Source organism: Pyrus communis, chromosome 15, assembly GCF_041283825.1.
Source record: "Pyrus communis isolate YQ-2024b chromosome 15, ASM4128382v1, whole genome shotgun sequence".
NCBI classification, from domain to species: domain Eukaryota; kingdom Viridiplantae; phylum Streptophyta; class Magnoliopsida; order Rosales; family Rosaceae; genus Pyrus; species Pyrus communis.
Genome location: NC_142579.1, coordinates 1,052,487 through 1,194,238, shown reverse-complemented (window position 1 = coordinate 1,194,238; position 141,752 = coordinate 1,052,487). Strand labels below are relative to the sequence as shown.

The following is a 141,752-nucleotide window of genomic DNA, read 5'->3' as shown; positions in this document are numbered from 1 at the left end:
AATGCAAGTAAATCCTTAAAAAACACTTAAAGTGTTTTATGCAAGAAGCACATAACTGATGATTGTTGTAAGAAGCATTTTAAGTGTTTTTTGAAACTCAAATATTTTCGCTAAAAGTGCTTTCAGTCATTTTAAAAGTACTTCCAAACAAACCCTTTAGCAGCGCATTTGAAGCCTTAGGATTTTTAATTGACACAGGAAACAAAACTCAACTTTCACCCAATTCACAAGAAAATGTAAAAAAAAAAAAAAAAAACGTATTCTGAGCATATTCACATGATTAAAATTTAGGCGCAATTAGCATCGTTAGGAGCTCCTCTGATGGCGCAATTTACGCGGGAAAAGGTTAAGAAACTGGGATTAAATATCTTAACCCAATGCTGTAAGGATTAAGCATAATAAAGTGATTAAGTTATGGATACTAGTTTGACTTGTATGCTCACAAAAAGTTAGGAAAAATGATTAACTTAATCCCAACATGCTAAGCTTAAAACTTATCCAAATGACTGTTTTCTTGAAGTGGATGGACGGTCAGGATGGGGTCTGGTTGGTCTGCTCGATCATCATCAATGGTCACGGAGCCACCAGTCTGGTGGTACTGGTTTATCTGTTTGTCGAGGGAATAAGATCGTCTTTCAATTATGCTTCCACGCGCTTTCACGTGCTCCAATCATGTGTGTCGTAAGTGCGGTTTTGGTAAGATTGGAATACGGCGCGTGGCCGAAGAATGAGCATATTACCCGATTATGCAAAATTGATGAAGGAATTTTTCAATGTGCTCAGAACACGAGCACATACGTTATATGTCATCATAAAAGTAGAGGGATATTTGAAAAGAAAAAACTTCCCACCACTTTTATAATAACATATGGGGGTTAATTATACAAAAACTCCTTGAGGTTTTTTGTGTTTTCACAAAACCCCCTCAGGTTCTCAACATATCACAAACATCCCCTGACGTTTTAAAATCATTTCACAAAACCCCTTTAGTTAGAGCTGTTAGTTCTATGCTGACATCAACAAAAAAAAATTTAAATGATAAAACTAACCTTGTTTATATTCCAATTAGAAGTATGATATTCCCGTTAGGAATATGATGCACTTTCAACCAAACACCTTAAACATAATATTTATCATATTATTCCAATTAGACTAGCCAAGTGGCTTTGTCTTTCACGATACAAAAAATTACCCTCTGTGTTTCTTGATCATCTTTTTCTTGTTCAAAATACTATTCCCCTATACTAACAACCAATTCATTGAGTGCAGCCTACCCTATTACTACACGCTTCAAGCATTAAATCAATATACAATCAAAATAAGACTTAACACGATAGATTTAAGAACAATTCAACATTCAACAATCTAATATTTTTAAAAGGTTCCAACAATTCAAAATAAAACTTACCAGTTGTAGCAACTTCTTCAAAATGGTTACATGGAATCCCACTAATTTTCCATTCCATACAACTGCAGTGGCTTGTAGGCAATCGCACAATGTGCTTTTGGAAATGTCATGCACTTCAAACTCGTCTCCACCTGGTCCAATGAAAAAAAAAGTCATACTAAGTGTTTCAGAAAGAAAAAAGGAAAAAAAAAGAAAAAAAAAGAAGAAAGATATACGTACTATGGAATAAATAAAAACAATTTGATAATCATGAGCTACTGTAATGTTCCAACATTCTTGCAAATTCGTATTTAACTTCTTTCTTGCGCCTTTAGTTAGCCTAGTTGGCCATTCCATCCCTCTTGCACATCTCTCTTTGGATATTGTCTCATTATTTTTTCCTTAATTGTATCAATGAGCATTAATATTGGTTTTCCTCTCCACTTGTTCATCGTCGAATTAAATGATTATGATATATTGTTAGTAATATGATCATTCTTTACACGACGATCAAAGGCACGCTTGCTCCATTATGAAGGGTGAATTTTATTTAGCCTATTCCGTACGTCTTCATCAAGTTTCTTTATTTCTTCCATTGCCTCAGTAAAACTCGCAACACTACATGCTCTAGCCGCTTTCCAAAAGTTACTTTGAAGAAGTAACCCAAGGTTCCTTTTTTCTCATATTGCTATAGATGTGTCTACAATAATGTCTATGTGGATAGTGTGGAAATATGTTTGCTACGGCGTCAATAACACCCTTGAAATACACAACATTGTTAGCAAAATTCATTTAGTCAAAGTACGTTAAAAACACAAAATAAGAATAATGCTACCTTTTGTCTATCTAACATGAAGGTCCATGGAATGTTGCCTAAGTTGTGACTACCAATCATTGTTTCCTAGTGAGTCATGAAGAATGTCCAGCTTTCTGTGCACTCTAATTCATCTATTGCCATAGCTATTGGAAACACCCCAGAACTACTGTCTAGACTAACTGCTGTTAATAGTTGGCCTCCAAAAGGCCCTTTCAAGAAGCACCCATCAACTCCAATAAAAGGCATGAATCCATTTACACAACCATCTCTCATTGATGCAAAGCAAATGAAGAAACGCTTGAAGATAGTATGCCCCAAGTTTATATCAACCTGAATCTTCACAATGCTCCCTGGATTTGATTTGAGAACCTCATTTCCATATCTTCTTAACTTACCATAACATGCAGCATGCTTCCCTTCCACGGCCTCTTTAGCCTTATGTCTTGCTCTCCATAACTATATGTAGCGAGCTTTAACCCCATAATTGTCTTTTAGCTCACTCTTCATAGCATCCGATTTCATGTTTGGGTGTGAGAAATTTTCTAGCTATCCAAGTCGAAGTTGCATTAGAGTTCTTCTTAACCCTAGTACAAATATGCTCATTGTTGTATGACTTAATCATATAAGTTATTGAGGACATTGTGGGTGTAGGAGAGGCATGAATACGCCATGGACAACCAACAGCCTGAGTTAAAAATAAAAATTAAAAATTAAAAAAAATACATGAGCAAAGCAATAATATTAAACATGTATACTATAAATAGTATGAAAATGAATCATACCTTACAAACAGCAGTAACTCGAGTTCTTTCATTCTTCTTTTGATGAATTTCGAATCCTTCTTGTATAACCTAGTCTTGAAGAGTATTCCGGAAATGCTTAATATCATCAAACACTTGACCATCCTTCAACTCCACCCTTCCTGACGAGCAATCCCTGTATAGCCTCTTACTCAAACCCCTCATATAGTCAACCTCGTCCTCATCCTCAGAACTAACTACCTTGTCGTGATCGGAGTCCGAATTATAATTAGAAAGCCCATCATCATTGTCCAAATCTTGTCCATAATCATCAATACTATAATCATTAGTAGCCTTGGATGTGTAATCCTCATATTCGTTACCATTAACCACATCTTCACCTTTTATATTAGGTTCCAAATCGTCATCCTCGTCATCTGTGAATGGGAACAACTTGTTTTCTCCTTCACCAACATCTCCAGGTACTCGACCCTCGTCACCACTACTATCACTATCTTCACCCTCGTTCTCATCCTCATTAACTATGTCAAAATACAAATCAACCACAAACTTTATGTGCAATTCAAATAACTGAAACATGCTTTTAATATCATTGTTTGATTTTATAGCTTGTAGCACACCAGTACTTGGGTGCCTAAACTCAACCAAAAATTCCATATACAGCCCATCATCCTCTTTATTAATGCACAATGAGAAAACATGATCATACAAATCAATAAGGGAATACTTATCGCTGTCAACGTTAACGCTTTTTCGAGTAGGGTTGCTTTGAAAGTGAAGCTCAATATCAAACATTACCATATTGTTAAACTAATCTCACTTTAAAAAGTAGAATAAATACAACATCAGACACAAAATTACACCATCACAAAAGCATGAACTGCAAGACAATAAAAATTACACCACACAAAACTCTGATACAATGACATGAAAATTCTAAAAGGACATTTCTGATTTCATTGGGTGAGGGAAGAATAGAATAATGAAACCACACTATAACAAGACTATGGAAAAATAACGAATAAAAGCATGTCCTAATGAAACCAACCTTCAATTGCATGCCAAATGTAACTCCTTGCTTTATTTCAGCAACCTTGATTAATGAAGCTTAATTAGGTTTAGGCCAAGCAATCAGAACAACAAGGGTTGGAGAAACCAACCAACGAGAGATATTTGTGTTCACGCTGCTGTGAAAAAAGGTTTTTATAAGGTAGAACTATTAGGGTTATTTATTTATTTATTTATTTTAAATAATGATAGGTCTAACTAAAACTTGTAGCCAAACACTAGTTTAACTTTGTAAGGGTATTTTTGTATTTTCATAACTTATGTCACGACTGCTAGGGATTTTTTTGTCATGGAGGGAGGTTGATGAAATGATTTTAAAACGTTAAGGGGTGTTTGTGATATGTTGAGAACCTGAGGGGGTTTTGTGAAAACACAAAAAATGTCAGGGGGTGTTTGTGTAATTAACCCTAACATGTGGCGTACAGCCCCGTGTTCTAAACATATTGAAAAATCTCTCGCATAATTGTATGCATGATATTTTCAATTGTTTTATTTTAATTATCATATTTTTAAATAAAGAGTTAACGGTTAAAAAATTCAGAGAATTCTTTACTCCAGATCATCTTATTTACGATAAAAAATCCTGGCATATATATGGAAGGAAAAGTAATGTTTCAAATTAATGATGCATGTCGGTAAATAGGGTGTTCTTTTTCAACCCAGTTTATCTCGAGTTTAAATCCTCCTCACTTCCCTTAACACGATCAGAGTTATAATATTGTTTTGTAATAAAAAAAAATGAATATTTCAAAATTAATACTATAAAAATAACATTGGTAATCGAGTTTGCCCTCATTTGTGCACTCAAGTTCGACTCATCTCCACAATTTAAGCTATATTAACCAAAGCAAGAGGCTTGTAGTTTTAATAGGCTATAAGATCATTTAACCTTGCACCTGAAGCTCCGAGTTTAGTTCTTCCCTCCCCACCATAGCTGGTATGACACTATAATACTCATATGAAAGCAATAATGATAAAATTATCAAATTTGTTCATTGGGAACTTGAGTGGAGGAACCTATATTTAGGATAATACTATTCACACTTATTTTTAACTCCTACAAACCCTTGTTTTACCATGAATTCATTCAATCCGGCGGCGAGAAATTGACAGGAGTGTGTGAATAGAACTACCCTAAATATAGGATCAAAACTCAAATCCTACCATTGGGCACTGCATATGAAAGTTCCATAACAACGGGTGAAATCACGATAAACAAATTGTGAAAGCGACATGTTGTAACAAAAGAAGTTGTAGCAGTACTTCTGAGACATGTTTGCATAATATGTTGATCAAATTTGACCACTGAAATTGGTCTTTGATGAAATACCATTTCTGTACATTTGATAAACTTCGGTCGACATCTACTTTCTATGTACAATATACAGAACGAAACGGTCAAACACTTCCAATGAGGCTCGATCTTGATGCAATAGCATTGCATTTAAATCATGTACAAATTTGCGTGGAGATGGATCATCCGATGGCACCAAACACCACATATGACTTAAGAAATTATTATCATATCAATAAGATAAAAACTGCAACGCAACGCATCGATGACTTCGTTGATTGAATGGAAAATTCAAGAACTAGGACCATCTCATACATATGAGAGCACAATAGAAACTTTATGGCCATATAGAAACTTTAAGCCAAACTTCTTAGCGGTCTTTCTTTTTTTGAAGCAATTCCTGAGATTCCAGGGGAAACAGAGACAAAACCCGCATCCTGTACAGGATCAATCGAGCGTCAAAATGGATAGAAATGTCGCTTTCCATGACCCTATAAGAACTCAAATAATGCTACTTCCTCAAATTCAGGACCAACCATATAATATTGAACATATTGTCAATAATTTCATCACAATAGCAGTTTTTAAGTTTGAGGACCTACACCCCCCCCCATTTCGTGGTTTAAGCATAACTGAGTCTGTCCTACAAATGTCAAACACTGCCTCATGACACATTAAAGGTGACAAACTGTTTGTATTTTTTGGAGTTCAATGCATATGCTCAACAGAAAATGTTCCAATATCCATCCAATATATGATAACGAAATTAGGATTTTTATTTTTTTAATCAAGTTTGAATTAACACATTTTAAGCACAGAGATCATAGTTTCATATTCAATGAGGGGCTTACGATAATTTATCTGCAGCATTAAATATTGGAAGCTTTCGCAAACCAGCACCTCCCCATTTTGTCCTTTGAGAAGAAATAACTTGCTCAGCCTCTGAACCTGTTGCTGTCAAAACAAACTGGAAACATCTACGGTTACGACATATGTGAATAACAAGAACACAGTCAACTTTTATGTAAAGAGTCAATTGCTAACAAAATAAAAAGAAAAGTATACCAACGGAAAGAGTATTGCCATAAATCCATAGCTCACAAGAGGTGAGAAAAAGAGTACAGGCAGAACGCAAGGGCTCCCTGCACAACCATTGAGGACGTTAATAACTCCAAACATGTAAACAAATGTGTTTATGCACCTAAAAACATCTAGAACATATTCCCATGTGATATGCTCTTGAAGTCAGAATATTGCACTTCAAGAGGGAATTTGAGGCACCATTAGATAACTGTCTTTGTGCTCGGTTTTTATTTATTTATTTTGCTTTTAGTCTTGCTTGCAACCTAATTTACCAAAAATTAATACACAATTAGTACTTTAACCATTATCCCTTTTTTTCTTTCAAACCCAACAAAATCAAGCATAGAATACAGTTGATCACATGTTGATTTGCAAATACGTGAAAACAGAACTGACCGCATACAAAAAAGTGAAGGCACATGATAAAGGTGTCAGCTTTGGTAATTATGATTACACAAGCATGGGTCATGAGGTAGCTGCAAAAGTAAAATTCTAAGTGAAGATCTATATCGGTGTATAGTTTTCCATGTGGAAATAATCAGCGTATAATGTGGCCCAGGAAACTGTACATGATAAACAATCGTTCACTTGAAGGGGAAAAAATGCATATGAAGTATGAACTGAAAAATGACCCCAGAATGGAAGTATATTTACCAAAACCAGCAAAAAATGCCCAATTAGATTCAAAGAAATCCAGCCTTTTTTCAAGACGAACTTCAGAAAAATTCCATTTGTACCTAAAAGAGTTCAAAAGGAGCATTAGCACACACTTATCTAGGCAATTAGATTAAGCCAAAAAGGTATATGCACCACGTACTCGAAACAGTAATAGGCATACATCCAGGACAGAAGCAGAAAATTTACTGCCTTCCCCACATATGGTATATATCCAGTCACATATACCTGCAGAAGCCATCAATTCTGTCATCCAAAAAGTGGCACATAAGCCATGGAGCATATTGCAATTTGAATATAAACTCCTCTCTCTCTATTGTTCTCTAAGTCTAATAAGTATGAAAACTAAATCCTGTTCCTCCCTTTATGAATCCATACACCCAAATAAATAAAGAATAAAAGATATCTATACCTCTAGGAAGAAACAGGTCAAAAGAAGTACTGAATACACCTGCTCTCCTATACCAATCATGACCCTGCAGATTAAACAGATGCATACACAACTCATGAGATACATAAATATCTATTCAACAAGAAATGTCTGAAATAATAAATATATAAAACAATAACAATAATAAAAAACTTAAGCTCTATTTAAGAATAAGTTAATTACCCTTCTACGCCAGCAGGTCTTTCCAAACCAACATCATTTTGTCTGACAGGATCCAATGTGGTTGGCGTGGATCTCCCCATTGCAGAAAATCCATACTTAGCAATGTCATTGTACCTTTAGTTAAAATAAAATTGTAGATTTGGATAATCACATAGTAGAAATTGGAAAAAGAAAGACATCGGGAAGTGGAAATGTCAAGACATGCAGAACTTTAAACAACATATCATACATTAAAAACTATTGTCACTCCAATCCTGATAACCACTAAAGGATCATAGTGACCTCCAGAACTTTAAACATTCTGCATTGCAAGAAATAGATGTATACCTTACCTGTGCTCAGTTCATACCTATGGTAATTGAAACAGAATCAAGTAAATAACGTAGGGGTAAAACAATTAACCAAAAGGGGATAATTTGGTAGTACCAGAGGTTGCTCAGGATAATGCTGAATACGTACAGTGGGTAGAACCAAGTTACCTGCAAAGCAAAAATAAATAAATGAAAATTATGTATTCCGTGAATTGAGAAAGGAATTGAATCCCTTCAGTAATTCAGGCATCTATAGTGATAAAGAAATATTTTGTAAGATAACAAACAAACCAAGATTACATACCAGTACAATAATCAAAAACAAGAGAATTAAACATCCAATATTACATGACGCATACACTTTCTTTAGCCATATCACGAAGATTACAAAACTTAATGAGGCAAAACATTACACAAAAAATGCATATTCATCCATTTTGCCACTAAGAAATATTCAATAGAATGCCATCCATGCACAAAGTGAGGATCTTAAATTGGCTGCATACTTACATAAAAGAGTTGTACGAGTCCATGCCGCAAGACGGAATAAAATTTCAATGTACCAACAAATGAGCAGAGTTCTTGAGAACTATATTCTGGGCATCTATCAGGTAATATCCAGTGTAGAGTTGGGATGATGACTGAGTTAAGGATAATTATACTGCAAAGAGACAGAATAAGGAATTTGAATGTCAATACTAACGCATGCAGATTTAGAATGCACTTTGTCCAGCAAAACACTGAAAGCACTTTTATATGTAGCTTCTACGTTATGTGATGTCTATGTAGAGGTAATACTGGGAAATGGAAACTAAGATAACCAGATATAAGCATCTAAAAGCTTGACAGCATCGAGAGTAAAAGAAATAAGAGTCCAACTTCAGCAGGAAAAGAAATAACTAGGCCTACATAGATAGAAAAGTTGAGCCAAACTATAAAATCATTAATTTAACTGATTCATTTAAACCTCAATAATATTAGGCAAAAGAAATTGGCTATATCAACATGTTAATCAAGTTCATTCAGTCTAGTTCACTTTGATGTCAAAAGCACTCTCTTCACCAATGTGGTCTTGGAAAACATAGGAAAGCTAAAATATTGATTTCTTGAATGCAGCAACACAAAGAAACTAACTCAGAGGGTCAAATAAGCCCTAAAGGGGATTACTAGAAGAATTAAAAGTTGTGAAACAAGAGAGAGTAAAGTGGACAAGTAATCAACCAGGATCATAAAAGAAAATAACATTACCTAAAAGCATTATAAAATTTCTTAAGAACCAAAATTAATCATTTACCATCCAAATTGAGTATGTTTTATTGTTTAGTGTTTGTTAAATTTTCTTGTTTAGAGTAGTTCTTCTAGAATCAGAAAATATACCAAACGTCATTTCCACAACAGTTGGGACAGGAAGGTAGTTGATTATTGTAATGATTTTTGTCCAATGTTCAATTAAAAAAACAATCAGGCATTTTTAAAATTTTGTGGGTCCAACGGGTGAAAAAAACATAAACTGCTTGAAAACACCATTCCCTTGATTATACCAAACTTGATTATCCACAGTCCATTATCAAAGAAGGGACGATTAACAATGGGTGTATAATGCATTGAACACCAAACTTCTCTGAAGCTGTTCTTAGTATGAAAGACTAAAGTGTCAGAGTAACAAACAATTAGATAAAGCGCACCTTTTCTTCTATCATTCTAATCCCTCTACTTTGAAGTTTGATCAACATTATTCATAGCTTCCACATACAATTATTTTCCCTAGACCTAAGTCCATCTTAGTACAAGGAACCTCAATTTTCTTCCCTTTGTCCATCCTAAATTCACATCTTTCCATCCTCACCAGATGAAATCGAAAGAATGCAAGATCCAAATTTGAATACTAGTTGCTCATCTTTGTAGAATACTTAGAGGGATTGCTACAAACTTTCTCAACCTTAATATAATCATTTAAAGGTGGTTATTTTAAGTAGTTCTTCACATTTTTCACACCTCACAGAAAGATGAACAAAACCCGATTTGCATCTTATATTGAGCACCCAAAAACTTCGCCAAAACAATCAACGTGAACTTCTACGGTCTAAAAACCACTCGGAAGGGGGCACAAAAAAACAAGAAAAATTGGAAGATGTATATGAAAATATACTATACGACTACTCTAGAACATCATAATCAACAGAAAAAATTGAACTGTCGAAAAATACGAGCAAAGCACAACGAAATCTCGCAGATTTATAGCCAATCCTTGTGTCATTGCAATGTCTTCATGACTCATCAGAGGGAAAGAGAGAGAGAGTGACCTTCCTAAGAAAATGAAGCCGTTTAATAGAAAACACTGTCCTGTTCGTATCATAAGCTTTCTCGACCTGCCATAAAAAAAATTAAAGATAATAAATCATATGTTAATTATGCAAAACAAAGCGAAGTTTCTTCTCTTGCTTGTTCCGTTTTCTCGGCAACCAAACAAAAAGTAAAGGCAATTGAACCGAAATTAATCAAAATAATTAAAGCGTGCGATTGAAGTAATTATTGGAGATAGAGGAGAGAGGGGAGAGAGAGGGAGAGAGACCGGTGGCAGAGGATGAGGACGCGATGAAGGCAGCAGGCCTCTCGGAAGCCCTCGAGCCAAAGCAGCGTGGCTTGCTTTGATTTTGCTCTGAAAGCGTTTATCCATGGCTTCGTAGCTTCCATTCTTCTCAGAATTAAGTAGACCGATGAATTAGTTTTCTACTGTGACTGCGACTGTGACTGTGACGGAGGACGGAGGACGGAGGACGGAGGGCCTTCTGTTCTTAGGAGAACCGAGAGGAGAAGGTATATTCTTATATACGGTGCGCGTCAGGAACCATTATTTGGTGCCACCAACAATTGGAAAACGTTAATTACATCTTGCACCCTCTTTACTCTTTAGTTTTACGTTTTGATCATTGTCTTTCAAAAATTAATCAAAATAACCCCCAAAGTTTGATTTACCACAGAAAAGAAAAAAAACAAGAAGCATGTGTTGTCTGTGTAGTAGATAAAAATAAGGACACAAATTAGCAGGCAATACACTTTTGTTTACAACATTTGTGGTACACATATCAATTCACGCACATATTTTCCATGAGTTTCATACATGGAATAACTTGGAAGTTTCAGTGGAGAACCAGCACAATTCAAAATAATAAAAAAATCTTATGATAAAGATATTGTGTCGTGATTGGCATGAGTTTCTATTAATGAAGATGGTATCATCGATACAAATCAAAATAAAAAGGTCTTATGGGTTAAAATCATTGAGAAGTTCATTTCCAACTCCAACACCAATCGAAAGGGAGGTGGTAGTGTTTACGAATGGTTGTTCCATCACTTTCATGTTTCATGCGGTTCAGTTATTTTTCATAATATATTGGAATCTAAATATTTTTAGATTAAAATGTTTATAAAAATAAATTAGAATAATCTATATGACATTTAATTTTTTTAGAAGTTACCGGAAAAAAAATTTAGGCCAAATTCATTTTTTTAATAATTTCGAACTAAAATTTTAAGCTAAAATCACTGGAAAATAAATCTATTTTTGGGTTAGAATATAAATTTTCTGAACTAGAAAGTTAGGTTTTAACCCCCAACCATTAGAGTTTCCCTAAAAGAAATTTTTTTTGTTTTTTTTAACCAAACGATATTTTCTACACTAAGAGATAATGAAGTGGACTAGCCTAACAATGAACTAGTAGTAATGTGGTTCAAAACTTCAAATTCATCTTTGACGAAAATCAAACCTAAGACTTGATGAATAGTAATAGGATAATGCTAGAGAAACAAAATTTTACAAACTGAATGGTGTATTACCAATAGGAATGAACACATTTATCAATGCTTAAATAATTATTCAGTCATCAACTTCCAATCATTTAGTTTCTAAAGTTTTATTTACAAATTCAGGATTCCTAAAATCACATTTAATAATATGTCAATTGCGAAGTCGCCCACAATCTAATCGACAGCAAGTTCTGTGCGCCCACTGGGATGGCTTTTGGCTTTTCATTCACTAGTTGAACCCCTATACCCCACGTCTCCGCTCTGTCTCCACCCCCATCGTATATCCCTAAATTTATACCCTGTGTGCGACCGTATATCCAACGGCCGTGGCACACAGTGATTTTTCTTCCAAACCACAGGAAGGCCACGACTTCTTCTTGTATATAAACCCTAGAGGCATACACCCAGCTCTCCTCATTAGCTTTAATAAACCAGAAAACCAATACAGCAAAGTAGGCAGCATATTTCAAGCATTCAAGTAATTCAAAAGTATGGCTGCAGTGGTAGAGGCATGGATGAGCGAGCTGAGTAAACTGAAAGAGAAGGTAGGTGCTAAGAACCGATTGGTGTTGTCATCGAAAGCCGAACAAGCCGAACTCGCCGAACAACAGCAGCAAGAACAACGAGAGTTGAAGGAAGCACGAAAGGAGAACAGCTGCAGGATGGTTCAGACCCAGAGGGACTTGGACTCTTCTTCGCGTTCAGAGGACACTGTGTGTTTGCTTATGGATCGCTTTGTGCCTTGGTGACACCTGATGATATGCGCGCGCGGGGGCGCGCGCGCGCATATATATATATATATATATATATATATGTATTTCTAAACATATTTTTGTGTGCCCTTGCATATAATAGTTCATTAGTTACTTGTGATAAAAACTAAATTGCGCTAAGCCATATAATTGAGTCTCCTTATCATTTCAATTGCCACGAAGCTCTTGACCTCTTTATCATTTAGAATGACTTCATAAGGACTAGAGATTTAAATGACTTCACAAGCTCTTGACTTCTTCATGCATATGGTGGTTATGCTTAATTGTTGAGAAAGGTAAAATGACTAATCACCACTAAAATGGAAAGTCTGGTTATGTGGAAGAGTGGTCAAAGTTGTAAATTTGAATTCGGGATTTTTCCTAAAACATGCCAATGCCTTGTGTGTATGTATCGCCCGCCTAATTATTACTGTTGGGCCTCCATTTTCAACTATCTATTTTGTCTTGGGTTTAAACTTTTTCCTTCCCGGTCCTTCCAGGTCCTAGTGTAAGTTAAAAGTAGTAATTCACTTGTATATATATATACATATATTTTTTTTTTAAGAAAGTATGATATTCATTGAGCAAATCAAAAAACATACAAACTGAAGATAGTATGCATTATGGACCTCGATAAAACCTTGTCAAAGTTTTCAACTCGGTCAAAGAAAAAAAAGTGTCCTGCACAACAAGAAAACCTATCCTCAAATGACAATACATAGGCAAAATATCCCTAAGCAAATCAGAGGTTCTTCAAACCACATACATTGTTGATTACTGCCAATTCTCACTCGAGCAAGGCGATGCGCTGCCGAGCTACTTTCCTGTTGAACGTGGTTTAACAACAACTGAGGCAAGGTTTTGAGTAAATAGCAAAGGTCGTTGATAATAGGACCAAAAGGTGAACAATCTTCATCCTGACCCTTCATGGCAGCCAATACCATAATTGAGTCTCCTTCGAATACTACACTCTTACCAACTGGGCAATAAGCCTGGGCCAACAAAACAGCTTGACGGGCAGCAAAGAGCTCAGCGTGGAAAGCAGAGTGTGTCCTTCCAATGGTACCAGCAGCAGCAGCGATGAACTCCCCCAAGTGATCCCGAAGAACAACACCAAAGCGGCCCCGTAAACCTTGTTGAATCCATGCCCCATCAAAGTTACATTTAACCCAATCTACATCAAGTTTTCTCCACTTCTGGGGGTACGGTTTGACTTCCTCGCAACAGATTATGCCATTTTTGATACTTCTGCAGCCAACGCTCTGCTAGAAACACCATCTCCTGTGGCGAAAAAAAAAAGATCCATGTCAAATAGCATCATTTCTATTCTTCCACAGCATCCGTAAGGTCATCAAACAAAAATCAAAGACCGAGGTGGAAAGTGCATATCAATTTGTAGTAACCATTGCATAAGTTGTTGAGTGTTGCCATCCTCAAGCCTGAGTTCCAAACCACCAAACTAAACCACCTTCGCCATGCTGCAATACCTTAGTAAATGTTCTGTCGATTCACCATGTGAACCACAAAAACCACATAAATTATCCACAGCCACTCACCTCTTTGTAAGGTTCGATCTTATGGGAAGAGAGTCCAAACATGCACGCCAAACACAAATCTTGACCTTCCCGGAAACACATGCATTCCATAATTTCTTCCATAGCTTTTCCCTTCCATCATCAGACGAATAAGAAGAAGCACATGCGCCATCCCCAACTGAAGGAATGACTCCACGTGCCACATGGTAGGCACTTCGGACTTAGAACTTCCCACTGCGGTCATAATGCCAAATTCGACAATCCACAACCGAACGCATACTGAGGGGAAGGTTGACAATTAGTTCCATTTCCTCCTCAGAAAATATATCATGCAGCAGCTCAAAATCTCATTGTCACAAGTCAGCAAGGAAGAGATTATCCACTGTGGCCTCAGAATCCTAGTACTCCAACGGTGGACTCACATTCGAAAGTAGGAGTTTCTTGGCAACCAATTATGTTGCCAAATTCTGATATTCTTCATATCACCCAGCTGCCACCGATGCCCTTTATGTATCACCGGCCGCTCAGCAACAATACTCTTCCAAACGTACGATCCAATGGCATTGACCTGAGCACCCAGAAAGTCGGTTATAGGAAAGTAGCGGGTTTGAAAACATAATAGGCAAAAAAGTCAGGTTGTTGAGAGAAACGCCATCCTTGTTTCGACAATAAGGCAAGGTTAAAAGCATAGAAATCCCTTAAACCAAGACCTCTTTCGTGTTTAGGCTTGCATAAGTGACGCCAATTAAGCCAATGGATTTTCTGCTTGCCCGGATCACCACTCTACCAAAATTTTGCAATCATCATGTTTAATTCTTCACATAAGAATTTGGGAAGAAGAAAACATTGCATAGAATACATAGGCAAGGCTTGTGCCACTATTTTCACGAACAATTCTCGTCCCACGCAACTCAATAAGCCACCACACCAACTCTGTAGTTTTTTTCCAAAGCCGATCTTCACATACGAAAAAGTTTCCTTCTTCGACTTCCTGACTAGCACTGGTAATCCCAAATACTTATCATGAAGGTCCGTTCTCCTCACACCAAGACAGTCAACAAGTAGTTGCTTTCATAATTTGTGAGATTGGGACTAAAAGAGACACAACTCTTTTCAAAGGTCACTGCTTGTCCGGATGCTAATTCATACGCACGCAATACCTTCCTAATATTCTGGCACTCATTGAGCGTACCCCGAGCGAAAAGAAAGCTGTCATTTGCAAAGAACAAATGATGAATACTCGGAGCTAGGCAAAACACCTTGATACCTTGCAGATCCCCATTGGATTTTGCCTACGTAAGGAAAGCCGAGAGGCCCTCGGCACAAATAAATAAGGGCATAAAGGATCCCCTTGTCGAATTCCCCTTATGGGATGCACATACCCTACCAGATCGCCATTCAACTTTAGCGAGACTAAATTTTTAGACTAAATGTTAAAAACTAAATGAATTGAAAGTTGATGATTGAATTATTACTTAAACGTTGATAAACGTGCTTATTTCCTATTGGTGACACATCATTTAGTTTGCAAATTTGAGTAATGCTAGGGAGACTAAATTTGTAGATAAAGTTTTAGAAACTAAAGGACATGGAAGTTGTTAATTGGTTTATTACATAAATGTTGATAAACGTGCTCATTCATGTTGATGAATTACCTAATGTCCACCTTCAATGCCATAAGCCCATTCAACCCCGAGGCCCGTTTATCCATATAATGAGCAACTTCCGCGGCAACTAAATAATATTCGGAAATCAACCGCCCCGAAATAAAAGCATTCTGGGTGGGAGATATGATATGGGGAAGAATTAGCTTCAGTCTATTTGTTAATACCTTCGTCATAATTTTATAAAGAACATTACACAGGCTTATAAGGTTATGTCAACTTCCTTAGGATTTGCCCTGATAAAACCATAGCACGGATTCCATTACACACATCAAGACCTACAATCCCCCAGTGTTTTTGATAAAACCCGGGAGACATACCATCGGGTTCAGGTGCTTTGGTGGAATGCATGTGGAAGACTGCACACTTCTCATCCGTGATAGGCCTCCCGAGGTCGTTGTTCATCTCCTCTATTACCGAAGGTGTGATATTACATAAAATATCTTCGAAATTAACAGCACCATTGGAAGTAAATAAGGTGGAAAAATAGGATACCACCACATCTTCCATTTCCTTACGGTCTTCATGCCATACCAAACCATCATCCATAAGACTATGCAGCCAATTCCTCTTTTGTCTTCTATTTGAATTTTGGTGGAAATATTTGGTGTTACAATTGCCAAGTTTGACCCAATTTTCTTTTGTTCTGTCTCCAAAATAGCTCCTCTTGCTCAAGAAAATTATTTAGTCTTCCAATTAGCTCCTTCTTTTGCTCAATCGATCTTCGAAAAACGGTTGATCCAAAATACTTGTAAGTTTATCCTTGACTTCCCTAATTGCCCACGGCCCAGTCCTGGCAAGTAATTCGCTTGTATTAAAACAACTATAAATAATAGTTCAGTAAAGACTATGATAAAAACCAAATTAGGCTAAGCCACACAATTGAATGCATAATAATGTGGATCAAACTCGCTATTTATGAATCGAATATCTCTTTAAATCCTTACAACCTCTCTCTACCTTCAATTTTGCAGAACCTATCAATGTAGCACTGCCTCATGCCCAATATCTGCATTTACAGGCAAGGCAACCCCAAATTATTTCAGAAATCAAACCCACAACAAAACTTCAAAAGGTCCTCCTTGAAAATTTTGAATTCCTACAACTTAATGTCATTTTGAGAGCTGGAAGATCTACGGTTCTATGGGTTTAAAATTTCTTCGAATTTTTAGCTCTTTAAAAATAGAGATTTCTGCTATTTTTAATTTTCCTTTTTTTTTTTTTTTTTTTTTTTTCTATCAATTGCTTCAATGAATTTTTATTTGATCTTTTTCCTAAAGTTTCGCATATTGTGAAAGACGTCAAGGAAGCGCATATTGTGAAAGCCGGCCACATTATTATAATTTCCTTGACTTCAGGTCAGCGTGGAAGGCAAGGAAGCTGCTTTGCATATTGTGAAGTCGAGAAAAGAGGCCTTATCGTAAGTTCATAGCACACGAGGTGGATCAGTCTTTGACATTTAATCTCTCAGCATCTCATCCTTTTTAGTAATCGAACGATCATGGATTCAACGACCAGTGAAGGAGCCTCTTCCTCTTCCTCTTCGTCTACTTCTTACACCCATTCATGGACATATGATGTCTTCCTCAGTTTTAGAGGAGAGGATACCCGCTACAATTTTGTAGGTCATCTGTTCAACAATTTGGTTCAGAAGGGAATCAAAACCTTCATGGACGATGAGGCGCTTAAAAGAGGAGAGGAAATATCGTTGGGGCTTCTCAAAGCAATTGAGGATTCGAGGATTTCTGTTGTTGTCTTCTCCGAAAACTACGCTTCCTCGCAGTGGTGCTTAGATGAACTCGTTCACATCTTTCACTGTAAAGAACAACTGCAGCAGATGGTTTTTCCAGTTTTTTACAAGTTGGATCCATCGGATGTGAGGAACCAAAGAGAGAGTTTCGGTAAGGCACTTGCTGACCATGAAAGCAAACTCAAAGATAACATGGACAAGGTGTTGAGATGGAGAGAAACTCTTACAAAAGCAGCAAATTTGTCTGGCTGGTCATTCCTGGCCGACGGGTATTTTTCTGATCTCTATGTACTTGCAAACCTATCATTCAAATGTAAAATAAGCTTATTATGTGCTTCAATTCATAAGCATAATATCAAGGTTTTTTAGTCAAAATGGTTTTTCTGAGATGAGCATAATTCTTTATTTTGTTCTTAAGATTTAAAATCGATAGAAGTGGTTCTTGAAATTGTCCATCATCAATCATTTTGGTTATTACGTAAAAAAAATCTTTGTTAAATTGAGTGTATTTTTGTCAAATCAATCACTCCACTTGAATTGGGGGTTTCTTCAGTTTAACTGAGATTTTTCACAGAATGATCAAAATGATTGATGATGGACACTCTCATGAACCACTTCTATCAATTTTAAATTTTGGTGATCAAAATGAAGAGTTATAACAATTTTAGCAACTATTTTAGTTAAAAAGACTAACATAAATATATAACATTTGAGAAATGCTAAGGAGACCCTCTCAAAGTGGAACTTTCCATGAGCTCTCTCACACCTCATAGTTTAGTGTTAGTTCATTTGCCAACATTATAAAACATTATAGCAAAAATCAGGTGGCAAAAAGTTCATGGAGAATCTCACTTTTGAAATATTAACCTTAGCATTTTTCATAATATTTTGATATTATTCCATCACAATATTATAGGAAAACTTGTTTAAGTTATTCATTATTAGTATATGAAGCAAACACATATTGAAGAATATGATCCCACATCAGTAATATGACAAAATAATATACAACAAATATATGAGAGTTTGCACTGTTAATATTAGCGAGAATTTTTGTGGTAAAATCTAATACCGACTAGTAGGAGATTAAATTGAGACAATATCGGTAATGCTAATAGTGAATCATGTTCAGCCTATAAAATTCATCAACACATAGCTAAATGCCATTCATCTATACTTAATATATAATGCCAACAACCAATTTGAGGTCATGGGCTTCACCAAAAAGAATGGGACACAAATGACCCCCCAAATAAAAAAGTTCAAAACCAGCTGAAATGAATGCATAAAATAGTTCAGGAGTAATTTTGTCATAAAAAAATAATTTTTTTTTTTATGACGTAGAATATTCAAATGTTTCTTCTAGCATGGTCTAATATTATTAATTTAATCCAAATGTTTGACTTTCTTTTTCTTAAGTAGAGTTGTCACTTGAAATATTGATTACATGTAACATCCACGAATTTCTTCAGTTTAATTATAATAATATTCTTTTTTATGCTTTTAAACTTGTAGGCATGAATATAAATTTATTCAAAAAATTGTTGAAGAGATTTCGGTCCATGTTTTAGAGGGTACCCATTTGAATGTGGCAAAGTACCCAGTTGGAATAGAGTCACGTGTCAAACAATCCAGTTCGGTTTTTTTGGATCCTCCAGTCCTCGATCGCAAGCAATTAGCCCTCCAACGCCGTCAAGGACAAACCGAAGATCAAAAGCGCCACCAGCACCATTTCCTCTCCAGTCTCTCCCCCTCAAACCGTTCCTCTGACGCCGCACCGCCCGCAACCACCGCCAATTCTGATCAAGACCGAGATCGAGATCGAGATCGCAGTCCTTCAATGGTGCTGCTTCCGCCCTTGCTTTCTTAGCTGGAAGATTTGTAGGATTCGCTTTCTTATGTATGCTGTGTTACTGATTGGTTTGGCGATGCAGGCACAAGATTGCAGGCAGCTGGAAACTCAGATGAGGAGGAAGGTGTGGTTGCAGAACGGGAAGAAGAAGAATCTTATAGTTTTGGGATTCACCGCTTTGTTTCTCATCATCGTTCTATTTATAGTAGTGGTGAGAAGTAGATACGCGCCCGCCTAGGCTATGGAGGTGGTCAAAAAAGAATAATACTTAACTACTTAAAATATGAGTAGGAATTCTTATTTAAATTTTTTTAAAATTATTCATTGTCAATTTATAGAATTTTGTGTTTATAATTAGAATCATTTAAATTATAAATCACCTTATAAGCTTTCTACTCATCTTTAAGTAGTCAAGTATTGTTTGAAAAAAAAATAATAATAATTTTTATTTTGCATTTCATTTTTTTAATGAAATGGAAGGGACTTTTGAATACTTCAATGAACATTTATTATATGATTGTTCACTATGTTTTTAGTATGTTTAATACTTTATAATTTATATCATTTTAATTTGCAATGTATGTATCTCAATACAATTATGTATTTTAAAACAGGCCCGTTATGTACTATTGGCTTGGTAATTTAAATCAAATCCACACCATCTAAAAAAAATTCCAATCCATGTCAATACATTTGGGTCAAAAGTTGGAGTTGCAAAGCACAGCAAAGACTATATTTTGGCCATGTGGGTCTCAAATATTTTTAGCCTAGCCTTCTATTGGAAATGAATTTTGTGTCAAAAACGAGTTATGTTTTGATTTATAACCTTTTGATCAGCTTGGTGGGAGATGGCCTTAGCTTTGGTTATTTTAGGCTCACATCATCGTATTATTTATACTGTGTTTGGTACTGAACCGGATAAGAAAATGGAAGGAAAAAAATTTGACAAATCTTTGTTTGTTTGATGAACTTTTCTCATATTTATACGTATTGAAAACCACAAAAATTTTCAAATAACAAAGAAAAATAATAAATTTCATACATCAAATTCAAAATATTTTCCAATAACAGAAAAGAAGGTTCACAAAACACAACTACAGTCATTACATTTCAAATTAATAGCTGTTTCAAACTGAGCCATTGTTCCGGGTTTGAAACAACCATTATCATATCATAAATTCTTAGCAACTGCCTCCTTAAGTATGGACAACAATGCATCTTCTTCATATTGTTTCCAAACCCTTCTACTTACTTTTGGTTGACTACTTTGTTCACTTTCCATTCCAATAATTACATACACAATACAATAGTATATAATCAACTGTGCATATAATTAATAGAAAGTGATAAAAACAATAAGCAAATCATCATACAGGGAACATCCCTGAGGTAGACCTGACATTCCTGTTGTGTTTTCTATGTTCATGTCGTTTTCGTGTCATACCTGATATCTTAACGGGCCGTGTTGTGTAACACCCATTAAAATAAACGAGTAAATCGACCCAATAATATTAACAGTTAATATGACCCGACCCTTTACCCGTTAAGGAAAATATATTTTAAACCAATAAATAATCAAATAAAAAACATAATACTAAATAAATATATACATATCATATTGTCACATCCTACTATTATTCTTTTCCCTTCTCATTTACACCTTTCCTGGAATTATACAACTAATTTTTTTCCCTAATAATCCTTATTTGTAACTTGGGCATATCAATTAGAGTAGTTAAAATTATAACAAACAAAGATAAAGAGCTCATTTTACAGAGTGTACCAAAATCAACAAAAATACTATAAAACAATAGTGGAGCATAATTGAGATTTCGCTTGCCAAAACAAAAGAAAAATAAAACAAACTTACAATAATTCAGTCTTCAATCCTGAGGTAAGAACCAAATCTCAATGTGAGGTTTCTGCAATTTCCTAAAAAATACAAATAAAAGTAAATCCCCTAGTCAGAAAAGTAACCAACCTGCGAGCTTTCTAAGAAACTCCGATGACAAAATCAACATCATATTATTAGATAATACATTACACTGATTATAAAGCTTCATTATCACATTTAATATCAATAACATGATTAAAATATGATATTGAAACCTGCAAAGGACCCTGTAGAACAATGCTAATAACATGATTAAAATATGATATTGAAACCTGCAAAAGATTGCTTAACAACTAATGGCAGAGAAGAAGGGAAGGGGTTAAGAGTATGTGGGCTTCTGAGAGAACATGGAATTGGAAATAGGGGCGGAGAGGCTAATCAAACCTAAACAAAACTTTGGAGACCCCACAGGGTTGGTCTCAGTCTCCTCCGCTTGTAGATCCGACACCATCAATTTTTTCCCCAGTCTTCGCCATTGTATATCCCAGATATCCAGCAAAAACCCACACGTACCTGGTATTACGACAGAGCCCCGCCGTTAGTCACCGTTGGATAAGCTCGGGCAGTCACGCAGCAGCAGTCAAGAATCTCTCCTACACTCACCAGTGTTCATCATTGCTTAGTTAGAGAAGCTCACTGCCGCTTCACCGTTGGTCGTCGTTGGGACTGAAACTTATTCTGGCCTTGTCGCGCAGCCCCTCCTTGGTCACCACTGGAGAAGCTCAGGTCACCGGTGGTCGCCGTTTCTCAGTGAGTGCAGCTCGCCGTTGCTCGTCGTCGGTCGTCGTTAGGACTTGAGACCTCCACATGCCTTGTTGCGCACGCGGCGCCTTTCGCACGCACGCTGAACCCTCTTTTCTCGAAAGGAATTAGCGCTTTAGTTTTGATCAAATAGTTAAATTGGATAATAATGGAATAGAGAAGGGGTTTTTTCATCCAGAAAAGTTTTAATAATATAAGTGATACAACGATATAGATTTATTTTTATTTATTTTACGGCTGTTATTTAAGTAGAGTCTTTAATTGTTTTTTAATTAATGTAGAAGTATAAAAAATATAGAAAAAAATATATATACACTCGTAATGACAAGCTTTACAACGTTCATGAAAGCTTAACTTCGAAATTCGTCACTATAATCATATAAATCATAGATCAAAATTTAACCGTTGATTGTTATTTACATTTACGCTTCATTTTTCTCATCAAATTTTGTTTTTTCGGATTTTCATTTTTGAAAACATGATCTATTAGAGGATGCATGAAGATGAATGGTTTGGATCGTTGATATTGTGTTAAGATTTTTATGGTTAGTGAAAATATTGCTTGATGTTTATAAAGTTTCTACAAAATATATGACATCGACTCATTTTTCAGTTAACCGTAAATATCGAAACGTGATATCAAAGATTTGAACCGTTCATCTTCTTACATCCGCCAGATGATCATGTTTTCAAAAAAGAAAATTTTAAAAATGAAATTCAATAAGAAAAATAAAACGTAAATTACAATAGACGGTTAAATATAAATTTGAGGTTTATGGATTATAGTGTTGGATTTCGAAGCTGACCTCTTCATAAAAGTTGTAAAGCTTGTCACTATAAATGATTGTATAACTTTTTTTTTCATTTTTTACACTTCTATACAAATACTATACTAGTTTATTTTAATTTTGGACAACAACATGTTAAGTAAAATTTATCCTAGTAATAATAATAAGGAACTCTCATAATAAAAATAAATAACGACTAAAACTTTTTTTTTCAACTTATATAGAATAATAATACAAAACTATATATTTAATATAGAATATATTGTATATATTAATATGGCTATTGTATTTTATAATAAATCTTTTAGTAATTAAACTTTAAAATTATTATAATAATTTTTTTCTTAACGGGTCGAAACCGGTTACCCGCATGTATACCCGTCACCCGATAATGACCCGATTAGTTATCGTGTTGACCCAAAACACGTTATTTTCGTATCGTGTCATAAACTACTGGGTCTAGCCTGAGGACCTTCAGATGCTTCTTCATTAGCACCAACATTAACAGTAGTGGGTTGAGTTGTTTTTGTTTTTGTCCATCTTCTGCATTCGATGGACCAGATTTAAGATTGACATTTTAAACTCTGTGGCTCTGGCAAGAACGCAAGGTCTAGAACATATAAGCATCATTTAATGGCAATCAATTGAGGCTAACGGGACCTCAACCAAGGTTAATATAGTTGGACATAGGATCATAATCCAACAGTTAATAGATCTACACAGTTAATTTAAGGATTGTTTGGAAAATAAATAAGATTAGGATTTAGTTAATAGTAATAGCTTATACCCCAAATAAAGTTAATATGTTTTGAATTTCCTTAGGGAATAAGGGCTCATAATTCTATCCTATTTGGAATGAGATTTGGTGTATCGATTATTCTTGGACTGCAAGGATTCCTAATGATATTATTACGGGAAGATTCATCAGGGTTAAGTGCATACAAATACAAGGCTAAGGTCTCTACTCACAACACAGAGAAACATATATGAATTCCCCATTAGTTCGAGTACGAAGGAGTGTTGAGTGTGCAGAAAACTTTGGTCAACTAACATATTATTGCGCAGGATTCCAATACGATTTCCACGATAAGGAGAAGTACATGGTTGAGCCTATTTCGCATAAAGATGGTTCATCTTTCCTACATGCCATATTCGAGTACTTTATTAATTGAGCATAATTTATGGATTCTTTCAAGTTAGTGTTTTAAGTTTCTCCCTAGAATTTTAAAGTCGAGTTTGTGAAAAAAAGATGAATGATTGAAATATTCTAGATTTTATTAGGATTGTCCAGTTTTCAATCCTATAATTGTTCCACGGTTGTTTTCGAATTTGTATGCATGACAGTATTCTCATGTTTTAACACTCGTACCATACATGGTTAATACTATTTGGTTAAGTTCTTGTAAAGACAATAGCCTTTTCGGTTGTTTGGTACATACTATTTGGAAGTAATGATTGAAAGAATTGACATGCAGTTATACTTGCTAAACGAATTTGGCTTAACATATTCATTGTCATATAGTATGATTAAGTGTAAGGCGCAATAACTTGTTTTTTTTATGATTATATGCATCTAGTTATGGTATTTGTTTCTCGCATTCAATATAAGATATAATTGATTAATGGGAGGAACAACTTAAATGTGTGGCTTATGTCATAAGGGATGTTTAGCTAATTATGTTGATATGTGCCTCACTTGTTTGATTTATGAATGTGGGTTTAAATTTCAGTTCTTATATATATAGTTGAATTTGTGGCCGGTTATGACTAGTCAAATAAGGATCCAAGTTGGCATAACACATTCATGTAAGGTTGTCGTGATTTACTTGATAACCAAACCAAAGGAATTGAAATGAAGTACTAAGATTACAGAGAAGTAAGCAGAGACAGATGAATGTTCGAGAGAAAGAAAGAGAGAGAGAGACAAAGAGTGAGAGAGGGAAGAATCTAATCTTTGTATTATCTTCAGAACACACAAAATGAATTACAATATGTTCTTTTATATCCCAAGTCAGTCAGCTACAAGGCTAACTAATTTTTTAACAACCTTCTAACAATTCTAACAAACACTGCTGACATGGCTGTGCTGATGTGGCTGGCTGATGTGTCATCCCAACATCCCCTCTCAATCTCAGCTAGGATTCCCAAGCTTGAGATTGTAACAGTGTCGAATGAACGTAGGGCTGTGAAGTCCTTTTGTTAAAATGTCAGCAGTTTGCTCATCAGTAGGAATGTATACCACTTCCAAATCACCTTTTTGAACTCGTTCTCGAACAAAGTGATAGTCCATGTCCAAGTGTTTAATTCTTGAATGGAAGACCGGATTGGCACTCAAAGCTATGGCCCACATGTTATCACAGTGAATAACTGGAGGTGTAAGCAAACCAACACCTAAATCTTTCAAAATATTTCGCACCCAAGCAACATTCGCTATAGTGTGAGCTAATGCTTTATACTCAACTTCTGTAGAGCTTCTGGAAACTGAATTCTGTCATTTTGACTGCCAAGATATCAGATTGTTTCCCAAGAGTACAACATAACCAGTAACTGATCGTCTAGTATTGAGATCAGCTGCCCAATCCGAGTCTAAAAATGCATTAAGATCAAGCACCATGTCTGAGGAATATAGAACGCCATGGTGAATTGTACCCTGAAGATATCGCAGTATTCGTTTGACAAATGCAAAATGTACTTCTGTTGGTGAAGAGATAAACTGACAGACTAAGTTAACTGCATATGCAATATCCAACCTTGTGAAGGTCAAATACTGCAATGAACCAACCAGGCTTCTATACAGTGTGGGATCGGTCAAAACAGTACATTCTGCATCAAGTAACTGCTGATGTGGCTTACATGGAGTTGTTGCAGGTTTACAAGAATCCATTCCTGCCTTGTGAATCAAATCTTTAATGTATTTGGACTGATTCACAAATATGTCCCCGCTGGTTTTGTAGTGAACTTGCAATCCCAAGAAATAGGTTAGTTTGTCTATATCTTTAAGCTCAAACACAGCAGATGATGAAGTTTATCTGTGAGAATGATGTCATCCACATAAAGTAATAGAATTGTCATATCTAGGCCATCTGTTTTAACAAATAAACTTGTATTAGATGATGAAGCAACAAACTGTAGAGCTGTCAAATAACTAGTGAACTTAGAATTCCATGCCCATGGGGCTTGCTTTAATCCATACAAGGATTTAATTAACTTGCACACATATGTAGGATGAGATGCATCTACAAATCCCTTAGGTTGTTTCATAAACACCTCCTTTTGTAAATCACCATGTAGAAATGCATTTTTGATATCAAGTTGTCTAAGATCCCAATGCTTTATTCCTGCCAAAGCTAGAATCATTTGAACAGTTGTATGCCTTACCACGGGGCTAAAAGTGTCTAAATAATCAATATCATGCTCATGTGAGAACCTTTGAGCCCGTAATCGTGCCTTACATCTTGCAATACTCCCACCTGGATTCTTTTTAACCTTGTATACCCATTTACCCCCAACTATTGCCCTATCTTTTGGAGGTGGTACCAAAGTCCAAGTTCCTTGTTCTCTAAGTGAATCATATTCCTCTTGCATTGCTGCCTGCCATTGAGGCAATGTTGCAGCTTTTCTAAACGATGAGGGCTCTGAAGCATTAACAATCTCAGACAGAAAGGAAAAGCCCCTAACAAATGGTTCATCCTCAGTTAATTGAAGAGAATTTAGTTTAGGACAAGATGCAAGTAATGTTGCATAATTCTTTCTAGGCATAGTACCACTCTTTAATCTGGTTGTCATAGAGTGTGTAGATAACCCATTGTCTGTAGATGAATCAGATTGCATAGAGATATGAAGAATTACCTCGAGTTGTGTGGGTGAATGGACATGCAACATTAATGATGTACCAGAGTGATGATGCTGTTGTAATTTTGCATTAACATTTGAATTATACTGCTGTGAATCTGAAATCCCATCAGTACCATTGGAACACACAGTTGTATTGCTTGAATCAGTAGTGGCCACTGTATAAACCTCCTGCGAACTTTGGTTAGTGCTTGCTGAGTTTCCAAGTGTATCAGGTAAGCGAATTACAACATGAGACTGATGTGCTGATTTATGATTTGATATACTCCTGGAAACAGACTGATATATCATCTGACTAATCACCGCTAAAATGGAAAGTCTGCTTATGTGGAAGAATGGTCAAAGTTTTAAATTTCTGTTCAGGATTTTTCCTAGAACATACCAATGCCTTGCGTGTGTCGCCTAAGAACGGTCAAAGTTTTAAATTTCAACTCAGGTTTTTCCCAGAACATGCCAATGCATATTATAATTTCCTTGACTAATGGTCAGCGTGGAAGATGGCAAGGAAACTGCTTCGCATATTGTGAAGTCGAGAAAAGAGGCCTTATCATAAGTTCATAACACAAGAGATAGATCAGAATTTGACATTTAATCTCTCAGCATCTCATCCTTTTTAGTAATCGAACGATCATGGATTCAACGACCAATGAAGGAGCCTCTTCCTCTTCGTCTTCTTGCACCGATTCATGGACATATGATGTCTTCCTCAGTTTTAGAGGAGAGGATACCCGCTCCAATTTTGTAGGTCATCTGTACAACAATTTGGTTCAGAAGGGAATCAAAACCTTCATAGACGACGAGGCGCTTAAAAGAGGAGAGGAAATATCGTTGGGGCTTCTCAAAGCAATCGAGCAGTCGAGGATTTCTGTTGTTGTCTTCTCCGAAAACTACGCTTCCTCGCAGTGGTGCTTAGATGAACTCGTTCACATCTTTCACTGTAAAGAACAACTGCAGCAGATGGTTTTTCCAGTTTTTTACAAAGTGGATCCATCGGATGTGAGGAACCAAAGAAAGAGTTTCGGTAAGGCACTTGCCCACCATGAAGGCAAACTCAAGGATAACATGGACAAGGTGTTGAGATGGAGAGAAACTCTTACAAAAGCAGCAAATTTGTCTGGCTGGTCATTCCTGGCCAACGGGTATTTTTCTGACCTCTATGTACTAATAAGCTTCAATTCATAAGCATAATATGAAGGTTTTTTTAGCCAAGATAAGCATAACTCTTTACTTTGTTCTTTAAGATTTAAAATCGATAGAATTGATTTTCGAGATTGTCCATCATCAATCATTTTGATTATTTCATGAAAAAAATCTATGTTAAATTGAATGTATTTTTGTCAAATTAATCATTCCACTTGAACTGGTGGTTTCTCTAGTTTAGCTGAGATTTCTCACAGAATGACCAAAGTGATTAACAATGGATTTTCTCAAGAACCACTTTTATCGATTTTAAATTTTAGTGACCAAAATGAAGAATTATAACAATTTTAGCAACTATTTTAGTTAAAAAGACTAACATAAATATATAATATTTGAGAAATGCTAAGGAAACCCTCTCAAAGTGGAACTCTCTTCATGAGCTCTATCACACCTCATAGTTTAATGTTAGTTTCATTGTCAACATTATAAAATATTTTGATAAAAAATAAGGTGGCAAAAAGTTCATAGAGAGTATCACTTTTGAAAAATTATCCTTAGCATTTTTCATAATATTTTGATATTATTCCCTCACAATATTATAGGAAAACTTGTTTAAGTTATTCATTATTAGTATGTGAAGCAAACACATATTGGAGAGTATAATCCCACATCGGTCATATGATAAAATAATATACAACAAATATATGAGAGTTTGCACTCCTAATAGAGAATTTTTGTAGTAAAATCTAATACCGAGTAGTAGGAAATTTTGTACCAAAAAGAATGGAACACAAATGCGCCCCCCACCCCTTCTCTCCAAACAAAAAAGTTCAAAACCAGCCGAAACGAATGCCTAAAATAGTGCAGAGGCAATTTTGTCATAAAAAGATTTTTTTTTATTGTTTTTTTATGATTAGTATCTTACTATTACGTGAAATATCTAGGGGTTTCTTCTAACATGATCTAATAGTATTCATTTAGTCCAAATGTTTGACTTTCTTTTTCTTAAGTAGAGTTGTCTGTCTGCACTTGAAATATTGATTACATGGAACATCCATGGATTTCTTCTGGTTTAATTATAATAATGTTCTTTTTTTGTGCTTTTAAACTTGTAGGCCTGAATATAAATTTATTCAAAAAATTGTTGAAGATATTTCGGTCCAAGTAGATAGTACCCATTTGAATGTGGTAAGTCCTTCAAAGGTGCTGCTTCCGCCCTCGCTTTCTTAGCTGGAAGATTTGTAGGATTCGCTTTCTTATGTATGCTGTGTTACTGATTGGTTTGGCGATGCAGGCACAAGATTTCAGGCAGCCGGAAACTCCGATAAGCAGGAAGTGTTTGCAGAAGAAGTTTGAAATAGTTTGCAAATTCTTAGGCGTTTTGTATTGCATCATCTTCGTAGTATTTTGGGTCCGTCTCGCCGCACGCCTGGGTTTTTTTAGCGTTTTTTTTGGAAACTCGCTTGATTAGCGTTTGAAATTAAGAAATGACATCCAGGTGCTTGCCTAAATCGACTAGGCATCTGTTTAGCTCATCCAGACATGCCTAGGTCAGGTTCACCTAGACAGAAAATAGATAATTTTCATTTTGCATTTTATTTTATTTTTTCAATGAATTGTAACAGACTTGCTGCATACTTAAAATTAACACACATTATATCCTTGTTTCTTATGTTTTCATCCCATTACATTTGGGTCAAAAGTTGGAGTTGCAAAGCACAGCAAAGACATATTTCGGCCTAGTGGGTCTCAAATTTTTTTGGCCCAACCCTTTATCAAAAATGAATTTTGTGTCAAAACGGATTATGTTTTGACATATAGTTATTTGGCCGGCTCAGTTGGAAATAACCTTAGCTTTGTTATTTTAGACTCACATCATAGTGGTTGTTAAGTGAAAATGATTCGAAAATGGTTCAATTTTCGCAATGACCCTCTACCCTTTACAAAAGTTCACAAAATTTACATTGGTAAGAAAAACACACCAAAACCAACACCCGCTAAAATTAGCATAAACTCCCTCCATGACAACTCTAACTGACACAATTTCAACAAAAGTAAAAAATTTACCAACCCAAATGATATAATAAAGTAATTCGGGATATAAATGATAGAAAAAGTAAAATGAGACACAATATAGAAGGTAAAATTAGAAATTTTGTGGAAGTAGAGGATCATAAATAAAATCTCCAAAATCGAATCGGTTTGAGTCCGACGGAGTCCGAGTGTTCCCAAAGAAAACGAATAATCGAGAGATTTTTCAATGAAATCAAAACATAAACTATACATTACATGTTATTATATAAACAATAAAATATATGTTAAAAAATTAATAATTTAAAAAATAAAATTTTTCTCTACTTACATCAAAATACGTGATGATCCCGTATTCCTATCCTAATAAAAAAATTTCTAGTCCATGACAGAAGCGGCACACCTGGGAAGGTCGGTCCGTCGCCGAGACTTCAATAAATATTAGAAACCGCAGGAGCTGCCATTTCCGACGATCGAATGCTTCAGAGAAAGAGAGATGGCGCGGCAAGAAAGCAAAGAGCCCTGCAAGAAAGAAGCCTGCAACATTCAAGCATGCCTCTCCAAGAACCACTTCCTCCCTCAAAAGTACGCCCCTCCGTCCTCTTTTTCCTCCTCTTCTCTTTATTATTATCTGTATCACTTGTTTGGTTTCCGAGAAAACATTGTTTGGTTGCCGAAAAAATAGAGGAACATTTCTACCATCTCCATTTTCTTTCCCAATAGTGAAGCTTTAAAATTCATGGGTCGAATCGAATATCTTTTCATTCAAGAACAAGTTTTGTTTATTTCTCCATCGTATTGCAATTAATATAAAATGCATTGTGATTTGATTTCTAGCTGCTCAGGGGTTTTACCATTGTGATTGGGTGCTTGCTTTACAACTTCTGTTTGTTTTACTGTTTCCTGAGCTTTTAAAAAAAAAATATAATCTGGCTCTTTTCAATTTATACGATTAGACGGTAAGGGTGTGTTTGTTAGGGATGATTGGGTTGGATGGGATAATTGCTAGATTCAAGGCATATCCAAGTTGAAGGTAGAAGACATGTTACTCATGAAGGAAAGTTGTCCATCCGAATACCCGCAAAAAGGTAGGATTAGATGGGGAAACTTTCCTCTCTGATCATCGTCCTCAACATTCACCTTGGACAAATTTGGGAGTTGTGTTCCATTTTTCCCTTAAATATGCCTTGAATCTAGTGAGTTATGCTACCCAAGCTAATCCTCCCTATCAAACGCACCCAAACAGTTTCCACAAGCGGTTTTCTTGACAAAACTTTCTTTTAGCACCATGGAGGTAAATCTATGATCTCCAACGAGGAGGAATTGTACCGATACCTGTGGATACAGTCCAGCTGTAGTGACTTGAAGTTCTATCTTAACTTCACATCTTGTTTGTTCCCTTGGCTTATGCATATGAGATTTTTTGCATTAGGTTCTTGAAATAAGGAAATATAACCGAAAACAGAAGTTTCAATCTTTTTCTGTCAACATAACTAGTTAAAGGAAATTGATTTTGTTAGGTGGTCTTAGAAACAGTGGCTTAAGAGGTATAAGATTTGTCTCTGTATTTCTTTATTTTTAAGATCAACTAGGTGTCGAATTATATCTTTTGAGGTGAAACTGTGGATTCCAATTAAGGTAGCTTATGCATATGAGATTCATTAAACAAGGAAACATGACCGAAAACAGAAATTGCCATCTTTTTCTTTAAACACAGGTAATGAAAGGAAAATTTTCAGCTATCTTAGGTGGTCTTTACATACAGTTGCTTAGGAGGTATATGATTCGTCTCTATCTTTCTTTCCTTACAAAACCGTTCTTTGTATTAAAATCGATTACCATGATTTCATCTTGTGTCTCTACTTGGCACAAATTACATCTACTTGTTTTGAACAGTTTCAAAGACTTGCCAGTTATATCTACTTCTTTTGAATTGAAACTGTGGATGATGATAAAGGAGGTTGAATGTTAGTTTTCAGTTTGTGGATTTTTCAATGAATTGCTCCTGGTGCTTATTTACCAGTTCCCGATCAAGCTTTCAATTGTACTTTTGTTATCAGAGGCTTGCCATGTTACCATAAATTTGAATTTGGGCTATGATGATGTGCATCGTAATAGCTAGGTGATGAATCTGACGGGTATATTGAATCCATTTTTTAATTGCTGTCATGGGAACCGGGTGTGGTAATCTGAGGTCACATTCACTAGTTATGACCTTACTCAGAGCATTATCTTCCAGCTATCCTTTTTTATTCTTCATACATATTTCCTCCTATATGCCTTATCCATAAAAGCGGACACCTCTGGTTGTTTATAGCCAAAAGTTCTGTAATTGATGCAACACCTTTCACTACATCATTGTCAAACCAACACAGAAGAGTACATGGAGTTTAAGGCCTCCTAGTCAAGTTGAATTTTCCACATTTGGAGCATGTAAGCTGTCCTTTCGTAGCATTTGCATTCTGAAAGCTGGGATATGTTAATGTAACGTCTAATGTTATGCGTTTATGATGCTTCTAATGCACTATGTGCTTTTAATGTTTATCTGTTTTTATGTTAATGTTTACTTTGTAACTAGTGCTTATACTTGGCAGGTGCTGGAAAGTCATTGAACAGCTGCAGGTGTGCTGCGAGAAATGCACTTACAACTCAACACACTGTGCTTCAGTCTCTGGTCTTTTGAAGCAAAAGCCCAGGTGACAACCACCGTCGAATTCACACCCAAAGTGATCAAGTGTAGCTCTCCCTGCATCATCCTCATCTTCCAGGAAGATACCACTGAGGCCAAATGCTTGATGTGGTTATGACTTACAAGATGCTAAAGCTTACGGTACATTAAATGCAATAAAAGGTGGGAGAGGGAAAGTAAAATGATTTACACAATAATGTCACCCGATAAACGATGCTAGAAATGTTCTATGTTGATGTCATGATTCAGAAATGCTAATGTGCATATAGTTTTATACGCATGTGTATGAATTGGATTGAAAAGTCTCGATACAGGATTTTTCCTAGAACTTGCCAATACCATGTGTATTATGACTGTTGGAAGAATGGTCAAAGTTTTAAATTTCAATTCAGGTTTTTCCTAGAACATGCCAATGCATATTATAATTTCCTTGACCAGGTCAGCGTGGAAGATGGCAAGGAAACTGCTTCGCATATTGTGAAGTTGAGAAAACAGGCCTTATCATAAGTTCATAACACAAGAGATGGATCAGTCGTTGACATTTATTCTCTCAGCATCTCATCCTTTTTAGCAATCGAACGATCATGGATTCAACGACCAAGGAAGGAGCGTCTTCCTCTTCGTCTTCTTCTTGCACCCGTTCATGGACATATGATGTCTTCCTCAGTTTTAGAGGAGAGGATACCCGCTACAATTTTGTAGGTCATCTGTACAACAATTTGGTTCAGAAGGGAATCAAAACCTTCATAGACGACGAGGCGCTTCAAAGAGGAGAGGAAATATCGTTGGCGCTTCTCAAAGCAATCGAGCAGTCAAGGATTTCTCTTGTTGTCTTCTCCGAAAACTACGCTTCCTCACACTGGTGCTTAGATGAACTCGTTCACATCTTTCACTGTAAAGAACAACTGCAGCAGATGGTTTTTCCAGTTTTTTACAAGGTGGATCCATCCGATGTGAGGAACCAAAGAAAGAGTTTCGGTAAGGCACTTGCTGACCATGAAAGCAAACTCAAAGATAACATGGACAAGGTGTTGAGATGGAGAGAAACTCTTACAAAAGCAGCAAATTTGTCTGGCTGGTCATTCCTGGCCGACGGGTATTTTTCTGACCTCTATGTACTAGTAAGCTTCAATTCATAAGCATAATATGAAGGCTTTTTAGCCAAAATGGTTTTTCTGAAATGACCATAACTCTTTACTTTGTTCTTTAAGATTTAAAATCGATAGAAGTGGTTCTTGAGATTGTCCATCGTCAATTATTTTGATTATTTTGTGAAAAAAAAATCTCTGTTAAATTGAGTGTATTTTTGTCAAATCAATCACTTTACTTGAACTGGTGGTTTCTCCAGTTTAGCTGAGATTTCTCACAAAATGACCAAAGTGATTAACGGTGGACACTCTCAAGAACCGCTTTTATCGATTTTAAATTTCGGTAACCAAAATGAAGAGTTATAACAATTTTAGCAACTATTTTAGTTAAAAAGACTAACAAAAATATATAATATTTGAGAAATGCTAAGGAAACCCTCTCAAAGTGGAACTCTCTTCATGAGCTCTCTCACACCTCATAGTTTAATGTTAGTTCCCTTGCCAACATTATAAAATATTGTGGTAAAAAATGAGGTGGCAAAAAGTTCATAGAGAGTATCACTTTTGAGAAATTATGCTTAGCATTTTTCATAATATTTTGATATTATTCCCTCACAATATTATAGGAAAACTTGTCTATGTTATTCATTATTAGTATGTGAAGCAAACACATATTGGAGAATATAATCCCACATCGGTCATATGATAAAATAATATACAACAAATATATGAGAGTTTGCACTCCTAATAGAGAATTTTTGTAGTAAAATCTAATACCGAGTAGTAGGAGATTAAACTGAGACACTATTGGTAATCTTGATGGTAAATCATGTTTGGCCTATAAAATTTATCAACGCATAGCTAAACACCATTCATCTATACTTAATATATAATGTCAACAACCCATTTGGGGTCACGGACTTCACCAAAAAGAATGGAACACAAATGCCGCCACCCCCCCCCCCCCACCTTTTCCAAACAAAAAAGTTCAAAACCAGCCGAATCGAATGCCTAAAATAGTGCAGAGGCAATTTTGTCATAAAAAGAATTTTTATTATTGTTTTTTTATGATTAGTATCTTACTATTACGTGGAATATCAGGGGTTTCTTCTAGCATAATCTAATATTATTGATTTAGTCCAAATGTTTTGACTTTCTTTTTCTTAGGTAGAGTTGTCTGTCTGCACTTGAAATATTGTTTACATGGAACATCCACGGATTTCTTCTAGTTTAATTATAATAATGTTCTATTTTATGCTTTTAAACTTGAGGCCTGAATATAAATTTATTCAAAAAATTGTTGAAGATATTTCGGTCCAAGTTTTGGATAGTACCCATTTGAATGTGGCAAATTATCCAGTTGGAATAAAGTCTCGTGTCAAACAATCCAGTTCGGTTTTTTTGGAACTTGGATCTGCTCCTGTCCTCGATCGCGAGCAATTCGAGAGAGACCGAGACCGAGATCGGGATCGCAGTCCTTCAAAGGTGCTGCTTCCGCCCTCGCTTTCTTAGCTGGAAGATTTGTAGGATTCGTTTTCTTATGTATGCTGTGTTACTGATTGGTTTGGCGATGCAGGCACAAGATTTCAGGCAGCCGGAAACTCAGATAAGCAGGATGACGTGTTTGCAGCAGAAGTTTGAAATAGTTTGCAAATTCTTATTCTTTTTGTGTTGGATCAGCTTCGTAGTATTTTGGGTCGGTATCGCCGTACGCCACGGTTTTTTTGATATATTTTTTGAATAAATTATAAGAGACTTATTGCAAACTTAAATTAACACATGCTATATCCTTGTTTCTTAAGTGTGGAATTATATCTCTTGAGGTGAAAATGTGGATGCCAATTAAGGTAGCTTATGCATATGAGATTCGTTAAACAAGGAAACATGACCGAAAGCAGAAATTGCCGTCTTTTTCTTTAAACACAGGTAATGAAAGGAAATCTTGACACTTTCAGCTATCTTAGGTGGTCTTTACAAACACTTGCTTAGGAGGTATATGATTCATCTCTGTCTTTCTTTCTTTCCTTACAAAACCGTTCTTTGTATTAAAATCGATTACCATGATTCCATCTTGTGTCCCTACTTGGCACAAATTACATCTACTTGTTTTGAACAGTTTCAAAGACTTGCCAGTTATATCTACTTCTTTTGAATTGAAACTGTGGATGATGATAAAGGAGGTTGAATATTAGTTTTCAGTTTGTGGATTTTTCAATGAATTGCTCCTGGTGCTTATTTACCACTTCCCGATCAAGCTTTCAATTGTACTTTTGTTATCAGAGGCTTGCCATGTTACCATAAATTTTTTTGGGCTGGGTTACCTACCATCTATGATAATTTTTTTGGCCCGCGGAGGCGCGTGTGCTCCACGAGCACCCATTCACAGCTGCGCACCGACCGTGGAACTGGGTTTGTGGATTGGACCGGTTCTCAATTTGGGTTTTGGGCTTTGGTTTAGGCCTAATGTATTAGGCCTGGGCTAATAGGTGGATGGGCCGGTTTTAGAATTAGGTTTGGGCCTGGATCTGTTTTGGGCTTGGCTATATAGGCCCAAAGTTTTGGGCTGGGTTTAGAGTTGGGCCGAAGGGTCACGGGTCGGGTCGACCCGGTTCCAGGCCGTGGGTTCGGCCACAATCTGGGCAGCCCTTCCCGAGCTCCGATCGAGCTCAATTTCAGACCATTTTCAATGATTCAACAACCAAAATAAAGATATGAAGATAAGGAACATGAATATACCAAGATGAGATCGAGTTCAGGTCTGGGTCGGCCGGAAAATAGCCAGGACCTTCGCCGGATCTACTTTTTGCACAGTGAATGTACTGTGTAACGAGGGTGAGAGAGTCAGAGGGAGGTGAGGGAAGGAAGAAGAAGGTCCAGATGATGGTGTGATCGTGGTTGTAGTCTGTATGTGAGTGTGTGTGTTCGTCAGATGGGAGAGGAAAGGGTAGAGAGAGTGAGTGAGAGTTATAGAGAGGGATAGGGGGAGAGGTCACGGGAGAGAAGAAGAAGAAGAAATATGGGGAGTGCCACGTCTCAGCCATGTAGAGGCTCAAAGTGGGGAGAAAATCTCCGCATGCGAAATTACCAATTTGCCCTTGTAGTTTAAAAATTGTGGAAGCTTCGTTTTAACTCCAAATTTAATTCCGATCGTGCCTATGCGTTCGTATTAATAAGAATTGTGGAAATAAAATAAACGAGAAATTATAACGTATCCAAGGACGAAAGTCAACCTTCTCGTCAATAGGGGTATTTTCGAAATGGGTAGTTACATGCAAGGTTCTAAAAGACGTTAGATGCTACTTAGGCAATGTATTGGAGCCTAGCGCCTAGATAGGGGCCTAAGCGGATTTAAGTAAACTTATTATATGTTTTTTATGTAAGTGTTTTTTTTAACAAATGAGATTATCTACAGTAATTAAGGGAGTGGCTAAGCCTTACAATGGGCTAACAATAATGTGGTTCAAATTCGTCTTTGGTAAGAATCGAACCTAAGACTCTTCACCAAAGGAGAATTTGAACCACATTATTGCTAGCTCATTGTAAGGCTAAGCTCACCTCCCTCCCCTTAGTGTAATAATATCGTTTGTTTAAAAAAAATAAATCAATAAATAAAAAATACATATTGTATAGGAATACATAAATTGAAAAATAGAATGACATATAGAGTCAAAAATATTACAACATATTGACAACACAAAGAAGTAGAGTATAATGAGTGTTCATCCAAGTATTCAACAAGTGTCTTATAAAATAAAATGGAAAACAAAAGTTATCTATTTTCTATCTAAATAAGAGTCGCGATTATGCGGGAGTCGCGATTATGCGGGTTTAGTCGGACTAAGTGGACGCCTAAGCATGTCTAAGCACCATTTCGTAATTTACAAACGCCTAGGGATTAATAGGTGTGGTGACCAACCGTCTAGCGCCTAGACGGGTCCTAGGCGGCGCTAGGCTAGAATTTTCAAAATAATAATTTTCTAAAATAAAAATTTAGGTTTTAACCCCTTGGAGTTGGTTTAAAGAAATCTAATTGATGAATACATTGAATACCAATTGGCCAAGTCTCCCACAATCTAAACAAACAAGTGCTGTGCGCCCACGGGGACGCTTTTCATTCACTTGCTGAACCCCAATAACCCACGTCTCCGCTCTCTCTCTCTCTGTCCCTCCTCCCATCGAATATCCCTAAATTTATATCCTGTGTGCGACCGTATATCCAACGGCCATGGCACACACTGATTTTTCTTCCAAACCGGAGGAAGACCACAACTTCTTCTTCTTCTATATAAACCCTAGAGGCATATAGCCAGCTCTCCTCGTTAGCTTTGATAAACCAGAAAACCAGTACAGAAAAGTAGGCCGCATATTTCAAGCATTCAAGTAGTTCCAAATTATGGCTGCAGTGGCAGAGTCGTGGATGAGCGAGCTGAATAAGCTGAAAGAGAAGTTAGGGGCTAAGAAGCGATTGGTGTTGTCATCGAAAGCTGAACAACAACAGCAAGAACAACGAGAGTTTAAGGAAGCAAGAAAGGAGAGCAGCTACAGGATGGTTCAGATCCAGAGGGACTTGGACTCTTCTTCGCTTTCAGAAGACACTGTGTGTTTGTTTATGGATCGCTTTGTGCCTTGGTGATACCTGATGATATGCGCGCGCGCGCGCACACATATATGTATTCCTAAACATAGTTTTGTGTACTCTTGCATATAATAGTTCTTAATGACATGATAAAAACCAAATTGCGATAAGCCACACAATTGAATGCATAATGATGTGGAATCAAACTCGCCATCTACGGAACTGAACTTGAGACTTCTCACTTACAAATAAAAAAGAATACTACTAGATCCTAATACTGTTGGTATTTGACAGTTTACTAACTCAATACCAAAATATGTGGGTGATAAGTTTACAAACTCTATCACACCTCTTGCACTTTGCACTCTCAAATAAAATTGGACAAAGAAAGAAATAGAGAAAGGAGGGAAGCAACAAGCTTTGGCAAAACACTTGGACTTTGATATATGTAAAAGGTTTACAAACTGTTGGAATAAGAAAGCTTACAAGCTTCTTCACAATTGGAAGTGGGATTCGGATGGGATGATATACAATGCTTGAGAACTTGGGTATTTATAGCAAACCAAATGATTAAACTAAGATTATTTATTACCACACAAAACACATTAATTGCACCTAATAATTTTTATTCAACCATACCTAACATTGCCTAACTTTCCATGCCTAACTTTGACATTGATTTTCAACAATGGCTAGCACCAACTTGTTTTGAGTTGAATTTCCAACACACCTCCTCAAATCAAAACGCCTTCATTCCTAGCATTTCACACAGTAGCCGGAATGTTTCAATTGGCAATGGCTTTGTGAAGATGTCTGCCACTTGTTCCTTGGTGTGACAGTAGACAAGTTCAATTGTCTTTTGCTTCACATGGTCCCTTAGAAAATGGAACCTGGTATCAATGTGCTTGCTCCTTCCATGTTGAACAGGATTCTTTGCAAGTTTGATTGCAGACACGTTATCTACGTGAATCACAGTCGATTCCACTTGTGGATGACACACTGACTTCAACAGATTTCTTAACCAAATTGCCTCACACACGGTTGAGGCTACAGCAACATACTCGGCTTCACATGATGACAAAGCAACAATTGATTGCTTCTTTGAAGTCCATGAGAAAGCTGTTGATCCTAGAAAAAACACATAGCCAGTTGTGCTTTTCCTTTCATCTTGGTCACCTCCCCAATCACTATCTGAATAACCAAATAATTTTGCATCTTCACCAAAATTATAAAATAGACCATAGTTTAGAGTACCTCTTATGTACCTCAAAATTCTCTTGGCGGCCAGCCAATGAGACTCCCTTGGTGTTTCCATGTATCGACTCACGAGTCCAACACCATAAACTATATCAGGTCTTGTGATTGTAAGGTACCTTAGGCTTCCAACGAGGCTTTTGTACACTGTTGAGTTTACAAACTCACCCTCTCCTCCTTTGGACAGCTTCAATCCAGTTGCGACTGGGGTATTGACAGTGTTGCACTTGTCCATATTGAACTTCTTCAATATGTCTCTCATGTACCTTTGTTGAGAGATGTAGATACCATCACTTTCTTGCTTCACTTCTATGCCAAGAAAGTATGACATTAATCCATTGTCAGTCATCTCGAATTCACTGAACATGGATTGCTTGAACTCATGGAACATTGCCTCATTGTTTCCTGTAAACAATAAATCATCTACATAGAGACAAATAATTAAGAATTCCCCTTTTTCACCATTCTTCATGTAAACTGAATGCTCGTATGGACATTTCTGAAATCCATTTTGGTGAAGGTAGTTGTCGATCCTTGAGTTCCAAGCTCGTGGTGCTTGCTTGAGGCCGTACAAAGCCTTCTTCAAACGATACACCTTATCTTCTTCTCCTTGTACTTGGAAGCCTTCCGATTGTTCCACGTACACTTCTTCCTCAAGTACTCCATTAAGGAAGGCTGACTTGACATCTAGTTGATAAATTTTCCATTTATGATGTGCGGCAAGAGAGATTAGCAATCTTACCGTGTCAAGTCTCGCAACTGGAGCATAGACTTCATCATAGTCCACTCCATACTTCTGTTTGTAGCCCTTTGCTACAAGCCTTGATTTGTATCGATCCACACTCCCATCTGTAGTGCGTTTGATCTTGTAAACCCACTTGACACCAATAGCCTTCTGATTTGGTGGGAGCTTTGTCAGCTCCCAAGTGTCATTCTTCTCGATGGCATGGATCTCTTCTTCCATGGCTTTCTTCCAACAATCTTCTTCCACAGCTTCATTGAATGAGAAAGGCTCGTGGTCTGCATACAAGCAGAAAAGGTTGGTTTCTTCTTCTTCTTCTTGTCCATAAATCTTTGTGAGACTCCTTAACCTCACTGGAGTTGAGGAGCTGCTTTCCTCACTAGATGTAGGACCACTCCTTGCAATTCTGTGCACTGGAGTTGTTGTGATTGTTTGAGCAGGCTGTTGCTCAATCGGTGGTACAACTTCTGGTTCTTCAAAATCAGTGGAGACGATCTTCTCTTTATTGACTTCTTTGTTGTTCCACGTCCATGTCTCTTCCTCACTGAAGATGACATCTCTACTAACCACTAGTTTGCCAGTTAGTGGGTTGTAGAGCTTGTATGCCTTGGACTCTTCACTATAGCCCACAAACACACACTTCTCACCTCTATCATCAAGTTTCCTCCTCTTGGCTTCTGGAACTTGAGCATATGCAACACACCCAAAAATTCTTAGGTGTGTAACATTCGGCTTGTATCCACTCCAAGCCTCTTGTGGTGTCATCCTCTTGACACTCTTTGTTGGACATCGATTCAACAAATAAATCGAACAAGCTACAGCTTCTGCCCATAACTCTTTTGGCAAATTCTTCTCCTTAAGCATGGACCTTGTCATGTCAAGGATGGTTCGATTCTTTCTTTCGGCTATCCCATTTTGCTGTGGGGTATAGGCAGCAGTAAGTTGATGCCTAATTCCTTGCTCCTTGCAGTATGCTTGGAAAGCATTGGAGGTGTACTCTCCACCTCTATCTGATCTCACAGCCACAAGCTTGTGGTTACTTTCTGCCTCTGTGAGTGCCTTGAACTCCTTGAAAATTTTTAGGGCAGCTGACTTCTCCTTGAGAAAATAGACCCAAGTCTTTCTACTGAAATCATCAATGAAGGTAATAAAATACCTATTACCTCCATAAGACATGGGATCCAATGGACCACATATATCTGTGTGCACCAACTGCAGTGGTGCCTTTGCTCTCCATGTATCACCAACAGGGAACGATAGTCGTGCTTGCTTGCCAAGCACACAACCTTCACATACTTGGCGTGTGGCTTCAATCTGGGGTAGACCACGAACCATTCCTCCACTTGACAGCAACTTTAGGCCATTGAAATTAAGATGGCCAAATCGAAGATGCCATTTCCATGACTCATCTTCCATTACACCGATGTTGCAGCTTCCAATCTTTGTGTTCAAATTCAACGGAAACATCCGGTTCTTTGACATTCGAACACGTGCAATAAGCTTTCTCCTTGCATTCCTGAGAGTGAGAAGCATGTTCTCCATATGTATAATGTACCATTTCTGGAGCAGTTGACCAATGCTCAGAATGTTGCTCTTCATACCTGGTATGTAGTAGGTATCGGAGATGTATTCTTCTCTTCCATCCTTCTGGATGATCTTGATCTTCCCTTTGCCTTCAACTGGCAACTTTGAGGAGTCACCAAGACTTACAGATCCATAGGCCCCTTTTTTGAGTTCGGCAAAAAACTCCTTCTTTCCACACATGTGATTGCTTGCACCAGAGTCCAAATACCAAACATCTTGTTGGCTACTGGAATCATGGTGTGCTAGTAAGACTGTAAGTTCTTCATCAGTATTTCCACTTGATTCTGCCATGTTGACATGCTCACCATTTTTATGTGAACATTCATTGGCATAATGTCCATATTGCTTACAGTTGTGACACTGGATATGCGCCTTTCCTCGAGTAGATCTCCACTCCTGAGACTGACCTTGATTTTGTGCATAGCCTCGACCTCTTCCTCGGGCTCGTCCTCGGCTACGGTTGGATGAGCTCCCACGACGTGAGTTCCACTGCCCACGACCTTTATTTGGTTTGTCAATATTCAACTTTGACTCCAAAGCTTGCTCTAGCGTTGTGGGGCTTGCATTCTTCTGAATGCGTTGCTCGTGAACTAGGAGGGATCCTAGTAGCTCTTCTGCGCTCATCACCTCCAAATCCTTGGATTCCTCAATGGCAGTCACCACATGCTCAAACTTAGATGTGAGTGACCGGAGTATCTTCTCCACAACTCGTACTTCATCGAGTCTCTCGCCATTTCTCCTCATCTGATTTACTATCACAATGAGCCTTGAGTGATAGTCGGAGATGCTCTCCCCTTCATTCATATGAGCAGTTTCAAAATCTGCTCGAAGTGATTGTAACCTCACTTTCTTGACTCGATCTACTCCTTTGTAGATTGTACTGAGTGTATCCCATACTTGCTTGCTCGTTGTTGCTTCTGCAACCTTCTCGAACGTTGAATCTTCCAAACCCTGGTATAGAAGATACAGCGCCTTTTGGTCCTTCTTTCGTAAGTCCTTAAGAGTGTTCCTTTGATCCGCAGTATATACGGCTTCTTGCTCGGCAGTGGGTACAACATACCCACTACTGACAACTTCCCATAGCTCCTGTGATCCAAACAATGCTTTGAATTGGATGCACCATCTTTCATAATTTTCTTTCTTCAATGTGGGAACTTGGAGTTGCACTAAGTTGGACGCCATAACTGCTGCACCTGCCAGAATGGTATTCTGGCTCTGATACCAATTGTTGGTATTTGACAGTTTACTAACTCAATACCAAAATATGTGGGTGATAAGTTTACAAACTCTATCACACCTCTTGCACTTTGCACTCTCAAATAAAATTGGACAAAGAAAGAAATAGAGAAAGGAGGGAAGCAACAAGCTTTGGCAAAACACTTGGACTTTGATATATGTAAAAGGTTTACAAACTGTTGGAATAAGAAAGCTTACAAGCTTCTTCACAATTGGAAGTGGGATTCGGATGGGATGATATACAATGCTTGAGAACTTGGGTATTTATAGCAAACCAAATGATTAAACTAAGATTATTTATTACCACACAAAACACATTAATTGCACCTAATAATTTTTATTCAACCATACCTAACATTGCCTAACTTTCCATGCCTAACTTTGACATTGATTTTCAACAATGGCTAGCACCAACTTGTTTTGAGTTGAATTTCCAACAAATACTACATAATAGGACTACGTCAAAGTTTGTCTTTTTGAAAAACTAGCCAAATCAAAAATGAACTAGCCACCTATTTATAATTTCCTTGACTTTAGATCAACATGGAAGATGGCAAGGAAACTGCTTCCCCTATGTCAAGTCAAGAAAAGAGGCCTTAATATAACACAAGAGATAGATGATCAGTCTTTGACATGGATTCAACGACCAATGGAGAAGCCTCTTCCTAGCTCTTCGTCGTCTTCTGACACCCATTCATGGACATATGATGTCTTCCTCAGTTTTAGAGGCGAGGATACTCGCAACAACTTTGTAGGTCATCTGTACAACAATTTGGTTCAGAAGGGAATCAAAACCTTCATAGACAACGAGGCGCTTAAAAGAGGAGAGGAAATATCATCAGCGCTTCTCAAAGCAATTGAGGAATCGAGGATTTCTGTTGTTGTCTTCTCCGAAAACTACGCTTCCTCAAAGTGGTGCTTAGATGAACTCGTTCACATCTTTCACTGTAAAGAACAACTGCAGCAGATGGTTTTTCCAGTTTTTTACAAGGTGGATCCATCGGATGTGAGGAACCAAAGAGAGAGTTTCGGTAAGGCACTTGCTGACCATGAACGCAAGTTCAAAGATAACATGGACAAGGTGTTGAGATGGAGAGAAACTCTTACAAAAGCAGCAAATTTGTCTGGGTGGTCATTCCTGGTGGACGGGTATTTTTCTGACTCCAAATGCTTGCAAACCTACCATTCAAATGTAAAATAAGCTTAATATTTGCTTCAATTCACAAGCATATCAGGGTTTTTAGCCAAAATGATTTCTTCTGAGACTGACATAACTATTTACTTGTTCCTTGAGATTTAAAATCAATAGAAGTAATCTCTAATATTCTCTACTGTCAATCACTTTTTGTTCTTTTGTGAAAAATCTCTATTGAATTGATGGTATTTTTATCAAATCAATCCCTCCACTTGAACTGGTGGTTTTTTCAATTTAACGGATATTTCTCACGGAAGAACCAAATGATTCACAGTGACAATCTCAAGGACCACTTTTATCGATTTTAATTTTCAGTGACCAAAATGAAGAGTTATGACGATTTAAGGGACTATCTTGGTTAAAAATCTTAACATGAATATATAATATATGTGAAATGCTAAAGACTCCTTCAAAGTGGGACTCTCCACGAGCTCTCTGACACCTCACGGTAAATCGTTAATTCTTATACTAACATTATAAAATATTGTGTAAAAAATATGAGATGGCAGATAGTCCATCGAAAATCCCACTTTTAAAAGATTGTCCTTAACATTTATAATATTTCAATATTATTCCCTCACATTTATTACAGGAACACTTGTTTCAGTTGTATTCATTATTAGAATGTGAATCAAACACATGTTGGAGAATAGGATTTCAAATCCATCGTAATCATATGACAAAATAATGTGCTATTAATATATGGAAGTTTCAACACCTAATATCAACGAGATTTTTGTAATAAAATCTAACACCTAGTAATATGAGATAAAATTGAGACAATATCATAATGTTGATGGTGGACTATGTTCGACCTATGAAGTTTATCAACACATAGCTAAATGTCATTTATCTAATTATAATAAATTTCTTTTTTATGCCTTTAAACTTGTAGGCATGAATCTAAATTTATTCAAAAGATTGTTGAAGAGATTTCGTTCCAAGTTTTAGATAGCTCCTGCCTGAATGTGGCGAAGTACCCGGTTGGAATAGAGTTACGTGTCAATCAATCCGGTTCGGTTTGTTTCGATTTTCGATCTGCTCGTGTCCTCACTTGCCCGCAATTAGCCCTCCAACGCCATCAAGAACAAACCGAGGATCAAAAGGGCCACCAGCACCTTCCCCTCTTCAGTCTCTCCCACCCGTGTCGTTCCTCTGACGCCGCACCACCCGCAACCACCACCAATCCTGACCGAGACCGAGATAGAGACCGAGACCGAGACCGAGACCGAGACCGAGATAGAGATAGAGACAGAGATCGAGATCGCAGTCCTTAATGGTGCTGCTTCCGCCCTCGCTTACTTAGCTGGAAGATTTGGTAGGATTGGCTTCGATCACTGTCGCAGTCCTTCAATGGTTGCCATTGTGGCTGCCTTGATCCTTAAAAATTGTATTTTGATTTGAGTTTTGACTGTGGTTTCTGTGCACACATCTATTTATTTTAGGTGATGATAAAATTACAAAATGCATGTAATTTTATGTTAAAAGATTTTTTAAGGGTTTTAATTCCTCAGCACCAAATCAATTAAAAAAAACCGAACCAGAAAAAATCGAATCAAAGTCAAACCGAATAGAGAAAAGAAAACTGAAGCAAACTGAACTAAATCGAAATGAATAGTAATATATCGGTTTGATTTTCATCTTGACAAAAAAACTGAATTGATTGAAATTGAGCTCATCACTAATGATTGGTTTAGTTCTGAAATTATAATTATCATAACAACAAGAGAGAAACATTTGTTAAATGCTAATTAAGTTAAGCTAATATAGAAGGTCAAGCAGTTAGATTGCCACGAATCTCTTGACCTCTTTATCGTTTAGAATGACTTCACAAGGATTAGAGATTTAAATGACTTCATAAGCTCTTGACCTCTTTATGCATATGGTGGTTATGCATAATTATTATTTTTTTTTTTTAAGGGAGACAATTGGTGGCAAGTCACGGTTATCCATTTCTTTTGGGGGCTGTGGAGACTCACAGAAGCATTTCAGCCTCCCCTGACCACAAGTCTTCGAGTTTCGAACTTGAAACCTCCAATTTTTAGTTTTTTAAAAAAACCTTGTAATTCGTCATTTATCACTAAACCACCAGTTCGTGTTTGATTATGCATAATTGTTGAGAAAGGTGAAATCGATAAGAAAAATATAGAAAATAACTGAAACTATCATCTGACTAATCACCACTAAAATGAAAAGTCTGCTTATGTGGAAGAATGGTCAAAGTTTTAAATTTGAATTCAGGATTTTTCCTAATATATGCCAATGCCTTGTGTGTGTATCGCCTAATTATGACGGGCCTTCATTTTCAACTTGTCTTGGGTTTAAATTTTTTCCCTTCCCGTTCCTTCCGGGTGCTAGTGTAATTAAGTTAAAATTGGTAATTCGCTTGTATTATTATCTTTTTTTTTTTTTTCTTTGAAGAAGAAGAAGAAAAAAAAGTACGATATTCATTGAGTAAATTAGAAAACGTATAAACTGAAGATAGTGTGTACTATGGGCCTCGATAAAACTTTGTCAGGACTTTCAACCCGGTCAAAGGAAAAAGAGTGTCCCGCACAACAAGAAAACCTATCATCAAGTGACAATACATAGCATCTTCGAACAAAATATCCCTAAGCAAATCAAGGGGTTCTTCAAACCACATAAACTGTTGATTACCACTAATTCCCACTCGAGCAAGGCGATGCGTTGCCGAGTTACTTTCCCGCTAAACGTGGTTTAACAACGATTGAGGCAAGGTTTTGAGCAAATAGCAAAGGTCGTTGATAATAGGACCAAAAGGTGAACAATCTTCATCCTGACCCTTCATGGCAGCGAATACCATAATTGAGTCTCATTCGAATACTACACTCTTACCAACTGGGCAATAAGCATGGGCCAACAAAACAGCTTGACGGGCAGCAAAGGGCTCAGCGTGGAAAGCAGAGCTTGTCCTTCCAATGGTACCACCACCAGCAGCAATGAACTCCCTCATGTGATCCCGAAGAACAACACCAAAGCCACCCCGTAAACCTTGTTGAATCCACGCCCCATCAAAGTTACATTTAACCCAATCTACATCAGGTTTTCTCCACTTCTGGTGGGTACGGTTTGACTTCCTCGCAACAGATTATGCCATTTTTGATACTCCTGCAGTCAACGCTCTGCTCGAAACACCACCTCCTGCGACGACAAAAAAGACCCATTCCAAAGTTCGTCATTTATATTCTTCCACAGCATCCATAAGGTCATCAAACAAAAGTCAAAGACCGAGGATGGAAAGTGCATAGCAATTTGTAATAACCATTGCATAAGTTGTTGAGTGTTGCCATTCTCAAGCTTGAGTCCCAAATCACCAAACCAAACCACCTTCACCATTCTGCAATCCCTTAGTAAATGTTCTGTCGATTCGCCATGCGAACCATAAAAACCACATAAATTATCCACAGCCACTCACCTCTTTGTAACGTTCGATTTTGTGGAAAGAGAGTCCAAACATGCACACCAAACACGAATCTTGACCTTCCCGGAAACACATGCATTCCATAATTTCTTCTATAACATTTCCCTTCCATCATCAGAAGAAGAATAAAAAGAAGAAGCATTTGCGCCATCCCCGGCTGAGGGAATGACTCTACGTTCCACATGGTAGGAACTTCGGTCTGAGAACTTCCCATTGCATTCATAATGCCAAATTCGACAATCCACAACCGAACACATACTGAATGGAAGGCTGACAATTAGTTCCATTTCCTCCTGAGAAAATAATCATGCAGCAGCTCAAAATCCCATTGTCACGAGTTAGCAAGGAAGAGATTATCCACCGTCATTGCAACATCCCAGTACACCAACGGTGGACTCAAAATTCAAAAGTAGGAGTCTCTCGACAACCAATTATCTTGCCAAATTCTGATATTCTTCCCATCACCTAGCTGCCATCGATGCCCTTTATGTATCACCGGCCGTGCAGCCGCAATACTCTTCTAAACATACGATCCATTAGCATTGACCCGAGCACCCAGAAAGTCGGTTGTAGGAAAGTAGCGGGCTTTGAAAACATAATTATTGGAAGAAAGCATGGGTGTATGTATGGTACATTGGCTGTCATAGTTGTCCCTGCAAATATTGGAAGAAGTTCTAGGGCTGCTTTACTTTTCTAGGACTGCTTTACTTTTCCATGTTTTCTGCTGTGTTTTTTGTTTTCGGCTTCTGTTTCTCTTTCTTTCTTCCGCTCATTTATATGAGCTTTCCTTGTACTTGGTTTCACATAATACAAAATATAGACATTCAAAATTCAATATGGTATCAGAGTAGTGACCCTAACCGGCCTGTCTCTGTGGTGTTCTCTTGAGAGATTTGTGAGCTTCTTGTCCTTCAATCATGGCTGAAGAAAGCTTAGTAAATTTGGAAGGAGACGGCTTTCATGCTACTCCACCATCACCACACTCAGATATTGATATCAACCCAAATCAACGTCTTAGTTCTGTCTTGCTAAATGAGTTTAACTATCTTCCATGGGAGAGAGCAGTTTCTCTTGCTCTGGGAGGACGATCAAAGCTTGGTTATGTTAATGGTGCTATTCCAATGCCTGAGACTACCTCACCGGAGTATGATGCTTGGCTATGCAAAGACCAGTTGGTCATGTCGTGGCTACTCAATTCCATGGATCGTAAGATTGCAGAAATTTTTAGCTATGCTGAATCCTCCATGACTCTTTGGAAAAATCTCAAGGAAATGTATGGAAATCAGAACAATGCGGCTAGAGTGTTTCAGTTAAAGAAGGACATTGCTGGTTTGCAACAGGAAGGGAAGCCATTTGTGCAACATCTTGGAAAGCTGACCACTATGTGGAACGAGCTGAATGTGTATCGACCACACACCATCGACGCTGTTATGCTAACTAAAAGAGCCGAGGAAGACAAAATATTCCAACTCCTAGCAAGCCTGAGCCCTGAATTCGAAGATCTTCGAAGCCATATCCTCATGAATCCCGACCTGCCTTCCTTTTCAAGTGTGTGTGCCACAATTCAAAGAGAAGAGGTTCGAAGGAAAGTCATGACCTTGGACATGAAGGCAAATATACCAGAAGCTAGGGCTTACTTCTCTAACCAAAAACTTGGTGAGGAGAGAGGCTACAAAGGAAAGAAAACTGGCTTAAAATGTAGCCATTGTGATGCTGGTGGGCACTCAAGAGACCGATGCTGGATTCTTCATCCAGAGTTAAAACCAAAGTTTCCTAGGGATAACAAAGGTGTCTCGAAAGGCTCGTACAACCCTTCTTACAAGGCAAATCATGTTGCCACAACTTCTTCTGATGGAGCACTGAAGTTCACCACTAATCCAGCTGCACTGATCAACGAGTTTGCTATGTTTCTTCACAAGAAACAAGGTCTTGGAGATAGTGAAGGACCACTAAATCATTGTGACAACAATCAAACTGCACTACTAGGACAGTTTGCTGGCTTCCTGGCTGGAAATGAAGGCGTGGTACAAAGGGACATTCCAGGTATCTTACACTCCTTCTCAACTGCTCTCAACATTGGTAATGTGCATGATTATTGGATTATAGATTCTGGAGCCACTGATCATATGACTAACAAGTCTACAAACTTGCATAAATTTGAAAAATTTTCTATTCCATCTCAAGTGTCAGTTGCCAATGGAAAAAATGCTATGGTTGTGGGAAAAGGAAAAATACATTTGATCTCAAGTGATGTCGAGTCTGAGGCTCTTTATGTTCCCTCATTCCCTTTTCAACTTTTATCTGTTAGCAAGATCACAAACTCATTAAATTGTCTTGCCATTTTCTCTCCCAAAAATGTGATCTTTCAGGATGTAGTCACCAAGAAGACGATTGGTGAAGGATTTTTCTTAAATGGTCTCTACTATCTTTCCAAGCATATTCAAGTTCCCAAGGTTTTTCAAGTCACTTCAAGCTTAGCTCAAGAACAACAACTTTGGCACCAACGTCTAGCACATCCTTCTGAAAAAGTTCTATCCACCTTGTTCCCAAATATGTGCAAAGTTACAAGTCCTTGTGATGTTTGTCATTTTTCTAAGTTTACTAGATTACCATTTACTTCCTCTTTGTCTAGGGCTAGTAACCCTTTTGAAATCGTGCATTCCGATGTTTGGGGACCAACTATAGAGTCTTTTGATGGATACAAATATTTTGTAACTTTTGTGGATGATTTCACAAGGATTACTTGGTTGTATCTTTTGAAATTTAAAAGTGAAGTGATGGAAGTTTTTCAAGATTTTCATAGACTTGTGGCCACCCAATTTGCTTCAAAAATTCATATTTTACGATCAGATAACGGCACAGAATATATGTCTCATAACATGTCACACTACTTGAGCACGCATGGTATATTACACCAAACAAGCTGTGTTGGAACACCTCAACAAAATGGGGTGGCCGAGAGGAAGAATAGAGATCTACTTGAGAATACTAGAGCTCTTATGTTTCACATGAATGTGCCTAAGACGTTTTGGTCTCAATGAGTCCTTACTGCGGCATATCTCATCAATAGATTGCCTAGTAAAGTGTTGAATTTTAAATCACCTTATGAGGTCTTGAAAAATAGAAAGATCAACTTTTCCCATTTGAGAGTCTTTGGGTGTACATGCTTTGTTCACATTCAAACTCAAAATCGTGACAAGCTAGACCCAAGGGCTGCCAAATGTGCCTTTCTAGGTTATTCATCTACCCAAAAAGGTTACAAGTGCTATAATTCAACAACTAAAAAAATGGTTGTTTCAAGGGATGTTAAATTTGAAGAACATGTTCCTTACTTCTCACAATCACTGGATTACTCTAGACAGGGGGAGCATTTGATGGACTTATTTCCTTTTCCATATCCAAACGGAGAAGATGCAACATGCACTCCTAGTGATCATGTGTCGGATGATGTTAACCTTCACTCGGTGGAACACCTTGAAGATGAAAACCCTTCCTCATCGGAGATTCACACTGCACCCTCCAGTGATCCTTCCAACCATGATGTTGTTCAAATACCTGTAGTTCAATCTCCTACAGTTCGTCGCAATCCTGCACGAGAGAGGAAACTTCCATCCAAGTTGCATGATTATGTGACCTACACTGCCAGGTATCCCGTGACTGATGTTATTGATTATAGCAAAGTCTCATCTTCTTTTGCTACATTCCTAAGTGCCATTAATGAAGCTCGAGAACCTCAAAGTTTTCAAGAAGCCAATCTTCACAGTGAGTGGAGAAATGCTATGGCAGAGGAGCTTCAAGCCCTCCATGAAAATAACACATGGACTATAGTGAAACTTCCAAAAGGAAAGAAGGCAGTGGGGAGTCGTTGGGTGTACAAAACTAAGTTTCATTCAGATGGCACAATCGAAAGGAATAAGGCTCGCTTGGTTGCTCGAGGTTTTACACAAACCTATGGCGTCGATTATAAAGAGACATTTGCTCCGGTGGCAAAAATGAACACTGTTAGAGTATTGTTGTCGGTTGCAATTAACAATGCATGGCCTCTCTTTCAAATGGATGTTAAAAATGCTTTCCTGCATGGTGAACTTGAAGAAGAGGTTTACATGAAGCTACCCCCAGGTCATCCTCAATCAAACAATCCAGAAATGGTGTGCAAACTCCATAAATCCATTTATGGTCTCAAGCAAAGTCCACGTGCATGGTATGCCAAGCTCAGTCATGTTCTGGAAAAGGGTTGGTTTTTTGTCGAAGTATTGCGGATTCTTCCCTATTTGTTCGTTCCAGCTTAGTGGGTAAACTAGTTGTGCTCATTTATGTTGATGATCTAATTGTGACTGGTGATAATATGTCAGAGATTAATGCTCTTAAACAGTATCTCAACAACAAGTTTGCTATCAAGGATCTTGGCACTCTCAAATACTTTCTAGGCATCGAGATGGCACACTCTCACAAGGGTTTCTTCCTCAACCAACGCAAGTATGTCATGGATCTTCTTCACGAAGCAAAAATGACAGATTGCAAGCCTGCTCGTACCCCCTTGGATAGCAACTTGAAGCTAAAAACTCACGGTGATCCAGTTCCCAATTTAAGTTACTATCAAAGAATGGTTGGCAAACTCATTTATCTGACTATCACACGTCCTGATATATCATATGCTGTCAGCATTGTTAGCCAGTTTATGCACTCTCCAAGCATGGATCATTTGAAGATTGTTCATCGTGTGCTACGTTATCTTAAGGGTTCCATTGGTAGAGGAATTCTTATGCGCAACAATAGTGACACTCAGATCTCAGGCTATACCGATGCTGACTGGGCAGGCAATTCTCTCGATCGCAAGTCTACCACTGGGTTTTGTACGTTTGTGGGAGGCAACCTAGTTACCTGGAAAAGCAAGAAACAAAGTGTTGTTGCACGCTCTAGTGCAGAGGCAGAGTATCGTGCTATGGCGTCCACTGCTTGTGAACTTATTTGGCTCAAAAGCCTTCTGTTGACTTTAGGTTTTCCTCATCAACAACCCATGTCCCTACATTGTGATAATCAGGCCGCGATGCACATTGCATCGAATCCTGTATTCCATGAGCGAACTAAACATATTAAAGTTGATTGTCACTACGTCAGAAATCAAGTTCAGTCCAAGGTGATCGACACTCACCACACGCGCAGTCATGATCAACTTGCGGATATTTTCACAAAAGGATTACCCTCTGCTGATTTTCAACGTCTTTTGTTCAAGCTTGGATCAATTAATCCCTTTGATCCAGCTTGAGGGGGAGTATTGGAAGAAAGCATGGGTGTATGTATGGTACATTGGCTGTCATAGTTGTCCCTGCAAATATTGGAAGAAGTTCTATGGCTGCTTTACTTTTCTAGGACTGCTTTACTTTTCCATGTTTTCTGCTTCCATGTTTTCTGCTGTGTTTTTTGTTTTCGGCTTCTGTTTCTCTTTCTTTCTTCCGCTCATTTATATGAGCTTTCCTTGTACTTGGTTTCACATAATACAAAATATAGACATTCAAAATTCAATAATAATAGACAAGAGAGACAGATTGTTGAAAGAAACGCCATGCTTGTTTCGACAATAAGGCAAGGTTAAAAGCATAGAGATCCCTGAAACCAGGACCTTCCTTGTGTTTAGGCTTGCACAAGTGACACCAATTGAGCCAATGGATTTTCCGCTTGCCCGGATCACCACTTCACCAAGATTTTACAATCATCATGTTTAATTCTTCACATAAGGATTTAGGAAGAAGAAAGCATTGCATAGAATACATAGGCAAGGCTTGTGCCACTGTTTTCACTAACAATTCTCGTCCCGTGCAACTCAATAAGCCACCACACCAACTTTGTAGTTTTTTACAAAGCCAATCTTTCACATACGATAAAGTTTCCTTCTTCGACTTCCTAATTTCCCAACTCAGAGTAATGCTAAGGAGACTAAATTTGTAGATAAAGTTTTAGAAACTAAAGGACATGAAAGTTGTTAATTGATTTATTACCTAAGCGTTAATAAACGTGCTCATTCTTATTAGTGACACATCATTTAGTTTGCAAATTTTGTTTCAAAATTTAGTCTCCCTAGCATTAGAAAGAGTACAAGACTATGAGTAATGATAGGGAGACTAAATTTGTAGATAAAGTTTTAGAAACTAAAGGACATGAAAGTTGCTAATTGATTTATTACCTAAACGTTGATAAACGTGCTCATTCTTATTGGTGCCTGAGCGTTGATAAACGTGCTCATTCTTATTGGTGACACATCATTTAGTTTGCAAATTTTGTTTCAAAATTTAGTCTCCCTAGCATTAGAAAAAGTACGAGACTATGGAAACACACAACATAACCATATGGATCCATGTTGACGACAAACCCATGTGATACATCATAGCCTCAAGAAACTTCCACTCCAGGTGATCATATGCCTTGCTAATGTCCAACCTCAATGCCATAAGCCCATTCAACCCTGAGGACTATTTATGCATACAATGAGCAACTTCCACAACGACTAAGTAATTATCGGAAATCAATCGCCCCAGAATAAAAGCACTCTGGTGGGAGATATGACATGGGGAAGAATTAGCTTCATTCTATTCGTTAATACCTTCACCATAATTTTATAAAGAACATTACACAAGCTTATAGGGCGTAATTGTGTCATCTTTGTTGCCTCCTTCACTTTGGGAATCAAAGTAACATGTGTATAATTAATCTTCCTTAGGATTTGCCCCGATAAAATCATAGCAGGGATTCCAATTACAAACATCAGGACCTACAATCCCCCAATGTTTTTGATAAAACCCGAGAGACATACCATCAGGTCCAGATGCTTTGGTGGGATGCATTTGGTAGACTGCACATTTAATCTCCTCATCCGTGATAGGCCTCCCAAGGTTGTTGCTCATCTCATCCGTTACCGAAGGTGTGATATTACATAAAATATCTTCGAAATTGGCAGCACCATTGGAAGTAAATAAGGTGGAAAAATAGGATACCACCACATCTTCCATTCCCTTACGGTCTTCATGCCATACCCTACCATCATCCTCATGACTATGCAGCGAATTCCTCTTTTATCTTCAATTAGCTTTTTGGTAGAAAATTTGGTGTTACAATCGCCAAGTTTGACCCAATTTTCTTTTGCTCTTTGTCTCCAAAATAGCTCCTCTTCCTCAAGCAAATTATTTAGTATACCAATTAGCTCGTTCTTTTGCTCAATCGACTCTTCAATAAAAGGTTGACCCAAAATACTTGTAAGTTTATCCTCGACTTCCCTAATCTCCCACGGCCCAGTCATGGCAAGTAATTCACTTGTATATATTAAAACAACTATAAATAATAGTTCAGTAAAGACTTATGATAAAAACCAAATTAGGCTAAGCCACACAGTTGAATGCATAATAATGTGGATCAAACTAGTCATTTATGAATCGAACTTTAGACTTCTCACTTAAAAGTGAAAAAATATTATTATGTCATAGTACTTCACTACGTCAATTTTTGTCTATATGAACTAGCCAAATCAAAAATGAACTGGCCACGTGATTATAATTTCCTTGACCAGGTCAGCGTGGAAGATGGCAAGGAAACTGCCACGCATATTGTCAAGTCTAGAAAAGAGGCCTTATCATAAGTTCATAACACGAGATGGATCAGTCTTTGACATTTAATCTCTCAGCATCTCATCCTTTTTAGTAATCGAACGATCATGGATTCAACGACCAATGAAGGAGCCTCTTCCTCTTCGTCTTCTTCTTACACCCATTCGGGGACATATGATGTCTTCCTCAGTTTTAGAGGAGAGGATACCCGCTACAATTTTGTAGGTCATCTGTACAACAATTTGGTTCAGAAGGGAATCAAAACCTTCATGGACGAAGAGACGCTTAAAAGAGGAGAGGAAATATCATCAGCGCTTCTCAAAGCAATTAAGGATTCGAGGATTTCTCTTGTTGTCTTCTCCGAAAACTATGCTTCCTCAGTGTGGTGCTTAGATGAACTCGTTCACATCTTTCACTGTAAAGAACAACTGCAGCAGATGGTTTTTCCAGTTTTTTACAAGGTGGATCCATCGGATGTGAGGAACCAAAGCAAGAGTTTTGGTAAGGCACTTGCTGACCATGAAAGCAAACTCAAACATAACATGGACAAGGTGTTGAGCTGGAGAGAAACTCTTACAAAAGCAGCAAATTTGTCTGGCTGGTCATTCCTGGCCGACGGGTATTTTTCTGACTTCAAGAAACACTTCTATCAATTTTAAATTTCAGTGACCAAAGTAAGGAGTTATAACAATTTCAGTGACTACTTTAGTTAAAAAGACTAACATAATTATCTAATATTTGAGAAATGCTAAGGAGACTCTCTCAAAGTAGAACTCTCCTTGAGCTCTCTCACAACTCATAGTTTAGTGTTAGTTCCCTTGCCAACATTAAAACATTGTGGCAAAAAATTAATAGAGAGTTTCACTTTCGAGAAATGATCCTTAGCATTTTTCATAATATTTTGATATTATTCCCTCATAATATTATAGGAAAACTTGTTTCAGTTATTCATTATTAGTATGTGAAGCAAACACATAATGGAGAATATGATCCCACATCGGTCACATAATAAAATAATAAACAACAAATATATGAGAGTTTGCGCTCCTAATACTAGCGAGAAATTTTGTGGTAAAATCTAATACTAACGAGTAGGAGATCAAATTGAGACAATATCGATAATATTGATGGTGAATTATGTTCGGCCTATAAAATTTATCAACACATAGCTAAACACCAGTCATCTATACTTAATATATAATGTCAATAGCCCATTTGAGGTCACATGCTTCACCAAAAAGAATGGGAGACAAATGCACCCCCCACCCCCCCCCAAACAAAAAAAACAAAAAAGTTCAAACCCCGAGACGAATGCATAAAATAGTGCAAGGGTAATTTTGTCATATTTTATTGTTTGTATGATTAGTATCTTATTATTACATGAAATATCCAAGAGTTTCATCTAGCATAGTTTAATATTATTCATTTAGTCCAAATATTTGATTTACTTTTTCTTGAGTAGAGTTGTCTGTCTACACTTAAATTATTGATTACATGGAACACCCACTAATTTCTTGTAGTTTAATTATAATAATGTTCTTTTTTATGCTTTTAAACTTGTAGGCATGAATATAAATTTATTCAAAAAATTGTTGAAGAGATTTCGGTCCAAATTTTAGATAGTACCCATTTGGAATAGAGTCACGTGTCAAACAATCCAGTTCGGTTTTTTTGGATCTTGAATCTGCTCCTGTCCTCGATCGAGAGCAGTTAGCCTTCGAACGCCGTCAAGGACAAACCGAAGATCAAAAGCGCCACCAGCACCATTTCCTCTCCACTCTCTCCCGCTCACGCCGTTCCTCCGACGCCGCACTGCCCGCAACCACCGCCAATTCTGATCAAGACCGAGATCTGGATAGGGAGAGAGACCGAGACCGAGATCGAGATCGAGAACGCATTCCTTTAATGGTGCTGCTTCCGCCCTCGCTTTCTTAGCTGGAAGATTTGGTAGGATTCGCTTTCTTATGTATGCTGTGTTACTGATTGGTTTGCCGATGCAGGCACAAGATTGCAGGCAGCTGGAAAGTCAGATAAGGTGGAAAAAGAAGGATCTGATAGTTTTGGGATTCTTAACCGCTTTGCTGGTCATCATCGTTATGGTTATAGGACTGGTCGCAGCTAGATAGCCGTCCGCCTAGCCTATGGAGGTGGAGAAAAAACGATATTTTTTATTTTTTATTTCATTTTTTTCAATAAAATATAAGAGATTTTTGAACACTTATATGAACATTTATTATAAAGTTGTTTTCTTATTTTCAGTATATTCTAATATTTTATAATTTATGTTATTTTAATTTATAATGTACGTATCTCAATACTATTATATATTTTTAAGCATGCTCGTTATGTACTATTTGCTTGATAATTTGAATCAAATCCACAGCATCTCAAAAAAATTCCAATCCATCTCAATAGGTTTGGGTCAAAAGTTGGAGTTGCAAAGCACAGCAGACTACGATTAGAATATACTTTTCAGGTTTTATCAACTAAAAAAGAAAGCACTTTTCAATTTTATATAATAAAAAAAAAACCTAAACCGAATAAAAAAAATTGAACCAAAATCAAATTTAACCGAAGAAAATTGAAATAAATAGTAATTTTGGTTTGATTGTTGTTTTGACAAAAAAACTGAACCGATTAAAATAGACCCACCTTTTATGATAGATTTAGTTATGGAAATAGAATTATCATAACAACAAGGTTAAGCTAATATACAAGGTCAAGGAGCTAAATTGTCATGAAGCTCTTGACTTCTTTATCAGTTGGAATGACTTTTCACGCGAACTAGAGATTTAAACGATGATCGTGTATAATTAGCAAAATCGGTAGTACCCTTTGTTCAAGGCCTTACACTAGCTTTGGTTATTTAGGCTAACATCTTTGTGGCTTTTAAGTAAAAAGGATTCGAAAATGATTCAATTTTTTCAATGACCCTTTACCCTTTACAAATTTTCACTTTACTTCTACGCGTTGTTATATCTTACCTTATCTCATATACTCATTTCATTCGTGAAATCGATCGAAGGAGGATACTTTAGTTTTAGATTTGCTGATGCAGCAAAGACTCTTTGGTTTTTTAGCTCTTTTTCATATTTGGAACTTTAAAATAGCAAAAATCACATTGGCAAGAAAAACACACCAAAGCCAACAGCTGCTAAAATTACTGTAAACTCCCTCTATCACAACTCCAATTGGCTCAACTTCTCAAAATTATTAAACGCTAAAAAGACCAAAGAGTTCTTGTCACATTAACGAAACAAATATATCTCTCAACCCAGCTGATATAATGAAGTAATTTGGGATATAAATAATATAAAAAGTAAAGTGAGACGTAATATAGGAGGTAAAGTTAGAAATTCTGTGGAAGTAGAGTCATAAAAAAGAATCCGTATCCTCGTTTGATTCTCTTTGTAAGGATTTCGGGAATCTGTGAATCGTGTCCACTCATCATACATCAAACGGTCATAAATCATTTTAAATATTTTTATTTAAAATTCAACACAAACAGTATCTAACCTCATAATATATGATAAACAGACATGATTTACAGATCTCTAGAATCCTTACCAAAAGGATTCGAAGAGGATTGTGAAAAGAAAAAAAAAAAAAAAACTAATAATAGGTGATTGAAAACTTTGAGTTTTAACGATAAGGACAAAATAAAGTATAAAATGAATAGTATCATATTATTTTTTAATGTAAAAATATAATTTTTCGTTAAAATTAACTGTAACAGAGTTTTTTTTGGTTAAAATCCCAAAAAAATCCCCAAAATCGAATCGATTCGAGTCCGACCGAGTGTTCCCAAAGAAAACGAATAAGCCGGTCCATGACAGAAGCGGCACACCTGGGAAGGTCGGTCGGTCGGTCGCTGAGACTTCTATAAATATTAGAAACCGGAGGAGCTGCCATTTCCGACGATCGAATGCTTTAAAGAGAGAGAAAGAGAGAGATGGCGCGGCAAGAAAGCAAAGAGCCGTGCAAGAAAGAAGCCTGCAACATTCAAGCATGCCTCTCCAAGAACAACTTCCTTCCTCAAAAGTACGTCCGTCCGTCCATCCTCCCTTTCCTCCTCACCTCTTTATTATTATGTATCACTTGTTTGGTTTCCGAGAAAATATTGTTTGGTTGCCGAGAAAATAGAGGGACATTTCTACCGTCTCCATTCTCTTTCCCAAGAGTGAAGCTTTAAAATTCATGGGTCGAATCGAATATCTTTCCATTCAAGAACAATTTTTGTTTATTTCTCCATCGTATTGTAATTTATATAAAATCCACTGTGATTTGATTTCTGGCTGGTGATTGGCTGCTTGCTTTACTCTTCCCTGAGCTTTTCAAAAAATATATAATCCGGCGCTTTTCAAAAAATATATAAGACGGTAAGGGTGTGTTTGTTTGGGGTGATTGGGGTGATTGGGTTGTATGGGGTAATTGCTAGATTCAAGGCATATCCAAGTTGAAGGTAGAGGATGGGTTACTCATGAAGGAAAGTTGTCCGTTCGAATGCCCACAAAAAGGTAGGATTAGAAGGGATAACTTTAGGTAGGATTAGAAGGGATAACTTTCCTTCCTGATTAACTTGGACAAATTTGGAAGTTATGATCCATTTTTTCCTTCAGTATGCCTTGATCTAGTGAGTTGTGCTACCCAAGCTAATCCTCCCTAAAAATGCACCCTAATGGTTTCCACAAGCGGTTTTCTTGACAATACGTTCTTTTAGCACCATGAAGGTAAATCTGTGATCTCCGGCGAGGGGGAATTGTAAGTGACTAGGAGTTCTATCTTAACTTCACATTTTGTTTGTTTCCTTAGCTTATGGATATGAGATTGTTTGCATTAGGTTCTTGAAACAAGGAAATATGACCGAAAACAGAAGTTTCCATCTTTTTGTGTCACAAAACTAATTAAAGGAAATTGATTTGTCTCTATATTAGGTCGTCTTAGAAACAGTGGCTAAAGAGGTATAATATTTGTCTCTGTATTTTTCTCCACATAAAATCATTCTTTATATTTAAAATCAAACTATAAGTCGCGAATTAATCTTTTGAGGTTCAACTGTGGATGACAGTCAAGGAGTTGCGTCCGTCTCTTAGCTTCACATTTTGGTGTTCCATTAGCTTACACATATGAGATTCGTTAAACAAGGAAACATGACCGAAAACAGAAATTGCCGTCTTTTTTTTTTCTTTTTAAACACAGGTAATGAAAAAAGATCTTAACACTTTCAGCTATCTTAGGTGGTTTTAGAAACAGTTGCATTGGAGGTATATTATTCGTCTCTGTCTTTATTTCTCTCCTTACAAAACCATTCTTTGTATTAAAATCGATTACCATGATTCCATTTTGTGTCTCTACTTGGCACAAATTACATCCACTTCTTTTGATTAGTTTCAAAGACTTGCCAGTTATATCTACTTCTTTTGAAGTGAAACTGTGAATGATGATCAAGGAGGTTGAATGTTATTTTCAGTTTGTGGATTTTTCAATGAATTGCTTCTGGTGCTTATTTACCAGTTCCCGATCAAGCCTTCACTTGTACTTTTGTTATCAGAGGCTTGGCATGTTACTATAAATTTGAATGATGATGTGCATAGCTAGGTGATGAACCTGACCGGTATATTGAATCCACTTTTGAATTGCTGTCATGGGAACTGGGTGTGGTCCGATGCATAATCTGAGGTCACATTCACTAGTTATGACCTTACTCAGAGCATTCTCTTCCAGCTGTCCTTTTTTGTTCTTCATACATATTTCCTCCTATATGCCTTATCCATAAAAGCGAACACCTCTGGTTGTTTATAGCCAAAAGTTCTGTAATTGATGCAACACCTGTCACTATTTCAGTGTCGAACCGACACAGAAGAGTACATGGTTTTAAGGCCTCCCGGTTATCAAGCTGAACTTTCCACATTTGGAGTATGTAAGCTGTCCTCGTAGCAGTTGCATTCTGGAACATGGGATGTGCTAGTGTAACGTCGAATGTTATGCATTTATGATGCTTCTAATGCACTATGTTCTTTTATATATGTTAATGATTACCTTGTAACTAGTGCTTGTACTTGGCAGGTGCTGGAAAGTCATTGAACAGCTGCAGGCGTGCTGCGAGAAATGCACTTACAACTCAACACACTGTGCTTCAGTCTCTGGTCTTTTGAAGCAAAAGCCCAAGTAACAACCACCGTCAAATTCACACCCAAATTGATCAAGTGTAGCTCTCCCTGCATCATCTTCATCTTCCAGGAAGATACCGCTGAGGCCAAATGCTTGATGTGGGTATGACTGACAACAAGATGCTAAAGCTTACGGTACATTAACTGCAATAAAAGGTGGGAGAGGGAAAGCAAAATGATTTACACAACAATGTTACCTGATAAACAATGCTAGAAATGTTCTATGTTGATGTCTTGATTCAGAAATAGTAATGTGCATGTAGTTTTATACGCATGCATATGATGTGGATTGACAAGTCTTGATACAGGACTACCAATGTGCATACACACTATACATGGTATACTTTTACATCATGAATTATACTCGGAATTCTGCGGTTTCAAGCGACCACAGGTTACCGATTGACATGAACACTTGTGGTTTTGGTTTGCCACATCACGAAAAGAATGCAAAAACGACGTTTTCACTTCTCCTAATGATTTGTCATGGACCAACTTTTTTACTTGTGTCAAAATGTGGATTTGTTTGTATGTGATTTAGTACTCCTTTGGGTTGCTCATTTAAATCTGCATCTGCTTTTTCTAAAGGTTTTGAGTTGCTAGGGCGTTTGGTAGATGTGCTTTTTTGAAAAAAACTGGTGCGTGAGAAGGCAATTCTAGGGTTTAGGCGTACAAAGTAAACCCTAATAAGTTCACATCCAACCCCAAAACCTTAATGCACGAAAAGCAGGTCGCAAGTTGGAGTTGTCTACGACATGCAACTCGGTATTTTCATTTCCCGTGTTCCACTTTTTCTCAGAAAGTTTTCGTTTAGCAATACCATTACAGAGGACAAGGATCCTCTCCAGATCCTCTTTCTCTCTTTGTGGGGATTTGAAAATCAATCAATCGTGTCCATTTATCGTAAATCGTACGGTTAGAAATCATTTTAAATTTTAAATTTTAAATTTTAAATTGAATATAAATAATACCTAACGAAAACTGACTGCACGATATACGATGAACAGACATAATTGATTGATCCTCCGGATCCCCACAAAGAGAATCCGGAGAGGATCCTATGCCCATTACAAATTCATTTCGGAAGCATTACATTTCTGCCTGGTTTCAGGCCGTGCTTGCAACGGGTGTTTCAGAAGCTTTAAAATGAACCCCCTCAAAGAAAAAGCCATGGTTGACCCCTTGAGATGGTGCAACGTATCTCAGGAGGTCAACCATGGCTTTTTGTCCGTCTTTTTCTTTGGTCAGTGATCAAGTTCTAAAACAAGAGCTGTCCGAGCAAGATCACGCGATTTCAACCAACCAAAACAAAAGGGTTCACGCAGTGACCTCTGAACCCAAAAAAGGCACTACACAACCGCGAACACGGTTATCATCCAGGATATCCAACATCTAATGGGACGCAGTAACAAGTAGCACAAAGACAATAAACACAAAGTTCAAGAAGAAAAGGGGGTTGTGCCTTTCTTTAGAAATTCATTGAATGACAAATGTTAGCCAGGATATACTGCAAAACCAATTTGCGCAAAAATTACAATCGGCGAATGTCTTTCTCAAGTGGGCTGTAACTGTAAAGCCAATCTGAGAAACAAAAAAGGAGGAAACTCTTACCAATCTCTGAAACCATCCAAAAATATATGATTCGATAGGTGGCCCAGATACGATGCTCCATTAAATACAGTTTCACTTAGCAAGGTCCCGGAAAATAAGCAACCAAGCTTGTGGGACGGCAGATGTGAGCTATAAAGAGTTATCTTGCCATCTGAGAGGGATGCCTTCAGAACCATCGATTCCATCTTCATCTGCATGCTTAGATAGTCGCACGGAGGACATTGATGTTGGCAAACCTGTACAATTTGATAAAATAACCCATCCAAGGTTCAGAATCATAAAAAGAATTTAATTGTTTTCATGCAGTCCAAAAACCAGGCAGACAAATACCAGACACCCAACCACAGGTCCGTTGTTAACAATCTAAGATTGACGATAATCTGTCACTGATAAAAATATTTAAGGAAGCATACCATCAACCATATCCTTTGTTCTGTGAAGAAGAAAAGTTCCTCCAAGGATGGTCACAAACCCACACATTTCTGTCACAACCTGAGTTGGACTCTGTCTGTCCCAATCCTGAAAGCACAATAAGACACCATGATAAGTTGCAAATGGAAATTTACCGGTGTGAAATATTGCACCTCAGGTGAAAGAAAAAGAGAACCGGATTATTAGAGACAAAAACACAGAAACCACTTGGGCTCATTTGATAAGGTTTTTGTTTTCATTTAAGAGATTGGGGGAGAGAATTGGAAACTGAAGAAGCCGAAATACGTGAGAAAGTAAACAATTAGAATACATAAATTTTAAAAATTGAGAACTAAGACAATTATTAAATGGACCATTATTTATCTGTGTAATCTGACTTTAGCACGCACACAGATTAAAAAAAGACTTAGGTGCTAGCTTATAATTTAAATTATAGAGAGGACAGCAGCAATGGACACCTCTATGTAACTGAAGTGTTTCATAGACAGACAGATTCTAAATCAAAATAATCAGAAAACTATGACGACGCAACATACCAATACAAACTGTGAAGAAGAACATACCTTAAACATGATAATGCTAGCCAGAATAGTTAGTGATGTGAACATAACATAGTATATAGGAGATACCACAGCTGTGTTGAAAGTATCAAGTGCCTGCGATGGAAGGAAAACACTTATCAAAATAACAATTAGAACAATTAGAAAACAATAACAATCAAGCAATCATGTAAAAAAGATTCCAGCCTTTTAAAAAGAAAAACTAAGGAAACAGACGGTGACTACAATTTCAGAAGAAGGAAATATATAACAGGTGAAAACCTAAGAACTCTTTATTAAATGAGTTAACTAGCTTCTATAATGGGTAAAAGGAATGATCATCCGCTTTACCAAAGATTTACGGGCATCTTAAATGGAGACGTCAAATGATCAACACCAAAATTTTACTGGCCTACGTGCAATTTAGAGTCCAACATCCAGTTTCTCCTCCAACCAATGTTCGAATTATTATTCTCTTGGTATACCTACATTCTTGTATAATTTTTTTGGGCTGGGTTACCTACCATCTATGATAGTTATCTAGTTTGCTGGTCATTTTACCAATTCTGTGAATTCATTTTGTAATGTTGGATTGAAACATCAGGTTCCTATCCAAAAGAAACGGAACAGATATCAAGGAGTAATACTTGTTGAGTATGAAATTACAAAATCACTTGCTTACAAAGAAAACAATACCCACAACCACACAATGTGAACTATTGCAGTTTTGTCACAATAAAGTATATCCGCATATCGTAGGTGAAAATCTGGGACATACTGCATCTCTATGCTGGCTTTGAACATAAATGAATGCACATGCGGAAGAACCAAGAAAGGGACAAAATTCATGATTGGACTTTTTCTTAATCTCAGGCCTTCCTCAATACAATCATTAGTTCCTTTTAAGATTGTTGGCATTATCACTAAGTTTTTTTCTCTTCCAATTTTCTGTCCTAAAATTTTTATTAGGTGAGAGGAAAAAGAGTCAACTAAAAGCATTTTTGTAAGACTAAGACTTGAGTTTGGCCAAAGAAGTGATAGTAATTATAACTAATTTATTTGGGTAAGCACAAAAGTAATGATAACTAAAGTGTAGACCTGAGTTTAGGAATAAACTACTTGGTTTTTGCTCGACAATATCAACTTCAAAGCAAGTCCAAGTGTTTATTTGGAAGATCAAAATAATAACAAACGAAAAAATAAAATAAAGAATGACGCAAGGACAGAAAAACGACTAGTACTTACCTTATTCAAATAATTCATTTGGGTAAGCACACAAGAAATGACAACTAGAGTGAAGACCCAAGTCTGGGGATAAACTAGTTGATTCATGCCCGATAATGTCAACTTCAAAGCAATTCCAAGTGCTTTAACACTCATGACCTGTCAAAGGACACCTTCAGAAACACACTTGAAAAGAAGACAACATCACATAGATAGGGCAAGCAGATTTCAAATTAATGAAAGTATAAAGCAATACATACCGATAACGAGCCAACAAGGGAACAAACTCCAATGTAGACCATTATGTGTGTCTGGCCATATTGCGGGATAAAGTGGAATATAAGTATAAACACAGCAGTTATGACCAAAGCTGCATACAAGAGAAAACCTACAACAAACCAGTATGATTATCGAAAATTATCCTTTTTCCTCGTAATGTAGCCAAAGGAGTGTAAACCATAGAATAAAACATGAGATTAGAATAAAATACAATAAAAGAACAATTAAATGGAGAAAATGAACCAATTACCTGGTTCCATGGCAAGATCCCAAACTTCTGTAACAGATTCAATCATACGTTCTTGAGGAGCATGTAAAACAATTGTTGTAGAACCCACAACACACAGAGCACAACCAAGAACCCCAAAAATATGTAGCCTCTCACGTAAAATAATATGCGCAAGTACAGCACTGCAAGACAATATTACAATCAGCACTAAACAATAAGAAGCAACCATATGGATGTGTGAATTTGTATCATGCCTGATAATTATGCTGAGAGCACCAAGAGGAGTTACTAGTATAGCTGGCGCAAAGGCATAAGCCGCAAAATTAGCAATTTCCCCAACAATCACTGTCAAAATGGCAATTCTGTCAGAATCTTCCTTTTCAAAAATAAGGTCATGACTATAAGACACATAAATAACTATTTGGTTCCTTAGACTATAAAATGCTTGTTTCTATGATCAGCTATAAATTAGCATGTAGATACCAGAGAACGATCGTCATTCCTATTTACTTTTTCTGAGAAAGAAACAACTTTATTGCAACAAGACAATGGAAAACCATGCTAAGTCACCCTGAAGCTTTGAAGGGATTCTTATCACATGAGGTTAATGAGTAGACCGCAGACATTAGTCTACAATTTGCATCCATCTTTAGTCTGTTGTTTCTGATGAGTAAGCAATGATCTTACTTTCAAGGCTCTCTGAAATGCTTGAATTTCGCTCACCAAGGTTAGCCAAAAATAGAAGTATCCTCAGAGTTATACATCGTGAAGTAATTTTCAATGACACGTATGCCAACTTATTCATGTCTAACGGTGCAAAAGGCTTTCCCTTAATTTCGATCTTGTAAAGTAAATTTTCCCTAACACCCATTCTTTCCCTGAAGTTTGAAGCTTGTCTACAAGTGTACCAGTTTTACTGTATCAAACATTTGTCCACTAGGATCCATATGTTTGTATGTTCAGTGTACACACAGGTCAGAAAATGTCATTTGTTTTCCTATACTATTCAAAATAACCACTTTCAGTAACATAAATAGAAAGAATAGTCTGCCAGAGAAACAAATAATTGATTTTCATTGATCACATAACTGAAAAAGAGAAATATATAACTCACTCGTTATCATGCCTACCCACCAAAGTGGCTCATATAGGTAAGAATATCCTCCGACTCCTGTCAAACATATAAAATGATTCAATAGCAATTATCCACTGAACGGAATACAGAAACATATAAAGCACAAAAGAATAGAAAAGAAGCATAGGCATGAAAGAAAAGCTGAAATTATCTAGCGTATTCCAAAACCAAGTGCTGTCTACATGTTGTTCAGATACTGGTTTTTTTATGACAAAGTAAGGTGATTTATTAAAATACCACATAAGTTAACAAGAAAAATATTAGATGATCAGTAACATGCCATAAATAGAAGAAAAACCCATAAACTAATGATCACTGGACTTGAATTAAAAGAGTCAAATATCCAGACAATGTTCTATCATTACATTCTTCTACACAAGATCAAACAGCTACCAATCACTTAGAGACCATACTGCAATACTTGATTTGGTCAATGGTTTCAGGATGAAAGATATCTAAAATTTTCAATTCAAATCAACTGAATCATAGATGTGTAACACAAAAAATGTAAAACCAGAATGATTTAATTTCAAATGATACTTAATCTGGCAAAACAAAATCAATGCATAAAATGTAAATTTCAAATAAGAAACCAAACCCACAAATAAATAGCTGCCTTGATATAATGCATCTATGTCAGGGTTTTCAACCTTGGAAAGAAAGCCATCTTTTCTTGAGAAACATGAATTTATTACAACTGGTAATAAGAACTATCAATTATTATGAAAGACAAGATGCAACACTGATAGATGGAACTATAAGAAACCTTGCAAAGGAAGTCTAGAGGACCAATAATGACACAGAAATGAGAAACTCTTTGGACGGACATCAATGCCATATGGAAAATAAAGAAATCTAAAATAGTCACTGATTGAAATAAAAAACATAAGAAACTTCACAAACTTATCCCTTGAATGTAGAATCTTTCACTTCTGAGCTTCTTTCATCTCAGGTGCCTCAAACACACCATGCGTGTGGCAGCTAATATAAGTTAACATATGACAATCATACATTGGCAAAAAACATTTGCAGTGACATGCGGTTAATGTCAACTGATACTTAGGACTAGGTTTAAATTAAGTTTTTATTTATTTTTTTTTTCACACGGAGTAATATTCTGTAAGTCAGAACTGCACTAATAAGTCAAACAAAAGCAATTTACAACTGAAGAAAAATCTCTAAAATCAACAACTTTATGAACCAATCTTCATACATCCCATTTCCATTTCCGCGTTACATGAAAGAGATAGAAAGTTAAAACAACAAAGTCTAGAATCAGATCCAATTATTCAATATTATCAAATCCTGCATACGGTTAGAAATGAATGCACACTTACAGACACATGAATCGCATCATATCTTGACAAAGTGAGATTTAAGTTTACAGAGCTGCCCAATTAATATTGAGTGAAATTGGGGTTTTAAAAACAAAACAGAACATATCAGCAAGAACTTAGAGTCAATAACTTCAATCAACTAAATAGAACAGCTTTGCCCACCAATCTGGACTGATTCACATTCTAGCCCACATTCCATTTTCGCTAAATTCGCAGTAAATTTTGAAAATTGCAACAATTTGAAAATATACTCAAAAACCCAATTGCTCCATTGACAAGAATCTCACATCAGAATGATCAAAAGTGAAGAACCCAGATAAGCATTTAGAATTATGAACCTGCTCTGATGCCAGAAGCTCCAGCCTTTTTCAATCCCTTCTTCTTCACAATGAAACTAGCACCGATAAACAAACTTGAAGACAAAGCAAGAATCAAACCCTTGATGTTGTCAGAGGACATCCCCTTGTACGAGTCTCTCCAGCTCATCGGGGGGCTCTGACCCTCGGTCGCCATGGCCAAGAAAACCCCCAAAATTCAAAAACCCTAGCAACCTCCTTCTTCTTCTCCGCTCACACGCTTCGACTGTATCATTACTGTCGCAAAAGTGCAAAATAGCCCCCAAAAGAGAGGCCGATTTTTGACTCGGCCGGGACTCGGAGTGAGTTGGGAAAGCAGCCACGCTCGCTCGCTGGATCGTCGTTCACAGAATACAGAGATGTAGATGGAGAAGTGATTGAAGATAATGTCGGCGCAGGGAGTTGGCGGTGGGTACTCAACCAATATACAGCTGGAGTAGATCGGAAGGCAGAGGAGAGAACAAGAAGGGAGAGGGAGAGAGAGGTGGTGTGTCGTGTGCGTTAATGGGAATCGAAGTTTTGGATTTTAATTAGTATTTTTAAAGCTGGTTTACCCATCGTAAAGACTTTCACTCGGACCAAGGTTGATTACTGTTGTACTCCATCTTCTTTCTTTTCTTCTTTGTTGTGTAAATTTTCAAACAAAAAAACAAAAGAAATTAGAATCCCCGTCTCTTTTTCAACAATTTTTTTACTAAATATTTGTTTTTCTTTCTTTTTCCGAATTTGATTAAGACGCTTTGATAGCCACGTTAAAGCATCTCTAATAAAAATATCAAAAAATAAACGTCAAAAGTTAATTTGATTACTAATGTAGCGATGTCAAATTTACAAAAAAAATAACTAAAATTATTTTTCATGATTTATAATTAGTGCATCAATGAAATACACACTACAAAATAATTAAAGAATTAATTGACATCATCTTTTTCAATGTCAAATTTGACACCAAAAAACTCATATGTCAATCCACGTAGGATGTCATGGATAGATTGACACATCGATTGGAGTTTAATTATACCTTCAAATTTTTTATTGCATGACATTCTACGTAAGATTTGATATATCCTTTAGAGCTGATCTTAGCATTTTCAAATGTTATTTACTTACGTGTCATTTATGCTTTTTTAAACCAAAATGTCATATATTTATTTTTAAATTTGTCTCTTTAGTTGTTGGAGGAATTTGATCTGGCACTTGTGTCGTGTTTTCCGTATTCATGTCGTTTTCGTGTCATACTCGATATCTTAACGGGTCATGTCGTGTAACACGCGTTAAAATAAACAGGTAAAATGACCCGACCCGAAATCGACCCGATAATATTAACAAGTAATTTGACCCGACCCGTTATCCATTAAGGAAAATATATTTAAACCAATAAATAATCAAATGAAAAACATAATACTAAATAAGTATATACATACCATATTATCACATCCAAAACATAAAAATGCATTTTTCTTTTAAGTATATATTTACATACCCAAAATAAGAGCATAATAAATAAATATAAAACATTAGAACATTACAAAATATCAAATGTTCAAAAGATTTGCAAAACTAAGGACATTGGAACATTAGAACATTGGAACCTTGCACATTTTCTTTAATAGTTTTTTAATTAATGTAGAAGTGTAAAAAATATAGAAAAAATATATAAAAGCTCGTAATGACAAGCTTTACAACTTTTGTGAAGAGCTTAACTTCAAAATTCACCACTATAATCGTATAAATCATAAATCAAAATTTTACCATTGATTGTTGTTTGCATTGACGCTTCATTTTTCTCATCAAATTTTGTTTTTTCGGATTTTCTTTTCTGAAAACATGATCTATTAGAGGATGCAGGAAGATGAATGGTTTGGATCGTTGATATTATGTTCAAAGGTTTACGGTTAGTGAAAATATTGCTTGATTTTTATAAAATTTCTACAAACTATATGACATCGACTCATATTTCAGTTAACTGTAAATATTGCAACGTGATATCAAAGATCTGAACTGTTCATCTTCTTACATCCGCCATATGATCATGTTTTCAAAAAAGAAAATTTAAAAAAATAAATTCAGTAAGAAGAATAAAGCGTAAATGGCAATCGACGGTTAAATATAAATTTAAGGTTTACGGATTATAGCGTTGGATTTCGAAGCTGACTCCTTCATGAAAGTTGTAAAGCTTGTCACTATGAGTGATTGTATTTTTTTTTTTTACGTTTTTTAACCTTCTTCAATAATTATTATTAATTTTATTAATTTTGCCCTCAAATAAAAAACATTATTCATGAGGGTTTGGAGTGTAACCATTATCTACTTGTGGAGGAATAATGATGAATCACAGGTGTTTATATATTCTTTTACATTTTTCATACTTGCATGTATGTCTTCTTAGTTCTTGCCCATACAAATACTATACTAGTTTATTTTAATTTTGGACAACAACATGTTAAGTAAAATTTATCCTAGTAATGATAATAAGGAACTCTCATAATAAAAAAATAATAATAATTAAAACTTTTTTTTTTAACTTATATAGAATAATAATACAAAACTATATATTTAATATAGAATATACTGTATATATTAATATGCCTATTGTATTTTATAATAAACCTTTTAGTAATTAAACTTTAAAATTATTAAAATAATTTTTTTCTTAACGGGTCGAAACGGGTTACCCACGTGTTACCTGCGTGTATACCCGTTAACAACCTGTTATTAACGGGTTCTTAATGGGTCACCCGATAATAACCCGTTAGTTATCGTGTTGACCCGAAACCCGTTATTTTCGTATTTTGTCATCGTGTCGTGTCAGAAACTGTCGGGTCTAGGAATTTATTCCTATTTTAATGAGATATCAGTTACTACTTGTTAATTATCCTTTTTTGTAATATAAATTTTTTGTTTTTTATTCAAAAGTTAAATATTTTTTTTTTTCCAAAATGAGTCTTCAGGATGTTCTTCACTTTTTGGTCTTTGATTTTTTTTTTTTTTTGTTACTTTGGGTAGAATTAGTTTTTGACACAATAATATTAGTTTGTAGTACATTTAGGTTTTAAACATATCACAATATTTAGTACGTCCATGGTACATTTAGGTTTTAAACATACCACAATTGGAGTTTTGATTTATAACATTTATAAGATCATCTTGAAACCCTTCGGTTAAAATCTAAAATTTTTAACCTAAAAAATTTAGGTTTTAACCCAAAAACGATTTTTCTCCTCTAATCATTTTGGGTTAAATTTTTAGTCCAAGATTGTTAAAGAATGAATTTAGGATAATTTGTTCTTAAAGTAACTTAAAAAAAAAAAAAAAATTTATGTAGACTATCCTAATTTAGTTTTATGAGCATTTTGGCTTAAAAATATTTAGATTCCGATAAATATTGAAATCACTAAACTGACACCATGAAACTCATGGAACACATGAAAGAATATAAAACACATAAAATAATTTTTTTCTAATTACTTTAGTCGTTGGATTTAAATTTGGACCGTTAGATTTTTTTTATTTTTTTTACCGTTAAATTTGATCATATTGGAACATCTCCAAAGGAGATGTCAAAATGTCCACATAAGCTATAACAATAAAAAAAAAAGATCACACTAATGTTCTCCAATCGAAATGTGGCGATGACATGGATTAACAGTAAGAGGGTTGTTGTCAAATTTGACAGCAACTTCAAAATTAATTATTAATAGTTGTTTATTAATTTTTTATTGGTTTAATCATCATTGTAATTAATGTTGTTGTTGACGAATCCGGATCCTCTTTGTGAGGATCCTAGAGATCTGTGAATCGTATCCGTTCATCGTACATCGTGCGGTTAGAAATCATTTTAAATATTTTTATTTAAATTTAAATACAAACAATACTTGACAAAAATTAATTGCATAATATACGATGAACAGACATGATTTATGGATCCTTAAGACCCTCACCAAAAAGATTCGAAGAGGACCCTGTTGGGTTATTGACCGGTTCCCGTTTGTTCAATCAAGCCCAGTGAACGGTCTCTTTTTGTCCAAGAAAAAGGTAAACGGTCCGGATTTAATGATATTAAATGCTTTTTATTAAATTTGTATTAGTTTAATCATTTATTTTATAATATAATAACCACAAATGTAATGCCCCAATAAATAATTGTTGAAACTCATCGATAGTGTATGCCATTAATTTTACCAAACACCCAGAAAAAATTAAAACAACTTTCTCTAAGTTTTTCCTATACTAGGAGACGATTTCAAACGTTTCACCACTTGGACATGTTTAAACACCAATTGGTGGATAACAATGAAGTTGGGGAAGACTACGAGATATATGATGAAGGTGCAGGCGATGACATGTTTAATCAAGCCAATTTTATCAATTACTAATTCCGTGAAAGTTGGATGATGACACTCATATCGTTCCTGCATGTGCTGGTGTAGGTGCGAGGAATAAATTAGAACTTATCCGACAAGTTCTAATTTATCATATCGTGAGACAAACTAATCGCTTATCTACTTCATTGTTAGTGGAAACAATGCCTAGCCATCACGATTCTTGATGGAAGAGAGAGTGGTGTCGAATTTGTCGATGCATGTTGAGGTGGACTGAGGGAGAATGAACCGGCCGCCAGAGATGGGCGCCTTGCTATCCATTTTGGTGAAGCTCATGCTTTTCTCGATCTCACAGAAACCCTATAAAATTAGCCTACTAAATACTGGAGGTGTGACTTAACAGCCAATAGGTAAATGGTGTGGGTGAGCATCATCACTTGGCATCTAAGAAAATGACCTAATAAAAAATTGTTAAAATCCATCGATAACATATCCCATTAAATTTACCAAACGTATCGAAAATAAATTAGAAGAATTGTCTCTCCAATAAATTAGTCCAACTGAAGATAGTAACACAATTACGAATGATCTGAAATAACACAAAAAAATTGTTAAAATCCATTGGCAACATATAATTACCCAATCCAAAAAGGGCTTGATATGCAGAACATAATAAAAAGGACTTATATATCTACAATACAAAGAATATCATTATTGAGACCTCAAATGACGTATATATCTAAATTATTATCTTGATCGTGAAAGAATGTTAATTATTACCATATAAGTGTCTCGCTTTCAAGTTACGTTCATCTTGTAAGCTACAATGAAAATTTAGCGACGTTTTATTTTTTTAGTTTTTAAAAATATAAATGAATATAAGTGTTTTCTTGAAGAAGAATCTTAAGCTTAATTGACCCTTCTTTTACGATTTGTATCAATTGTTTTTGTGAACTCGGATGACCATCATCACTTGTCATCTAAGAAATGACACAATAAAAAACTTGTAAAAATCCATCGATAACATATCCCATAAAATTTACCAAACGTACCGAAAAAAATCAAAAGAATTGTCTCTCCAATAACTCTATACAATTAGTCGAAAACTGTGGACTGGTTATGTCATTCGATCAACAGTAGCACCCCAGGATGGAACTTATCCTCTAGATTGTCTCTCACAAGGTTGTCCATTTGTTCTTGATGATGATCTCCTTTGCATCTACGATTTTCGAGCATTCTAACTCAAGCAAAGCATTCTTCACCCTATTGTGTTAATAAAGTTTCCATCAACTGAGAATTAAAATAGATAAAAAATGTACAAACTAAAACGACACATGTAAATGTAGGATATTGTAAAGTTGCAGAATACTGTAAAAAAATTAACTGAGCAATTAACTGAGCAAGGAAGAAGTAGAAAGGCAAGGGAGCTGTTGAGATGGTTCTCTTCTCTCTTTTTAAAGTTTTAATGATGCTTCTGATTTTATTTTGGGTTGAATTTCAAATTCTACATAGGCTTATGACAAGTAATCTCTTATGACGGTTTGGAAATGATAATTTGTTCAAAAACTTTTTTTATTCTGGTTGGACAAAGTAGGTTGACAATCTGCAAATTTCATGAGGTTTTCAATAGGACTGTTTACCAACTCTTGCATGTAAATACACATCAAGTAGTTCTACATTTTCAATCCGCAGCATCGCGCATCGCGGAGGCAATGGATGCTAGTTTCCACTAACATACATCTTGTAAAACCCCACTCCCATTTTTAAAAATTGTTTTATGGAATTGGTTGGTGAGCCACGTGGGGCTCACCTCACGTGGCTCACCTTATTTTTGTGTCCCCCGGTCTCTCTCCTCTTTGTTCTCTCCGAGTTCCCTCTCTCACCTCTCTTCTCTCTCTCCCTCTCTCACTTTCAAGATGTGTTTACGTATTCGTAATCAAAATGAAAATGTAGAATTGAATTATGATTACGGAATAGTACGGTATTTACTAAATATTTAGGAATCAAAAAAGCAGTGGGGCCCACACAAATTTTGGAATTCAATTCTTTGTATTGGTGGAATTGGATTCCCTAGATATAGGTGGTAATCCGATTCCTGATTGTTTGGGCAATCGGAATAACATTTTTGTTTTTTTATGTCCTCACTTACTTTTTTTATTTCCAAGACTATCCTTTACAAACCCATTAAAGTGTATAAAATATTTGATTTGGGACAATGACATTTTAGTAATTATACTCGTTTATATTCTGATTCTGCTGAAGTAGTAAACAGCTTTATGAAATTCTATTCCGATTCCAAAACATTTAAGTAAACAACTTCAACAGGAATCCGATTCTGACTTCTCCTCGTTCCAACTCCTCCTCGTTCAATTCTTCGTGTTTTCATTACCGTTACGTAAACGCGCTCTCAAACTCTCTCTCTCTCTCTCTCTCTCAGATTTCAGTCTCTCACTAAACCTCCCTATCACTTCCCCGTGAATCCACACCCATACACACACCCTCCTCGACGTCGACAAGCCCGCCACCACCATCGAGGGCTGTTATTCTCTCTCTCTCCCCGTCAACTCCGTGGGCTTCAGGACACCCAAAACCCTCTCAACGGACCCGTGGTTTTCGAGGTTTTTTCCGGTCACCTCACGACGGTTTGAAGGTACAAAAACTCTTCTCCTCACTGTCACTTACATTTTGGCACCTAGATTGGAGTCTAGGGTGGGGTTGTGCAGTCGGCCGGAGCTGGGGAAGCTCCGGCGTCTTCCCCGTCCAAACAGGCCTTTCAGGCCATGTTAAATAAACCAGGGCCTTGGGCCTTCACCCAAGCCCAAGCCCTTTTGAGACCCAAGCTTTAAACCCTTTAATTAAAGGCCTGCAGGCCGTTTAACACACGGACCTTAAGCCCGTCAAGCCTAAGCTCAAGCCCCTTTCTTTTTAGTTTTGTTTTATTTTTATTCCTATTTAATTCTAAAGACCCTTGGGCCATATCGGTTGAGGCCCTAAGCCCAAATCCGAAACCCTTAAAACCCTAAGCCCTTTTTCCCCTAAAACTTGTCCACACAACATAATTACGTTGATTTTATTTGACTTTCTTGTCATTATAATGGAATTTGGATTCTATCGGGATTTTACCGTTTGAAATTCAAGGATAAAAAAATCTAAACTTTTGGTTTGTATGAATGAGAAATTGAAGCTCTTGTTTTGTACGAGGTGTGCCGATTGAAGAGTTAATATGGATCATTAGATTCAATTTGAATGTCCAGATTGTCTGGCCTCTAAATCAGGACAAAATCCATAGAGGATCTATGTCCATTATAAAGGGCACAATGTGTTTTTTTTTTTCCAGAAGTTTTTCGATCAAAAAATCACACATCCTAAAAGTAAAAGTAGGGCTTACTTTTAGCTACACTTCCTGAAACTCAATTTTAATTTCACTTTACTCCTTGTTGCTAAAAAATCACTATTTTACTCTTTGAAACTCAAAGTTCGCTTTACTTGCTCTTGAAATTCGATTTTGATCCAATTTTGCTACTTGAAACTTGAAAATCATGTCTATAAAACTAAAAATTCGCTCTACATTGGCTTAAATTTGTTAGTTTCTTATGTGGTTTAGATTTTGATGCGTCAGACTAATCAATTTCTTTTTTATTCATAATTTGATGGTAAAAAACAAAATATCAAGCTACAAGTTCACAAAGCAAAAACTTTTTTCTCAAGATAAAAAAATTAATTTAAACCTAAAAAGAATGCTGCAGAGTGAGTAAAACTTGTTTTTGAAGAAAAATATACTCTCGAAAATACCATTACCATAACTAGCACTATTTTTTTTCGTTTGGAAAAAAAAAAAAAAAAAAAAAAAAAAGCTCTATTTTTCTCATTATATATTGTCTCAATATGACAAACTACAATGAAATCTTGTTTTTGGTGCGTAAGACTAATCAATTTCTTTTTTATTCATAATTTGATGGTAAAAAACAAAATATCAAGCTACAAGTTCACAACGAATTTTTATATTTTGAAAACGTAGTGTTATAACTTTATCATTGATACAAGCAAAAACTTTTTTCTCAATGTAAAACTACTAAGCTATCAATTTATCCACTAAGAAAATTACTTAGAAGTTGAATTACCGAAATAATTACATCCAGAATCCAAGACTGTCGATTTCCCCACTTGCATTAACAGATTAATGAATTCCCATCACCATGTGCAACTAACTCAAACCGTTATGTTATATATGTAACCAATGAACCAAAACGTTCGCTCCTGCCATTTATATTTGTTCAAAACTTCTCTCTCTGCATCCTTCCAATTCTTGCTTCTGTTTCAATGGCGGACGACGTTCCGGCAACTTTCGTCAACGACGTAATGCAAGTCCGCATCGTACCTCCGTCAAGGGTCATGGAAGCATGTGAGATTTACCAAAATATTTTTAACACTCGTCTGGTTCAATTTGTCAATTTCGAGATTTTGAAGAGTGCTTTTGCTGAGGTTCAACTCGGAGCCGGCGTGTTTGGCGTCATCGATCTTTCGTGAGTAGTTTCTGTTGTTTTGATTTGAACATATTCTTGCAAATTTTTTACTAAATTCTTGATTGATATGTGCAGATTCAACATCAATTCCCAAGTTTTTCACCGCATCTATCAGTCAGACGTGAATGCTTTCCTAAAAGAAATAATGTTAAATCTGCGCAAATAGACGTGTCTATCCATCGGATGTTGAATTTATTTGTTTTAGGAAAGCATTCACGTTCGACGGATAGATGCTTTGAAAAACTTGGGAATTGATGTTGAATCTGCACGAATCAATCAAGAATTTAGTAAAAAATTTGCAAGAATATGTTCAAATCAAAACAACAAAAACTACTCACAGAAAATCGGTGACGCCAAACACGCTGGCTCCAAGTTGAACCTTAACGAAAACACTCTTCGGAATCTTGAAATTGACAAATCGAACTAGACGAGTGTTAAAAATATTTTGGTAAATCTCACATGCTTCCATGACCCTTGACGGAGGTACGATGCGGACTTGCATTACGTCGTTGACGAAAGTTGCCGGAACGTCGTCCGCCATTGAAACAGAAGCAAGAATTGGAAGGATGCAGAGAGAGAAGTTTTGAACAAATATAAATGGCAGGAGCGAACGTTTTGGTTCATTGGTTACATATATAACATAACGGTTTGAGTTAGTTGCACATGGTGATGGGAATTCATTAATCTGTTAATGCAAGTGGGGAAATCGACAGTCTTGGATTCTGGATGTAATTATTTCGGTAATTCAACTTCTAAGTAATTTTCTTAGTGGATAAATTGATAGCTTAGTAGTTTTACATTGAGAAAAAAGTTTTTGCTTGTATCAATGATAAAGTTATAACACTACGTTTTCAAAATATAAAAATTCGTTGTGAACTTGTAGCTTGATATTTTGTTTTTTACCATCAAATTATGAATAAAAAAGAAATTGATTAGTCTTACGCACCAAAAACAAGATTTCATTGTAGTTTGTCATATTGAGACAATATATAATGAGAAAAATAGAGCTTTTTTTTTTTTTTTTTTTTTTTTTTTCCAAACGAAAAAAAATAGTGCTAGTTATGGTAATGGTATTTTCGAGAGTATATTTTTCTTCAAAAACAAGTTTTACTCACTCTGCAGCATTCTTTTTAGGTTTAAATTAATTTTTTTATTTTTTGTTAAACAAACGATATTACCTATACTAAAGGATGAGTGAGCAAAGCCTAATAATAAAAAAACAATTTAAAAGACATAAATAAACAAAAATGTAGACGGATGGGGGGAGGAAAAATTGGTGCAAGCGGAAGTCACTTCCCATTCTCTTTTATTAAACCAAACCAACTACACCAAAGAATAAAGCAGCCCACCGGTCCAACGTGTCCATGAATAGGCCCAATAGAGAACCCGTTTTTCTTTGTTCGCAAAACCGACCCGGCTTCTTTCCCTCGCCCCCTCACTTCCACAGCTCCCTCTCTCCCTCTCTGTAACGTTAGATATTCAAACTTTCCTCCTCTTTCTTCTTCCAGGCTCTTTTTATCCAACTCCGCCCGACATGCCGACGCCAAATTAACTTGAACTTATCCCTGCACGTCCAGTAGAATGCTTTTCTCCTTTCAACCTCAGTTCGACCACCAGCTGCTTGATTAAATGCCTCAACGAAGCTGGCCACTTCAATGTCTTTGGTTACTTGCTCCTCAAGTTAGGAGTTGAGTGGTAAATGTTTTTGTGGTTAAGATTCTTTTCTGTGAAGAAATTCATCCATCATTGGACAACTTCGGTTTCCTTTCTGCTCTATATGTTCTCGGAATCCTCAGCTTCGAGCTTGTTCAAATGCCGGGCCGGTTTCTATGTTCTTTTGGGTTTTCTTCGTTGGCCAAGTAGAGTTTACAAGATGTTTTAGGATTACCAGGGAGACTTGCAGTTAAAGGAACCTGCTTTTCAACTGTTGTGGGAACAATCTTGGTCCAGGCCAGGCTCGAGATCCAACTAAATTAACTGGGGACATACAGAATGCAATTGATGAGCATAGACTAAATGATGCATGGAAGTTGCATGAGGAGCACGTGCAGACGAAAAATTTTCCTATGAAATATGTTATGAATGAGCTCCTGACGAGTCTTGTCAAAAGCTTTCGTGTTCAGTGGCTAGCTTGAGAAGGCTTATGGGCTGTAGAGCATGCTATTGCAAAAACAAAACAGAACTTGTTAGAGAAGGAGACGCTGATTTAACTGTCTTTTCGTCTTGCCAAAGCCGGATTACATATTCCCGCGTGCCACTGTTTTGAGAAAAAATGGTAGAAAATGGAATAGTTTCCCCCTATTGCTGCCTGGTCTGCAATATTGGCCTACATGTCTCGAACAGCCCAAAAGGCTACTGATCGTGATGAACTATTTACAGCTGAGAAAGGTTATGACGTTGATGTTGGTCAAGTCTGTCGGCTTGAGGTAGCTTTTAATTAATGGTACACAAAACCATACATTTTGTTACACATGGATCATGGATGTATGCAAAGTTTGATTCTAAAAACAGTCACACAATAGGCTTAATCCCTGTTATGTTGTGTTTGGTACAAGTGTAACCTTGTAGCATTTTTTGAATTGTGACATTATTTGAACATGCCAGGATTTGCTGTTATTCTAACATCTGTATTTTTTCCCTCCTCTACAAGTTCTAGCTTCTGGGGTAGAATTTCTTAATTTCACTAGATTAGGATACCTCTTTGGTTGTGACGGACTTAAGTGATTTTTTTGTCCTTCATTTGTACTTTACGCTGTCCATGCTTGTTTCCTTTTTCTGTTTGCAGCATATTTATAAACACTCTCTTCTTGATTCAGGGATATTGTTCTGTCTCTTTCATATTCTCAATACCCTTCTGGATCCTGATGAAGTCAATCAAAAGCAAAAGGCTACTGACTGTGATGAACTATTTACAACTGACAAAGATTATGACGATGATGCAGGTCAAGTCAGTCGGCTTGAGGTAGCTTTTACTTAATGGTACACAAAACCACACATGTTTGTTACACATGGACATATGCAAAGTTTGATTTTGAAAACACTGTAGGCTTAATAGCTGTTACGTTGTGTTTGGTACAACTGTACAAGTAGAACCTTATAGCATTTTGAAGTGTGACATTTTTTTGACATGCCAGGTTTTCCCTGTTTGAGGTGTATATTTAACATATTGGAACTACAGCCAGTAGTAGCGCGACATTTTTTTCATACTGAACTTAAATCTTTGCTTGTATGTTACTGTGCTCTTGTATTTATTAGGTTATCGGTTCATGGTATGTTTTTAACCTTCTTTTTGTTTCTAACCTATAATTATGCAGGTACAGGGGATTGCTGTGCATATTATGAAAGCAATGGCAAACCATCCTTTGGCAGTACAAAGTTTGAGTGAGGATGAGTCTCTTGAGTTGCTCGTTCAGATGGTGCGAATGGCTCTTTGACAGTCTTCTCTCGACATAAGGAGGGCCTGGTTCTGCTGCACAGCATTCAGCTTCATAGGCATGCCATGCAGGTAGATACATTGCACGTATTGGTAGCACAAAGTTTGAGTGAGGATGATTCTCTTCAGTTGCTCGTTCGGATGGTGCGAATGGCTCTTTGACTCTTAGTTTACAATTTTCTCTGTGATTTTGTTGTTTATTGGTGAGAATCATTTTTTTTTTCTAATAAAAAATATTGTAATTCATAGAGTTATGGAAATATATTTTAAAAGAAAATCACAAACCAATTGTCATCTTTAATATCAAAAGACAGATAAACTAGTGGTGCTTCAAAGCGTAATTGTGAGGAAATCAACTTGTCAGAAATTCCCACATAACCCCGGTTACGAATTCCAATTTTGGATTATAATCCTAATGTTCGAGTTCAGTGTAATCCTAATGTTCGAGTTCAGTGTAATCCTAATGTTCGAGTTCAGGTACGTAGAACATACTTACAAAACAGTCATTGCCAATCTAAAAATCATAAATTTCCTCGAACAAATTTTTGTGATACATTAAGAAGGTTCAATAGTGCTTGGTTTGGCAAATTTAAATTGACCCTCCTTCAAGGTTATTCTGGCTACGCCATTGCAAGAGGTCACCCTTGGTTGATTCCACAACCACAAGATATGCATGGCAGGCAAGCTTTGCATAGAACAGACACGGATAAGTTACATGTGACTACCTTCTACGACCGTGAAGGGTCACATGAGACATAACCAGTCCCTAGTCTCGACTAACTGTATAGTGTTGTCTTTTGTAAAATATAACATCAGAATGTAAAAGATCAGGACCACGGAGGCAGTGCAAACGTTTTGGTAGCGGATCGGCAGATAAGACCTTTGGGACATAATATTCATACTGCCTCATGATGAGTAGAGACACGCAAGGGAGGGGAGATGAATGGGCAGTTGGTTTCCGAAAGCGTGGACGACCATGGTGGTTGATTTTCTCTACGCTAGCCAACCAACCGTGGCTAGAGCCACAACACATCTTATGAAAAGGCACTTGTAACCGAACGTTGGTGTAGGCTTTGCCTTCTGCAATGTTGTACGGTACTAGTTCTGGGTCGGTCGTGATTAGGTTGCGGCAATCATCGACGTTGGGGACCAAGAGCAAGGGGTAGTATCTTAGAGCGGCATTTTGAGGTTGCGGCAATCATCGACGTTACAACCGTAAGTGCACGTTCAGACGAAAAAGAGGTTAGGGTTTCGAAGAAGTATTTTGAGGTTTGGCCTCCGTAGGAACATATTTAATATGGGTGAATCCACTTAGGTTTGAAATTATGAGATTTGTCCGCTGTCACTATTTAATCTTTTTTTTTTTAATATTATATGTGCTTTTTTTAATAAAAAATATTATCTATACTAAATAGTGCCGGAGTGGTTTCACTAGATCATAATACTAAATGTCAACATTATATGTGTTAAAACAAATTAATCAAAGAAAAAGGAAGCGAAGGTTCGTTCTTTCTTTCACAGATCCTTTTTTTTTTTTTTTTTTCAATTTTGGCTGAGATTTTTATACTTGAAATTTGGTAAAGTGTTGTTTGCGGAACAAGTCATTGCATTTTCTTTTTGTGTTGTTTTTTGGACAGGCAAAAGAGAAAGAATTGAAGAAGAAAAAAGCTTTGGAGAAAGCTATCAAGCTTCAGGTAATGGCGATTCTTGTGATTTTCGTATGGCTTTTTACACTCTCAACAACGTTCTTTCTTTTTTTTTTTTCTTTTTTTTTTAATTTTATTATCATTCACTGCTGGAAAATAAAAAAGAAGCTATGGAAAAGGGAAAAAAAAAAAAAAAAAAACTCTGGTTCGTGTCGTTCTTTGGCCAGAAATTAGTTGTTGCTCGGTGCAATTGCAAAGGGGAAGCAATTTGGGTAGAGGTTTCAGTACAAAAATCTGTTGTTCTGAAAGCTGAGGTCGGGAGTTGTAGTCGCCTTTGGACCTAACAGAATGGAGTGTGACTACCAAGGTTCTAAAAAACGTTATGCATTAGTCGGGCGGTAGGCTGGAGTCTAGCGTCTAGGTGGTTAGGAGGCCTAGGCGGACTAGACGGATTTAAGTAAATTTATTATATATTGTATAAATAAGTACCCATTTATACTTAAAAAAACACACATAATTGTACATAAATTGCGACATAAAATGACATATAAATTATAAAGTATTAGAACATATTGAAAACATGGGAAACAAGCATATAATAAGTGTTCATCCAAGTATTCAACAAGTTTCTTGCATTTTTTTTTACATCAATATAGAACAACAATGCAATGATGAACTGCTAAGGGTTTATATATTTATTTTAAAAATAAAATCATCCAGGAGCAAGAAGCATGTGCTTCTACTTCGAAGACGAATAAAAAGAAGAATGTAAGGCTTTGGGATGATGAAGATGAAAATGCAAAGGATGAAGAAAAGGATGGCTAGTCAAATGACGACAGGGTACTATCCGAAGGCTGTAGAGAAGTCGTGAGTGTACTCATATTTTCACTATTAATTCTCCCATAAATTGTACCTGTAGTTTCTTCATATTTCTTATACTGGTTGATACAGGTGGTATGAGTGGTGGGAGAAAATGGTGTTCTCCTCAGCAGAATCTAACAGCTCCAAACCTCCATTTGTGATTGTGAGTGTCATACTGCTCCAAACTAACTTGTTCATGAGTTTGCATTGATATGGATAAAGTGAAAAAAGAGTGAGAAAATTAATCAGGTTTCACATAAATTGCAGGTTTTGCCGCCACCCAATGTAACTGGTACCCTTCACATAGGCCATGCGCTCACCGCTGCTATTGAGCTCATTCTTTGCTTAAATTCCTGACTTGTGCTCTTCATCGGCAAGGGTGTTCATTGAAAATTGGATGTGATTTTGTCATATGCAGGACACTATCATTCGTTGGCGGAGAGTGTATGGTTACAATGCCATGTGGCTGCCTGGAATGGACCATGCCGGGATAGCAACACAGGTTTTGTTCCTTTTCTCTTAACTGGCAAATGGTTACATTTTTTATCACAATAACATTATTTGCATCGCGTTCATTCCAGCATTGTGCCGAATTTTATTGTGCCACAAATATGAATCTGCTGTATATTTGGCCTTTTTTGGGTGTAGGGGATATGTCCTTTCTTATTAGACAGTTCCTTGTAGCCATGAGCGATGAATTATTAACCTAATCATATCTTGGCCATATATATATGCATGTAATCTTTGTTTTCATTGATCTGGATTTATCTTTATTACGTATGTATTCGTTTGCTGGCCATAACTTCCAAGTGCGTATTATAGGTTGTTGTTGAAAAGAAGCTTATGAGTGAGAAAAAATTAACCAGACATGATATAGGTCGCGATGCATTTGTGGCTGAGGTAAGCTTGAATTGAAACTAGCTGGACATAGATCCCTTAAATAATTTTGTTCTAAAATTTTCTGAATACATTCATACCTATTCATGTTGTGGTTTGGTAACTTGGTTGTGAAAGGTTTGGGAATGGAAAAAAAAAGCATGGGAGCTCCATCTACAGCAGCTACGTCATTTGGGAGCTTCTTTGGATTGGTCCCGCAAGGTAAAGGATTTGAGTTTGAAGCTTGGTTTGATTTTTGGATTGAAACAAAGTATTGGCAGTCTCAATAAACGAAGATCTCTCTCTGTTCTTGACTTAGCTTTTCTTTTTCCTACACTTTAGTGCTTCACGATGGATGAGAAAAGATCAAATGTTGTGGCGGAGGCTTTTGTAAGGCTTCATAAACAAGGGCTTCTCTACAGGTATGCTTGGCATAAAAGAATATTAGGGGAGCACTTCTTTGTTTATTATGTGTTTTCCAGCTCAGAGCTCTATGCTAATCTGAATCTAAACTTTCTTGATAAATACAATGTAAGGGATAAGCCGTTAGGAAAGTTTTGCTAATTTCAGAGGAGAACGTACCACTGGTTTGCTGTTTAGGTCTAACATTAATGTGACGGTGGATGCTAGTACTTATTTAGTCAGTTGGGATAAGGATTGAAACTTGACAACAGTGTACACAGATTGACTTATATAATCATCCACATCTATAAGTAGATAAATTACCTTCTTGTCTTTGAATTTTTCTTCATATGTTTTGTTTGCAGGGATAATCGCATGGTCAATTGGGATTGTGGGTTGCTTACAGCAATATCTGACATTGAGGTCAGCCTTCTTCTTTTACCCGCATATTTTTCCTTATTTTTGCAGCATATATTTATGGATTTTTGGGTCTGTATAGGAGGATTATATAGATATTCGAGAAAGGACATTATTGAGGGTTCCTGGATATGAGAACCCTGTTGAATTTGGCATGTTAACTTCATTTGCTTACCCTCTGGAGGAAGAACTTGGTGACATTGTGGTGGCCACCACTAGAGTGGAAACTATCCTTGGTGATACTCCTATCGCTGTACATTCTAATGACGAGAGGTATAGACACCTTCATGGAAAACCTGCCATCCATCCTTTCAATGGAAGAAGAATTCCTATAATATGTGATGAAATTCTCGTTGATCCAGAGTTCAGTACTGGTGCTGTGAAGGTAAGGTTTAACATATAAGTTCCAAGTGATTGCATTAAATTTCTTTTTCTGGTTTATGTTTCAGGGATGTAAAGATCTTCATGCTCTCTCTCTTTGCCTCCTGCAGATTACCCCAGCCCATGATCCTAATGACTTTAATGTCGGGAAGCGCCATAATCTTGAATTCATTAACATCTTTACTGATGATGGAAAAATAAACCAGGAGGGTGGAGAATTTGCAGGAATGCCACGTTTCAAAGCCCGAGAGGCAGAGACTGAAGCACTAAAGAAGAAGGTATATATTTTACATCACTACAGTCCTCTGAAACTTATATTGATTATCAATATCAACATACCATATCATAGTATCTACGTGACTGATACATGCTTAACGAAAATGTATTGGTTATTGGTGGCGACCTCCTAAGCTAGATTGTTGCTGCTAGAAGTAATGTCGGTGACACTGACAGAAACTTTCCTTTTATTGTTTTGCACTATTTTCCACTTGATGCTCTTTCAAACAATCAGTTCGAAATTGAAATTGTTTGCATTTCCGTCATCCTAGACACTTCACAGAAATTAACTTAATTTACTTGTAATTGCATCACTTATGAACATCACCAGTTTTTTGTTGTACACTCGTCCTAGTTGATGGAGGATACTGTCTATTTGAGATTTTGTGTCATTTTTTCTACGGTGTTATGGATGTTTCGGTGACTGTTTTTTCATGGCATTTAGGGCCTCTTTAAAGAAGCAAAGAACAATGAGATGCGCCTTGGTATTTGCTCTAGAAGCAAGGATGTTGGGGAACCCAAGATAAAACCTCAATGGTATGTCAAATGCAGTGGTATGGGAAACCAAGCCCTCGATGCTGCCATAGATAGTGAAAATAGGAAGCTTGAGATCATCCCAAGACAATATACTGCTGAATGGGAGAGGTAATCTTTTGAAAATACTTCAAAATGTTTCTGGTATCAGTATTGCATAATGAATTTTGAAATACTTGCGACTGGTTTTCGCTTCTTGCTGGTCCTTTGTTGTCACTATTCTAAATATCACACTGATTTCGCCTAAATATTGGTGGATATTTTGGAAAAATCAGCCTGGGGAGCAAAGATTTTCACCCTGATTCAGATAAAAATCAGAGTTTAAGCATAATAACACCGATATTGCCAAAATCCTTTCCAAAAATATAGAGTACCCAGATCAATACTACATAGATTGTGAAGAAATATCTTCTGGAATTCCTTGTAATTGAGGAAGCAGAGTAAACTCCCCAACACCCAAACCTAATTAGAGCTGCAAGTTAATGAACAAAAGGTCCAAAATGTCAGTGGGAGATAGGTGCATACCTCGCAAGGAAGAAGAAGGCTAGACCCCTTAGGCAAACTGTACCATGACATTGTTCATATATTAGTGAAAAAACGATGGATGTCAGAACAAATAAAGCTCAGCATACATTACTGATAACAGTTAAAGGATTAGTTTATATTCTACTTGCCATCAGGTATATTATATTAGATATAAAATTTATATATCTAACACCTATATTATTGTCATGTTTAACATTTCCTTGTTGGAGTTTGTGGCCAAGTGGACTATCCTCCAAAATACCTTTCGGCTAAAGAAAGAAAGAAAACATCTTTCCTTGTTTTGGGGAGAAAAAAAGGGGGACATCATTATGATGTCTAGCCCTTGATTTGTGGCTTTTACAAAGGCAAAGAATTGGCCTTGTGTGATAAGCCGAAAGAGAGAAGAGGAGAGAGAGAAGGCGGGGCCTTTTGTTTATATTAAGGCATTTGGTTATGCCTTTGTGAAGTGAGATAGAGAGCATCCAAGGGGGAGAGCATTCGGCTCTCCCATGGAAAAGGTTGAACATGGGTTGAGAGAAAATCAAGAGAGCTAGAGTGAAAAGTATTCTAGTGAAAGAACTCTTGGGGTAGAGTGAGGCTCTTGGGAAAATTCTGTGAGTGGGTGTACAAGGGATATGTGATTGGGTTATGTCGATTTAACTCATGTATACTTGTACTGTTAGTCTCATAGTGAAGAACAATATCTCTCCAGGGACGTAGGCAGTTTTTTGCCGAACCTCGTATATTTCTTTGTGTCTTTATTTCTTGTATTTTATTTTGTTCAACTGTGTGTGATTTTGGTGAGGTTGTAATTTGAATCTCGGTTCCGCACTAACGAACGGGCCAAGGCACAACAATTGGTATCAGAGCATCGTTGGGGGCTTTGGTTCGTTGGAGGTCCAGATTTGTTGTTCACCATGGAATTTTCAGTTGAGCAGTTTAAAGGGAGAGGCGGTTTTGCTCTTGGTAAAGGAGAGTAATGGAAGCCTAAAGAAATGGAAGCCGTGTTTAGGGATGCTTGGATCAACTGCGAAAGTTGATGTTGAGGAAGAAGACAAAGGCCTCTTTCTTCTTACCTCACTTTCAAATTTGTACGAGAACCTTGTGAAACTTTACTGCAAGGAAAGAAACAGTAAGTTTGGAGTAGGTGCAAGCTTCTTTGGTGTGGAATGATACACACAAGAGACCATGGATGATGGTGGGCACAAGACTGCTTAAGCTATTCAAGGTTGAAATCGTGGAAGAAAATTGGAAAGAGGATCTGAGAGAGACAGCAGGTTCGGATCCAGTTCCGGAGGCAAGGGTCCACAGTGCTACGGGTGCAAGGCCGGGTTAGCAAGTTTGTGGTGGAAGACTTTGAGTATGCCCTCTAGGTACTCGAAGCAACACTTCTCCTGGTGATGTTTAGTCTCAAGTGTTGCAGGGGTTTTGCAGCAGGTGGAGCTATGGGATTCACAGGTGATGAGAAGGTCCCGAGGTAGGAGGAAGTGTGGGAATTTTGTCTGGCTCGATGGGTTGTTGCTGGAAATAGGCGCGCTGACGAGTTTCCAGGTTGCAGACAATGAAGAGGAGGAAAACCTGCTGGAGGAGACGAGGATGTGTCGAGATCCTGTCTGAAGCTAAATGTTTTTTTTGCTTGCAGCAGCTGCACATGCATTGGCAGTAACTGAATCGGAACAGGACCAACGAGGTGGATTCAGAGTGTGCATGCTAGTACGTAAGGCCAATGGACTTTGGTACAGCTTGGCCAAGGTGGAGATTGTTGGAGTTTGTGGCCAAGTGGACTATCCTCCAAAATACCTTTCGGCTAAAGAAAGAAAGAAAACATCTTTCCTTGTTTTGGGGAGAAAAAAAGGGGGACATCATTATGATGTCTAGCCCTTGATTTGTGGCTTTTACAAAGGCAAAGAATTGGCCTTGTGTGATGAGCCAAAAGAGAGAAGAGGAGAGAGAGAAGGCGGGGCCTTTTGTTTATATTAAAGCATTTGGTTATGCCTTTGTGAAGTGAGATAGAGAGCATCCAAGGGGGAGAGCATTCGGCTCTCCCATGGAAAAGGTTGAACATGGGTTGAGAGAAAATCAAGAGAGCTAGAGTGAAAAGTATTATAGTGAAAGAACTCTTGGGGTAGAGTGAGGCTCTTGGGAAAATTTTGTGAGTGGGTGTACAAGGGATATGGGATTGGGTTATGTCGATTTAACTCATGTATACTTGTACTGTTATTCTCATAGTGAAGAGCAATATCTCTCCGGGGACGTAGGCAGTTTTTTGCCGAACCTCGTAAATTTCTCTGTGTCTTTATTTCTTGTATTTTAAACTATTCAACTGTGGGTTTGTATATTGGTGAAGATAATCAGCCAAGGCACAACATTCCTAAAGTTTCATTTCAATTTTCCAGTGTTTATAGACTTTCCATTATTTCCGTTGACGTGTCATTAATACTGAAACACCCGTCAAATTGGCTACCAATGTTTCTGTCAGCGCTGACAACCATGGTGGCTGTTTTAGCTGTTATTTTGATATTTTCCCAGTGTTTTTATAGATCCCTTTGTTTGAGAGTTCTTTGCTAATGTGGATAGCTGGTTCACTTAATCACTGTGTGTTCCTTATTTTTCTGTATATTATCAGTTTCGTATGAAAGGAAAAGAAATAGAAGTTTTCACTTAGTTTTGGTCTAACCATCACAGATGGCTTGAAAACATTCGTGACTGGTGCATCTCGAGGCAACTGTGGTGGGGTCACCGTGTTCCTCCATGGTATGTTGTTTATGAGAGTGATAAGGCGGAGGATTTTGGAGTACTTGATGATCGATGGGTGGTTGCAAGGAATGAGGAAGAGGCTTGAGCACAGGCTAGTGGTAGATATGAGGGGAACTTTCAATTGATTCAGGATCCTGATGTCCTTGACACTTGGTTTTCTTCTGCTCTCTTCCCATTGTCTGTGTTGGGCTGGCCAGAGGACACAGAAGACCTAAAGGCTTTTTATCCGACTTCACTTGTTGAAACTGGTCACGATATCCTCTTTTTTCTGGGTTTCTCGTATGGTAATGCTTGGAATGACATTGGGCGGCAATGTACCTTTTACAAAGGTGGGCAGAATTTTTTTCATTCTATTTTGTGTTGCATATTGCCAAAGTTATAAGTCACTAGTTGCCTGACTTTAGAATGTTATTGCGTATACTACTCAAGGAGACAATATTTTTGTACTTGGTAAAGCTTGAACGAAAAGAAGTTTTGAGGATACTTAGCACGCTGTTGTGACAAGATTCCAAATTTTACACGTCTATATTTCTCATAGCTTGTCAGCATGCCCCAGTAGGTGTTTTAGCTGTGTGACTTTTAGGCTTTTCTTGTATGCCACAAGCTACAAACCCCAAACCGGTCTCTTTTTTTTTTTTTTGGTGTTTATTGCCTTGTTTATTGCGTTTATGGAGAGATTGTGATACGGAGGAAAACAAGCAAATAATTCTGCTATTGAAATTTTTCTGTGATAACTTTTACATTATGTGTTAGTTACTGAAGTGACAAGTGTACTGTTTCTCGGTCTGCAGGTATATTTGCACCCTATGATTCGTGATGCACATGGGCGTAAAATGTCAAAATCCTTGGGGAATGTCATTGATCCACTTGATGTGATAAATGGTGTTGAACTTGAAGGTCTACAGAAGAAGCTTTTAGAGGGAAATTTGGATGCCAAGGAAGTAGCTGTCTCGGAAGAAGGACTTTCCTAAGGGGATTAGGGAATGTGGTGCAGATGCTCTCCGTTTTGCTCTAGTTTCTTACACTGCTCAGGTTTAGACTTCTGTCTTGCTTACTACTTTCGTCAGGTACTTGTTGTCTATCATGGACGGTGGATCTAATCATCTATTTCGTTTTCTTGTCTTGTCAGCATGATAAGATAAATCTGGATATCAAAAGGGTGGAGGGCTACAAAAGCTGGTGTAATAAATTGTGGAATGTAGTAAGGTTTCTCCGAACATACTTGGGAATGACTATGTTCCGCCTTCAACTGTAAATCCAGATGTGTTCCCATTTAGTTGCCAATGGATACTCTCGGTACTGAACAAAGCCATATCCAAAACTGTTTTGTCACTGGAATCGTATGAATTATCACATGCGGCCACTGCAGTGCATGCTTGGTGGCAGTACCAGCTGTGCGATGTTTTTGTTGAAGCTATCAAGCCCTACTTTTCTGGTAACGATCCAAAGTTTGTGACTGAAAGGGGTTGTGCACGAGACACTCTAATGGTTATGTCTTGACAATGGGCTACGGTTGCTCCATCCGTTTATGCCATTTGTCACAGAAGAACTGTGGCAGCGTCTTCCATCTTCAGGGGATCACAAGAGAGAAATGCCAATTATGATATGCGAATATCCATCCATTACAGAGGTTAGTATAGTCATAATTGACATTATTTTCTCGAGTTTTTCTCGCGTCCTTTTTGTTTTAAATTTAACTATGTTGGTGATCCTGACTAGCCCAAAATAGAGGCAAATGGTTGCAAAACGTTCACTTGTTTCATCGCTCTTCTTAGATGTCGCTTGCTTCATCAACTATAATAATACACATAGGAATGGTGTTTTTCTTTGACTGTTGATCGGAAATTAGTATGCGTAGTTACTACCTTTGTATCAGGTTATTCATCCAGTGCTGGACAAACGAAAAGGTGGAATCTGAGATGAACCTTACAGAGTCTATTGTGGAATCTCTCCGTTCACTTGCAAAAGAAAGTCATGAAAGGTACGTCTTGTTAGTGCAGTGCGTGACGTCTTTCCTGTTTCTTAATAACTCTGAACTTTTGCTATGTCACGTCAAAAGCTGGATATAACTAGTTACGCATCCTCTTTCCATGTTTCTTTCAGGCGATCAGCTATTGTGATTTGTAGAACAATTTCGGATTGGAAGATATTCTGCAGCCATCAACGGGAGATTGAAACTCTCGCCCATTTGTCATCGTTGACGGTAAGTATTTCTTTGGAGGAAATCGAGTGTGCGTATTGATCATATTTATTGCGGAGGCTTGTCTGCAAAACAAGTGTTTGATGATACTTTAGTAGTAAACACGGTTTTCCATTCGTTGATTTAGGTTTTATCTACGATAAACATTTTGATCCCTACAGGTAGTCAGTGAGGAAGATGGCTTTCCCACCCCTACCAACTCCGATGGATACGTGATGTCTACTGTAAATAAAAACATTTCGGTTTTTTTGAACGTTCCCGACCGCTAATGCTGACAAGCTTCAATCCTTGGACGGGTAGATCATGTCTTTGGAAAGGGATGGAAATAATCTCCTTGAAGACTAGACCAATGTGTGTTCCCGACCGCGTTCTGAGGCTTGAGAGAAGTTTTTGGTATGAGTTGAGTGCGTTTGGGGTGAGAGACAACTCTTCCAGTTTAACTGAAACACGTCATTTCCCGACACACCCTTTTTAACTTCTCACACTCTTATTATTTATGGCCATCGGATGGAATAAATCAAGCAGAATCACCAATCATGTACATTTTTCAAGCTCATTTCAAGGTTATATTCCAAATTAAATAGAAATTTGCAGACCAAACATTTTCCATTTGACGCACGAAAACCGGTCGGTGACTGATACTAGAGCTGATTAAATTCACTGTCAGAAATCAAGTAACTTGCACTATACAGCCATGAATCAATAAGAACATCGGAAATTTGACGGTCGCTCCCTCAAAGATTTCAATGAACACAGAAATAACACAAGGAGCTCTCAGTGCTTATATCCAATTCAAGCTTTGCTCCACCTATTGCATCACAGTTATTAACTGTACATGTTTATACTATTTGTAAAGAATTGAAGAGTACATATCTATCCATACAAGGTGCGAGTTTTGGAAGAAAATGCAGCAGCAACATCATCTCGTGTACCTCTTTGTTTCGACTCAAAAATGTCACAGTAGTTGAACTGCTGCAATGGATGGGATTTTCTCCCTCAATTTCTGCGTTACTGCCACCCTAACCGTCATTACCCCGGCAGCTGGACCTGTGATACGGACCTTCACTATAGGCTCCTCGATTGTCACAAGCTCAAGAGATCCACCTGCTGCCCCTACTAAGTAGGGTCTAATTTCTTCAAGTACCTGGAGCAAATTGTACATACAAATACATAAGAGGACATCCCTGAAATCAAGCATCCAACTTCCTCAATTTTTCGGCTATATTTGGAACTCATCTAAACATGAAATTATTATCTTTCGTTCTATCACAATTCATCTGACGTGCAGTCCGCACTTTATGCAGTAAAGACATTTGATTTCTTTCTAGTATCAACATATCAGTCAACCGAAAGGAAAGAGTTATATTTAACCAAAAAAATAACAAGAATGAACATACATACCGAAAATAAATAGGCAATTCTTGAACATTAGAAGGCTGATCAGGGTTTTAAACTTCTGACGGTCATTGTAGAGCATGACAGTAAGTCACAGGAGTAAGTATCCTAGGCTTTAGTCAAACACTCAAGGCTGACTTAAAGTGGTTTAACAATGACATCTCCACTCAAAATTTAAGTTAGTACGGAATATTGACCCGAACACAATCCCTTAATACTTCAATGCGGGTAAAGACTTATGAATTATAATTATTATAATCATAATTTTCTTATTTTAATTTCTTGAGCTTATTTGAGCTAGTGCATGACACACAGCGGATATCATCACTATCCTAATAACCAGGCCAAGAAACACGGTAAATTACTAATAGCCCACTGCAAAAGCACTTGACCACCAACGGCGAGGAAGAAAAATAATGTAGGGAGAAGGCATTGGTTATACTCTAGGTAAGCTAAACAGCAGTATAATAATCCAACTAAGCAAACATTGCAAGTTTTATTGGATAGTGATAAACGGAAACGGTTTTTAGAATCCCCAGAAATTACTAGCCAAGTGAAACAAACACCACTAAACAATTTTCTTATATATCGTATTGGTTCAATTTTCTATATCAAATTCAAATAAACTCAGAATACTTTTTCTTAAACCTAAATCCTAAGCAGCAGCAGTGTAAAATCCCAGATTTATGAGTGAAGCAGGAACTCATGAAAAAGTATATCCAATTTTATTATTAAAGGGGTCTTACGACTCCAAAAGAAATATTACCTTCTCTATATTTTCTTCATTCAGTTCAAGTCCTGTTTCTTTGTCAGCTATTGCTTCCACTGCAACTATTTCAGGGATCTTTTCCATTAAACGACGCTCAATACCCATTTTCATTGTCATAACAGAGCTTGGACAGGAGCCACATGCTCCCTCAAGCTTCAAACGCACCACATTTCCATCAATCTCATGTAACGACACATTTCCTCCGTCGGAAATGAGATATGGTCGGATTTCATCCAATACACTTTCAACATTCTCTGAAGTCAGTGGCAATTCAACCGCTGAATCTGGAGTAGCAACCGCCTTAACAACTGTACAACAATAAAATATAGATAACCATAAGCATCCAACTAGGTAAAACTAAAACGAGACAGAATGGCGACCTGCTACATAGATGATCTTAGCATCTTTACAGAAAAAAGAAAATCAATCACACACAAACACAAATATTTTGATTTGTGTTTCTATACACCTTTAAAGTGAAAAGAATATTATAAACTCTACTGGCTTTTCTTAATGCAGACATACTTCTGGGATGTAACGAAGTTTTAAACTGGGTGCTAATAAGGCCCGGAACTATCTGTGTCAAATTATGAAACAGTGACTAGGGCAAAGGTGGAGTGCATGTCCTTATTGAACCTACATATGGGCTTTGATTATTTATTTTATCCAGAAGAATAACTTGTCAATGTTGCAAATTAAAGAGCAACCGTGGACATCCCATAATGTCTTCTTATTCGTAAGGCTCCACAAGGGTTCCATTTCCTAAAATGTCCAGCAAACACCTCCATCTTTGGATTCTCATACTGACTAATAATCAGATTTCTCACTTGCATTACCTTCAAACTAACGCTCAATTTGGGAATATTCATGCGACATTACTGGATTGACTCACACTAGCATCCGCAGAAGCAGGGCAAGAAAAGCATGGCAACCATTAACAACAAAAGTTCGTGTTGCAACAAGGTACATAGAATTACATCATTATATATTTTCGACATCAACAAGTGCGTAGCATATCAATGTTCTAAAGTTGACTAGGTCGATTTGCGTAGTTAATTGGGTTCAATCAAACATTACATAATTGAGTTCAATCAAACATTACAGAAATCTTGAATTCGATAACAGCCGAGAAAAGCTGAAAATGAAATAACTAATACTACTATCTGAAATTGTATCCTATACGAAAATAAACAAATAAATAAAATCAATGTTGGAGCACTCTGAAACTAATTATACCAGATTGAAAAATACAACCGATGCTTACAAATCAACCAAACATTCAATTGATTGATTATATATATATATATATATATTATATATATATATATGTATAAAGCATAAAAATCATTGATTTCGAAATAAAAAGAAACTGACCTAGGCTGCGTGAAGGTGAAGGTAACCTAACCCGTGAGCTAGGCCGCACCAGATTGCTCCCTCTACTGAGAGATACATAGGAGCCCGAGCCTCCAAATAATAAACTACAACTCTGCAGAAAAAAGGGTAAAAATTCAAAATTAAAAGGGAAAAATATAAGAAGAAGCAATTGATTTGTTTATGAAAGTGAAGGGAAATCGAAGAAAACCGTGGAAAGTGGTCGTTGGAGCCTGCAGTACGGCGGAGAATTGAGAAGCATCGCTCTCATCTCGAATGAAAAGTATGGCGGAGATTTCTTCTCTGTTCCTTTCGTTTCCTTTCTTCTTGGATTTTCTCAGGAACCAAACAGGTACGTCGCAGAAGAAGAAGCTCGAAGTACCGCCGTTGATTTTCCTTTCTTGTACTTTCCTTTCGTTTCAGGGGTAAAATGGGAAACTACTTTTAGGAGGAAGCACCTCCTACTCCTAGGTGCTTCTTAGAAAATGTTTACTAGTTCTACTTCTAACTAAAAGCATTTTTATAGCGCATTTACTAATATGTAATTAAATTGAGATGAGGTGGAATTTGATTGAGTAGAAATTGAAATAAGGTGGAATTAGAATCAGATCCCTGTTGAAGTTGTTTGCTAAAACTGTCCGGAATCGGAATACAATTCCATAAAGTTGTTTACTAATACAGCATAATCGGAATATAAACCAGTATAATTACTAAAATGTCCTTGTCTCAAATCAAATATTTTATATACTTTTTTTTAATAAAATTTGATATAGTATATAATAGTAAGAAAAAATTAAATTGCTTTTTTATTTCATAGACATACTAAAATTTATTTTTTTATAAATTTAAGTATTGACTTTAATATATAAATTTTATCGCACAAGTTGTAGTTTTTTCTCTTCGGCGTATATAAGGAGTTGTGCATAATGTGAATAAGTATAGAATTATGCTTAATGAGCTAGAAGGATATGGAAAGAAATTGTTAGGAGCATTTTCAAAAAAATAAGTTTAGGGTTAAAAGGAACCTCACTATGTTGAGGGTTTAAGTTGCCTAAGCAACAAGAGGGAGATGGGAATCTAACCCAGCTAGACCTTTTCCCCCTTGGAAATAATGAAAGCAAGTGAGGGCATAAAGGAAAAAAAATTATCATTCTGATTGCTTGGGCAATCCGGAATCCAAATACCTTATATATGTTGGGAATCCAAATCCTTCAATTTCAGGAATTGGATTCCCTTTTTTGTGTAGGCCCCACGCACTTTTGATTCCTCCCAATTTTAGTAAACACAGGTATAATTCGTAATCGGAATCGGATTTCTTATTCTCATTCCGATTACGGGTTAGTAAACGCATTATTAAAATATTTGTCAAACGACCATTTTTTTTAAGGAAAAACTAATGAAAATGGCTTCAAAATTTTGAGTTTTAACGATAAGAACAAAATAAAGGGTAAAGTGAATAGTACCATGATTGATTTTTTAGTGTAAAAATGTGGTTTTTCGTTAAAGTAAACAGTACCGAGAGCTTTTTGTTAAAATTCCCTTTTTTTAAACTAAAATGCTTTTACTCATTAGAAAGCGCTTTTGACTCTTTCAAAAACATAACCAAACGAGCCCTAAATCAACGGTGATAAGCTAGATCAAGTGGTCCAAATCTTTGTTAACAAAACAAAACTAAAAAAAGTGATCCAAATCTCAAAATTTTGTTACATGATTTTAAATTTCACAAAATCTCATTAGGTAAAAAAAGACATTACTAGTGTTTTTCAACCGAAATGTCAATTCTTATATAATATGACATAGAAAGGCAGCAGAGGAAGTTGCTGTCAAATTTGACTGTAGCTTCAAATCTACTTTTAGTAATTAATAAAGGCTTTTCATAATTTTTATATTTATTTTTTGTTTTAAAATACTAATTACAACTATAAAAAGTACATAATGTAATAATAATAGTTTAAATTCGACATATTGGTTAGAAAACAAAAATTAAAAAAAGATCAATGTGCTACATGAGCCTTCAAATTTAAATTTTATGTTTAAAATTTGATATCTCCTTTGGAGATGGTCTTAGAGCATCTTCAAAGGATATGTCCAAAATTTATTTAATGTCTAATGTGACAAATTGAATACAAGAGCTAAATTCTTTTCTTTTCCAATAGATGTATCAAATATTTATTTTATTATTTTATTGGGCCTAAAGTTACATTAACTATTAAAAAATATCAAAATTAATTGTAGTTTTTATTCTATTAGTTGTTAATGAGACCCATGTATTAAAAATTTCAATTAAATATATTTGACTCTTTCTTTGTTTGCCGTCAAAAAAGACAACTAGAAAGCAAGGAGTCAAATGACTCACATGCCACATCATATATGGCATATCCATTGAAGAACACATAAATGTCTTTTAATCTTATTTGGCATATTTAACATCTCCTTTGGAGATGGCCTTAGGAGTCAAATTTGACATCAATGTCAAATTTGTTTTTAATTAATTTTAATGGTGAATCTCTTATTCCACTAAAATTTCAACCAATAGAAAGTTTGTTTCAACATTGTTTTAATAATTACAACCATTTAAAGCTATATTGTAATAAAAAAAAATAACATTTGACAATTCAATTGGAGAAGTACAAAATTTGATATAAGGCTTCAGATTACCACATTAGCCATCAATAATAATTTGACGGTTATAATCTGATATTTCTTTTGGAGATGGTCTAACAAATCAAGTTAAAATTGAATTTTAATTTTTTTTTAGAAAAGTAGTCAAACCCTAAACCCTTAATTTGCTGTAAGAAAATGTAGTCAAACCCCAAACCCTCAATTTGCTGTAAGAAAAAAAGTAAGATCGGGAACATAAATAAAAGCTGGCCTTGCTTAAATGTTTGGTGATTTACATAGCGTGTGAGTCGGAATGTCTAGCGGGTCCTTACCTAATGGGTATTATATGTGTTCTTTGCTGGGAATTAGGTGGCCAAGTATTCGTGTAATTGTCCATGTTCTTTACATCTTGGGTTGCAAGAAAAATACAACGTTATTCGCATGGGCTGGGATCGATGCAAGAAAATTTATTGCGAGCCTTGACATGACGATGCTCTTATTTTTATTCTCATTATATTTGGTATTCATCCACCAATTCTTCAACAAGTAATCTTGTAATCACGTCAAGAAGCCGAACATGATCTCCGCTTGCCATCAATGAGGAAGGAGGGGATAGCTACAAGAAAACACTCATGCTGAAATCAGTGTTTGTTCAAAGATGATTTCAGTATATTATAAGTGTTTGATCTGTTCCCTTATTCTAGTCCCGCTCCCCCAAGATTAGAATTCATCGAAAGTGACTCATTGCTTGAGCCTCAAACTTTTGCACTCACAGTTTCCCTTGAGATTCCTGCCACTGAAATTTCTTGAACAGCTTGGGTACAATTGTGAAAACGCAGATGTATTACTAGTGTAAAGAGACTAACAAACAGAGAGAGAGAGAGAGAGAGAGAGAGATTGAAATGCGACTTCATTTTCTTTTCTGAATTTGACAAATACTGCTTATTAGATCATATATATATATATATTTGAAAGCAATATTAAACAAACTTTTGCAATATAATAATATAACAAAGCACATGATATCATTTATATTCATGTTTCTTCCCCTTTTGGATTGAAAATATATCGAAGTAATTAAACATTATTTAAATCAAGATTCAATAGTACAATTGCGTAGACGAATAAAGAGGGTTGCAAAGAGAACTGGAATATTTAGACCCTTTTTTCCAGGAAAATAAATCTTGCACAAGAGGGACAATAGGCTTTTTCTTCATTGTTTTCTTCTCTCTTTTCCTTCCGACATAGTCGTAGTAGCCGACTCCGACATGGTCGTAGGTAGCACCAATGCTCAATATTTGAGCCAAAGACGTAGAGTTCTCCATTCTTTTCATCCACTCCCTCTTATTCCGCTCTTCAACATTATCTCCCATAGTAGTACTATTTGGTGATGATGATCTAGTAGTCGTAGACACCTGCAGCACGTTGCTCGCCTTTGCTGCCGCATCCGCCTCCGCTCGAGCCAACTTGGACATGTTCTTGTGAAGCTCCGCGTTCAACGACGCCAGTGCCACCTCCGTTTCTGACTCCCTCTTCTTCAGCAACTTCAGCTCCACCTTTGTTTCCTCGAGCTCCGCCTCAAGCTTCTTAAGAGTGTCCATAACTGCTACTTTCTCCTCGCGATCACCATAACTACTAACTCTTACTTCTTCGCTTTCTTTAGAGTTCGGCGGTGAAAACTTCCATGACGGAGTGGTAGTAGGGCTACTTTGGACAATATTATTGGTGTATAGGGGTTTAGGGGATGAAAACATTTCTCCGAGAAGAAGGCGCTCGTCAAAGATCGCGACGGCTTCTTTGACGGAGCGGAAGGGTTGGGCAGTGTCGACATTGGCGTTGTAATCGTTAATATGAGGTAGGGTTAGGGCAGCTGCTCCACCTGCTGGGTTTTCTTCAGGAAGCTGCAGGGAGTGCTGGGTTTCCGATTCCATGGATATGTGTGCGCTAGGTGGAAGGAAATGGTGTGTAGGAATTAGGGTCATTGAGATATATTTCTTGATGATCGGTAGGGTTTGGTTTGGCATGGGATTTCTTTGCTTGCACTTCAAAACTTTGACAGAGAGAGAGAGAGAGAGAGAGAGAGAGAGAGAGAGAGAGAGAGAGAGAGAGAGAGAGAGATTGTTTCAAGGTTAAGACAAAATGTCGGGGAGGATAGGAAGCATGAATAAAAGGTGGACGAGGACATCATAACAACTCCATGGGCCGCCTATGGATACTGCCCTCACCCACCCGACCAATTCCTTTTTTTTTTTTTTCTTTTTTTTTTTTAATTTATTTTTTATGTGTGTGTGTGAAGTAAAATACAAATTTTAGAATGGCAAATGCTAGGGAGATATGTTTTTTAGTTTAGGCCATAATTTGTAGACAATATGATGTGGTTCAAAAATATAGTTTAACATAGGTAAATGGGTAAAGTAAGAGCTGAAATTACAATGCAATGAAATAAATTAACAAGACGGTGTGGGTTCGAATCTTATCAATAATTAATCTAACATATAATCTAACAAAATATATTGTTTGACATAAAAAGGAAAAATAAATTAACAAGGTGAAAGTGCTTTAATTTTTCCTATGCACACTACTCCTGAAGCAAAGGGGCAAGATTGCAATGAAAATTGAAAATGGCGACAAAATATTTTCAAATAGGGTACTTCAAATAGACACTAAATTGATCGTGAATTCATATTAGCATATGTAACTTCATGAAACACTGAATGATCCGTCACTAATCCAACCTTCATATTATTTTCTAGGCTTAAATATCAAAATAGTCCCTATGTTTAGTGTATTGGCTAATTTAGCTCCCCTGTTGTCAATTTGATCAATTTAGTCAATGCGTTTATCTTTGTTAGTCAATCAAGCATATTTAATTCAATTACTGCTAAGTAAGTCAAACTATTACAAAGTTATTTATAAAAAATTACCTATTCAATTTAAAATATTCAATACTGAAATTTAAATAAAAATCTGTACAAAACATTGGGTGAGACCCTTCTATCCTCCCCAGCCGTCTCCCCCACCTCCTCTCCACCAAACCCTAGACTCATTATATGAATAAATGAGAAATGATGGAGGACAAAGCCGTCAAAGGAAAAGCAAGTAGTGTTGACTACTTTCAAGGGAATAAGTTCTTGGCGGCTGATCAGACTAAATTAATATGGTAAATTACACAGAACTACCTTAACTATTGGGTCATTAACAGTTTCATACCTCGTTTTTAAAAAGTTTCAATGTCATATCTCATCTATGAATTTGTTACAATTTCATACCTTTTGTCAGTTATCTTTCAATTTCTCTGTTAAAATGCTGACGTGGCAAGTGACGGGACTCATTTTCTATTAAAATATTAATTAAATATTTATAAATAAATAAAAAGAAAGAAAGAAACACAAACCCAGATCCCAACCCCCTTCCCATATTCCCCATCCGTCCCCATTTCCAAACCCAGAACAACCCCCCACCCCCCCTGCGCCCTCTCTTCCTCCATCTCCTCCTCCCTCCCATGGTGCTCCTCCCCCTCCTTCTTCTCCTCCGCACCCACCCTCTTCCCTCCTCTACACACCACACTCCTTAAATCTACACCCATTCCCCGAATTCAAAACCCCCAGTTCGTCTTCCCCCCACCCCTTCCCCCCCCCCCCCCACCCCCACCCGAGCCTAACCTGCAACCCAAAAAAAAAAAAAAAAAACCTAGATGTTTTTTTTTTTTTTTTTTTTTTTTTTTCTGGGTTGCAGGTTGGGGCTCAAGTGGGGGGAAAGGTTGGTGAAGCAAGAGGGGGAGGGGGAGGGGGAGGAGCACCATGGGAGGGAGGAGGAGATGGAGGAGGAGAGGGCGCCCGGGGGGGGGGGGGTGGTATTTGGGTTTGGAAATGGGGACGAATGGGGAAGATGGGAAGGGGGATGGGTTTTAGGGGGGGATGGGATCTGGGTTTGGGTTTCTTTCTTTTATTTTATTTATTTATTTATAATAAATATTTTAATAGAAAATGAGTCCCGTCACTTACCACATCAACATTTTAATGGAGGAATTGACAGACAACTGACGGAATGTATGAAATTGTAACAAATTCGTAGATGAGGTATGACATTGAAACTTTTTAAAGACGAGATATGAAACTGTTAATGACCTAATAGTTGAGGTAATTTTGTGTAATTTACCCAAATTAATATTACGCGGTCAAGAATTAGCAATTGATGACAAGAAGGAAGAGTTTGCTAATAAAAGGTCATAATGAATCCAAATGAGCCAAATCATCAGCAACAAAATTATTTTCACGGTAAATATATCAAATTTCACAAAATCAACTTTGATTCGTAAGAGCACAAGAATTCCAATACCGAACTTTCTATCTACTTTAGCATCTAAAATCAATTGTATTGCAGGTGCATAATCTTCTTAATTCCAATTAATTTTGTGCAATGTTCATTTCTTTCTATTAATATTATTTTTTATTTCTAATTATATTTATTTCCAATCCAATTCATTAATAGTTTAAAAAAAAATATAACATAACAAACACGAAAACTAAATACATAAATTATATTGATCAAATTAAAATACATGAACTAAATTGGCCAAAAACTAGAACACTAAGACCATTTTAGCAGTCAAAGTTATTTTTTATTTGGATGATTTTTGTTTTTGGAAATCCAGGAGGATCCTCGTCGGATCTTCTTTATGAGGATTCTACGGATTTTTCGATCACATCCGTTCATTGTGCAGTAAAAAATTATTGTAAATTTTTTATTAAAATTGAATATAAACAGTATCTGACCACATGATATACAATGAACATATATAAATGAAGAATTTCCATAATTCATTATAAAGAGGATTCGGCGAGGATCTCATTATTTGGAAATGACATTAGATGCAAAGTTGGGCCCTACGTACTAAGCAACTTTTACACAAACATGTATTTCGTGTAAAAGGGTAATTTAGGCATTTCGCGGGTACCGTGTTACAGCTCGTGATTGGTTCGTGCTACCGCCACACTGTGGCGGCACGTATACAATTTTCTCCTCGCACTTCGACCTTGTTCAGTTTCTGCGACGGTCTGAAAACAAAAGAAACGAAAAATGGCTCCGAAGAAAAAGCAGACTACGACGAAGCAGAGCAGCAGCAAGGCTAAAACGACGTCGTCGGCACCGAGGCTCCAGATTTCGGCCGATAACGAGAACCGGGTCCGCCGGCTCCTGCTCAACTCGGGGCGGTCCAACGCCCCGGCGGCTCCGGTCGACGAGTCTCTTTCCAAGGCTCAGAAGACGAAGAAGCTCAAAGCCGTGTACGAGAAGCTTTCCTGCGAAGGCTTCACGAACGATCAAATCGAACTCGCTCTTTCTGCTCTCAAGGTAACATTGATGATCAATCCTAACCCCTGTTTGAATGCTGAGAAAATGTTTGGCAATAATCAGTTGCAGCAATTCTAGTTGAATGCTATTGATTTTAGGGTTTTACGGAATATTAGCATATTTATTAAAACTGACTAGGAATTCGAATCCGGAACTCAGTAGCGTGTGTGCATTGTATTGGATGTAGGAGGGTGCTACATTTGAGAATGCTGTGGACTGGTTGTGCTTAAACTTGACTAGTAATGAGCTGCCACTGAAGTTTTCTACTGGAACTTCTCTGCACACAAGTGAGGGTACATTTTACCTCATTCCGAATGCAATGGATATACTGCTGTAAATGTGATTTTTTTTTGGGAATGCAATTTGAGCATTTATGTGCTATTTTGTGTTTAAACGTATGTTGTTATAATAATTCCATGGTCCAGGTGGTTCTGTTGGCGTCATATTGACTTCTCGGGATGACTGGACTCCCTCGGTGGATACACATACCAAGATTGATGAGGATGCACCGAGAATTGCTATTAGAACCAAGGGACATCGGGATGATAAGACTCTTGATTCGTTTCAACCGTCTCAGGCAGATTGGATCAAACGATACGTCGAGCAACAACAAGAGGTACATAGATAGAGCCACTAACAGATTCATCACATTTTCCTTTTACTTTTGAGAAGTAACAAACTTTACCAGTATCAATAAAAATTACAACTCGAGGAGTCCACGTAGAAAAAATAAAAAGCAAAAAACAAACAACTGGCATCTCTTTTGTACAGTACATACCAATGAGGAGAAATATACCAATAGAGGTTTCTTCTTGTTATCATTTTGTGGTTGGCAAAGTGGAAAGAGTGAGGTTTGGGAGGAGAGTTGGGCTGGGAATTCAGCTGTAGTCTACTTGTCGCTATAGATTGCCTCAATTCCATAATCTCTGTATTGAAATAATTTGTTTGTGTCCTTCTTTTTATGCTTTGACTTGTACTTTGGGCCCTGAAGAAACCTAAGGATCAGGTGGGGTGAGTAGTAACCTTACCTACTGTCTTCCTACAAAATTTTCTGTTGGGTACCTGCTTATGATAGGAGAATATGGAGGTTGAATTGGTTATGTGCATTGTCTTGTAGATCGATTTCAAGGGAGATAATGTACAAATCTCCTTCTCCATTTATTCCCTTAACTGTATTTTGAAGGCTAAAGTACCACACTTAAGGTTTGGTTGTTGCCTCTGATACTCACTCACCGGAGGTTGGGTACTTGTGATATGGTTCAGAGGAGAAGACCTTCTTGTCTAGTTAGGCTGAAAGTTTGGAGTACTTGCTTTTCACTTTGTTGTCTTTGCAGTAAAGGCTTGTCTATGCAGTAAAGGCCGGTTAAATTGCGTGATTTCGGTGTCATACGCTGCTTTGTTGTGTGAGAGGCATCTGTTTTTTCTTTTGGAGGGAAGAAGAGGGGAGTGGTTCTGGGGAGGCTCATTGTGATGCCTTTTTTTTTGGGTAGTTTTGGTGTGATGATATTAGAACTTATCAAGTGAATAATTGGGGGAGATAGTATGATTTTGGGGATCATTATGTGCTTCAGTGTCTCCAGAGTTCAGGAATTATTCTTTTTCTGTGATCTTGACACCTTGTCTGATTAGAAAGCAGTAGTATCTTAGAGTCTAATACCCATCATCTGTGATATTTTGGTGTACTTTATTTGGATCTTAATGTTTCTTAGAGATGGCTAGTCAGATCTTGATCATCTTATAGACCAGCTTATGCCTTATCTTTTGTGGAATCCTTGATTTTGTGACCTTATATAAATTTTGTGGAAAATTTTAGATGTTGGCTGATGCTTAATATATTTATCAGTTTTTATTCCTGTAGTAATTATCTCGATATTTATGTAAAAGAGAATCTAATAAGTAATGATTTTCAGGATGAGTCCACAACTTGGGAGGATGATGCTGATGAGGCTTTGGCTGAGAAGGTATTTTCATTTTACTTCTGCTGTACTGGTGGAGTAATTGCTAGCATGTCTTTTCATCATCTTAGTAACAGTTGTCGACAAAATTCAACTATCTTAATAGGTTCTTAAACCAAGGTCTTATGATCTTATTGCCAAAGAGTATCATGCTGCACGATTGGAAGCTGCAAAAGCCAAGCAAAACCGGGACAAGCAAAGCCAGGAACGGGCAGGCAGCATCATCCGCAATCTCAAGCAAGAGTTATCTGCTCTAGGTTAAACTTTTACTTTTCTTCTGATTCAAGTTAAGCTTACTGGTGAATTATACCTTCTCTTATGTATTTCTATAATATATGCATCAGGGTTATCAGACGACATATTGGCATCAGAATTTGCAAAGGAACAAGGTTCTGCTCCTTCTGAGGACACATATGATAGTCCTTGTAAGCAGTCTGAAGAAGTCTTTGCTGATGATTTAATAGCTGATGAAAGTGATACAGAGCACAGCGGCTCTATTCATTCTCCAGTCAATTCTACTCCAAGTGTACCTGTCCAAGGAAAGATTGTTGCAGAAGAGGAGTCAACAGATGTGGAGATTGGTAATTTCTTCTTAGAAGATGGGCCATCTGCAGATGTTCCACCTCCTGAAATTTTGGAACTACAGAAGAAAGAAAGGATGAGGGAAATGTCTAGCGAGAAAAATTTGGAGAAATTAGATGGTATTTGGAAGAAGGTAGTGTATGTAATGATCTTGTTAGACCTAGGACCATATGTGCAGGATTTTTAAAGTACGCAATATCTGATGCCTTCCTTTTCTCATATTTCTTGTTTTTTAATCCACATTTTAAATGGAAAATAAATCTCAGTAGAGTACAATAAAATGGTGAAAGTGTGGTTATCTTTTTGTTATGTAATTCTTAACCATGCGATATTGAATTCATAGTTCTTATGTATTTAATTTTGTGATCACATATTTAGTGTTTTCTGCAGTACTTTATATGTGGCTTTTATCATTTATGCTTATTGTTTTTTGATAGGAGTCGTGTGCCTGTTAATATATGGTTTAATTGATACCCCATGTTATGCCATTTCATGATATGGTCTGATGGTGACAGGGGGACTCTCGAAAGATTCCCAAGGCTATTCTTCATCAGTTATGTCAAAGATCCGGATGGGAAGCTCCAAAGTTTAATAAAGTGAATGGAAAGCAAAATAATCTCTCTTATACTGTCAGCGTTTTGCGTAAAGCTAGTGGGAGAGGTAAAAGCAGGAAGGCTGGGGGCTTGGTCACCCTTCAGCTTCCTGATCAGCATGTAACTTTTGATTCAACTGAGGTGATCACTTACACCTATGAATGTAACTTTGGGGTGTTGGAGAAAACATGCCTAGCACATGTTTTTAATTATTGTTTTCTTGAATAGGCTTATGTGGTAGATGTTGAGGCAAATACCTATGCATATGTGTATATAAATGTATGTGTGCATGAATCACAGAAACAGAGGAGAAGAAGTCCACTGCACTAAAGAACTCCTTACAAAACTAGAAAACAAAAACACAGCAAAATGTACCCAGATAAACAGAAACTAGCACTAGGAAGCAGCAGCTCTCGTATCAGAAAATATGGCAACGAAAAAACTGCTCCTAAAATCTGGAGATACGAAAGCCCATAATGAAGCCCAAAATTGAACCTGTCTCTCACAAGTATTCTTTCTTTTTCATTCCTAGGACCATCAAACACCATTCTATTAGGTTCCCATGCAAATTACCTGAAAACAGCAACTATAGCACATATCCTCAGGGCCACACCCTTCTTTTGTATCTCCAAAATACTTGTGCTTTTGAGTTCTGACATAATAAATCATGAATTTTGACCTTAGTTATGAATATAATTGTACGAAAGATGTTGCAAGACATGTATTGGATGTTTCGTTATATTGTTGTCTATTACTCATGTTTATTACTTTGTATTATGCTTTGACCTTTGAGGGTATTATGGTGATGGTCTTGCAAATAATTTTTATGTAAGTATAAATATATACTGTTCTCACATTGGGAAAGTTTTGCTGAAAATTTACTTACTTAATCACATGATTTTTTTTATCACAGGATGCACAAAATAGAGTGGCAGCATTTGCTCTTTGTCAACTGTTTCCTGATCTCCCAGTTCACCTACTAATTATTGAGCCATATGCTTCTCTAGTCATTCAATGGATGGAAGGTGTGGATCTTTATTTTTGTTCTATAACTCATAACTCTCTTTTCTAAAGAGAGGATGAAGATCTCTTATAAAATTTATTGAATGAGTTGATGTAGTGAACCTTTGGTTGATTGGTTCCAATACTAATATTGTTTCTACATAGTTTCAATTGATGTGTACCGGTTAAGTGTAAAATCTGATGATTCTGTTGTAAACTTTTTTTTGTTACATCTAAAATCAGGGGAATCATCAACGAATGTGGAAGATAGTGAGGAAGATCGAAGAGCTGCTTTTGTGGACTCACTTTTGAGAGTTGATGGTTCTGCTTCAACTTCTGCTGCTAATGTTACGAATGATATTGCTCCAGACAAGGCTCAAGAACTCCATATTGAACAACCTATAAGTGCAGGTGTTGCTCATGTTGATTTAGCAGCTCAAAGTACGTGCTTGCACTCCTCTCTTGGTTGCATTGTTGAACAAACGTTGCTTTTATTCCGTTGCTTGTAGTGGAGTCACTTCTTATCAGTTCCATACTTCCATACTTCCATTCCATATAACGTATATAAGAAACAAGAAGTGCATGTTCATCAATGAAAATAAGTTTACTTCTTGTCCTTTAAACTTTCTGCTGTATTTTACTTTTTCTGTTATCCATCAATGAAAAAAATGTATCCACATGTTAGGCCCAGTTTGACCATAGCACTCAAAATTATTGATCTACATATTGGGTTCTGTCTCGCACATGTGAACCGGTGTGTTGAGAATATTGGAATCCCACATTGGGTATTTGAAGCCCGGAATCATATATATATGTATATATATAATTCCAAACCTTTCTACTCATGACCACAAGAACCCTAAACCCTGATGTCCAGGATTGAACTCTGTCTCGGAGAATGGAACATAATTGTTTTTGGGCCAAAATATAATTCTGTAGCTGAGATCTTAAGCTAACTTGACTACTCATGTGGGTTAATGAATCAGAAATTTGATGGCGTGTGGTGTTATCTTTTGTCAATGAATATAAGTGTAATCCTATCTAATGGTTGATTTTTTGCAGGAGTACATCGTCTCAAGGAAGTGGAGAGCACTTATTTGAGACAAGAACTGGAGAATAAAGTGAAAAATCCAAAATTCAAGGTTTTTGTTGCAATTTGTTTGTTTCAAAAGATTCTGACCTGCCTTTATTTATTGATTCTTGTTGCTCACCGCTGGGTGTACTGACAGTAAATTAGTCGTTAGAATAAATAAAATGCTGCTATATCATTTGATGAACAAACTTGGTGACCCTATTTCTTTCTTTTTTCTTGTCCGCCCCTGTATTCATGGACTACTTGTCCATGCTTTTTGTACCGAGGGTGTTCTGGGATGATTGGATTTGTATGTTTCTTCTATTTGTTTTAGTTGCTTCATGGACTACTTGTCCATGCTTTTTGTACTCTTCGTGTTTTCTCCAAATAGATCTTGTGTTTCATACAAAAAGAAGTACTTAGCTACATGTTTACTTGTTCAAGGACATGTTGAAAACTAGAGCTGCACTTCCCATTGCTGGTTTGAAGGGTGATATACTGCAACTGCTGAGTGAGAATAATGTTCTAGTTGTTTGTGGTGAAACAGGTTCTGGAAAAACAACCCAGGTGGAAATCTACCTTTCATTGGTTTTGCATTATTATGATTTTGGTATTGTAATACTTTTTGAAGTTCTAAGGCTGATTAGAAATTGTTTTCTCCCCTATTTTCCATACTTTTAGGTTCCGCAATTCATATTGGATGACATGATCAAATCGGGACATGGTGGAGATTGTAAAATTATATGCACACAACCAAGGAGAATAGCGGTGGGTGCAATCTTCTCTGCTGGAATGTACGACACTGCATTAGGTCCCTTCTGTTTAAAGTTTAAAGCAAAATTCCTGTGACATGACTGGATGACCATCACATGCATTGCACCAGAAAAAAAAATTATACTTTCAGTGTTGATCTACACATTCTCATTAGGACCAGGTTCCTGGTTTCTCATGTGGTTTTTTTTGTCTTTCTCCTTCACACTAGGTAGCACTGTTTTAGGGTATTTCCTGAAAGGGTGAAGTATTCTTGTAGTTTGTTCAAGATATTTTTTGCATTTGTAAATCAGCGTATATACCTTTACAATCAAATGATCATAACCATGGAAATTTCAGTTAATAATCCTTATCTGCATTCCTAAGTTTCTATTGAAGCTTCCATTTTATGAACCCACAGATATCAATTAGGTGGAGGGGTTTTGCTGAGATGTTTATGGTCTTTTGTATCAGTGTGAACTGTTGATATACTTTCGAAAGCTTATTGTGTTCGATATTATTCCTTAGTTTAACAGGCCACGTGAATTGGCTCTCAAAAGAGAAACACCCTTCATAGATGAATTAGGTTGTATGAATTCTAGCTAGGGAAAATAGTGTCATTTTCAAAAAATGGTCGTGGTTGTGTGTTATGAACATATGTAAGAAGATTGTAATTTATTCACTAGAATCCTTATATGCCCAAAATTATCAATTGACTTTTCCTTGCTTATACTGAAAATTGACAATGTTTCATTAAATTAACAAAAACAAGTTACCTTTGTATGGAGGAAATTAATTTGATAGAGCTTGAAAATTAATGTTGGTAAAACCATGAATTTCCTTTATATATTAGTCTGTATTTGCGGTGGACTTTGCTCTGGCAAATTTTAGAAGATATAATGGTTCTAACTTCTTGCTCATGTGATTATGGTTTTTATTTTTTTTAATTTTTTTGGTATTGTAGGCTATCTCTGTGGCTGAAAGAGTTTCTGATGAGCGCTGTGAACCTTCACCTGGTTCAAAAGGTTCTTTGGTTGGTTATCAAGTTCGTCTCGATAGTGCAAGGTGTTACTTTTTTTTTTTTTTTTGTTTGTTCTACTCATTTACATGAAACTACACCATATTAATGTGAAAGTTTGTGTCTTTTATGTTTTATCTGCACTAGTATAGACATCTATTAATCTGTCTGATCTTTTGGTTATGCTTGTATGCCAAAGTTTTCATTACTTTAATTTTCTTATTATTATTTGCATCTTGGTGGTTTTTTGTTTTGTCACCAAAATTTTCATTCTGGTTTTCTCTTATGTCAGCAATGACAAGACTAAGCTTCTCTTTTGTACGACGGGCATTCTTCTGAGAAAATTTGTGGTAAGACTTTAATTTAGTCTTCTTATTTAGAAACTAGAGGACTGTACATTTCATTGCCAAATATATTCATGTTGTTTGACATCATCGGAGATAAATCACTTTTTTTTTTTTTTTTTTTTTTTTTTGAGTTCAAAGTACGATAATCACTTGTTAGGTTTCACAACTGAAACCCTTTCAACTGATATTCAAGGGGCTTAGGCTTAGTTCACATATTTGTAAAAAAAGGACTTATGTTCTGGCCCTAAAATTTGTAAAAAATGGAGTGGACGGCTGTCTAAGAGATCTTTTATTTATGGATGTTTGAAGTTTGCTTTGAACTCCTTAGTCACTCGTGAGTACTAAATCATTGTTCACCAAATGTGGGTTCAAAATCCAATGACTGATATTTAAAATCCTGGTAATGTAATTTTATTTCTTGAATAAACTGTTGAATTTTAACGATGGTCATTGAGCATGAATATTCGTGCCCATTGGTGAGTGCAAGATCATGACATGTATGTATCTTCAGCAATACACTTATTTTGTGGCATGAGTGATGAAACTTCTTTCGCTTAATGCTATATCTGTTGAAAATCTCATTGAAGATACTAAACAAATCTTATACTTACAGCTTTTCCTTTGCAGGGGGATAAAAACTTGACAGGAGTTACTCATGTCATAGTTGATGAAGTACATGAGCGGTCTCTTTTGGTGAGTAGTAGCTTTAGTAGTTTATAGGTTCCCATGGTGGTTTTGGGAAATATTTGTTGGTATTATTCATGCTCATGGCCAGCACAAATCTTCCATGTCCTCCAAAAAAAAAAAGACATGACATCCTCTAACTATTTTGTGATCCCATGATTCTTATATATAAGAAGCAAAAATTTCTTTAAAAGAAAGAAACAGTGACTTGTATCTTGTATCCTCTGCTATGCTATATTTTTTCTTTTGAATGAAAATCATAATTTTTTGTTTTTTGAACAATAGGTGAAAGAGGTTGACTCCTTTGGTTTACATCTTTACTTTTTCTTTTTTTGAGATGTTATGGATGAACAATACCAAGTGAAGCTTAACACAGCTGGTTTTTGCCTTTCATTTTTCATGGGAGGAAAGGGGAGGTGGGGGCAAGTACAGATGGTGAATGTGTGTTATGGAAACAGCACATAACTTTTAGTGGTTCACAGATTGTTTTCCCTTTCTGAGTTTCGTCAGAAATTCATCTCCCGGTTGAGAAATAAAGAATGTTATAGAAGAGAAATACCACATAACACTTTGTGTAATTTCATTTTTACTTTTACTGGGTTCACAAATCATTTTACTTTTACGTTTTCCTGAGTGTTGTCAGAATGTGTCTCCTTGTCAAGGGATGAAATTAAGAAATAAAGTGTAACCTGGTAAAAAAAGGAATTCTAACAGATTGATATTTTGTTTTGCTTCCTATAAACAGGGTGATTTCCTGCTCATAGTGTTGAAGAATCTGATTGAGAAGCAATCAGCTCTTAACACACCAAAACTGAAGGTTATTCTGATGTATGTTTGTACTACATTTCCTCAAATTTATATTACATAAATGTGTATGTTTAGAAAATTGTGTTGATTAGTTGACCTCCCATTTATACAGGTCTGCAACTGTTGATTCAAATTTGTTTTCGAGATACTTTGGTAATTGCCCAGTGATTACTGCAGAAGGCAGAACACATCCTGTCACAACATACTATCTTGAGGATATATATGAAAGCATAGATTATCGGATTGCTTCAGACTCTCCAGCTTCCATGAAATATGGAGCTTTGACTAAAGAAAAGGTGACCCAAATTGTACACCTCTCTTTCATTCTTTTCGTCTTTTAGTCCTGAGAAGTTTCTCTGTTTTCCAAATCTCTTTAACTTTCCTTCTCTATGGATTCATGTGCAGTAAATTCTTTGAATATTTGAATTATCACATATTACATGTCTACTTTGGGAAATAGGATCACCTATGTTTTTGGTTCTAATATTGGGCTAATGTTCGAAACAACATCGTTTGGGGGTTTAAGGGTCAAGCATTTTGGAATGAGCGTTTAATACTTGATTGTGTCAGACAAGTTCTAGACCCTCATTCCAAAATACATATAGAGTTGTAAAACTACGTAGTTCTATAAATGAGCACAAGGTCAACACCAAAATGATCATTACAAGATTTGAATGCCTGTATAGAAACCATGTTATATGTTTTATTGGACCTGGTTATTCAGTGTTCACTCATAATTTTTTGATGATGAGTACTTATTAGTCTTCCCAATATTTATAGTATTACTATATACACTAGATTGGAATTTGGGTTGAATAATTGCAGCCATATTATTCCACAATTTTTCTTTTAATTTCTTTGAGATTCTTCTACTATGGTTAAGTCACGGTCACGCGGTAACATTTTGATGTTCATTACCTAATTTTTGAATTCCTGCATTTTGAAAACACCAGGCTGGTCCTGTAAACAACCGCAGGGGAAAGAAGAATCTTGTTTTATCTGGTTGGGGTGATGATTCTCTGCTCTCTGAAGAAACTATAAATCCGTATTATGTACCGGATAGTTATCAATCGTACAAAGAGCAAACTCGACAAAACTTGGTAATTGCCTTTGAGATTTAGTTTCTTGAGATGTGGTTCATTTTCTTTCCCTCCTCGTAAGGGGACTATATAACATGGTAATCAAAATTTGTACAGCAAAGAGTGAATGAAGATGTCATTGATTATGACCTTCTTGAAGACCTGGTGTGCCATGTTGATGAAACTTGCAGTGAGGGAGCCATACTTGTATTCTTGCCTGTAAGCCATCCACCTCTTCACACTTTTGTGCCCTTATAGGTCATACATGTAATTGTGTTTGCCTCGCCACTAATAACATGTTACTATTCTTGTACTTAAATGATGCTTAACAGGGAGTATCTGAAATTTACACTTTAGTTGATAAGCTATCTGCTTCATATCGATTTGGTGGACCAGCTTCTGATTGGATTCTTCCACTACATTCTTCCGTTGCATCAACTGATCAAAAGAAGGTGTTTTTACGGGCTCCTGAGAACATACGGAAGGCATGTTTTTCCACTTAAATTTCTTCTCTCTTTTGCTCTTTGTTTATTGTTTTACCCTTTTATTATGGTACTTGTTATACATTTTGAGTGGTTCTTCATTAGATTGTTTGTTATACTTTTTGAGTGGTTCTTCATTAGATTGTCGTCTACTCAGCACTTCTTATCTTTACATAAATGAAAGTTTTTAGCGTATGTAGTTGTTACAGCAATTTGCTTACAGTTGTTTCATAAATCATCATTTAAGTTCAGGGTAAAAGCTGAAAGTTCATTTAAACTTAGTAATGATAGCTGGATATTTCATTAGAAAATAAATGAATTGAGGTGATTACCAAAGTCCAACCAAAGTAGAAAATAAAATTTAAGGTGAACCTCCAGTCTTGGAACTAAGAGTTTAAACTTTGGAAGAAGGAAACTTGAAAAGATTTCGCATTATCTTTTCATGTGTATATCCTGTAGCGGCTTTTTTTTTCTTCATGTTTCATGAATCAGTTTTTAATGTTTTGTAACTATAACCCAAATAATTCCATCAGCGGAGAGAATGGAGTTGGAAAAATGATTTTGGCCGAATTTTGTCTTCATCCAGTCTGGCTGATTATTCATATTGAGGAAGGCAGATCAAGATGGACAGCTTTGCTCAGATTAACTACCAATTTTTTCATATAGGAAAATGGAACTGTTTTGTCGAGAAAAAAAAGAGTTACAGAAATATAAAAGTGTATTCAAAAGCAGTCAACCAAGGCAAAGTGTACTAACATATACAAGCTAAACAACAACCAATACTTTACCCCTGCTCAATTAAAATGAATAACAAAAACAATTCATGAAATGCTTACATTGATTAAAACATCGATATGTAAATAAATTTTAGTGCATAATGCTTTTGTTTTTGTTTGACTTGCTATAAATTTCATTGATGTTTTGTTTCAATATCTTAATAGGTCATTGTAGCCACAAACATTGCAGAGACCAGCATAACAATAGATGATGTGGTATATGTTATAGACTGTGGAAAGCATAAGGAGAATCGTTATAATCCGCAAAAGGTTTGTTGTTTTAATGTTTTTAATGAACGACTACGTGATTCTTTTGATTTTGATTGTGACTTTCTTAGTATTTTAGATGTGAGCAGTATCTATATTCAGATACATCATACATATTAGGCCTCTCTTTTTGCAATAATTTCGGTACTCCTTCAGATTTGTACTTTATTCTATATTTGTTGCTAGAAGCTTAGTACTGTATGGAAGGAACCCAATTTTGTATTGTTTTTCGTTTGGTGCTAGTGCTAAACATTTCCATTTCCATGGAAGCCCACTGTATAATCTATTTTGCACTCCAGATTTCATTCTTAACACATGGTAGGTTTCATACCGTTCTGGTTTTACCTTCAGAACATTGTGTTATCTAATAATGGTTTCAGTAGAACTGACAAAGACGATAGAACTACACTAGTTTGTGCGCGCACGATGTCTCTCACTTTTGTTCTCCTGATAACCGTCCTTGCCCCTTTGCCAGTTTTCAACTTTGCATCCACTCTTCTTGTCTTCACTCTATAAAATCAAAATACAAGGTTGACCCTGAAGAAGTTGAATCTAATTTTGGGTTATACAATGTTCTTTCATTTGGCATATTGGAAAGCTGCTGTTTGTTATCTATCTAAACATTTTTATTTACTTTTTGCTGTCTGAGGGACAATATATTGTTCTAATTCGGTTATGTATTGTTGAATTTGCCATCTTGCTCACTGTGAATGTTCTCAATTTTGTTTAGATATAAAATCTGTCTCCTAAAAGCGAAAAAAACTTGAGTAACTTAGAATCTCATTTTACCCTTTGTTGCATATGTGTCTCCACTGGATTTATCAGCAGATACCATCTGCAGAAATTGTGTCTCCATGGATGTTAGAATACCTTTGGTGTTGCTGGGTCTAATATTTGGTTTGCTAACAACTGCAGAAATTGTCAAGCATGGTCGAAGATTGGATATCTAGAGCAAATGCAAGGCAACGGCGAGGAAGAGCTGGACGTGTGAAACCTGGAATCTGTTTTTGCTTGTATACACGTTATCGATTTGAAAAGCTCATGCGGCCTTTTCAGGTACTTGCCCCTAAAATGGTTTTCTAAGACGGGGCAATTTTCATATGCTTTCTACTGCTATCCACTTAATCAGTTATTTTATTCAAGTTTTTATATAAGAAACAGTCAAATATCAGCTTATATAATTTCTAACTGTACTGTACAATTATGCCTAGGTTCCGGAGATGCTTCGAATGCCATTAGTAGAGTTGTGTTTACAAATTAAGTTGCTTTCTCTGGGTTACATAAAGTCATTTTTATCCGAGGTAAGTCATGTTATATTTTTATAAGAGGTTTGTTTAATGATGATGTCATCTGACTGGTTTGGGTTGTTTACTTCTATTATCAGGCTTTAGAACCTCCAAGGGAAGAGGCTATGACCTCGTCAATTAAGTTATTGTATGAGGTATAGTTTTATCCATTCAAATCAGAACCACAATGCATAGTGACAATTGAATCTATGACTAAATCCTAATGCTCTTCATTTTGTATTCACTTCTTGCTTTGTAACCTACAGTCACTAACAAGTTTATTCTGGTTCCATAAGGATAAATTTGTCATACTGTTGATTCGTTGTATTAGAGTAGAGTGAAACAAAATATTGTCTGAAATAGATGAAAATGCCTAAGCATTAGAGGGAAACAAAATTTATTCTTGTTTTGTTTATTTATCCAACACATTAGATGTCAACTTATAATTATTCTCTTTTAACCTTCTTTGGTCCTCCAATGTGTTAGTTGTCTTTCAACCTTCTAAACTAAAGCCAATTGCACATGCATTATGCACAAGGTACTTCCCCTCAATTACAATTCAAATTGAAGCGAACGTTTCATAAGATCAGAAGACCCTAGGCACAGCTCTTCAACACGATTTTTGAATTTTAAAACTAGAATCTGAAAAATGATTTTGCCAAAGAGTAAGACATTATTTGACTAGAAGGATGACCCATATGACTGCCATAGACATTATTTCAGGCAGACAAAGCCTGAATTCAAGATGGAAAGGAAATTTGTAGAGACCATTCCTACTTAGGCCCTTGAAAGAGGAATGGAACATAGACTGATCAAAGACTTAAAAAATGGTTAGAATCAAAGACATTATTGTCGCGATAGAGTTGAGCAATAGACAACAGATTCCTATGCATAGGGAACAACATAGACGTCATTTAACTGAAATTTGTAGAGACCATTTCTCTTTGTTGTTTCTGCAATGAGTTTCTCCTGTCTTTTATCTTCATACTTTTATTTTCAAAACAGGGAAGTACTAAGTTTTCATAATTCATGGTACTTTTGATTTATGCATATCCGCAATAAATTTCATTATTCTTTATCCAGAAAAAGCTGATTCTCTTTATTTGCATTAGTCACGGTAGCGGTAGAATCAGCTTTTGTGCATATAGTGAAAATTCTTGCAATTTATATTTCTGTAAACTCGTCAGCACATGCTCATTTACTTGGGCACCAAGAAGGAATGCCAACGCACTGTAAGCGGAATCTTTACTACTGGGCTTATTTTATAGGTTGGTGCTCTTGAAGCAGATGAAGAGTTGACTCCTCTTGGGCATCATCTGGCAAAACTTCCTGTTGATGTATTGATTGGGAAGGTATGCAATTTTCCTTCCCACACTTGATAGGATGCATGTGAATAACAATTGCAGCCTCAAAAAGTAAAAGGCTATTTATTAGTCTAGGGCTTTACATTTTGGTACTCATGTGTTCAGGCGGCCTTTGTATGATGTTGATGTAAAGACTTGAAACTGCAGATGATGTTGATGTAAAATCTTTTGATACTGATTTCTCATGCTGTTTCTTTTGGAACTGCAGATGATGTTATATGGGGGAATATTTGGTTGCTTGTCGCCGATTCTCTCAATTGCAGCATTCTTGAGCTATAAATCTCCATTTATCTATCCCAAAGATGAGGTCCCTCTTTCAGTGCTGATATAAGTTACTGTTAATTATTTCAATAGATAGGAACTTCAGTTATATACTTACCCTATGTCACTACATTTAAATTACAGAGACAAAATGTTGAAAGAGCTAAATTGGCACTCTTGACTGGCAAGCTAGACGGTCCAAGTGAATCAAATGATAGTGACAGGCAATCAGACCATCTTATAATGATGAGTGCTTACAGTAAATGGGAAAAGATTCTACGTGAGGTTCGTCATATGTTTGTTTGCACTTTGCATGCAAGGACTTGAGTGTGCATGTGCACACAAATCCTGAGGCCAATACCAATTTAGATCATATGTCATGAATCATGATACTATTTGGTTGTTTCATGCCATGAGATCATAGCCACATGCTTCTTATAGCCTGCCTAAAGCATACGTGCATGCGAAGTTCTTATACCATTGCCATTGAAACAGTTCAGTTGTTGAATGTATTCTGACATGTTATTGGTAGAACACAACGTTTGCTGACATGGAAAAGTTTGGTTGTTGTAGAAAGGCGTTAAAGCTGCTCAAAATTTTTGCAATTCATACTTCTTGAGCAGTTCCGTCATGTACATGATAAGGTGCAGTTTCTTTCTCCAGAACTTAATGTATCTGTATGTCAATGTTTGTTAAGAGTCCTTTTTCTTGTTTGGGTAGTTGTTATAATCCATCAACTCCTCTTCATATGTTTAATTATTCAGAGACATGAGGATACAGTTTGGGACTCTGCTAGCAGATATTGGGCTCATTGACCTTCCGAAAAAAAATCAGGTAGCGCTTCACTATTTCACTTTAGTAGTAAAATTAGTTTGTGCGATGCTGGAAATTTTAATATTAAACTCCTTTTATTAATTTTTTGCTAGCCAGTGACTTTTTAACTCACGCTGTTAAGTCTGAGGATGTTGATCACTCAGAGACCTTATAAATTCTTAACCGAAGTAAATTGTAATCACTCTAGAAAGTAGTAATACAACATGTAGGGTTCTGTTCACATGCATTATTTTTCATTGTTAATGATTTTATGGGTTTTTAAAGGGAAATGATTTCAGCACTCCTTTTCTCCTCCTGCACACCCCGTTAATTTTTCTCCCTTGATTTTCCTTGGTTTTATTCAATCCAAAGGTCATAAACAAAATAGGGTATGCATGAAGGAAAAGGAGTGTGCAAAAATCAGTTCTCTTTCCAAAAGTATTTTACAACAGTCACTTTTGTCGAGTGATGTAAATGATTTACTCCAATCACTGTTCGACCCTAGATTTCTAACTGGGAAATCAAGGAAGCCTTTAGGGAGAGAGAGACCCATTACTGTACAGTTTCTCTTCCATTGGATTGGATGAAAACATGCAAGTAAGAGAGAGAGAGAGAGACCCATTACTGTACAGTTTATCTTCCGTTGGATTGGATGAAAACATGCAAGTAAACTTACAACTGAAGGAACACAGAATCAGCGTGAATAAACAAAAACAGCTGCCTGTTTCTTGTGTAGGATGAATTAGGATTCAGGAAAGTGGGAAGGGGTATTCTAGTATACTTCCTATTTTTATTTCCTGTTTCTAGAAAGATATGGTTTACTTTCCTGTTTGTAGCAAGATTTTGTCATTATAGTTCATCCATTGTAATTCAGTAGTGGCAGAATTGAATGGTTGGATACACAAATTTTTTTCCATGCATATGTTTCTCTCTGTCTTTCATCTACCTCTATCTTCCTCTCTAAACTCTGTTTTGAATACTCTCTTTCTATTCTATTATCCTTATGATGTCTGTATTTTTCTTCTTCTTCCCCCTCTATTCTTCTTCTCTGGATCCCTTATCCTCTTCTATTCTAAAATCCTTGCTACTTTCTAAATATTCGTTACTTGTTCTACATCTGTTTCCTCCACCAACAATGCAGTGTTTCTTGAAAAATGAAGAAACATGTGAAGCTGGAAGTCACCCCCTTCAACCTTGACTCTCTAAATATTTTTTCCCATTATGTCAAATCTGTGGAACAGTCTGTTCCTTAAAACTCCAAAGTTCCGCTGATGCCAAGATGTTGATCTGTTAGTCAGTCTTATGCTCCCATACGCTATTTTCTGCTACGCAAAGTTGCAAAATTTCTATGTCAGATAGTTTGCTATCCAGACTAAACTAGAGTTTTATCAGAAGCTTTGAGTTAAACCAAGGAACTGTGTCTTGCTTCAGGTTGATGGGAGAAAGAAAGAGAATCTTGATACTTGGTTTTCGGATGCATCACAACCATTCAATATGTATTCAAACCATTCATCAATTGTAAAGGTAAAACTCAACGTCTTTTAAATGTTTGTGATTTTGATGAAGTTCTTTCTGGCTTGATTCTGAGGAAGTGGTAAGACTGATTTTTCTCTGTTTTTACGCATTGATCTGCACTGTATATGGTAAAGTTTGGTCATTGCATATTATCTTGAATCAGCAGAGGATTGTTCTGTGCTCCTCACATTATGTCATATGTCATGTTGCATTATTATTGTAATTATTATTTTTATTATGGTGTCTCTCTCTTGTGTGGGATTTCACATATTTCTTAGGGACCATTCTTTGGTTTACTTGAATACTTATTCATATTTCAGGTTTAGAGAACAGTACATCATTGTAATGTAGCCTGGTAATGTTTTTAAACAACCAAGACAGTTAAGTTATAAAATCTTCCTTTGATATCGTACCAGTCATCTTCAAACTATTTTCTTTGAAGTTAGTATTCTTACTCACCCTACCTAACTCCATTATCACTTAAGCTAAGGCTTAGGGTGAGATTAAATTAAACTTGTTAAACATCACTGTACCCAAAAAGCTTAACCTGTCATGGGATAGGACATATCAAGTTAACATCCTCCCTCACAAGCAGTCTCATCCTGCACGTGGAGAGGTAGACGAACATACAAGCATAGAAGTAACAAATAATTTGGGAAATGGGGCAGAGATGATTCAAACCCAGGACCTATTCGAACTGAAGCTCTGATACCAAATTAGACTACCATTACAGACCAAAAACTTAAGCTGATGGGAAATTTCTGTATGTGAAACAAACAAAATTTATCTTAACATTTTGCAGCTTCATTTCACCTCGGATTTTTTCTTCAATACATATATAGAGTTGATTGCTTAGTAGTGAGATATTAACCTTTGTTCCACATGCGTGTCTTGAACTATTGTCGTTATTCAAGTGAGAATTTTCCATAAGTATGTGCCTGTCACATAGGTAACTGAGGAGTTCATATCAAACATCTGATTTTGAATTGAAGTCTACCCTTTCCTTGCAGGCAATATTATGTGCAGGTTTATATCCTAATGTTGCAGCCACAGAGAAAGGCATTGCTGAAGCAACTCTCAGTAACCTTAAACAATCTGCCGGTCTAGCAACTAAGGAACGCCCAATCTGGTTTGATGGAAGAAGAGAAGTTAGCATACACCCTTCTTCTATCAACAGTAATTTAAAAGAATTTCGGTACCCCTTCCTCGTCTTCCTCGAAAAGGTTTGTGCACTATTATCTTTTGAATCTACTTTGTTTACATTTTCTCACAGTAATACGTTGATGGTGACTATAACAACAAAGGGAATAAACAAGTAATCAATACGGCATACCCTTGGCTCCCTAATAATTACATATTGCAGAAAGGAAAATAATAACCTTCCCAGCCTGACCTTTCTAAGAGAGAGAGAGAGAGAGAGAGTTTGACGAAATTTTGTACATAAATACATTACCTACAATAATTGTTCAGCCTACTGATTCTTCGGACTTAAAGATGAGAGTTTAATATATCATTTCCACAGGTCGAAACCAACAAAGTGTTTCTCCGAGATACTACAGTCATTTCTCCCAACTCTATTTTGCTGTTTGGTGGCGCCATCAATATCCAGCATCAGGTATCTTCTTTTCTTTTTATTTTTTAATGTTCTCCCAGACATAAAATATGTGCATTTGAAAGCCATGCATTTAAAGTATGTGAATCTGAAAATGTAAATGCTTCCAGCTCTTTTCAGTTGACAGGTAAGTGCTCCTTCTGACCTTGTCCAATAACATGATCTTGATGTCTGTTTTATACCTTTGTGTAATTGAACCAGAGGACAAACGACCAAGTGTTCCTTGGTCAAAGAAGTCCTGGATTCTATAATCTTATAAATACTTCTCTGAGAGAATTCTGGGCAATCACTCCCCTTATTTTATAACCAACCATAAAAAAAGAGCAAAAAATCAGAAAAGAAAGGGGAAGGAAACAAAGCAGTACAATTGGGCCTTTTCTACGGCTAACTAGGAATTTGTCATCTTGACATCTTTCTATCTGCTTGAGGTTTGTATGAGCTATGCCTGCTTCACCTAAGTGTTGTGAATAATTTTTGAATTAATGTATCCGGTTCTTGGACATGTCATTTCAGTTCGTGCTTGATGACTTTGATGAATTTATGTGCTATTGTCTTTATATTCCAATTCTTCCTCCCATTTCTATGGTTTGCAGAAGCAAAAATGGATTCAGTTATTTTATTATGTATTGATGTTTCATCTTTCAGACGGGACTTGTTATTGTTGATGGATGGTTAAAACTGACGGCGCCAGCACAAACTGCTGTTCTGTTCAAGGAACTCCGTTTAACTCTTCATTCCGTTCTGAAGGAATTGATAAGAAAGCCAGAGGTAATTTCAGGTTGCTTCTAAGTTGTAATTTACTTGTCAATTGCTACAAATGTTTCCTTAGCGTATTAATATCTAGTTGTGCCGTTACTTTTCACTTGCCTCTATCATTCTCAATGCATAAGGCATGAGTTGTCTGTCGTGAGCTAGATTTCACTGTCCCATGCTAATCCGAAAACCCATTTCTCTAAACTCAATCCTCAGTATCAATTTAGTTTGGCTTATGCTATCATATAGTTATTTATTTAGAACCTTATAACGATTTGTTTTTGCATTTTCATGCCCTTTCTTTTCAGAATTCCACTGTTGCTCATAATGAGGTTTTAAGGTCGATTATCCATTTGTTGTTAGAAGAAGACAGGCCCCCACAATAGTATATTAGCATCAAAGGTATGTCTTCATGTTCTTGATTCGGACAGTTGCTCGATCACACACTGGGACACATGCTTTTCTCTTCATGATTGCGGTTAACTCTTTTGTGATTTGCACAAGGAGCTTGCTGCTGACTGTTATCAAACTGACAAGTTAACCACCATTTGGGAGGATTCATTCTGTATTAGAGCATACTTCCCAACCTATTCAGCAGGTATTCACTGCCTCTCTCGCTTTTATGCTGCGTCTGGTAAATATTCTGTATAACGATACCATTGCCCCTCTGGTTAATTAAAGACAAAGCATTCGTTGATTGATGTTAAGGTTCGGGCTGAGTATCGTGCTCAAGAGTCACAAAGACAAGGAACGTCGCCATCAAATTTGGCAAATGATTAAGCATTGCTCTTCTTAGCAGAGGCGATTTGAATTTTGTTCCCCGTTCTCTATAACGTATTCAATGTGATGCTGTGGCTGCAGTCGACAGACAATGCTGTATGTAGGATGACTTATGACTAATTACTGTTGAATTTAAGATAATTTGCTTCATAAACTTTTACCACTTCTTCCCCGAGATGCTTGTCCACTGTACTTTGTACACCGATTGCTTCCATAGTAGTTGTTTTCGGGTGCATGTAAATGTGGATTTTTGAACTTGGAGAGCAAGATGTCCGAAACCCGAAAGCGCAGTTGAAGCTGTGGAAATGGTAAACTGTGAAAAGGTCACGGAGCGGGTCTAGTAGTTCTCTTAAAAAATATGTTGTTGTAACATCAATTAAACGTGAATACATATGTACTTGAGTATGTGTACTGGATATTAAAATTTTGGTAGACGTGCAACTTTATGAATTACTAAGATGCGTACGGAACACAAAAATATTTTTGAAAAATACGTAATTATGTGTATAATATACACGAATTTACAAACTACTTTCTCTCATTGACGAAAAAAAAATCTTAAACTTGAAGAGGAAACGGAGAAAACATGACGCCCAAAGGGGAAGGGGAGGAAAAGGTACTGGGATGATAACCAACGAAGAAAAGAATGATTCAATCAAATTAGTATAACACAGAATATTATTTTATACAATATTCAAATATTTCATGAACGAAGTGAAATCAGATGAAAAATACAAATCAAAGTTAATAAAATCTTATGCAAGTTGGGCTGTTGAGTTCATGGATCTGTTTTTCTTTTTGTATGCTTTTGTCTTGGGTACTTTACTAGTTTTCAGGACTAAATTAGATGAATTTGGTGCTTCCCCGTAAGAAAAACATATATGATGTGTCTTCTTAAACTTAAAATCAATTATCAGAAGCGCTTTGAGTCATTTTAAACACATTTCTAAACAAAGCAATACACTTTTACAACATAATAATTATACACTTAAACATATCCACCCAACAGCTAATGCCATTACAAATGATGAGACTAAATTTTTAAACCAAATGATGTGGATGTTGATATTGAATTTTTATTTTAACGTTGATTAACGTGCTTATTTCATATCATTTGGTTTGCAATTTTGATCCCTCTAGCATTATGTTCATGACAAATAGACTCACTTACTTAGGTCATTACTGCAATCATCATGAATTTGATATACTAGTTTTCCAAATTTAATATTTACTTTGGTTAAAAGTTGCGTTTTTTTTTTCAATGTAATGTGAACGACTGAGAAGAAGACTCTCAGTCTCTTTCTGTTCATAAATCTGGCTTCCATACCAACAACAAGATTCAAACCTGACATCTCTAATTTTTATATAACTATTTCATTTACTAACGTCATTTGTAATGTGTTATTCAGGTTAAAATAAAAAAAATATAATTACCCAGTTGGTCACACCCTCGTATCCATCTCCCACATTCACTTAATACACTTCCTTGTTTCCTGTACGCCCTCTCTGTAGCAGGAGCAGCAAGCATGGTCATGGCGTTACTCTCTTACACGCGCCTCCTTTCTCTGCTCTCCCTCTTCATCCTCCTCTTCCTCTTATCCCACCTTTCCTTCTCTCCCTCCTCCGTCCTCGCTGACTCCCAATTCGAAGGATTCGACGACGCCGACGAAATCGACGATATCGACGACGACGACTCCTCACTCCCTCTCCCCACTCGCACCCGTCCTTCCCTCACCACCACCTCCCAACCCGACCCACCTCCCTCCACCGATCCCTCCCTACCCGACCCGGATCCCAACCCGATTCCCGATTCGGATTCTCCATCCACCGATCTTCCGAAGCCTTCCTCCACCAGCTTCGAGGATTGGGATGAAGATGAGTTCGAAGGCCTACCCGTCCAACCGCAGCAGAAACCGCCCCTCCACGACCCTGCAATTACTGAAAATGCCACTCCCTCCTCCGATTCCGATCCCAAACCCTCCGCTGACCCCAAGCCCCCCGCCGCGCCGAGATCCTTTGTTGTGGAGATCGCGTGCGGAGGGTTCCTGATCGTCTTCATCATCAACTACTTCACCGGGAAGCGGGTGAACGAGAACATTGCCCTGGCTTGGGCGGCGAAATTCGCCACCAAAGACTCGATTTTCGAGAAGAACTTCAGTATTTTGGGCGTCGGAGATGGCGGCCCCGGCGACGATTCGCCCTTGCTGTTGAAGGAAGGGCAGAACGTGTTCAAGTTTTACGCGAGTGGGCGGAGGTGCTGCCAGGGGCTTCTGGCGACGATGGAGCTCAAGAGCCGCCACGATTTGATCTCCTCGATTTTCAACTTGGTGGTTCCGAGTAGGGACGAGATCAATATCGAGGTTTATATGAACGATGAAGCGATGGACCACGTGGTTTTCGCCTTGGCGAGGAAGAAGTCGGCCAAGGCAATGCAGAAGGAGGTTAGGGACTTGCAGAAGTTTGCCGGGATATTGTCTCCGCCTACTGGAAGGAAGTGGGTTTCTGAGGACCTGGCAGTTATCTCCGAATCGAAGGAAGTGGCTGGTGATTTGATCACTGAGGCTGTGCTCGAACAGGTCGGTTCAATTTAATATTGGTACAAAATTCGGTTACATGGTATTTGTTTTGTGTGTTAACGTGTTAGTTTGCACTTGAAATGAGTTTTCTTTCAAGTGTTTCGTAATTTTCGTGATCATATGCAATGTATTTGATTGTATAATTACTAATTTGTGTTTGAATTTAGCGGTAGATAGGCTGTATATGCACATATTTATCTCGAGAATAAGAATATTTTTCTGCAATGATAATGCCGAACAACTTATGCTTTTCATAACAGTTGGAATTCCACGAGGATGACCAAGCTGAGGTTCTAAGTCTCAGTTTGTTAGGCGAAATGATTAGTAATTTAGTACACTCTAAATGTGGAATTACATTACATTATCAATTTGGTATTGCTTTTTTCAATTGTCTAAGGGATTTTGATCTTTTTTCTTCGTTTGTTTGGGCTTTATCTGTTTGATCACTACTGATTAAACCCTGTTTAAGATGTTTGATCCCTTGAGAATGATAACCTGATAACCTGTGTTTTCCCTTGACGATTCGCCCTTGGGTACTTCCCTTGTCGGTGCCTTCATCTGTGAGAACGATAACCTGTGTTTTCTTTATCATTAAAGCCATGGCAAAGTCGCTTGCTTCATCACATTTGTTCTAGTTTATAAAGGGTCTTGCGTGTTTCTTTGGTCCTTCTGTTTATAAGTTATCTCTTCTGTACAAATTGACTTCCATTTAGTGCATCACATGATTGAATTGCATGGGATGTATAAAACTTTATGCAACCATACCGCAACATTCAACTTTATCGTGCTTCAGCCCTTTTACATTATTCCTCTTAGGTCCCATTCTGCATGAGTTATCCATACTGTTTCTTGATTCCGCACAACTTTTTATTATTTGTTTACGCTTAGTTCCTCGTATTAATGGATCTGGCATTTGCAGGTTTTGGGTGAAAAGGCTTTTCAGAAATTTGGAAAGGGTTTCATCTACATGCATTTTTCAGATCAACATCCAGGCGCGCAAAAGAAGATGCTGTTGTTCAAGTTTGCCCTACCGGATGCAGGTAACATGGCTGATATGACTCGTCTGGTGGCCTTGGTACCATATTATATTGATTTGATTGGGCGCTACAAGCTAAGCAGTCAGGTAGGTCAGCTTCCAGTTATACTGTGGAATCAAAAGCTTCTACAAAATTTCCATTTGGCGGTATTTTCTAATTCTGATTGTTGCAGGCTCGATCCAAAACTGAAGCTATCAGATCAAAGGCGGCTCAAGAGGCTTACAAAGAACTCCAAAATGCAAGGCAAGAAGCATTGCAAAGAAAGAAGGCGGAGAGGAGAAAGATGATGGAGGAGGCCGAGGCTAAGCTCAGTGCAGAGAGTATTCGCAAGAAAGAAGCAAAGGAGCGTGCTCGTCAGATGAAGAAGGCAATGCCGAAGATAAAAATGACCCGTGGTAGCTGATGCTTGAATTTACATGTCATTTGTTTCCTCTTCGTCCCCATTTTAGTATACGCATGGATGGTATTTTAGTTGAGTCATGCCGGCCATAAATTTTGGTTCCGCGCCCTTGCAGGCTGCAGCCTTGTACTGTAATTGCCTGAATTTGTTCGACTCTTAACGTCACAAACATGAGTAGGTTCTGAATGTACCAAAATTCAATGCTGCCGAAACCCCCAGCATTTCTTTGTTGCATTTTCCACTGCCACCCAGGATCTTGTTATTTTTGTCGGAATTTGGATTTTTTTAGGTTAAAATGTTCATATAATTAAATTATCGAGCCTAAACCACTTTTTCGACATTTTAGCATTTGGCACAATAGTAATAAGTGGAACTCCGATTGTAGCTTGAGCTTCTTGTCTGGGGCAAAATATAATTTCTGTAGCAGAAGGGATTGCTTCAAGGGATGCACTTTGGATGGCAAAAGGAAGAGGTTTTACGTGTGGAGGGCGACTCAAAGCTGGTGATTGATGCAGTCAAAGTTTCTTGTACTATTCCGTGGCTATTAAGAAATACTATTGAAGATATCAAGGGGTTGGCTTCTTCTTTTGACTCTATTTTTTGATCACATGTTTACAGAGAAACAAATTTCTTGGCGGATGCTATTACTACTACATGATTTCATTTTAATGGGTTTTCATGTTTGGGATAGGTCGTTGCCTCCTGCGGCAAATAAGACGTATTTCTTTGATTGCATCGAAACTGAATATGATCGTGGTCGCTCTATTTAATACTTTCCCATTTCCATAGAAAAAAATGAAAAATTTGAAGCCACTAACATCCCAAAATCATACCAAACAAGCAGTAGAGAGACAATCCATCGTAAAATTTGCTCCACGAAAGACATGCGCAAAAACAATAACCAAACGGGTTTTGAAATAAATTTTGGAACTTTTCTAGTTCAGTTATATTAAATGTTTTAATTTTTTGAAACATTTTTAAATTAATTTTGGCACGTATAATTATGGGATATGCTATCTACACACTCATTTTTACTTCTCACGCATCCTTTGTTACTTTAATTTTTCTTTAATTTATTCGATCCGATGTTCGAAAATTAAAAAGATTTATGAAAAGAAAAAGGAGTGTGATATCACACCCCATAATTACACGGTATAGTCACGGATCTTGTTTGTATTTTAATTCAGGTGGTCACTGAAAAAAAGTAAAAAACCAGAACAAAATCACATCACCAGATAACTCCGTCACTGCAACTCTGAAAACCGAACAAAAACAAACGGTGGATGGCAATGAGGACTCAGCGTCGAAGCCGAACAAGTCAGAGAGTCCCCCGCAGCTCAAGAAATCACGACCACCGCATCCGACGACGCGGAGCCCACTACTTGAAGTCTTAGCCATATTATATCGTATAAATATTCTCATGTCCGGCCACTATCATTTTCAACTTTGCAACTCTAATTTAACCTTTATAAGCTTGTCTTCTGCACTAAATGACCAGAGCTTCGTATTATTTTGTGCTTGAACAGGGAAATGAGATGTGCATTAAACCAGCAGAACTGTATTTATATGACCAGGAAGAACTGTCCTTTTACGATATTGTGCTCAGGGGTCGTCAAAGGCAGGAAATCGTGATTGGATATCGCCTTGTAAACACAGATCGACCCATAATTAATCCATCACCGAAGTTGGAGGTAAGGAAATGGTCCCATGATGATGTTTTCGTGGTTATCTCCGTAAGTGAATGAAACCTCGTATTACCAGTGTGATAAAATGGTCTCCGCTCCCAACCCTACTAATTTAACCTGTTCATGGCATTAGTGACTGTCTACTATACTCTATACTTGAAGAGTTCCGTCATAGTTTTTACCGAGGCACCAAGGCCCTCGGATCAAGTGATCCCCTTGAAATTTCATTCAAAGGTCAAAAAATTATTATAGCTTTTAAGGGATCAAAACAAGTAGGCCGTTGGATGAGATTTCAAAGGCCTAGATTACTTGATCCGGTGGTTTTGGTGGAAGAGATCCGGAGAGAATCTCTTTCCATTGATGACATCCCTTTCCGCCTGAAAATTATCAGTATATAGCGAAGATTGATGCTTGTACCCAGACGAATGTTGTATCAATGGGTTGATGGAACTTAACTCGCACTTGGTTGAGCCAATGATGGGATTAGAAGCGGCATTTATGTTGTACCATTCGAAGGAAGCCTTTTTTTTTGTTTAAAAATTGGTAGATTTTTGTTGTAATGAACAAAATGTAGTATGAAAAGCTCATTTTACTCTTTATTTTGTAAATTTAATAGGTTTGCTTTTGAAATGGGATTTCGATTAATTATGATTTTTTGTTAATTTTGGTCTCACAAACATGAATTAATGCCCAAAATAAGATGAGATTAGTCGGAGAATGATATTTAATTCACATTTTTGTTGATGAAAACTAAATAATATGCAGTGTGTAGAAGGAGAAAAATAATTTTCTACACATTCTTATTTATTCAATTCTAAAATAAAAAATAAATGGGCATGCCAAGAGAAAACCGGACGTGCATAAATCACTTCTCAAGTGTTTTCATATGGAACCGGATCCCCACTGGGCCCAAAGAAACTAAGCCTTGACATCAAATGGTCCAAGCCATTAAAATTTAATCCAAAGGTTACAAACAGGAGACCTTCTGAAAGTTATAATAATTGTAACCGTTGGATCAAATTTCAATGGCCTGAATCATTTGATCATTGAGCTCAATTCCTTTGGGTCAGTAGGGGATCCGGTTCCTTTTCATACTTTTCACATAACGTAACGAGTGACCGAGTTTGATCCAAAAATAAACAAATAGATTCGAGTAATTAGTGTTACCTGAATAGCATAAGATTAAGAGTGGTAAATAATCATCTAACAGCCTCTTAATTAAATTACAAAAGATAAATCACTGGAAAATATAGACCAAAACTACTGTAAGCCAGATTTGAAGCTTATCCTGCGAGCCAACACAGTTACCTTCCAAAATTTAATCTACCCTTCTATTCCTAGGATGAAAAACGTCGGCGGCCGTCGGCGGCTAGATTAATATCCTCACAGCAGACTTGACGGCGAGTAGCTCTTCTTCCCCGACTTTCTTCCACACCCCGCCTATCATGAGATGTCCGTCGACATCTTCCCAGGATGAAACATCCTCACCTTCCGACACAGAACCATCCACTGCCGCCCTCATTTTCTTAACACATGGGTTATCTAGGAGCTGCATTTCGGAACTAGGTCTCTTGACACTGCATTGGTTCAACTCCCACATCTCTTTTCTTCCTACTAACTCAGGAACCTTTTCCAGGACATTAACATCCAGAACAGGAAGGCGGCCAGAAGACCCCACAGCTCGAGGCAACATTCCAATTGGACACGGGTTCCATGATTTTGCCAGAACCCATCTGTTAGTGTCTCCGACATCAGCATCGATCCTCTTCACTACTTTGCTCCTCACTATGCGACGTTTAATCAGCTCTAGCTTCTCTGCTGCTTGACTTATAGATTCTTCTTGCTTCTTAAATTGATTATTTGAATTTATATGAACAGTATCTTCTTCAGTACCATCTGAATTTGATGAAACAAACGAAGAGAGCTTGTGCAGTTTTCCCACTAGGAAGCTGTCCCCAGTCAGCTGTGCAAGATGGGCGGCAGAATCCATGAGCTTTTTATTAGCAGAAGCTGATACAATAAGACATTTATGTAGGAGTTCCATCAGAATTGCTTTTGAGAGAGTTTTGCCTGCTGAAGAAACTTTGATTTCGGCTGCAGAGTCCATTTCATGGCGAGGCTTTAATCCTTCAAAATTTTGAACGAGCCACGCAAAGAGAGAAGAAAGGTGTTCAACTTGGAGTACCTCAGCCCTGCGGTCTGATGATGTGGAAATCCCTCCTAGACAAATTCATAAACGCAGCAATCAAGATAAGAACGCTTGGATAATTTAAATTTTGAGCAAATACAAATCACACGCTCAATTTTGGTGAGTAAGTTTAGCTGTCGCAAATAACATTGAATTCACACTATGAACTGAGAATATCAAATACATAATCGAACGGATTCAAAAGCAGGTGTCTGAACTTGCACTGTGAATTTAGGCTAGGAAATCAAATGCACATCATGCACCTAAAAAGGCATCTGGCTTTAGCTGATTATATGCAGCTAACATTAACATGCTTTCAAGAAAGCAGCTTAAACTCTTAACTGATTGAGGATTCGATGGGAGGGCTCCTCTCCTTAAGCTGTTGTGCTGTATTTTATACTAAAAAGGACACCTTACACAGATATTTCTAATACTCAATGTTGATTACTCATCTAACCTAATTCAGCAGCTTATTCTTTAGTGCTTCTGAAAACCAGATGCCTTTCCGACCTAAAGGAGGTACGTTGCTGTTTAGCTGTCACCAAATGTAATATAGAAATGAAATAAGCAACTTTATCAGGGGAAGCCAGAGGAAATATATCTCAGCATGCAAATTCAAAAACACTCTATACTCGAGAAATTACTGTTCTGATGTGACCGTTATTGCAGGCTTGATCACTTACCCATCTCCAGCATAAAAAAGCAACTCAGTAACCATGTATATATAATTAAAATCTACACACAATCTCGGCATATGTTCTACCAGTCTATATCTGAATAAGGAACAAATTATACAAAAAATAAAAAAATTAGGTCACATGATTACCCGTCTCATATATCACTGTTTCCCGAGTCTCAATCATATCAAGAACTGCATTCAGAAGAGCCAGAAGCAACTCTGGTTCCTTGTTTGAAAATTTTGTCATCACAAGCTTCCACTCATTCAACGAAATAAGTAGTCCTGGGCCACTTTGGGTGTTTACTGGAAGCTCCGAGGAGTCTGAGGAATTTATAGCCTCCAACAAGAACTCCAACAGTACAGAAACAACTTCTGAGGAGAAGGAAGAATACAGCCCAATAAGACTTTTCAATATCCTTTTACGGTCTTTTTTTAAACCTGGAAATGAAGTACCTCAATTAATAACGATACTTAAAAAAACATCCATGTTTTAAAATACATCTTGTTCTTGAATCACGGACATCCGATCAGAATTATGATGGCTGTGTGCACAATACAAGAGTAAGTCAGGTGTAGCATTGCATCAAATAAAACGTTCTAATCACCTAATACATTTTCTAAACATTCTAATCAACAATAGTAATATTTTCTTTGGTCAATACAACAATAGCAATTAGGCATACAAGTATAAAAAGAGAAATATGCAGGTGTAGCATTATATCAAACCCAAAACATGACATACACATGGACTACATGGACATGTCTCAGTAGAGAGTATACGTCGTACACATGATACACATCGATAATGACTTCTTTACAACAGCTTAGCTATGTAAATTCCATTTCCTTGGAACACAACATGACAATCAACGGTTTTCTAAGCCTCCCTTGTGATTGCGAGATAGCTTGCTGATTGAAATACATACCATGATAATCCATTCCCATTCCATCATAAAGAATATTCCCCAAAACTAGCAAAAAAAAAAAAAAAAAATTGTGAACAAGCATTTCAACATTAGAGAAAATTACGGATTCCTAATTTTACGGACATTTTAAAATTCTATCAGAAAATAACTCCAAACTTATTGTCTAAGATTACTCCTTTACAAAGAATGGGTGAAGACTGAAAAGAAAGTCCTGACCATATAAACAAGAAACATCCCCAGGAGATGAAAACATCACAATCCCTACAAAATGTAGCTGCAAATAACATGAAAAGATATACACGGTGCACCACATATTCTCTCTATGCAAAAGCATCAGAAAATATTGTATCCTATATATATCAGAGATTTAGGCAGTATAATCAATATAACTTGAATAAATGAAAATTTCATACCGCGCTTTTTCTTGACATTTGAAGAATGGGATTGAGGAGTCGTCTTAACTCTTAAGGAGAAGGCCAATTCATGCAATTTAGACCTTATTTCAATTCTGATATTATCAGTTTCATTACCATGAAATGGAATTTCCTTCTTCTGAGGCTCCCAGTAATAACACTTCAACCAATCAAGGGCCTAAAAACACCAACCAGGGATAATGTTTAACTACTCAAATTTAAAGCAAGTCATCCTCTTCCAAACAACTCGTATACAATCATTGAAGTATTCCAGTAGGAAAAAAAGGGTAAAAAAGGAACAAATTGTCATGAATTAAAATGAACTTGTAACAGAGCCATAAAGGGTTATGATAACTGTTGAGGGCCCTTTTTATCCTCAAACATTACTTAATAATATCTGGTGATATTCATGAAGTCAAAACTATTAAGAGACTAGCTGTAAAGGGTTTGTTTTCAGAAACAAGTTTAATCTTCCCTATTCACTTTTTCTCTTTTTGGGTCACTTAATCTTCCCTATTCAAGATCTGAAAGTTCTAGCCCACGAAAGTGATAGCTAGAAACATATTGAGATAACAATATCATTTTGTTACAATTGAAATGCAGAATATGATGTCTTCCAGCCAAAATAGGCTGGAATAACGCCAAGTGTGGGAAACCTGAAATAAGAATCTGCTCTCATCAGAAAACGTGTCACCTATGTTTATATGGAAAAACAAAACCGGTTTGCACAACTTAATAGAATTCAGACATATTATCAAATAAAACCACCATTCTGTGCAGCACCCACAAGTAGTTTAATCAAATATCAAATGATGCCTAACTCGGATTCTATTATAATTATTCATCATCAAATAGACTAGATTTCTCAAACATAAAATCTAAAAGTTGATTAAGCATTTGAAGAATTTGAAGGTGGGAAGTTTTTGATATACCAAACATGATATGTACCTTAACTGAAGCAGTACGAACAACGTCAAGTGCAGGAAGTTCACGGTGAGATCCCTCTAAAAAAATTAAAGCAATAGCAAAGTGAAAAATAAAAATAATGCTCAATGCACATTATCATAAGTGTTCAAAAAACTATTTAAAATACCCAAAGCCCTGTGCGCAAAGTAGGCATAAGTCGAATGGGCATGGTTGGTTATCTAACAGAAAAGCCTAAAGGCTTAACCAACAAACAAAAGATTACAAGATAAAAGTTGGAGCTGCTCACCATGACGAACATCAATCAGTGTACGTGGAATGCCAATTGCATCAGCAGCCACAGCAATTGACACCTCTGTTTTTTTCCGTGTCTTCTCAACCACACCATTCACAAGCCTTCAGAAACAAGCCAACTAGTGTGAAGGTGATTATTTATGTGACATCACATGAGACAATGACAAACAGAAAAAGGAGGCAAAATAAATATGAGCTTAAACATTAATCCCCTATGAATTGAATCCAGAATTTCTCTGTTCTATGTCTACTATGAAAACCTCAAAAATTATCTTGATATGTTACTAATATCAGTTATGTGATGGGACAGCTTAAAAAAATTATGCATGCTATACTTACAAGAACCCATTGCACAAGATATCTTAAATTGAAGATAATGAGCAGTGAATGCATGTATCAAGAAAAATTCCCAACAAAAAATTCGGATGCTTAAAGATTCTTCCAAATGATCCTTACTAAGAACATATACATCTACTATACATCCATAATCTCAAGCTGGAGCTCTTTGAGAGAACCATATAGTCAAAAGTTTTCTTCTATACAGTTCCAGGTATAGCTGAAACTGGAATGTAGCTGGGATAAGTCAAAGACCATGCCATAATTTGTAGAAACATGAAAAAAGATCCAACACTTGATGCAACTAGCTATTTAACATGCTTGTTGCCCATATATGAGTCAAAGTAGTCTATCTCTCCGTCAAACCCACTACAAACTACCTCCCAAAGAGAGCGAGCGAGAGAGAGAATGTGTGTGTGTTTTGATTCAGGACTAGAGTTTTGATTCAGCATTATAGTTTATCAAGGACCATGTTTCTACTAATTATTGCACTGTGCTTATTATGATAGTATTACTAAGAATATGCATCCATACATCACAAAATGATAAGGAGTAAAGAAAAGAATGGAGAGATTTAAGAGCACAAAATTGAAGGAACCTCACCTCATGATTGCCATACAATATAACATGGCCAGCATTTCCTCTGAGAGTGAAGCATCAAGTGATTGATCTGTTCTGGAATTATCTAAAGCATCATTTGACAGGTCCTTTCTATAGTTCAAAAACACATACACAAAGTTGTTGGCAAAGTAGGACAAATACTTTATCTTTTGAAGAAATTCAGAACAATATATGAGATATATTATAAATATATACAAACATAACCACAAAGCAAACAGCATTTAGCATAAAATATTCCCTCCCCCACCCCCACCGGGTAAAAACAGATATAAGTTGATCCAAACAGGTGCATAGGAGTTGGAGTAAAAGCTACCTAAAGTGAGGATCTTTTCGTTGAATTTCAATAATTGATGCTGTAACTTCAATCGTAATAGGAAGACAGCCTCTGCTTCTCCATGTTGATATCTGTAAACAACAATTAAAACATAAAAAGAATTTATGGCATTGCCAGAAACCTCACAAAAAAATTCAATTTAAAGGAAAAAACTCTTTAAAAAGTAATTGTGTCAATTAATTTTCAAAATTATAGCAATGGATACGCAAGCTTCAAACAAGCAATATCCACGTCAAAATTCCTAACATAACCTTTTCTTGTTTTCCACGGTAAGCAAAATGAAAACATGAAGTTGGGTTTCTCTTACTCTTCTCAAAGCGGAAGCCACAAAATCAGGTGAATTAGAGAAAAGAGATTTTTCGACAAAGAGCCACTCGTCCCAACTCAACCAAGGCACCAATTTGTAGCTGTAAGGTGATGATGATGACGACTTTGATATACCCAACTCCTCATTATCTCTTGATTCTTCCGTGTACCCCAAAAGTTCTTCCATTACAACTCTTCCACTCGCTTTACCTCTACAAAACTAATAACAAAAAAACAAGTACAGATGAGAGAATAGCATTACGAAATTTTATACAAAATACAAAATAAACTTTTCCAAATTAAAGCTCGAGAGGTAGCCAGAATTCTCAGCTCTGATGCACAATACTTAACATTCTATAATCATATTTAAAGCACACATCATCATAAATTCACCATAACTGAACACATTAACATGATTGTCTAATTCTTTTGGTTTTATATGCACTAATTAAAACTACTGTGCTACTGTAGCTCTGGATCAATCCAAAAGCCCTAATGCTTGAATAAAACTGACAAGCTACCCTAAAAGAAAAAGACAGCTTTATGTCGTTCAGTTACCTTGTTCTATCAAAACTCATGCACCATCTAGCTTCAATATCAACCCAACGTAAAATCAACAACACACCAAAACCATCTCAAGTTTCACGTGTGATTGATTATAAAATAATAGCAGACCATATAAACAAAAGAAGGGGATGGTAAAAATAAAGATGACAATGAACAGCAAGAGTATGGGTCCTAAACTTCAAGTCACAATAATGTGCGGACCCAACCTAGATGATAACATGATAGAATGCACAAAATGAATACATTAAAAAGCTTGCTCGAAACAGCACCTGTACCAATTCTATCCACAAAATAAAAGCTTTCCTAATAAGAATTGAATCAAATCGTTTCCTTCTCCATCATGTTAGCTATTCAAAAACTTCAAGTCTAGAAACCCATTATCATTTATAAAACTGTTACATGAATTTTAGGTTTCATTCTCAAAAGGCAACACAATAGGAAAATCACATAATGAACATCAAATATCTAACATCTAACTTCTAATACTCTTACCAGTACCCACAGAAGATATGAAAGGAGGTATCTGAAATATTATTTGCACAATAAAATCCAAGCCTTAGCAAGTTAGCATACAAAAGGGCAATCTTTCCAAGATAATTTAACACAACTCATTTGTTCAAATACAACTCAAATTTATCAAGGTAATGAAGCATTTAAACAAATCATCTCAAGAAGCAGAAAACACTAAGTAACACACTCACCAGATAACAACTAAAATCCAATTAGGCAGAGACTTAACTCCAACTAGGATGAAATTTAAAACCCTCAACGAAAAAATGTGACAACACCACAGGAAAAGAATGCAATTTGTATTCATGAGAAAAAAAAAAAATTTAACTTGATGCAATACCATTGTTATTTATAAACTACACTGCCACTATATTTTTTGCCGAAGATACTAAGTTTCCTGTATGTCTCCAAAATAACAGCTGTCCTTTCAACAACCCACTTCCTATCACTAAAGGTAAAACCAGCTTCACCCGCATCGGATCCTGGGCAGCAATTATGCCTTCCGTAGCAACAATATGGTATATCATCCAATAGATTAACTCATCTTCTCAATCAAAATACACATCATGCCACCAAAGCATTATACGTATCACATCAATCTCTATATGACCTCCTGAAAATTTCCATTTCATCATTGCAGCATTATTAGAATCATCAAATGCAGCATCTCAAGAGCAATTATCATTGATCTCCTCTCCCAGTTCTTCTATACCACAATTATCAGCTGACAGAAATCAGTCTTCTACCACCAGGGGCCAAAACAAGATTCGAATTATGCCTTCTTGGTATCTTATTCATGAGATGAATGTACCGATACCGAATACCCATTAATGGGTGCTTCTCAATCAAGAAGTTCTTCCTATATGCCTCCCTTAGTACCACAGTCTGTGTCCTAATTTTATTTGAAACATAAAAGATTCCTGGGTGATGCCCCACAGCCTTTTTCAACCTAGACCTTTCGAACCCCAAATACTCTCCCAAAACATACAAATTTTCCCTCTCGGTCTTCTTGGAAACCATAAGCCAAAGAACCTCATGAAGCACTGCCACCGTCCACTTCTCCGCCTGATCGCTATTTGCTGAAAGATGGGCTGCATTTTCGTATGGTGAAATATATGGCAATCTCTGCCATTCCTCAACCCAATCTTTCACCCTCTTATCCAAATCAAACCCTTTTGGAAAATTCATTGGAAATGCAATGTGCTTTGACATCTTCTCACTCAGGTCAACCATTATCGCCCTTTTCTCCAATTGAGAGAAAGCAAGCTCCTTTCTCCAACAAACAAGCCCCAACGCAAGCTCTAGTTTCCCAGTTACTGCATCCTCAACCTCACAAACCTGAAAATAATCTGGGAAATCAGCAAAAAGGGTACCCACAATATCATGAGGTAGACCCAGATCCCATTTCAATCTGTTAATCAGGTGCATGGGCAACTTGGTCCCTCTGGTGAGCATCAAAACCTTAGAAAGTCGTTCAATGGCATTGTATTTGCTAGGCATGAAGGTATGAATGGCTGACTCTTCTTTGTGGAGAGAGAGGATTTGTGGGGTGAGCTTGACATGGGGAGGGAGGCCAGGGGAGGGCTGGAATATGGAGAAGAAGGAAGGATATTTATGGAAAAATTTGGAGGATGTGGTGGGGAGATCAAGGTGGGGTTTGAGCAAAGAGGCTGCAGAGAGAGGGAGGGACCGGGAAGGATTGGAGAGGATTTGGTTCTTCAAAGAAATGGATTGTTTAAGGTCTTTCTCTCGTTCAACTACGTAGTCCAAGTATGGATCTCGAACCCATTTTACCTTGGCGTTCACAAAGGTCCTGATGGTGTTGAACCGATGGGGGAGTTTCCTAATCAGAGACATAGTCATGACTCAGATGATCAAACCTATCATCAGAGCCCATATCAGAAACAATTCATCTAGCAATAGAAACTCACAGAAAAATAAGAAAATCCACCAACCAGACACTAAGATAGGATTAAAATTGTAATCTAAATCATCCATATTACTAGGAAGAGAATCATAAGAGTTAAACTGTGTACTTATAGCTACAAGGTGGTGGCACAAAAATAACTACAAACATGAAATACATACTGATGTCTTAGAGATACTTGTATCTTCATATTCTCAATTCCCTTGGAAAAAAAACCAAAACATTGAGAACTAGCCAATCCTCATTGTCTAATTTCTAGACTAAACCAATGTAAAGAACTTCAACCTTCATGTGGAAGGCATTTATTCAAACTAGAAGGCAAACCCTAAGTCATAACAACGAAAGTAAAGCAAACCCGAAAAAAAATAAACAAAATAAGAGAAGACAAATTCAACATCTAAACCTATTAATCTATTATATATCGACTAACGAATAATTGTCAACCAAATGCACGTCAAATTAAAAACGTAAGAAATATTTATAGCATTCTCAGTCCTCCAACTCCATCCCCACCATGAGTATGTTATCATTAAGGTTAGGCTATGAAAGCTTGTACAACTTCAGTTCACCCACTACAAACCCATTTCAAAATTCACACCAAGTGCAAAAAGAATCACTCCTATCAAATCCAAGCACCATTTTTTTTCTCTAAGATTCAATTTCATATTTTTTTTTTGTCTGCAAAAACTGCAGAAACTCTCCGAAAAAACAATTTTAATCTTACTTCTTAGCAATCAAGACAAAAGAAATATGCCAAATTTAACACTCAAATTGAAAGAGCAAAGTATGAGCTTGTTCAGTATGAAATAAAGGGCAGACCAGAACAAGCAACGCAAAAATCTGTTTTAACAACTCCACGTTTCCAAACTCACCAGCCAACTCAGCCGCGAGAAACCGAGATAAACACTGTGACCGTCTGAGCCGGCGGCGGGAAGGAAACCGCTTTCACTCAATAGAGACGGGCGGGCTTAGTGAGTGGACACGGAGCGATGATGGTGTCGGCGAAGATTTGCTCGGGGTTTTAGGGACTACACTCGCTGGGCCTTTCTCTTTGGACAATACTTAGGTACTGAACAGTCAGTATCTCCCAATTTTACTGACCACCTACATGGCCCAATAGCATTCTAACATCTGTCATACAACCCAGCAACCAAACACCCAGATTCATTCACGCCTCCATCGCTCTGACCTTCCGACTGCCCCTTTTCCACTGTCAACCCATCTCTCACGGATCCAGAGCAACCCATCCTCTCACCGGCGACCCCCCTCCAATCCCTCTCATCTCCGGCGATCCCACTCCTAATCGTTCTCTTCTCCAGTGACCCACCCCCCGAATCTTATACTGCGAATTGGGTGCATGTACGCGAGGAAGATAACAAATTAGGTGCACATATGCCAGTATCCATAATCTATGATTTCTTTTCGAGATATTTCAGACTATCATAAACTTATTTTGTGGTGAGAAGTGGGGGATTGGGGTGGGGTCACCGGAGAAGTAAAGGATAAGGGTGGGTCGCCGGAGAAGTGATGGAATAGAGACCGATTCTGCACATAGGCAAGGACAGGAAGAAGATTGTTTGGTTATGGAGATAGCAAGTGACAGGTGTACTAATATCATTGGACCATAAAGAGGGAAGTAAATTGGGTACTCACTAGGGAGTACCCAAGCATTACCCGTTTTCTTTGGGCCGAATTAGCCACACGCCCATTTCAGACATTTTCGGCTAAATACTAACATTTCAGTCGTCAATGCTCTTACAGGGCCGACTTATGGCCCGTTTGATACTTTCTTTTATTTTGGTTTTTTTTTTTTTTTTTTCTAGAATAAACAATATTATCGACATTAAGAGGGATGGGGGATGGGTTTAACCTCATAAAGAGCTAGCAATATTGTGGTTCAAATTCGTTTTTAATGAGAACCAAACCTAAGACATCTCACTTATAAGTAAAGAGAACTATCATGATACCGTAGTACTAAGTGGTTTGTTTTTTTTAATTAATGTTATTATTTACACTAAAAGGGGGGAGTGGGCAAAACCTTACAATGGGTTAGCCATAATAATATGGTTCGGAATCGCCTTTGAGCCAGAATCAAACCTAAGACCTCTTATTTACAAGTGAAGAAGAATATCACTAGACTGTAGTACTAAATAGCTTCGTTTATTTTAGTTTAGTTTGTAATTTTTGGTTAGAAATAACGAATAATTGCAAAGAAGAAATTACATATGTGGTACTAGGGGTGCAACTTGGATAGGAATTTTCAATTCCGATCACTTTGAATCGAAAAGTTATAAAATATTCCATCTGATTCAAATATAAAACCAAAATTCCGAGAATTGAATAGGAATTGGAATGTATTTGAATATTTCGAATCTGATCCGAAATATTCTGAAACATCCCCAACTTTATTACATTTCATACACTTAATTATGTACTTACTGATTTATCACCCCCTTAGTATAATATATGGTTTTTTTTTTTTTTTTTTTTTTTTTTTTTTAGTATAATGTATTATTGTATCACTTTTGGTGGGGAGGTTGGTCATCGTTTTTAGATTTAGGGTTTTTTACTTAGGCATTGTTATGGGCTCATTTTTGGGGTTTTTTTTTTCTTACTTTACTTTTTTAATGGGATGCACTTTTACTTTAAAGTTGTGGATTGTCTGTGGACTTGCCTCACTTTGTATTAGTGTGTATTTTTAATAAAACTAGTATGCCCACACAAAAAGTGTGTGAATATATTTTTTTTATTTTGAATACATCGATATTTTTACTCTAAGGAGAGGGAGAGTTCGGCTAAGCCACACAATGAGTAATCTAATTTGGTATTGAATTCATACACGAGATTCAAACCTAAGATCTCTCACTTCCAATTGAAAGAGGAATATCACCAAACCGTAGTACTAAGTGACCCATTTTTGTTTTTAAAATGGAAGGATAAATGAAGAGAGTGAGAGAATTGTGGGAGTGAAGATATAGAGGAGAGAGGTTTTTGTTTTATTTTTAATTTTTCAATATTAGAGATATGTTAGAATCACATGT

General features: G+C 36.8%; 13 protein-coding genes, 1 long non-coding RNA gene and 1 pseudogene across 31 annotated transcripts; 10 read left to right on the top strand and 5 right to left on the bottom strand.

Moving 5' to 3' along the window:
* Positions 1-5,308: 5,308 nt before the first annotated feature.
* Positions 5,309-10,921, bottom strand: LOC137743280 (etoposide-induced protein). The gene is made up of 11 exons (XM_068483152.2): positions 10,582-10,921; positions 10,313-10,378; positions 8,520-8,670; positions 8,125-8,177; positions 7,699-7,812; positions 7,498-7,561; positions 7,228-7,313; positions 7,065-7,147; positions 6,393-6,469; positions 6,179-6,294; positions 5,309-5,764 (listed from the first exon to the last, which is right to left on the bottom strand). Exons 1-11 carry the CDS (start codon positions 10,701-10,703, stop codon positions 5,698-5,700), a joined length of 999 nt encoding a protein of 332 aa, XP_068339253.2. The 5' UTR covers positions 10,704-10,921; the 3' UTR covers positions 5,309-5,697.
* Positions 10,922-17,215: 6,294 nt separating this feature from the next.
* Positions 17,216-19,610, top strand: LOC137728200 (disease resistance protein RPV1-like). The gene is made up of 3 exons (XM_088686728.1): positions 17,216-17,786; positions 19,033-19,360; positions 19,452-19,610. The coding sequence occupies exons 1-3, from the start codon at positions 17,269-17,271 to the stop codon at positions 19,605-19,607; spliced, it is 1,002 nt and encodes a 333-aa protein (XP_088542854.1). The 5' UTR covers positions 17,216-17,268; the 3' UTR covers positions 19,608-19,610.
* Positions 19,611-27,189: 7,579 nt separating this feature from the next.
* Positions 27,190-35,400, top strand: LOC137727886 (disease resistance protein RPV1-like). 9 transcript variants are annotated; one of them, XM_088686420.1, is made up of 4 exons: positions 32,538-32,687; positions 32,964-33,621; positions 34,974-35,098; positions 35,190-35,400. In XM_088686420.1, exons 2-4 carry the CDS (start codon positions 33,110-33,112, stop codon positions 35,252-35,254), a joined length of 702 nt encoding a protein of 233 aa, XP_088542546.1. In that variant the 5' UTR covers positions 32,538-32,687; positions 32,964-33,109; the 3' UTR covers positions 35,255-35,400. The 9 variants fall into 9 exon arrangements, 8 of the variants coding, with proteins under 8 accessions (XP_088542543.1, XP_088542544.1, XP_088542545.1 ...); XM_088686416.1 differs by having other exon boundaries at positions 34,885-35,098; XM_088686417.1 differs by lacking the exons at positions 32,538-32,687; positions 32,964-33,621 and adding an exon at positions 27,190-27,804 and having other exon boundaries at positions 34,885-35,098.
* Positions 35,401-43,448: 8,048 nt separating this feature from the next.
* Positions 43,449-45,665, top strand: LOC137717542 (TMV resistance protein N-like). Its single transcript, XM_068456942.2, has 2 exons — positions 43,449-44,154; positions 45,096-45,665. The coding sequence occupies exons 1-2, from the start codon at positions 43,556-43,558 to the stop codon at positions 45,475-45,477; spliced, it is 981 nt and encodes a 326-aa protein (XP_068313043.2). The 5' UTR covers positions 43,449-43,555; the 3' UTR covers positions 45,478-45,665.
* Positions 45,666-48,477: 2,812 nt separating this feature from the next.
* LOC148690334 (uncharacterized) lies at positions 48,478-52,721 on the top strand. The gene is made up of 4 exons (XM_088686270.1): positions 48,478-49,685; positions 51,051-51,657; positions 51,927-52,600; positions 52,684-52,721. The coding sequence occupies exons 1-4, from the start codon at positions 48,560-48,562 to the stop codon at positions 52,719-52,721; spliced, it is 2,445 nt and encodes an 814-aa protein (XP_088542396.1). The 5' UTR covers positions 48,478-48,559.
* Positions 52,722-55,268: 2,547 nt separating this feature from the next.
* LOC148690333 (disease resistance protein RPV1-like) lies at positions 55,269-57,500 on the top strand. 3 transcript variants are annotated; one of them, XR_015956779.1, is made up of 3 exons: positions 55,269-55,856; positions 56,801-57,145; positions 57,252-57,500. XR_015956779.1 is itself a non-coding variant. In XM_088685902.1 (2 exons), exons 1-2 carry the CDS (start codon positions 55,345-55,347, stop codon positions 56,874-56,876), a joined length of 588 nt encoding a protein of 195 aa, XP_088542028.1. In that variant the 5' UTR covers positions 55,269-55,344; the 3' UTR covers positions 56,877-57,500. The 3 variants fall into 3 exon arrangements, 1 of the variants encoding a protein (XP_088542028.1); XR_015956778.1 differs by having other exon boundaries at positions 57,238-57,500; XM_088685902.1 differs by having other exon boundaries at positions 56,801-57,500.
* A 1,510-nt stretch (positions 57,501-59,010) lies between these two features.
* Positions 59,011-61,819, top strand: LOC137715289 (uncharacterized). Its single transcript, XM_068454564.2, has 2 exons — positions 59,011-59,278; positions 61,304-61,819. The coding sequence occupies exons 1-2, from the start codon at positions 59,190-59,192 to the stop codon at positions 61,407-61,409; spliced, it is 195 nt and encodes a 64-aa protein (XP_068310665.2). The 5' UTR covers positions 59,011-59,189; the 3' UTR covers positions 61,410-61,819.
* A 1,026-nt stretch (positions 61,820-62,845) lies between these two features.
* LOC137712833 (putative magnesium transporter NIPA4) lies at positions 62,846-69,219 on the bottom strand. The gene is made up of 9 exons (XM_068452007.2): positions 68,532-69,219; positions 66,836-66,892; positions 65,976-66,066; positions 65,743-65,903; positions 65,474-65,601; positions 65,235-65,372; positions 64,014-64,106; positions 63,432-63,537; positions 62,846-63,254 (listed from the first exon to the last, which is right to left on the bottom strand). The coding sequence occupies exons 1-9, from the start codon at positions 68,704-68,706 to the stop codon at positions 63,148-63,150; spliced, it is 1,056 nt and encodes a 351-aa protein (XP_068308108.2). The 5' UTR covers positions 68,707-69,219; the 3' UTR covers positions 62,846-63,147.
* Positions 69,220-78,705: 9,486 nt separating this feature from the next.
* Positions 78,706-81,073, top strand: LOC148690332 (uncharacterized). Its single transcript, XR_015956917.1, has 3 exons — positions 78,706-79,820; positions 80,211-80,356; positions 80,709-81,073. It is a non-coding gene; the product is annotated as an uncharacterized LOC148690332 (long non-coding RNA).
* On the top strand, positions 80,742-92,311 carry LOC137740444 (valine--tRNA ligase, mitochondrial 1-like; annotated as a pseudogene).
* A 109-nt stretch (positions 92,312-92,420) lies between these two features.
* Positions 92,421-95,637, bottom strand: LOC137740452 (nifU-like protein 2, chloroplastic). Of its 2 annotated transcripts, XM_088686248.1 has the most exons (5): positions 95,449-95,627; positions 95,241-95,352; positions 93,864-94,174; positions 92,635-92,846; positions 92,421-92,510 (listed from the first exon to the last, which is right to left on the bottom strand). In XM_088686248.1, exons 1-4 carry the CDS (start codon positions 95,506-95,508, stop codon positions 92,658-92,660), a joined length of 672 nt encoding a protein of 223 aa, XP_088542374.1. In that variant the 5' UTR covers positions 95,509-95,627; the 3' UTR covers positions 92,421-92,510; positions 92,635-92,657. The 2 variants fall into 2 exon arrangements, with proteins under 2 accessions (XP_088542374.1, XP_068336421.2); XM_068480320.2 differs by having other exon boundaries at positions 92,421-92,846; positions 95,449-95,637.
* Positions 95,638-98,844: 3,207 nt separating this feature from the next.
* On the bottom strand, positions 98,845-99,850 carry LOC137728211 (uncharacterized). Its single transcript, XM_068467065.2, has one exon. It carries the CDS (start codon positions 99,818-99,820, stop codon positions 98,939-98,941), a length of 882 nt encoding a protein of 293 aa, XP_068323166.2. The 5' UTR covers positions 99,821-99,850; the 3' UTR covers positions 98,845-98,938.
* A 2,987-nt stretch (positions 99,851-102,837) lies between these two features.
* Positions 102,838-123,441, top strand: LOC137712880 (RNA helicase family protein). 3 transcript variants are annotated; one of them, XM_068452072.2, is made up of 36 exons: positions 102,838-103,190; positions 103,378-103,483; positions 103,616-103,806; positions 105,101-105,151; positions 105,252-105,402; positions 105,490-105,860; positions 106,243-106,461; positions 107,234-107,345; positions 107,566-107,763; positions 108,385-108,464; positions 108,839-108,961; positions 109,076-109,162; positions 110,109-110,209; positions 110,455-110,512; positions 111,137-111,202; positions 111,939-112,021; positions 112,113-112,296; positions 112,954-113,100; positions 113,197-113,298; positions 113,412-113,564; positions 114,503-114,607; positions 115,520-115,660; positions 115,816-115,905; positions 115,989-116,045; positions 117,159-117,242; positions 117,463-117,561; positions 117,660-117,800; positions 118,089-118,159; positions 118,280-118,349; positions 119,760-119,852; positions 120,854-121,066; positions 121,366-121,458; positions 122,101-122,223; positions 122,517-122,610; positions 122,713-122,806; positions 122,917-123,441. In XM_068452072.2, the coding sequence occupies exons 1-34, from the start codon at positions 102,918-102,920 to the stop codon at positions 122,592-122,594; spliced, it is 4,314 nt and encodes a 1,437-aa protein (XP_068308173.2). In that variant the 5' UTR covers positions 102,838-102,917; the 3' UTR covers positions 122,595-122,610; positions 122,713-122,806; positions 122,917-123,441. The 3 variants fall into 3 exon arrangements, with proteins under 3 accessions (XP_068308173.2, XP_068308190.2, XP_088541363.1); XM_088685237.1 differs by having other exon boundaries at positions 102,846-103,190; positions 105,499-105,860; XM_068452089.2 differs by having other exon boundaries at positions 118,093-118,159; positions 122,517-122,806.
* Positions 123,438-127,235, top strand: LOC137735734 (uncharacterized protein At5g49945). Its single transcript, XM_068475179.2, has 3 exons — positions 123,438-125,564; positions 126,484-126,687; positions 126,774-127,235. The coding sequence occupies exons 1-3, from the start codon at positions 124,515-124,517 to the stop codon at positions 127,002-127,004; spliced, it is 1,485 nt and encodes a 494-aa protein (XP_068331280.2). The 5' UTR covers positions 123,438-124,514; the 3' UTR covers positions 127,005-127,235.
* A 2,599-nt stretch (positions 127,236-129,834) lies between these two features.
* On the bottom strand, positions 129,835-140,296 carry LOC137712904 (uncharacterized). Of its 5 annotated transcripts, XM_088685745.1 has the most exons (11): positions 139,584-140,264; positions 137,125-138,664; positions 135,709-135,927; positions 135,381-135,472; positions 135,050-135,157; positions 134,106-134,212; positions 133,841-133,896; positions 132,893-133,070; positions 132,480-132,524; positions 131,701-131,991; positions 129,835-130,906 (listed from the first exon to the last, which is right to left on the bottom strand). In XM_088685745.1, the coding sequence occupies exons 2-11, from the start codon at positions 137,125-137,127 to the stop codon at positions 130,056-130,058; spliced, it is 1,950 nt and encodes a 649-aa protein (XP_088541871.1). In that variant the 5' UTR covers positions 137,128-138,664; positions 139,584-140,264; the 3' UTR covers positions 129,835-130,055. The 5 variants fall into 5 exon arrangements, with proteins under 5 accessions (XP_088541871.1, XP_088541872.1, XP_088541873.1 ...); XM_088685746.1 differs by lacking the exon at positions 137,125-138,664 and having other exon boundaries at positions 139,584-140,294; XM_088685747.1 differs by lacking the exon at positions 132,480-132,524.
* Between the last annotated feature and the right edge of the window lie 1,456 nt (positions 140,297-141,752).

Bases quoted from the DNA above. Each gene is read 5' to 3' on its own strand.
- LOC137727886 (XM_088686416.1), top strand. From the start codon at position 33,110: ATGGATTCAACGACCAAGGAAGGAGCGTCTTCCTCTTCGTCTTCTTCT. The intron at 33,622-34,884 runs GTATTTTTCTGA...TTTAAACTTGAG, and splicing joins TGGTCATTCCTGGCCGACGG to GCCTGAATATAAATTTATTC. The intron at 35,099-35,189 runs GTGCTGCTTCCG...TTGGCGATGCAG, and splicing joins GGGATCGCAGTCCTTCAAAG to GCACAAGATTTCAGGCAGCC.
- LOC137728200 (XM_088686728.1), top strand. From the start codon at position 17,269: ATGGATTCAACGACCAGTGAAGGAGCCTCTTCCTCTTCCTCTTCGTCT. The intron at 17,787-19,032 runs GTATTTTTCTGA...TTAAACTTGTAG, and splicing joins TGGTCATTCCTGGCCGACGG to GCATGAATATAAATTTATTC. The intron at 19,361-19,451 runs GTGCTGCTTCCG...TTGGCGATGCAG, and splicing joins GAGATCGCAGTCCTTCAATG to GCACAAGATTGCAGGCAGCT.
- LOC137712904 (XM_088685748.1), bottom strand. From the start codon at position 138,647: ATGACTATGTCTCTGATTAGGAAACTCCCCCATCGGTTCAACACCATC. The intron at 135,158-135,380 runs GTAGCTTTTACT...TTTGAACTATAG, and splicing joins CGAAAAGATCCTCACTTTAG to AAAGGACCTGTCAAATGATG. The intron at 131,992-132,892 runs GTATGAAATTTT...CTTCATTTCCAG, and splicing joins AAATGTCAAGAAAAAGCGCG to GTTTAAAAAAAGACCGTAAA.
- LOC137712880 (XM_068452072.2), top strand. From the start codon at position 102,918: ATGGCTCCGAAGAAAAAGCAGACTACGACGAAGCAGAGCAGCAGCAAG. The intron at 111,203-111,938 runs GTGAGTAGTAGC...TCCTATAAACAG, and splicing joins TACATGAGCGGTCTCTTTTG to GGTGATTTCCTGCTCATAGT. The intron at 115,906-115,988 runs GTAAGTCATGTT...TTCTATTATCAG, and splicing joins TAAAGTCATTTTTATCCGAG to GCTTTAGAACCTCCAAGGGA.
- LOC137743280 (XM_068483152.2), bottom strand. From the start codon at position 10,703: ATGGAAGCTACGAAGCCATGGATAAACGCTTTCAGAGCAAAATCAAAG. The intron at 7,314-7,497 runs GTATAGATATCT...TGGCTTCTGCAG, and splicing joins TGACCTGTTTCTTCCTAGAG to GTATATGTGACTGGATATAT. The intron at 6,470-7,064 runs GTAAATATACTT...ATGGTTGTGCAG, and splicing joins GGCATTTTTTGCTGGTTTTG to GGAGCCCTTGCGTTCTGCCT.
- LOC148690334 (XM_088686270.1), top strand. From the start codon at position 48,560: ATGGCTGAAGAAAGCTTAGTAAATTTGGAAGGAGACGGCTTTCATGCT. The intron at 49,686-51,050 runs GTATCTTACACT...ATCCAAACGGAG, and splicing joins GGTACAAAGGGACATTCCAG to AAGATGCAACATGCACTCCT. The intron at 51,658-51,926 runs GTCGGTTGCAAT...TGTTCGTTCCAG, and splicing joins AACACTGTTAGAGTATTGTT to CTTAGTGGGTAAACTAGTTG.
- LOC137712833 (XM_068452007.2), bottom strand. From the start codon at position 68,706: ATGGCGACCGAGGGTCAGAGCCCCCCGATGAGCTGGAGAGACTCGTAC. The intron at 66,893-68,531 runs GTTCATAATTCT...TATGTTTGACAG, and splicing joins AGCTTCTGGCATCAGAGCAG to GAGTCGGAGGATATTCTTAC. The intron at 65,373-65,473 runs GTATGTATTGCT...GTCCTTTGACAG, and splicing joins CCCTTGTTGGCTCGTTATCG to GTCATGAGTGTTAAAGCACT.
- LOC137735734 (XM_068475179.2), top strand. From the start codon at position 124,515: ATGGTCATGGCGTTACTCTCTTACACGCGCCTCCTTTCTCTGCTCTCC. The intron at 125,565-126,483 runs GTCGGTTCAATT...TGGCATTTGCAG, and splicing joins CTGAGGCTGTGCTCGAACAG to GTTTTGGGTGAAAAGGCTTT. The intron at 126,688-126,773 runs GTAGGTCAGCTT...TGATTGTTGCAG, and splicing joins GCTACAAGCTAAGCAGTCAG to GCTCGATCCAAAACTGAAGC.
- LOC137715289 (XM_068454564.2), top strand. From the start codon at position 59,190: ATGGCGCGGCAAGAAAGCAAAGAGCCGTGCAAGAAAGAAGCCTGCAAC. The intron at 59,279-61,303 runs GTACGTCCGTCC...TGTACTTGGCAG, and splicing joins AACAACTTCCTTCCTCAAAA to GTGCTGGAAAGTCATTGAAC.
- LOC137717542 (XM_068456942.2), top strand. From the start codon at position 43,556: ATGGCAAGGAAACTGCTTCCCCTATGTCAAGTCAAGAAAAGAGGCCTT. The intron at 44,155-45,095 runs GTATTTTTCTGA...TTAAACTTGTAG, and splicing joins TGGTCATTCCTGGTGGACGG to GCATGAATCTAAATTTATTC.
- LOC148690333 (XM_088685902.1), top strand. From the start codon at position 55,345: ATGGATTCAACGACCAATGAAGGAGCCTCTTCCTCTTCGTCTTCTTCT. The intron at 55,857-56,800 runs GTATTTTTCTGA...TTAAACTTGTAG, and splicing joins TGGTCATTCCTGGCCGACGG to GCATGAATATAAATTTATTC.
- LOC137740452 (XM_068480320.2), bottom strand. From the start codon at position 95,508: ATGAGAGCGATGCTTCTCAATTCTCCGCCGTACTGCAGGCTCCAACGA. The intron at 95,353-95,448 runs GTTTTCTTCGAT...TTTTTTCTGCAG, and splicing joins TCCAACGACCACTTTCCACG to AGTTGTAGTTTATTATTTGG. The intron at 92,847-93,863 runs GTAATATTTCTT...AATTTGCTCCAG, and splicing joins ATGAAGAAAATATAGAGAAG to GTACTTGAAGAAATTAGACC.
- LOC137728211 (XM_068467065.2), bottom strand. From the start codon at position 99,820: ATGACCCTAATTCCTACACACCATTTCCTTCCACCTAGCGCACACATA.